This window comes from Salarias fasciatus, chromosome 15 (assembly GCF_902148845.1).
Source record: "Salarias fasciatus chromosome 15, fSalaFa1.1, whole genome shotgun sequence".
In the NCBI taxonomy this organism is placed as follows: Eukaryota; Metazoa; Chordata; class Actinopteri; order Blenniiformes; family Blenniidae; genus Salarias; species Salarias fasciatus.
The window spans coordinates 15,876,057-16,003,351 of NC_043759.1; the positions used below are offsets into that span (position 1 = coordinate 15,876,057).

At 42.4% G+C, this 127,295-nt stretch overlaps 3 protein-coding genes across 4 annotated transcripts; 1 reads left to right on the top strand and 2 right to left on the bottom strand.

Annotated features, from left to right (window-relative positions):
• Positions 1-6,652: 6,652 nt before the first annotated feature.
• Positions 6,653-71,870, top strand: LOC115401394 (glutamate receptor ionotropic, kainate 2-like). Of its 2 annotated transcripts, none has more exons than XM_030109545.1 (16): positions 6,653-7,191; positions 29,676-29,843; positions 31,221-31,484; positions 33,990-34,171; positions 37,619-37,672; positions 39,093-39,266; positions 55,310-55,453; positions 56,261-56,368; positions 56,452-56,565; positions 56,689-56,895; positions 58,386-58,609; positions 62,517-62,635; positions 63,242-63,459; positions 64,437-64,662; positions 68,080-68,330; positions 71,637-71,870. In XM_030109545.1, exons 1-16 carry the CDS (start codon positions 7,068-7,070, stop codon positions 71,799-71,801), a joined length of 2,742 nt encoding a protein of 913 aa, XP_029965405.1. In that variant the 5' UTR covers positions 6,653-7,067; the 3' UTR covers positions 71,802-71,870. The 2 variants fall into 2 exon arrangements, with proteins under 2 accessions (XP_029965405.1, XP_029965406.1); XM_030109546.1 differs by having other exon boundaries at positions 31,221-31,478.
• Positions 71,871-86,606: 14,736 nt separating this feature from the next.
• On the bottom strand, positions 86,607-100,419 carry lin28b (lin-28 homolog B (C. elegans)). Its single transcript, XM_030110829.1, has 4 exons — positions 100,381-100,419; positions 99,872-100,090; positions 89,943-90,130; positions 86,607-86,922 (listed from the first exon to the last, which is right to left on the bottom strand). Exons 1-4 carry the CDS (start codon positions 100,417-100,419, stop codon positions 86,607-86,609), a joined length of 762 nt encoding a protein of 253 aa, XP_029966689.1.
• Positions 100,420-110,750: 10,331 nt separating this feature from the next.
• prep (prolyl endopeptidase) lies at positions 110,751-115,859 on the bottom strand. Its single transcript, XM_030110571.1, has 14 exons — positions 115,673-115,859; positions 115,296-115,370; positions 114,741-114,874; positions 114,311-114,441; positions 114,011-114,220; positions 113,787-113,908; positions 113,561-113,666; positions 113,266-113,457; positions 112,948-113,145; positions 112,706-112,809; positions 112,236-112,467; positions 111,997-112,128; positions 111,772-111,928; positions 110,751-111,686 (listed from the first exon to the last, which is right to left on the bottom strand). Exons 1-14 carry the CDS (start codon positions 115,808-115,810, stop codon positions 111,392-111,394), a joined length of 2,226 nt encoding a protein of 741 aa, XP_029966431.1. The 5' UTR covers positions 115,811-115,859; the 3' UTR covers positions 110,751-111,391.
• Between the last annotated feature and the right edge of the window lie 11,436 nt (positions 115,860-127,295).

The following is a 127,295-nucleotide window of genomic DNA, read 5'->3' on the forward strand; positions in this document are numbered from 1 at the left end:
AGCACCTGCCAAGGTTTCCAGCTGTAAATAGCAACATTCAGTCCATTTGAACATATACCCTTGAATCCATAGTTATTTACTGCCTTTATTTAAGGACAAATTTGCTACACTATTTAAGATCCCTGTTTATTTGTCCAATACAATTTGGTAGAGCTGCAGTAATGGCAAGCTATGAAAACACTTCAGCTGCAGGAGATACAGCCATGCCCCTTGAGTTATTTTTAATAAATCCCTAAGCAGGCAATTTGCTAAATCCCAAATCCATGCGTCAAATACCATTTAATCTACAGACACATGTTTATCACATTTATGGTGATGTAAATTTGATTCATGCTGAATTATGCGTAAATGAATAGCGCTGCTTCTGTCACTGTAATTTTCAGGTAAAACCTAACCTAACATCCCTTTTAGAAAAGCAATATGAGCAGAAAAGCTATCAGAGCATGACTCCAGATGCATGAACAAGACAAAAGCTTTATTCCTGTATCTATATGGAAGGTGCAAACAATAGCAGGCTATTTTCACTCTGTCAAGCTATATTAGTCGTGGCAGTTTCGCCTCTCAGAAATTCCTCCATGATAGCTGTCTGGGACATTTTGTCTCCAGTCACAGACTGATCCCTCGATTGAAAACATTGAATGTTCAAAGGCTGTTATCCCTGTTTGGAGTTTCTGATCCAGGGTGTCTGAGACAATGGCTGGCCATCTCATCCAGGGCGGCAACATTTGATCCCTGAGTCTTTGTGAAAACCAAGTGGGTTGCTTTACTGAGATTTGAACCTCAACACATCAATGGTGTCTGTCGTAACCTTTTGAAACCAATTTCTTAGCAAAAAAAAAAAATAAAACCAAACAATCAGGCGGTGCATTGTCTTGTTTAAGAACAATGAGGAAATGTTAAACAGCAGTCAAGGCAGCCCAAGAAGTAAAACACAGATAAGGTCGAAGGAAGTTACTACTGCTCAAGTTTTGAGTTTAAACTGAGTGAGAGTGCAAGCAGGGATGTGTGTGTGTGTGTGTGTGTGTGTGTGTGTGTGTGTGTGTGTGTGTGTGTGTGTGTGTGTGTGTGTGTGTGTGTGTTCTTGTACATACCCAAAAGTAAGGACCAAAATTTGTTTTTCACCAACAGAGTGAGGACATTTTTGCAAAGTGAGGACATTTTTGCCGGTCCTCACTTATCGACAGGCCTTATTTGACCTTTTTGAGGGTTAAGACTTGGTTTTTGATTTAGTGTTACAATTGGGTTTAGGTTAGGTTTAGGGCACAGGTTAGGGTTAGGCATTTATTTTTGATGGTTAGGGTTGGGGTAAGGGGCTAGGAAATGCATTATGTCAATGAGTGTCCTCACAACAATATAAGTACAAACGTGTGTGTGTGTGTGTGTGTGTGTGTGTGTGTGTGTGTGTGTGTGTGTGTGTGTGTGTGTGTGTGTGTGTGTGCTCTTTAGGGTATCAGGAGCATCTTTTATAATACTGCAGGCCTGTTTATGATACACTTTGCTACCCTCACCACCCACTGCAGGTCTTTGTGGTTCTCGTCTGTACAGCTGGAGGACCACACACAGTACAGCAGTGGGCCGGGCGTCTCTTTTGGGCCGAGAATGAGCGAGGAATATAGCCTCAATCTATGGACCGCAGTCTTTGGTGGACGTCCTTCTAGCTGAAATTTGAATTTCAGGTGAGGAACATTGAGATGTTGACACCAACGAATTGTGAAGTTTCCACCCTTTGCACACAAAGGGGAGAGTGTAAGGAAGTAAGGAAGTAAGTTCGAGCCGGTCTAAGAAATATGGTGCAATGCGGGAGCAACTGCAAAAATTAATGACACATCTGAAATGGTGCCACAGTCTTCCTCGAAAAATATTGATGCAAATGACATTCAGCAGAAGCTTGACTGAGTTATAAGGTAGAGAAAAAAGCTGCATCCAGCAATTTGTGGAGTAAACTTGGCTTTTTACAAATACTTGAAACCCCTCCATAATGCCCAGGGAGGGTATACTATTGCAAAACAATTCGTTGTAATTTATTATGCAGAAAAATATCAATTTAATTGATATTTTTAAATTTAAATGAAGAACTCAGCATTTTGTACAACCATTCATCTTACTTTCATACTGCTTGAATCCATGTGCTGCGCACAATGAGACCAGTGTTAACCACTACACCCGTGTGCAGATCCATTTGATAATGATCTTTGATGGCAACCTAAGCTGCATTAATGTAAGAAAGTGCAAACTGACTTGACCTTTTCCAAGTGGGAAAAAGCCATGTGACGACAGATTCATTGTCCACAGAAAAAAAAATTATTTCCATCTCATTTTTTTCCTCAGTGCAATGGGCGTAATGACTGCCGGGCATGTCAATGACAGGAACCTGAGCAACTGACTTTATATCAAGTGTGTAATTCATCTTTCTGTTCAGTTCATGCATTTTATCACGTTGAAATGAAATGTTTGTGCTGTCATAATTTTGCAATTCATAGTTTGACAGAAAAGTTTACCACAAGAGCATCTAAGTGCATCGTGGACATCATATATACAGTGTGACCTGCATAAAAATGACAGAACTGGGCCGTAATCTTTTACTTCCATTGACACAGCTGCTTACACAATTTAAATAACAATGTCTCAAAAAAATAAATAAATAAAACACCAATTATAATGGTGAAACTGAGCTGGTAAATAAATACTTTAATTTCACACATATTTTTCATCCAGAAGTATTTGTTAATTTTACAAGGTTCATAAATTTGGCAAAACTCTATTTTAGGTCAGCACTGCTTCATGTGATATATTCCAGGTGACTGAAAGTGAATATTTAAATTATCAAAAAACTGATTTGATGCACTTAGAGAAATAAACATCCTATGACTTCATTATTGGGATGAAATGATACAGACTTAAATGATTTCTTATTTTGGTTTTACTGCAATTTTTGTTGTAACTATAAAAATAATCCTCATTGTGTAAAGATGTGATGGACAACCAGCCCCATATGCCATAGTTATTGAAAGCATTACTACTATGTTACATTACAGACTCAAGACCAGGCACCATAAGTAAGTCTGCCTGACTGCAGTTGCCAGAGGGGGGGATTTGTGGGCATCCGTCAGTGCTAACTGGAAGTGACAGTGTGCAGAGAGGTCCTAATTACTGTCTCACTTGACTAATTGTCGTCTCTGAAGAATGTATTCCCACTGAGGTCCTGGGGATCTCACTGACAGCATGGCTCAAGATATGTCGGCCTGTGCTGATTTCACCATGTTACATTCAAAGACTTTCCCACAAGTGAGACATGAGGATAAACCGAACTGAAAACTGTTGTGGTTTCTTGCTGAATGAGGCCTAAATTGTATTTGCAGCAATGAACGCTGTTGTATTGCATCTGAAAACAAAGGAGGAACAAATTTATACATTTTGTTTGTGTTATCGCAAATGGAGAAAAGTGTGTGCATGTTTCTGGATGGAGGCTTTTTGACTCGCCAAAGGGTTTGGAAACTGTCATCTTGACATAACAGGCTGATGAAGTGAGGCCATCTCTGGCTTTCTGGAGCCAGCCGTATTAAAATAACATATAGCATTCAAAATAATGCAGTAAAAAATGAGTCTTTCGAGCAGGGCAACTGGCAACTGAACTGAATGAATGTCTTCTCTTTCAGGGTCTTACCATTCAAAGTGCATAAGCTTCTCGTTTCCATGGTTTCCTTCTCTGTGCCAATGCTATCTTTCCACCAGTCTGCCTGAGCGAGGGAGCGAGGGAGGAAAGAGCGACACAGAGAAAGAATGACAGAAAGCTTTTAGCAGTGGTTATCTCTCCTTTGCATAAAGTCCCCCTTTTGCATTACCCAGTGCATGAATTGTGTTTGAATAAACACACCAGTCAGCTCATATGGAGACCTCCGTGGGTTACAAGTGAGTGGGTGTGTATAAACTCATCTAATTTATGGTCTCCTTCTGAAACGACACAGTTTGATCATGGATGGAAGGGAAAAAAAGGACCTCTCTCAAATGGCATAGGGGGTATTTTCCTATTAGGCACAGAAAACTAAAGGAGCAGGAGTCGTTTTACCATCATAATGAGGCAATTTTCCATTCCTACACTCCCTCCTTTAGATACAGTACTGTCATCCAGAACGGCAAAGATGTTAAATGATTGTTTAACTAATAAGACACATAAAGATCGTTTCTTTCCTCGCTTTTAAAATGTGTCTAATTCTGTTCCTGAACATCAGTATTTGTGCACTGATAATCTGGGCCCCTCTGGATTTATTGCAATGCCTGATCATTGAACCAGAGGGCGCTCTAACTTTAAAAGGGGAACTTTTCCCTGAGCTCAATAAGCATTCCTTTCATGCCGAGTGAAGCTCTGCTGACTTATATGGAAACCCTGAATTCCTCCTTAATTATGCTAATGGTCCAGATGGTAGCATGATGAGAACCATTCTCTTTGATATCCTCGCTCTGCAGAGAGCTGCTGTGCAGACCCACGCAGCCCGACACGCGCTCCGTGTCAACGTTCACACACCACCTACTTGATCCCGTGTAATTACTGCATGTTTCCTTCAGCTCACACGGACACCCTCCTCACTATTACATGCATTTGCTTGCAAATTTCTGGAGGTTTTAACAGACCTCATAAAGCACACTTCAATAGGTGTATACTTTTTTTGTTTAAGCTGCAGTTAATTGACATAATATTACAAATTGACAGCAGATATTGGGGAAAAAACAGCTAGAGAGCACTTCAAGCAAATCTTTTTGACTTTAAAGGAGATCAAAAGTATTTAAAGCGTGCGTTTTCAATACCCCTTTCAGACCAAACGCTGTACTGACTTTATTTTGGACTGTTTATTCTCGACACTCACTCACACAGACCTGCCATTCACACTGCAGTCTCACAGTGTCTGTGTTCATCCAGGCTTGGACTCTGGTGGCGCCGATCAAAGAGCTCCTTTCACATCTCTGCAGGGATTAAATGGCACCCCCAACCTTCAGGGGGGGCGGGGTGGGGGTGGATGTGGATGTGGATGTTGACGGGGGGGGGTTTAAACCGCTGTACCTTTACCTCCAGCTGATGCGCTGGCCCGTGAAGAGCTGCTCATTGGGGGCGGACGCTGATAAGGTGCATGTAGTGTTAAATCAATGGCGTGGGCCAACGCAAAGAGCTGCGAGATATCCATCTCCTCAGACTTAAAGGATGGAGCCCGCATGAGCCCGCTAATCACAGAGAAACGCGATGGGCCGCGCAGATAATGCGCGTCTCTTTCCCCGTGAAACGTAACCGGCGGTGCGTCCTTTGTGTGTGCGTTTGCCACACACGCACCTTTCACATCGCAGGGTGGCTCACACTCCAGAACAGTCTGCCGCTGGAAGGTTTTCAAGTCTAAAGTGGAGTTATTTGCATAGGTTAAATATCCTTGCCTTTCAGCGGCTTCTGTCGATATTACGGATTTGCTGTTCTGCCAATTTTAATTCCTTTCATCCCACTCCTCCCACATTTCTGGAATGATGGTGGAAATTGTTGAAAGGCTGTTGCTTCAAATGCCATAAAATAGATTTCTGGAACAAAGTTGTGAATGAGAAAGCACAAGATTTGCCTCGGATGTGAGGGAGAGGAATCAGTGGTGAGATAACCTGCTGGCACAACATCACAGAGCTGTGTGGCAGAGGCTGGCCAGCTATTGTGCTCACTGTAGTTTAGTTATTTATGTGCCAAACCCGGCAAATGCCTGTAGCTAATAAGATAATGCCTTTTCTATTGTGAACTCAGCTTTGATGATGTTTAAAACTAGAAAAATCGCATGCATTGTTTGTCATATTCACATGGTTCTTAAAAGAGAGCGAACATGCGGATAATGATAACAGTGGTGTGCTCATGGCTGGGAGCTCGAAAAATACCAGCTGGGAAGTCCTATTTCCCAAAAATCATCACAAACATCTTTAGATGAAGGACACAGCATCATCACTTCCCACATAGGATAACTGTGAAATAGCTACAGAACACATCATGAGGGGACTGGGTTTCTAATTTAAACACATAATAATAATAATAATAATAATAATAATAATAATAATAATAATAATCATCATCATCATCATCATCATCATCATCAAAGAAGCCAACAAGTCTTTCCACAGTACAGAAACTTCTTACAATCTTCCCAAACATCACATTTACTCACGATTGTGTCACTAAGTAGAGATTACATCCCTACATAAAACCTGGTGTCACGTGATCAGTGTCATAATTGTCTTGTGGTTCAGATATCTTCTGTGCAAATTTTTATTAAAAAAAAATTATTCGAATTACTGGAAGAGTAAAGGCTGGATAGAATGAAGTTATGTGTTCCTCTCTTCTCGGTTATTGCATCAACCGTCGTCTTCTCTGCTCAGTTCTTTTACATATCTGTGTTTCTGTTTATCTCTCTCCGTCTCCCCTCCCTCCCTCTCTCTCTCCCTTCTCGATCTGTCTGTTTCTCTCTCTCTCTCCTTCCCCCCCTTCTCTCTCTCTTCCCCATCTCCACCCCCCCCCCCCCCCCCGCTCCTCCCCTCTCTCTCTCTCCCTCCCTCCCCCTCCACCCCTCCCCACCTCTCTCTCTCCATGGTGCGCGTTCACAATACTAACCTTGGCTCGACGTCAGCGGCTGTGCAGCAGTGCAGTATAATGGGAGCGCAGGCAACCTAGAGCGCCTCATAGGGGGCTGCATATCGCTGCTGTATCCTCTGCTTGGCGCTCTCTCGCCCCTCTCCGGTACCTCACTTACAGCCCATGCTTTGGGCTCCCCCCTCTCCACTGGACCCGTACCCTTCGACATGGATGTCCCGCCGTCCCTCGACCCCGAGGATTGCTGTTTCTTGGCGCAGTGAAGGAGGAGAAGGAGAAGGGGAAGGAGAAGGAATCATGCCGGGACTGCTAATGGATTTAGGGAGAGCGCGAGTGACCATGCCGTGATCTTGCGCATCCAGGGCCGCCGTCACCCTGCCTTGCCCATCAACCGTAGAAGAATTACGGGGCAATCGAACTCGCGCACCGGGGGGATTAACCACTGTGCATTTTTTTTAAGAACAACATGAAGATTACCTCCCATCATCTGATGATAACCAGTCTCGTTTTCAGGTCCAACCTCAGGCTGATCCCGCTTCTGCTGCTGTTTCTTGGTTACTCTCGCGGGATGCCACACGTTCTAAGATTTGGTAAGAGTCTGCTCATGACCGTCTTTCTCCTCCGATGTCCGCGCGTTTTGCAATCGGCCGAATTGAGGCGACGGCGGCGGGATGCGAGAGCCGCTGCTCGGCGAGGGCTGCTCCTGCTTCTCCGCCTGCTGTGCAGACAGCCGGTCAGTGATTTGACCTGTTCTCCCAAATCCTGCTGGGCTTTGGCTATTTCACGGTGACCATTGTAAGTTTGTGTGACTGTCAGTTTATATAGCTTTCATACATGACAACACCAGGGCGGAGAGTGTTTTTCACCAAACTTATGAGGCACATAAAGAAAGGAACATGCAACAGTTCACGGCTTTTGAGGGTGAAAAAAAAAACCTCCTCGAGACTCGTCGCGTGTATTCCCTCTACAGTAGCGATATCCTTGTGTTTCTCCGTGGCCATTTAAACTACTGAGTCCTCAGAGCGTCTTCTGCGACATGTTTACATGTAAACATTACCCCCGGAGTGCGATCGGTTTGACTGATATGTGAGAAGAGATAATCGATACAACGTGAACTAGTTTTAGTCCTTAATCCCTCTGGATTTCGACTTTTTTGAGTAATTTCCAATTCCCTTTTATCATAATTCCAATTTTCTCTGAATAACATAGTTCAACCTCGTCTGAACCGCTGCAAAAAAAAAAAAAAAAAATTAGAGCTGAAGCTGTGTCATGTCTCCTGTTAGACAGATACTATGAATACTGTTGAATTTAAAAGTGTCTTTTGAACAGTTTCCACAGCAGTGCATTGTCACTGGTTCCTATTTTAAATACGCGGATGCATTTATGTTGCAAAGTCGCGGCTTCTTGCAGCGTCGCCTGTTCCTTAATGAGATCCGTCCGTCCATGGCCGCCTCCGCCGCTCCGGATTGCATTTACAGAAAGCATCTTGGAGTGACAGGGGGAGCCCCCCTTGACAGCGGATGTCATCAAGTGTTGACAACACATCCTTACAATTCCCCAATCCCCCCGAGGGTCCTGTTTAAGAGTCAGGCCGCGTCCGCAGGAGCCGCCGCTATGGCAACGGGATGTGCTTGTCTTCCTGCTGCATCCTCAAACCGATGAGCGATTTCCAGCCTCACACATCGTTTGACAGACGCGAGGCGTCGATTCAGTAATCTTCAGGGGGACTGCAAAGTTCTCAAGTCGGCGAATGACGCAAGGTGACGGATAGAGCCAAAACTGCATGATTAGATTCAGTAATGTGTGAAAATCACGAGGGAGGCTCAAGGTTTACTTTATCTCCCCGTGTCTCAACGCAAAGGTCAGATGCATACCAATTACACGATGTATACAATAGTATACATCCATACTAGTGCAGCATATGTGGCAAACCAATATATTTAAGCATCAGTGAAACAAATGAGCATTTACATCTGTTGAGGTATCCTGGTTTTAGTCCCTCAAACTCATTTTCAATAAGTCAGATACAATTTTGTGAACTTAACTTATATGTTGACCTACCTACTAGCTCCCCTTCATTTTGAAATAAAGATTTGAGCTGGGCAGCCAGGTTAAAAATCAGCTGATAAAGCCATGTTTGGACAGACTACACTGGTCTTATCTGGAAACCAATGATTTGGACGCTTTTACTTGCAGCTAAAAGTGGAACCACTTCGGCCAACATTCAGCATGACTCATTAGTAAAGCTTCGAAACTGTATGAATATGGTGTCAGACAGACCTAACAGTGATTTGTTGTTGGACTCCCTAAAAAATGCTGTTGAGAATTTTTTTTTCGGTTCACTGCCCCCTCAATGACATGTGGTGTTTTTTTTTTTTGTTTTTTTTTTTTTTGCCTTTGTATATAACATCGCAGCAAATTCCGCACGTCAGACGTGAATGCGGCATGATGCATTTGTAATCCGCATTTTTTTTTTAAATATATTGATAAGTACAACATGGAGATGGACTTTTGCCGCCTTCACTTCACTACGGCTAAATGTGTTGCCTGTGTCAGTCTGCTGCGTCTAGCTTACTAGACAAACGTAACCACTCGAGATAAGATGTGATTCGTGTCAGTGAAATGTTTTTTGCTCTGAGGTAAAGCTCATGCTTGACATCTTTCCCCCGACTCCCTCAGCGGAGCTGTTGAAGTACAGTTAAAAACCTGGTCGCTGTCCATGGTCCTCACACGTCTGCTAACAAACGAGCCGCTGTTTCAGCACCATGGACAGCGACCAATGTGCTCCACAGCATGGCTGCCTTTCGCTCAGCCAAACGCGCTTTGCTTGCGGTTTTGTGATGCAATTAGAAAAAAAAAGAGAAAAAAAACTCGCTATTTGTTGTTTTTTTTATGCAACTGTTCTATCAGCCAAGTTGCATGTACCACATGCAACTCGTTGGTAAAATGGTTCCAATTGTTATTGAGTCTGTGTTCACTGGTACTTTGTTTCACCGAGATGAAGAAGGATAAGGCGTGTTATTTTAGCCCCAACAAGCAAAACACATGTCAGTGATTGCAAATGCATTTTCTGCAGGAGAAATTCAAAAAGTCCCCAGAGATAATGGAATTTACTGGTGCCTTTTTTTCCCAGACCCTTTGCTGGCCTGCAGGATGTGCTTATTCAGCAGATAATCCCAGCTGCTCCTACAGGAGGCTGGCTAAATGAGGAGGTCAGCTCCCCTGTGTCTGTCTGTTCCTTTTCCTGCCCCAAGTTCCATTCTGCCCAGACAGGCTGCTCACATTGTTAGAACCACTGTTCTCCTGTCAGGCTGAGACCTTTACACACACTCACACTGTAACACCAGCGTAGTCATCCTTTTGTATTCACAGCATCAGTCTCACCATGCAGAGCGACAAGTGTCGGGGTAGGGGGGCACCAGCTGCAGGCAAATATGCTGAGGTAATTCTCACACTGAATTGAATTATTATGTTTGGTGTTTCTCATTTATTACTGTTACAGGTCATTTATTAAGTTAGTGCTCATGCAGTGCCATGCTTGTAAGAAAAAAAAAACATTCTTGAGAGAATATTTTCATTTCTCAAGCTTGCACTTGCCTTTTGAGAGCAGTGAAAGGCGCTTTGTAGCTCCTGTTGCTCAGGATTTCAGGTACCCAGAGAAAAATTTTTTTTTTTCCCACCTTCACCTGTGCAAAAAAGAATGGATTAAGCAAACATATTCAGAGATCTAACTGCTCCAAAGAAACACAGGTAATAACTAAATCTGCAAATTCAATGTTTTTCTCCATGATGTTTTCCACAATCATATTATAGTTACTGTTTTTGGAAACATAAGTCTCTCCAATAGTAAGGCGTTATGGATACATGATCTTGTTTAGCTTCCTCCAATAATAATAATTATTCTGTAACAAAAGCAATGAGTCATTGCAGTTGCTTTTCCATCAGAGATGGCTGAGGCCTTTTTTTTTCCTTACAAATATATCTGATTCATTAAAAAAACATACACACATATACACACAAGCTAGATTTTAATTCCAGTGTCCATGGATGTCTGTGACTGTGAGCTTATGTGATAACACTATCACTGCCATCGGCGAACAGCATTGGCAGATGCAATATGTCCTCAGGCTGTCAACTGCTGCTGAAAGCATTGCTGAAACAGTGGTGCTAATTTGTTTATTTTGTGTACAGACATGTGTGGGGGTATTTATAACTAACACGCAACATTGTTTTCAGAATGAAAATCAAATAATTTTCTTGGTCTTCGACAAAAAGGCGAAGTCCCCTCTGTGAAAAGGTGATGTTAATCCATCTCTTTCCACAGCACTCTGCCTGGATATATGCCCTGATGGCATTTCAAATATTTAACATCCTTCATCCTTTTAGCTATGTTGTGGTGGCAAAATGACAAGGTTGTTGGGAACGAGCAAGGGTAAAGAGAACAAATTCAAGGGGAGTTTGCAGTTAATTGACTTGATTTGCTTTAGCCCACTGCCAGCCTAAATTATCAGCATGCTGGAGTTCAGTTTGGGATTGAAGGAATTATGGATAACACCCTGTGCCCTGGCCCACTGCCAGCATGTTCACAGCAAACACATTTAAATAGGCACAAAGCTGCTTAAAATATTCATGTGTCACTTGGTCCCGCCATAGCTTATAGAAATACGAAACTATCTCTGCTGGCAAATGATTTCCGTGGTTTAAAAATACCCACTGTGGGTTTCAAGAACAAAGAGGAGATCTGTCTTACATTAGCATGCAGCGGCGCACATGGGCTTGAAGCAGGGAACTATCGAGATGGGATTCTAAAACATGTTTACAGTCCTGAGTCTTTGAAGGTCTCGCTGTCATGCATCAGTTACAAAAGACTCTGTGGTTATTAATTCAGGCTACAGATTTCGTGCTGTTTTAAAATGGCAAATATCCGTGAGGTATGAAATTAGTTTTCCTGTTGGGCTTAGTATTAAGTCATTTTTTTAGATTTACCCGAAATGCATGAAAAAAAAGACTATTTACACCGAGGGAGGCTCTAGCTGATTGACCTTGTTTGATGGGAAGACGGTTCCAACATAATTGCCTTTATCTTTTTTTTATATTGTGTTGTGTTTTTGAAAATCATCATAATGCGCCTAAGACCTGCATTTTTCTATTTTCTTGTTGAAGGCTTGACTTCTGCAATGGATTTTATTATTTACAGCCTCTCACTCTCTGTCATTGTCAGTCAAGGATTTCCCAGGGTATCAAAGGGGTTATAGGTTATATGTGCAATTGTGCAGGAAACAGCCCCTGGAGAACAGGCCTGTCGCATGTCCTGCTGCCTGGTTATCCGGCTCAGAGCTGACTGTAGGTCAAAGAGTTAGCAATACTTGTTCAATCATTTCTTTATTAGGGACCGAGCCCGAGGGCGAGGTGGCCTCAACTGAGGCCACCTTGCCTGAGGGCAAGGCCTCTATTGTTCTTCTTCGTCCGTTTGTTTCTTATTATTTTACTGTCGCACTCGAGCACTAATTTGACCCCCTAAACATGCACGAAAACTCACCAAATTTGGCACGGACATCCGGACCGGTGGCCACTTGATATAATGAAAAAAATTAACCCTATAACCTCATCTGCTCTCTAGCGCCACCTAGAAACAGTAAAATAGCCACAGCAACCATTAGGAATGTCGCAGAGAGACCAAATCGATGTGGATGTGTTCGTCTCCTCGAGATCTAAAAGTCTCTCATTGACAAAAATGTCCTAAACCCAACAGGAAGTCCACTATTTCCCTTTCAGTGTAAAATTTGGCAAAAAATGACTCCTCCTTTAAAAATTATCTGCTCCGAGACTGCTTGTCGTAGAGACGTCAGAGTAGTGCCAAATAAAAGAGGACAAGCTTCTCTTCCGACGATGTTCAAAACTTTTTCAAAAGTCTCAGGGTGTGGATTTTATTAACCCTTAAAGTTTGAAGTCTGAAAACGCACTTGCAACACTACAATGGACAGTGCGACCCGCACGAATGTCGCAGAGAAATAAAATCAACATGGATGAGTTCGTCTCATCGAGCTCTACAATTTACCAAGAGACATACCTATACCTAAAGTGAACAGGAAGTCCGCTATTTCCCTTTCAGTGTAAAATTTGAGAAAAAAAAAACTCCTGCGCTGCGGCCTGTGGGAATGTCTTAGAGATATCAAACCAATTCCTCAAGTGTTTGTATCATCAAGATCTAAAAATCATCCATTGACATGCATTACCTAAATCAAACAGGAAGTCCGCTATTTCCCTTTCAAAGTAAAAAACACTTCTCATGAAAACGTTATACCACTCAAGACCATTTGTTGTACAGATGTCAGAGTAGCGTGGCCTGATAGAGGACAAGTTTCTCTACAAACGATGTGCACAACTTTTTCAAAAGTCACACGGTGTGGATATTATCAGCCCTTCAAAATAAAAGTCATATTTTTGAAAAAATGGCCGCTGTGGCCCGTAGGAATGTCGTAGAAAGATAAAACCAAAGGCTCACATATTCATCTCATTGAGATCTAAAAATCTCTCATTAACAACAACAACCTAATTCCAACAGGAAGTCTGCTATTTCCCTTTCAAAGTAAAAATCATTCTTCATTTAAAAATTATCTTGTCCGAGACCTTTTGTCATAGAGACATCAAAGTAATGCGGCCTGAAAGAGGAGAAGCTTCTCTACAAACGATGTTTCAAACTTTGTCAAAAGTCACACGGTGTGGATTTTATATGCCCTTCAAAATAAAAGTCACATTTTTGGAAAAAATGGCCGCTGCAGCCCGTAGGAATGTCGTAGAGAGATAAAACCAATTGCTCATGTGTTCATCTCATCGAGATCTAAAAATCACCCATTGACACCAATAACCTAAATCCAACAGGAAGTCCACTACTGACCATATATGGGCATGCAGTGCAGTCGACAGCAGCTGTCATTAAAGGGTACATATGATGCTATTTTTCAGTCATGTCATATAGGTCTCTGAAGGCCAAAAACATAGTATTCAACCTTCTTTACAACAAATTCATCCTTCTTTCAGAGTTTCAGCGATGTAAGAAGTCACTCTCGGAGCTTCAGTGCGGGAAGCTCCATTGCCGTGGCCCCCACTGAATCGGTTGGATCTAAATAACTTCTGAAGGACTCCAAGCTGCATGATGTTTGTCTGGGTGAATAAATGAGCAGGCACACACCTATAAATAATGTCCAGGTGTCAAAAAACCAAATAAAAGCAAACAATTCATTCCAAAGAAAAGCCCAATTACAACAAGAAATGAGGTCAAGTCATGAAAATGAATGTTTATGTAGTGACAAGGTTCCCAATGACTGAGACTTCAGTGCTAACAGCTACATGTTAGCGGATGAGACATGCTAACAGCTACATGTCAGCGGATGAGAGATGCTAACACCTTCAGGTTAGTGGAAGACAGATGCTAATATCTACATGTTAATGGATTGGAGATGCTAATAACTCCATGTTAGTGGGTGACAGATGCTAACAGCTACATGTTAGTGGATGGGACATGCTAACAACTACATGTTAGTGGATGTGAGATGCTAACAGCTACATGTTAGTGGATCGGAGATGCTAACAACTCCATGTTCGGTGACAGGGTGCTGGAAGTCTATGGAGGAGCAAGGTTCCCAGTGACCTGGACTTCGGTCATCAATGTACAAGGACGACCTCAGTGGGGCCACCTTGCCAGAGGGCGAGGTCCCGTCCAATGCCGCTTGCGGCTTTAATTCTTTTTATTATTTATCTTTTTTTTTTTTTTTTTCATCTTTTAATATTGTAAAGTTGTCCTTCTCACATTCACACCAGAGGAGATGTGAGGGGGGATAAAAACGACGTCTGCTGAGAGGTGTAAGAAAAACAAAAAGTGTTTGTTAAAGAAGAACAGGGGGAGGGGGCCCGTGTAAAGTGTGAGTGAGAAGAAAAACAGTGAGTGTTGAGGCCAGCAGATACAGAGTAAAGATAGATTAGTTTGCCTCAGAGCAGTCCACTCTCAGCCCACTCTCAGCTGTGGTCTTTTATTACTGTTTTCTGATGGCTTCTGTGAAGAGAGACACAGAAAGGATAGTGGAGTGTGCTGTGGAAATGTAGTGGGAGGCCAGGAGTCATGCACTGCATCTCCGAATAAATGTCAACAGTATCATTATGCAAGCAGAAAATTTACCAGGGACAACAGATATATGCATAGAATAGCTTTGACACAGGAAAAAGGTGTAAATACTTTGGAAAAACACATTTGTCTCCCATAAGAAAAAAAAAACTCGAGTTCACTAGTCTCTCCTACGTTTGGTCCTGTGCACTGTCATTTAATTTACATTAATAAAGAAAACTAATTTGTTTTTGAGAAAAGATAAATGTGTATAAATAAAGAAACCAATGCCAAGTTCCACAGGCTATATTGCTAGAATGTGTGAGAATGCAAACATATAAGGTCAATAATGTGTAGTCTACATGCAGGATGTGTGAGATTCAATTAATTAAATTCACTTTGTTGATCAGTAATACAGCCACAAGCTGTTGCAATTTCAGTAAGAAAGAATATATGAATACATTTAGTCCTGTCTAGCTCCACCTGACAGCACGTGCACGTGAGAGCTGTCGCTCTCTGAAATAGCACAATTCACTCTGGATTATATGTGACAGTCACATGTTAGACCTTTAACTTTCTAAGAGGATAACAGCTGTAATTAATTCCTGAATAGGAAGACCTGAACCTGATGCGTCAGTTGTTTGTTATGGAAACCGACGACAGTGCTAATTGGACCTTGAGCAAATGTTAACTACGTGTTTGTCTTTTGAGTAAAACATGCAGGAGGATCGGTGATTGCCTTTTGTCGCTGGTTCTAATATGCACGTACGATTTCAAAATTGTTTGTATTTAAGAGTAATATCTTATTGCGGCAATTAAAGGCGAATTCCAAGCACGCAGAGTGAGTAAACATATTTGCAGGCACATAAAGCATAAATGAGAGCGCTGACGTCCAAACTACATGGGATTCTCAAGTCAATCGATTTCAGAATGCCCCGAGGCAGCGCTGGCTATGATGCAAGGCGCCGATCAGGTTAGGATGTTGTGATTCACCTTCATCTCAAGCCAGTTGAATAAAGGAGCAAGAGGAGGAGGAGGAGGAGGAGTTGGGGAGCAACGGGCTGAAAGGAGAGAATGCAGAATCCGGGCTCCCATTGACAGCGTAGCCTGTCAGATGTACGAACGCTTCTCTGTGTGAACCAAGGACACAAGGGGAAATGGGCTCTGTGGGAGGACATATTGAGGCAGGCTTACTTAAAATCATGTTCTTTGAATCAGCATGACGCCCTATTGTCCAAGATGCACCAGGGCTATGCAAAATGTCTCCCTCTGTAATGTCGAATTTCTCTTCTTCTTCTTCTTCTTCTTTTTTCCCTTTGCTCAAAGGATTTGCAAGTGTTTGTGTAGCTCTCCAGTGTGTCGGCTTTGAAGGAATTTGTAAATAGAAGGGCGTCTTTAGAAACATGTTGGATAGAAGGTTTAATTCTTTCTGATTTAGACAGATTGTGAACACATTTGAAGAGCCAAAAGATGACAAATGGAAGCTTTATTTGAACCAACTATAATAATAAGAATGGCCTGGAAAATTGTTGTAGATTAATGCTGAACGCTTCCTGTCCAGTGTTTTCTGACATGTATATCCACAATGCCAAGTGTGTGTGCTTAAGGGTCAGATTGTCCTCAAATAGACTTGGATTGATTTCCTTTCTTGCACAATCTTTTTTTTTTTTTAAGAATTTGAAGAGGCAGAATGAAGCCAATTGAGCCAATTTCCCTGATCCAGCTGCCCATGAGCTGCCCAGTGTTTGTTATCCACTAGGGTCTTATTAAATGTGAGAAATGGTGGGATAAACAGTCAAGCAAAGATTAGGAGGATTATTAAAACCAAAGACTTTATTTCCAACCAATTTTATCATCATAATCTTTCTTTTACTTTAATCTTCAATAGATGTTTTCTTATTTATTGGGATGAAGGAAGCCAACATATTTAAGAGCTTTTATTTTTCGCCGTCTTGTTTCTCCCGTGAGCCTGTGGCTATTTCCCCTTGCTGAAGCGAGTACCCAGGTCTCCTTCGTTTCTCCCTCCGTCTGCAAGTGGCGGCGCGTGTTTGCAGAACAAGCAAGAAAAATTGACACAGCATTGCAGCGGAGTGTACCTGTAGCTCTGATTATCAGCCAGCATGTGTACAGCAGTGGCTGATGGGAGGCTGATGAACCCAAACTGGGAGCTGACATTTCGCTACCCCGCGGCGGAGAGCGAGGGAGGAAGGGTGCAGGTGTCCGTTCAGGTCTAATAGACCATCCATTCAGTCGTTTAATTGAGTGTCTTTTATCTGCCTCCTGTGACCTCTTTTATTCTCAATTTTTCTCTCTTCGTTTCCTTCACTCATCTATTTTCACGTGTGTGTGTGTGTGTGTGTGTGTGTGTGTGTGTGTGTGTGTGTGTGTGTGTGTGTGTGTGTGTGTGTGTGTGTGTGTGTGTGTGTCCCTCCCCTCCACCTACCCCATTCCTTATTTTACTCCTTCTGTTTAAACTTTCCTCTCTTTGGTTGTCAAACCACACAATCGTCTACCTTTAACTCATTTATTGTTCTTAAAACTCATCTGACAGGCTGTGAGGAGACAGTGAGCTGCTTTTTCAGCATCAAATTAATGCCCCGAAAATAAAGTGTTCCGTCCATTTTATTCCCTTTTCTTAATGTTTTTTTTTTTTCCCTCCGTCGTCCTTCTCTGTCCTTCCTTTCCATGCTGTCTTTGTCTCCCTTTGGCTCTCAGCTTGTCTCCCCCACTTTGTTCTCCCTCGCTGTGATCTAGCCTTTATTTCTCCCTGTCCCCTGGTCTCTGTGTCCTTGCACACAAAGGCACAAATCATTACTTGACATGCACATTCCAGGCTTCAGTTTCTTATTGTACCTTTCAATTTCAAAAGCAAAAAGAATACCTTGTCACTGGAGCATTTTCAGCGAACATTCTCGATCCTGAAATAGAAGTTGCTCTTTTGACATTATGACTCACTTCGTAATGTCTCCAACATACATGAGACAGCTGATCATTGAGCACGACACTCACCTGAAGGCTTCAGAATAGAACAGTCCCACTGATACAGCCATTTTCATTGCTTTGTTTTTTTTGTTTTTTGTTTTTTTGTACCCACGATAGGGCCCTTATTAAATTCCCTCACGATTATGTAATTGGAAATCTGTAAAACTGCATCATATTACATGATTTATAGTGTTGAAAATGACCAAAGCAGGATATATTTCTCATTCAATGTTTCCAAGTGGTTACAAAATCATGTTGCAATGAAACAGTCTCACAATGTTTTCTTTTGTTTTGTTTGTGAAAGGATGATAAATATGTGTCCACTGTCACACGTCTTATCGAAACGTGGTCATTTTTCCTGCAAATCCCACAAAATTGACTCAAATTTCACCTACAACGTCATGTTTTCGTGTGTTTTACTGATGACTTGTTACTTTTAGGTTGAAAGAAACAGAAATAAGGATGTTTTATGTGTTGCTGCCCAGAAATGCTTAACAGCAGAAAAAGCTTTGATAAGTTAATGAAGTTATATTAAGGGCATCCTTTTGTGTCAGATTATTGCTGGATGTGCCCTTATTTTACATTCCCTTAAATACTCCTGCCAAATCCTCATTGTCTCACTAATTAAACGTAATCGTTTTTTTGGCAGTAATCTCTAAATTCATGAATATTTAAAGAAATATTGTAATCAGATTATGAAAATCCTGTAAACTGTCTGGATTTTTTTCCACCCCTTTCCCTCCTCCTCTGTGTGAGCCCAGCCGCAAGAATTACAGAGCTGTCTCCTGAATTAATTCTTGACCTTTGGCTCCGATGGGAGATAACATCTGCCCTTCTACAAGAAAGAAAGTCTAATTTTACAGCCATTTTGTTCAAAATGACAATGGGAAGAGTGTAATACAGAGCCATTTTGATGAGCAGCAGGACAGAGAGGACTAGAAAGAGGCCGGTGAAAGGAGAAGAGGCGACAATAGAGCTCCGAATAATTTGCTGTGGCCTAATTGCGACACTATCAATTGAACTTCGCTCGAGTTCAACATCAAAGTCAGCTGAATCAGATGAACGTTCAAGGCGAACTTGTGAGATATTCTCATGTGAGGTTATCCAGTTTTTCAAAGTTCTTCTTGGATGAGAATGATGTTAAACCTGAACACGTAAATGCTGAGAGTAGTCTGAAGGGTTTATGTAGCTCTACATTAGAATTCTCAAAAAAGCCAATTTCCATCTTAAATATCTTCCTTCATTGATTTTTTTCTTATGTAGGCTGCTGTGTCAACATGAAAGCATAAAATCACATATTTCATGATTGATGGTCTTAAAGATTCATCAATTTGAAAAGCTCTGTCGCCTACACCTTAAGCTCTTCTGAGTAAAAACTAGTCTACAATATTGCAATATGATGCACTTTTTTAAATGAGCTTAGTCATTGTTAATACGTCATGCACTGGGAATTCATCTGACATGCTCCTCATTGAGTTTCTATAGGTATGGTTCATATGGCCGAGCGTGGCACAGGGGACGTTTTGCCAAAGTCATGAGTGAATGTTTCAATTTCTCCAAGAACAAATCAAGTAGCTGATTAAAATTAGAGTAACTGATAGTTTTCTACTTGAATTACTGTCATTTTTAAAATACCGCCGCTTACGCCGCCCGATCGCTCACCCGATGAAAGCCTGACACAACTGAGTCTGTGATAAGACTCTCAGATGACTGTTAGTCAAGTTCTTATCGGTATTTATTCTTACTGAGTGTTACGACTTGAGGGCTGAAATATCTGGAAATGATTGAAACAGTCGGTCCTCCGCCGCCCCGCACTTCTCATCTGCAGTAAGTGGCAGTTCTATCACATCGCGGGGAAAAATGATTATAAACCAGTGATGCACATGCATAGTCACAACGTTCTCCGGGCTGGACTCTCTCAGCCTGCAGTGGATAATTAGCATCTCTCACACGTGCTTAGGCTTGATTAAAACTCGGTTTACAGTGAGCAGTGCTGCGAGGTCGCCATCTGTCACCTGCCGTGGCCGCCGTGAGACGTGTGTGTGTGTGTGTGTGTGTGTGTGTGTGTGTGTGTGTGTGTGTGTGTGTGTGTGTGTGTGTGTGTGTGTGTGTGTGTGTGTGCGTGTGCACGAGGAAGTAGAAGAAAAAGATGGGGCATCCTGGGAGAAATGGCAGACGGGTGAGGCATGAAGCAGTAGGAGGCTGTCTGTTAAATAAGCGGTGCTGCCCACTTCCTATGGCCTGTGCGATAGAACCAAATCACATTTTTTTTACTGCTGCAAAAAAAAAAAAAAAAGCCTCTGTCTGCAGTTTTGAGATTTGTATTATTTGCTTGGACTGTATAACCTTGTGAGTGGAGTTTGGGAATACTCATATTTATACGTGAGAGATAAGAAGAATGAGAGCTTCAAGGCTCTGAAAGCCTTCAGAATGAGGAAGCCACTGTGTTTTTCACAGTACATGCCGACTTTTACTCACACACAGCTGCAAGTCTTGGCAGGTTTTTTTTTTCTTCTTCTTGCTCTTACTGTCACAGGAAGGATTCATACTGTGTTTAAAAAAAAATTATGGATTTTGTCAATATGTTTTGACAAAAAAAAAAATGACTTGAAATGTACTTTATATTCTTCCTAACTGGAGAATCTTTTATTACAGCATTAAAACAAAAGTAAAAGATGAATCTGAAATATTACTCATTATTTTATCATTCCATTATTCTATTATCCTTTGTTGATCACACAAATCATCAGATATATTGACCTTTTGTCACATGAATATTGTTTTCACAGTCACATCCCGTCTGTCTCGTAATGACTCCTAAAATACTTGTGCAGGTGGGAAGGATTCCTTGCAAATAAACCATTCCAGTTCCACTGCATCTTCCCGTCCCACAAGCAGAGAGAGAAAACTCTCCAGTGTCCTGCAGAGATGCAGCTTCAAGACAACTGAATGCCATTTGTTTGGAAAGAGTGAAAATATTTATTGAGGCTTTGACTGCTCTTCCTGACTGGTGCCTCGCTGAATGCATTGCCTGTTATATTATAGCCACTATCAGGGCTTTCTCTCTCTCGGCTTCTCTTGATTTGTGTGCATGAGAGGCTTCAAAATACATTCTTTCTGCCCATTGTATATTGAGAGTTTTCTCTACATGTTTTGAAATTGATATCAGTAACAAAAGTTTAATGTGCTGCACCAAGTAGACATGCAAACAACAGAAAATAGTAGTTTTGTTGCAGTTTTGAAATTGCTCCCATCTGACAATGTCTTTTATCAAATGAATAAAACAATTAGGTGAACTAAAAGTGTTTTCCTCAGTATTGATCTATAGTTTTCAAGTAGTTCTTTCTTTAAAGGACGGCTCTACATGCACGCCACTTTGATGAAAGGCTTTATTGTGGGTTTGCATGTGCCCAAACAAACAAAAAAAGAAAAGAATCCTGCTTACTTCCTACTGCATCTTTGTCAGTCTATTGTGTCCACATGTGGGTGTATCTGTCGCTGAGCTGCCATCGTGGAACGTAGATGATAATATTATGAAATATTTCACTCCAATAGTGCTTCTTAATAATTATAGTAAAACTGTAGTGGCGACCTCGTGTTTGCTAAGTAGCTTTTCCTCTGTGGAACAAGCTGTTACTGCTTCATACCGTGAGCGTGTGTGTGTGTGTGTGTGTGTGTGTGTGTGTGTGTGTGTTTGATGTTATGACTAAACAACCGTAGCCTTTGACTCCAGCTACAGTCCTATGTTTCTTTAAGGAGCTTGTCTAATCTCAAGAGCAGGCACGTATTTTTTTAACGTGTGTGCATGTGCACGTGCTCGTGCACGTGCATGTGCATGTGTGCGTGAGCACTTGGTGCTTATACATCTTATTTTCACAGTAGCCGGCGTTTCTTTTCAGTTGCATTTGCGATTTGAGAGCAGCGGAGAGGATGGAAAGCGCAGGCGAACAGAAGTCATTTAGGAATGCAGCAATTCAAGGCCCGTGGAAGTGTGCTCACAGTTTGGCACAATTAGTACCAAAAGGGGTCCCCGCTTGACAAATTAGCACACAAAATGTCAGCCGGTAGTTTAGCACATTCACAATAAGCCCTTGCAAATTAGTGCGTATTTTGAGGCGGGAGCTGGCACATTATTATGAATAGAGAGAGTCTCGCAAATTAGCACATCTGTTGCCGGCGCTGTGAATTAATACATGTTACATGATCACTGGTTTCCCACTCGCAGTCGGGTCAGGGACGAGGGCCATGCACACATTCCTAATTGAAGACTGTGTGCGCGCTCATTACAGGAGATTGATGAGATTGATCTTTCTACAGTGGACAAGCTAATTATTACTTGGCGAGCGAGTGGACTTAGGTATCCGTGGATGTCTGCAGGCATGAGCTTTAAATTCTCACATCACTCACTGTTTTTCCCTGGACTCAGTTGTTTCTGAGCACGACAGGTTTATTCAGTCTCAATCTTTCCGAGTGCGTGATCGCGCGCGTTCGCGCTTGTATGTTGAGCCGCGTGAGTCAGCCGGAGGCTTAGCGTCCAGCGGTGGCAGGTGACAGTCCGGCCCAGCGTCAAGAGGCTTTAGGGTGACAGGCGCGATTCTGTTCTGAAGAAAACGTCAAACAACTTGGATAACAGGAGCTAAACTGATGTTCGCACGGGCTACTTTTTAACGTTTTTTTTTTTTTTTTTTTCATTATCCTAACAGCTGTTTTCTTTTAATTCGGAATAGTTTGATTTCAGTTCGTCACGTCAGGATTAGCTCATAAAAATCAGCAGTGCTAAGTAATTATTCCTTTCTTCATGAGTCATTCATGATTAACACTGAGCCAGATAATGAACTACTGAGGACCCACTGATCACTAATGATCGAATAATTAGCTGCTATTTTGTGCGTTTCGAGTTTGTCTAAATGTAAACTCCTGGGGTAAATGAGTGGTTACTTTGTGCCACTTAGCAGCTGGTTCAGACTTAATCAGGAATGACTGATGAAGAAAGTGATTGATGATCTCTTTCACGGTTATTTATGAACTTCTCATTACCTGATGATCTATTGATAGAGTTCTCCTAGTCTGCTCACTTTTAACTAATCATTATCAAGTCCTTGGTTCTGAGTTATTTGGGAGCAGCTCATTATGTGTTCATTAATTACGAGATCTGTTTCTGGAGAGGTTTTTCATCGTAAAGTCTAAGTATCAAGACAAGAGCAAGCATCCTCATCTTCCCAGTTTGAGCCTTTCCCAGTGAAAATAGTGCTGCTTTTTTGCAGATGGTATAAAACGGCCTGTGTCTCTCAAAACCTGAAAACAAATTACGTCAACAACAAACTATGCAGTGGTTTTGAGAGTTTATGGACGTTTGTTCAGTGTGCATGTGGCGTGGTCCTGCACAGTTACAGTATCCCACGCCCGGGTCAGATTCCTGGGGAGCTTCAGGTAGAAAGAGAGCCGGCCCTTGTGCAGCGCGGGAAGGTCAGTCCACCGATCCACCAAGGGGAGCTTCAGATTAATGACCAGGGGCAGCGGCTCTCTGCAGGCCTTCATGCATCATGTCCCATTCACCGCCAAACATGTCAGGGAGCGCTTCCGCTGGGAGTTTCGGGGATATTTATGGAGCATTTCCATCACTTTTGCCTCCTGCCTATTGGCTCCCAGCACACATTCTCACCGGTTGAAAGACAGAGGGAGACAGAAACAGGCCAGGGGGGGTTGGGGTTTGATGGGTGAAGTCCTCCGAGCCGAACTGCACGACCACTTGTGCATACCTGGGCCCGCTCGCCTCGGCGACAGAGTTGCTCGCTGGTTTCCATGGCAGCCACCTTGGAGCCCACCGCCATCCCGCAGCTGCACCGCTGGTCATTAGTCACAGAGACAGGCCGTCCACGCTATCACAACGCCCCTCGTTCACCAATCAGCTGCCGCGATTCCAAAACAGCCGATGCCTTTCAGCCATAACATAGAAGCACGTGTTGCCATGGCAACATATCTTACTCGCATCTCCCATAGTACAAGAGCATCCTTGAGATATAATTGTGTTTTCATTCATATTTTTGTAAGACGTTGTTTTCTTTATATATATAGATGATCAGCCACCTGTGAGCATGAGAATAAACACGGATCAGAAATATGCCTCATTAATAAGAACACTTTTTCGACAACCGAGTTCCGGAAATCTGCCGGGACAGAGAAGTGGAGTTCACATCCTGATGGGTCAGAACCGGTTTGGTAGCACAAAACACAAACCTTAATATCATAATGCAATGGCTCATTGTTGTGTTTCACTTAGCACACATTTCAAGGAGAATCCATCCCTCTTGTCTTCCAAGCATGTCCTTCAGAGATGAATGATTTTTTTGTTTGCAGAAATTAATTTGAAATTAACTTCACTTGTGCTGTAAGTTAAGCCAGTTATCGCATGATGCGCCATCCAAAAGACACTTCATTAACTGCTGGGAAACATTCAAAGGGATACAAACATGCAAGAGGAAGTCATCTCGACTTTCAGTGCTGTTTTTTTTTTTTTTTTTCTTTACTCCTCTTTCACTCCGAGACACTCGGATCAGTGCGCCTGTTTTCTCGTCAGGGTGATTATCCAGCTCATAACTCACTCTGAGCTTTCATTTGCACTATAATTCACACTAGTCCCAATGATGGGGACTCCATAATTCACACGCACACGCACACACACGCACACACACACACACACAGTCTGATTATTTCCGCAGTAACTCACACACTTGCAATCGGACGGACCAGAAAAGCAAGAGAGAGGAGGTTGGATCAAAAAGTGACAAATGAGGTGATATTAGACTTTAAAGTGAGCTGAAACCTAGTTTCAGACCAAGTATTCTCCAGTGTGCATGAACTGCATATTGGGAGGCCTTAAGATTTATCAGGGAGTAAAACCGAGGAACTAAATTCTTTAAAATGTGTATTAGGTATTCAGATAACTTTATGCATCTGAAAAAAGCTTTTTGAGCCTATTTAGTAGCTTCCTGTGTTCCAAACAAGCATTAGGTAATGTAATTACTATAAAATAAACCACTTTAAAAAAGTGAGTTTGCATCCAAGTCAGTGCATCGGTCCATCTGAACAACACTTTTAAATATGAAAAAATGGAAAGCTTACAATATGTGACTCTACATCTGCTCATGCTGTACGGACAGTGAACATCAGACTCGCAAATGCAGCAATATGTCGATTTTTAACTTCGACCAGCAAAATCATTGATCCATTGAAGTAAAGTTTATTGGTCAATTTATTGATGCACATAATATACTAAATGATAGTCAACACAGGTTTCGAAAAAATAGGTCACCGGTACTTGCCCTAATGGAACTTATAAAGGAAATCACCGACAGTATTGACAAGAAACACATTCCTGTTGGAATCTTTATAGACCTGAAGAAAGCGTTCGACACTGTGGATCATGACATACTTCTGAGTAAGATACAAAAATATGGGATTAGAGGTATCGCTTTTAATTGGATAAAATCCTATTTGTCAAATAGAAAACAGTATGTCCAGATGGGACAGCACAGGTCAATGTGTGAAAACATAGTGTGTGGCGTTCCACAGGGATCTGTGCTGGGACCAAAATTGTTTCTATTGTACATTAATGATCTGTATTCTGTTTCTGAAAAACTAAAACTTGTTCTATTTGCTGATGATACAACAATATTGTGCTCAGGGGAGAACCTGAAAACATTGATGGAAGAGATCACAATTGAAATGGGTAAGCTGAAAAACTGGTTTGCCTTAAACAAACTGTCCTTAAATATATTAAAGACAAAAATTATGTTCTTTGGAAATCGTAACATAAATCCACAAATCCAAATTCAAATTGACAATGTTTCCATTGAGAGAGTCTATGAGTACACATTTCTCGGTGTAACCCTTGACCATAAAATCTGTTGGAAACAACACATCTCAAAAATCAAGACTAAAGTGGCAAAAATCGTGGCCCTGATGAATAAATCCAAGTATATCCTTGACAAGAAATCCCTGTTCACCATATATTGTGCTCTCATCCTACCCCACTTAACATATTGTGCTGAAGTTTGGGGAAATACATATAAAAGCAACACAGATGTCTTGTATAAACTGCAAAAAAGAGCAATTAGGATCCTTCATTTAGCTGGTTATCGTGATCATACCAATGCCTTGTTTCTCCAGTCAAAAATCTTGAAATTCAGGGACCTAATAGAGTTTAAGACTAACTTATTCATCTTTAAAGTTAAAGTAAATATACTCCCAGAACATATCCAGAAAATGTTCTGTACAAGAGAAGGGACGTATAACTTGAGAGGACAAATGGACTTAAAAAAACCTTACTTTAGAACAATTCAAAAAAGCATGTGTATAACCAGGTGTGGTGTGGACCGATGGAATAATTTAGAAAATGATATTAAAACCTGCAAGGAACTGGAGCAATTTAAAAAGACATATAAAAATTATTTTATGCGGAAATATGCAGAAGAATGAAATGGCTAACACCTGAGAAAGACTTACTTAATGAGTACACTGCTGTGCAAATTGTTTGCAGTTTTTTTGTTGCTATCCTTAAATTGAATGAGCACGCTATTTGTGCAAATTGTTTTGTTTTCTTCTACTTTGGATTGTTGATTGTGCAGGACGGGGGGGTGGGACTGTTATAAGTTCTTTGAACTTCCACCTGCTCCCTTTGAGTACCACCATTGTATTTTTGTTTGTTGATGTGATTTTGATTTGTTTTTATTTGATCATGTTACTCAAATAAATAAAAAAAATAAAAAAAAAATAAAAAAAAGTCAATAAGAAATTCAACATTTTAGATGCTCAAATAACTGAGATTCAGTCTGTTTCAACAGTTTCAACAGATTTCATTATATGGAAATGGAGTATATTTCTTTAATACTTATGAGGAGTAATTGATATCCCTCATCAGCCACACCCTTAAGTTGACTTCAAATGTGCATGTCTGTCAGTGAGAGGCCCTTTAAAGTTTAAACATTGGAGAATCACCATCAACCTGTAAAGTCCTCATACTCTGTATTTTTTGTTGTCCTTTGCAGATTTTCTGCATGATTAATATGTGCTTTATTAAAGCGGGAGATCCGATCCTGACAGTGTGCCAAAGAAACGTGAGCATTCTGCTCATTTTCAGACCCGTTTGGGCAGCTCAGTCTGCTCCCCCGGGGCAATAGTGCAATAATCATCTATTAGGTGAGGCTGACATGATTTCTATCATCTGTAATGATGAATTTTGAATATGCATTCTTTGCCAGATTAATATGACATTTCAATAAAATGAAATGCCATGAATAGCATCATCTTTGCTGCGTGGAGGAGGGAAAACTCATTATTATAGCTCACTCAGTGGCAAAGTGAAGTTAAAATCTGTCTGCGCTTTAGTGGGATTGCGTGTTTTATTGGTTGGCCCATACACTGCAACATTGCTTCCACTCTGGACTTTGTTGGACTATTATTTTTATAAAAGAGGATATCATAAAATAAACCTTAAACCTCAAATATATGGCTGCGCCCTGGTGACAGTGATAAAGCTCAGTCCCCTGGGTTAATGACATCTTCTTTGCCTCCCCTTGCACTCGTTCTCCATCGCTCGCCGCCACGGCCAGACGCTATTTATAGCAGTTATGTCTGTTATTGTACAGCTCTGTCTCTTTTCTTCCACTATCTCCAAAAAATGCGCTGTTATCTTTCCCTTTTTCTTCTTTGAGTTTCACTTTTTACCCCGGCTCTCTGTAATTGAATCAATAAACAGGCTTTAAACTTCTTCGGCTCGGATTTTGTCAAACCGACTCTCCGTCCTCGGAGAGGACAGGAGCCGTGGATGGACTCCTGAACTCTGCTCTCATCTCCGAGAGTGATTCTCTGAGCTGCTCTCACAGCCCTCTTTCATCTTTTCGCCCTCATACATTCTCTTTTAAGTTTGATTTCAGTCAAGTTTTCTTGGGATTTGGTCCATTTTCAAAGGTGGAGTTGCCATAGGGACGTATTGTGCTTTTCTTTTCCAAAAAATGTTATTTTTTTTAGTTGTTAGATTTTCTTCTATCCCAGTTTTAAAGCTTTAATGCTTCTCATATTCTGACCTTTTACAGACTTTCAATGAAAAATGGTAACAATTTGTATGCTGAAATACTGGCATAAACCTCTGGGAATGATGAAAAATGCTCCAACTGCGGCTTGACATGTGCCAAACAATGATCATTTGAGTATTTTTCTTTTTGAAGTACTTTAAATGTCGGCTGAACGTCTGAGGGCATTTCACTAATTCTGCCTCCAATGAAAACAACAAAACAACAAAACTTTGTAGATTTGCAGACCTGGTGGTGTGAAAAAGTGTTGCACATCTGAAACACTTTAAAACATTTTTATGACAATAAAATACTTCTTGGACATTATTTGACAGGGCTGTTGTGTTCATGCTGTTTTTTATTACCAATCTACACATAGCACACATTGAACTGAGGCTGTGATTTTCTTCCAGCAGACGTGGACAGCTGACAGCCTGCAAGTCAAATTTCATAAATGAATATATATTATTGGTTTCACAGAGCAGGAAATTGATTATTTCTCCACTTTCAAACAATATTTCTCACCATTTAATAACCTCTTTTACTTCTCACTTAGCAGCCAAAATTCCAATGTATAGCATCACAATCCTGTGGTGAGAATTTCATTTTTGTGGCCTTCAGAAAAATCTGTGCTGTCCATTGTTGGCCAAGAGATCAGAAAAGTCTGAAAAGTCTCTAGTTTGAATCTCTGGGGGGGAAACAAAAGCCACTGTGGTTCTCTGTAAACTTTCTGTTCCAAAAACACATAAATTTAACTCTGAATTCCAGAAATAATCTCACCAAAGTGATCGATGCTGCAAGTTAACCTGATGTCACAGAACATGTATGTTTAATAGGCAGAATGATTTTAATGACAATATCTTGGATTAAAAAAAAAATCAGTGAAATGATGCAGTCGGTTGGTTGAAACGTTGCTTGCTAATGCTTTGGGCTTTGAACCACTTCGGCGGACCATCTGGAGCTCTCGCAGTCGTCTTTGTGTGTAACTCAAAATAACTGACAACTCTGAGGGGAGTAGTTTTCAGTTGACAACTTACTTTCGCAGTTGTAATTACGGCGTCTCGCGTTGTTTGTTTTATGTGTGGAGGCTTCTAGCATGTCAGTTAATGAGCATTGTGCGGGGTAAATCTCATATATGTCTGAAAGATAACAAGATTTCTGAGGAATGCGCTGCGTGGTTCTCCCATCAGGACGCTCTCCGATTAAACATCTGCGAGATCAACAATAAAATGCGATGCTGGGTTGATTTGTTTGCAGTAAGCGTGATTAAAATATCCTAATGGCGCCTTAACGCATCATTTCATTGACCCTTTTCTCCATTATTCTCCCTTCTCTTTACTCCTGCTCAGAGTGTGTTTGGGAATTCTGCTGGGGCTCCTGCTCTCCAGGCTAAATCTCCACCTTTTTTCTCTTAATTTCTCTGCTCTCTGTACTCTTGTCGGGCTTTTCTTTTTTTTCCTGCCCGCTTCTAGTTTGAGAATAACTGAAATCAATGGGACAAAAAAGAACAGTGAACTTTCCTGTCAAGCTTGAGAGACGGAGTTAAAGAAGGGCACCCACCCCTGAACTCAACCTCTAATGCAGTTAATTGCCTGTAATTACAGCAGGGACGGCCACAGAATGCAAATCAGCCCCCTTCTAATCTGCACCGTAAATCTGTTTTGTGTCGGTGCGAAACTGAGGTTGGGTGAAGCTGGAAGCACGATGGCTTCGATAATATCAGCACAAACACTGAGGTATTAAAATGATAGCCCTGCTCCAGCTGTAATTGCCTCCATCATTTCAATCATTTACTTGAATGTCACCTGTGCTGAGGAATCGGCAATTACAGGAGGCTGAAACCACTTTTAGGTCTGTTGTGTTTGTTCTCCTTCTGAATGTTTTTTGTTTGTTTGTTTGTTTGTTTGTTTGAACTTATCAGGAGGAATATTCGAGTCCATTGAGAGTGGCCCCTCCGGAGCAGAGGAACTCGCCTTTAAATTTGCCTTGAACACAATCAACAGGAACCGAACCTTGCTCCCCAACACCACCCTGACCTATGACATCCAGAGAATAAACATCTTTGACAGCTTCGAGGCGTCACGGAAAGGTGAGTCCTGTGGCGTGTGAAGGAAAACGTCCCCGATGCAGAGCTGCCGGCTCTCACACACTTGACTCTAGACTCACACTTTCATGTCATGCACGCACTTTTATAATCCTAAGCAGCATATTTATACAGCACCGCTTTAGTTATCATATAACATACACCTAAAATTCTTGCTTCATTAAAAGTATTGATTTTACCCTTTACTTAAAACGTGTTTATCATAATGCCCTCTCAAAAACCATCTGAGTGAAGGATTTCTGGCTAAAAGTGCTTTCAAATCGATTCAGTCTCTCTCCCTGAGGTATTTCACACACACTTTAAATTCATGCTTTTAGTCAGGTTTTTGTTTTTTTAACCTAGGGGGGTGCAGGGGTCATCTCAAAATGAAAAAGTAGCTTTCTTAAAGCACCCAGATGAGTCCCATTCAGGTTGTAATTCATATTACCTTTTTTTTTCTTTATGTGTGTGTGAGAGAGAGATAATCCTCCAAATAAATTCTCATTCCAAACTCAAGCCAAAAATTAGAAACCCTCCTGATATATTCCACTTGTGAACCCTAAAGACGAGACATTCTCTTTTATAGAAGCTAAATTATGCAAAACTGCAGCAAAGGTCTTAGTTTCCTGCTCACGATACGGATAATTAACCACTCTTTATTATTATTATATGGAGTTGCAGAATAATAAACACTGTTGTATCCATGAATAAATTCAGAGAGCTTTCCTGTGATTCACACCCTGTAACCATTAATTAATATTTCCTTTAGTAACATCATTAAAGACTTTATTTATTCAAAGGGGCTACTGACTGACTGAACATTTAGAGACCATGCCAGAGTCTGCATTTGACATCAAAATATCTTCTTCCTTCATTCACTACATTTCACTTGCTTTTTTTATTTTTAATTTTTCTGTATTTCTCTGTATGTGTCTAATTTATTTCCAGCACTTTTCCACCTCTGATATTCGGTTGAATCTTGAAATGAAGTGCAGACATGTGGATTTCACATATATAAGGGGTCTACATGAAGAAACGTGACTCCAAATTCCATTCCAACATTCCATCATGCAAATGCATGTAAAGTAAAGAAAACAAGAGTAAAGATTTGAAAAATTGGCTAAATATCGTTCACCTGATCCAGTTGCAGTCAGGCGTCTCCTACCTGGACAAACGAGAACATGCATTGACAGCTTTCCATTGTGCCATAAATTATGAATAACAGGAAAATTGTAGACATTATTAATGATTTATTAGGGCCGAGTAGGTTTTGTCACACATTTCAGCAATGAATTAATAAAGAAATTCTTGAACACAGTGAGATTCGAAAGGCCAGCCACGAACGTCGTACTGATCTATGCCCTTCTCTTTCTCCCTCCGCAGCATGTGACCAGCTCTCCCTCGGAGTGGCGGCCATTTTTGGCCCCTCGCACAGCTCGTCGGCAAATGCGGTCCAGTCCATCTGCAACGCCCTGGGAGTGCCCCACATCCAGACCAAGTGGAAGCACCAAGTGTCGGACAACAGGGACTCGTACTATGTCAGCCTGTACCCTGACTTCTCCTCCCTCAGTAGAGCTATCCTTGACCTGGTGCACTTCTTCAAGTGGAGAACAGTCACTGTGGTCTATGACGACAGCACAGGTACAGGTACAGTTGGTGTCTGTCTTCATCTTTCCCCGGAGCGATCGCATTGTACGGTGATGGCTGTCGCAATTTCCAAAACTTTTTTTTTTCTTATTTTAAGTGTCCAGAAAAAGGAAAAAAAAAAAAAAAAAAGGTATTTGAACTACAAAAAAAGCAGCGCTGCAGCTCAGAGTTCAGTGAGTGCTTTGTAACCTGTCAAGTTAATTCAGAAATCAATAGCTTACTGTTCTGCCTCGGTCCTCCAGGTGCTGCCCGTGTCAGTCTTCCAGGAGAGTGAGCAGCAGCATGGGGGGGGAAAAAAAAAAAGAGAGAGAGAGAGAGAGAGAACCACATTACCCAGAATGACCCAACGTCTCTTCGGATTAATGCTATGCGGGATTGTAGTACGTGGGGGCTGACAACAGCCATTAATAACATGCAGAGACACTTGATCTCTGAGGGTGGCTATCAAATGTGTCTGCCAGCCATTCTGGCTATCCCGTGACTTTGCGGAGTGGCTCGTAATATGCGTTTTAAAAGGCGCGTTGTGTTTTAGCTGGAGTGCTTTGAGATACTTTTGCTGCAGAGTGGAATCACTCCAGAGAAGTTAACAATACTGAAAATGCTTATTCACAATTCATGAGTTATTTTGCAAGATGTGGTTGACAACTAAACCCAAGTAAATTATGCAGGAACTGAGAGATTTACAATTTGGAGAGGCAGTTTAATGAATTCACTCCCCGTTTGGAACAAATTCATATTATCTTCTAGTTGACAACTGAAATCGTGCCTTCTGAATCAAAAAACTACTGCTTTTACTGTGGTTTGCCTTCTTTCAAGGTCCTTGCTTCCATATCCGTAACTTTCATTTTGGTAAGCAGCCGATCCTCCAGCGGTCTAGCACCCATACGTTAACCTCGGCCGGCATCCCCGTGGCTCATCCCACTTGCCAGATTATTCCGACTCATCTCCTTGACCTGTCTTCGCTCCCTGCCTTTGAGCTTGGTACATTAACACCCCCGTCCTCCTGCAAACTGTCCCTGGGAGATGCCGAAAGGTGACCCTTTGCCTCGCTCTCTCTTTGTCAGATAAAAGCGGCCCGGGCCTCGTCTATGGAGCTTTTCTGGCTCCACCACACCTGACGCCCTGAAAAGTGTGACAGCTGCATAGCCATGTTGCTCCCCCCCCCCCCCCCCCTCCCTCCGCTTCTATCCAGTCTGAGGCTGTAATCACACAGCTTCATGCTCCAGGGCCCCGCGCTGCTGATTGGAGCCTATCTGACGGCTGGCAGGAAAAACTATCGGAGGGGATAAAATATTCACACACAGCCGTTAGAAGATCCAGGGGGAAAGTCTGAAGGCATTAGCCATAGCCCACAAACATCTACACTGACAGTGTTTCCCAAACGTTGAGCTCCCTTGACAGATTTTTTTTTTTTCTGGCTTAACACCTCCCAAAGTGTCAGAATGAACAAAAACAGGGAAATGCAGACATGCCCCGGAGTGGGGATCTATTGGGATTACCTGAGGAAAGCTCTAGGAGGTTCACTATTCCAATGTACAATGGTACTTTTCACAACAAGACCTGCATGTTCCTATTTCACACCAATTTTTCTATAGGCCTCAGGGAGACCCGGCCCCACTCACAGTAAGACCATTAAACTGCTCACACAGCACTTCATTTCAAAATAAAAAATAGGCTGAGCTATCTTAAAGTGGTTCCATGAAGAAAGAAAAAAAAAAATCCTATCTCTCTCCAGTTCCCTCTCAAACTATCCTCGCTGTTCCATCCATTTTTATACCCATGACAAGTAATCATCTCTCCCATCAATCCAGCCTCTTTCATCCCTGGACTCTGAAGTTCTTTACTCAGGGAGAAACTCATTGTAATCTCATCACAGTATCTCCCGGAGAGCTTTCTACCTGAGCGTGTGGTCGAGAAATGAAAGGTGAAGATTGTAGCTCAATATGTGACGGCGGCATCGGGCTCCCCAGGGGCAAGTACAAGCTGGCCAAACAGAGCCGCTCTCATCAGAGCACATCTGAAGTGCGCGTGCAGGAGAGGTAGAAGAGCTGAGACTGACCGCGATTTTCCATCAGGGTGAAATTGAACCTATTCCATGCTGCTGTATGATATCAGGGAAGACAGAAGCAAATCAACATTTAGAAAGAGTCTGTCGAATTGGAAGTTTCTGTGGGAGGGTGCAGATAGAGATTCATTCTGTTTTGTGCTTTTGCTGTAAAATAGTGCAATGCGCTGGCTCTGTCTAGCATTCTTCTGATAGGTCTGTGTCAGTCTGTTTGTTTGCCAAGTACGAGTAGGAGGATCAATAGAGTGTGGATTAGGAAGGCATGCATATGAGCCTCTTTTTTTTTTTTTTTCTGCAGAGAAAATCTGATTCTAGTTTGTTTGCATGGCCTCTTTAGAGTCGGAGCTGCTTCAAAATGGCGGTAGATCAAGCACGGTATTTTGCGGCATCTGTAGAAATTCCCTCTCTTTTACGCTATACGTTTCCCTTTTTGTCTGCAGGTCTCATTCGGCTGCAAGAGCTGATCAAGGCGCCGTCACGATACAACATTCGTTTGAAGATCCGACAGCTGCCCACAGAGACCAAGGATGCCAAGCCACTCCTGAAAGAGATGAAGAAGGCAAAGGAGTTCCACGTCATCTTCGACTGCGGCCATGAGATGGCTGCCTGGATACTCAAACAGGTATGAGCTGCGATAATGATTCAAATACATAAGGAATCCATGTAGATTTCATGAAGTCCTAAAGCTATTCATATAATAAAAAGCATAATATGTTTCATATTTGAGATTTCAAAACTCTTTCCACCGTTCAGGAACTTTAAATAGGATGAATTCCTCTTCTGATTTCTGTAAAAGGGTCATGAAATCTTGTGACCCTATCCTGTAAAACTACCAGCTATAAGTCTCCGGCAATAAAATGTGTTATTTTCACTTCAAAGGCGGCGGTCGGGCGCTCTGACTCGGCAAAAGAGATCATTTAGCAGAGCAAACGGTACAGAAGACAGCCGACTCTGTGAAAAAGTCCAAAGCAGGAGTGGTCATTTTTATAGCAGTCCTACATAAGCAGCATTGATTTTAGTATTTATCAATTATCCAGATGCAATAAAATGATAAGCTCATATGAGTTATCTTCATTAGTCCTCTGGTTAAGCTCTGATGCAAACCATTTAAATACCTACTTTCTGCTCTGTGCATCTTTAATCTCTTTCTTGCATATTAGATCTCTACTAGTGACCTGTCATAATGGATGCCCTCCACTGCACAATAAAGTTTTTTTTAATTAGAAAGTTTGATTCTGCTCACAGGCATGTTAAATTCATTTAACAGAGGAACATTATTTATGAGAACTGTAGGGGTTCTTATTAAATTGAAGTCTTCTCGCAGGCTTCTTGCTCTGCTTGAATTCTTTTTGCAGCTGTGTGTCTATGGGAAACAACCAGAAGAATTATATATTATTGTGAATCATTAGCTTGTTATTTATTGTGGTGCGCTTGATCCCACATAGAGTTATAAGACGCAGAAGGAAAAAGGCTGTGGTGGCGGTGACAAACATGAATAAAGTCTCGCATAAATAATATACGAATTCCGATTTATATTTGATACTAATGGTATTGTCTGATCCCCTGTGATGTGGAAGGTAGCCTTTATTTCCACTTCATTAAAAAAAGTAGTGAAGTAACTTTGCAATTTACTGACAACAAAAGGATGTAGTTACTTCAAAGAGTAACTTGAATTGACACGTTCATCTAGACCTGCCTTTTAGCAGGTAACATTATTGCAATGTAGTATTTGTTGAGAGAGAAAAAAACATATACGTAGGTACACAATTCATAGAGTATGGGACCTCAAATTTACTAATATGCAAACAAATCGCAGTATAAAACTAAAAATTCACAGGTGCTCAAACCTTTTTACTAATAATATACCTTCATTGTTCTTACAGTAAAAAGGTGGCGTAACATTTATCCAGGGAAACAAAAACAGCAGATACTGTGAAGGAAAAAGGTTAATCCAAAGCTTACAGTCTGCATATTTAGCAGGATGGTGAGAGACTAAAGCTCTGCAGGTTTATGCATCTACAGCTAAACTAATAACAATACATATTAATTCCAGTGACATGATATCCCATCATTACTAATGCTCCGAATAACAAAAAAGCGTTGGTATTTGTTTGAACGGTTACAGGCATCAACATAACAGCTGCTACCTGCACCATTAATATAACACTGTGTGTGGAAAGGGTAAAGAGAGAAAAAACCCTCCTAGCTTGTGTGTATGTCCTTCCACGATGGCTGTTTCATTCATCATTTCAACAAGCATTGACCTGCCTAAATGACAATCGTTCCAATGCAGTCGCATCGATCATCATGAAGTGTTTTGAGAGAAGCAGTTGTGTCAAATATCAAGGCTACGCTCCGCAGCTCGCTGGACGGCGTCCAGTTTGCTTACCACACAAACCGGGCTGTCCTGTCCTCCACCTCTCCCTTACCGACATTAAAAAGACATAAGACTGTTTTTTGTGTACTTATATTCAATTTCAGAAACAATTATCCCACACAAGATGACCACTAAACAGGCTGAACGAGGCCTTAATAGGTTCCTCTGTAACTAGATTCTGCACTTCCTCGCCGCTCAGTCCCCAAATCTATTTGAACTGGCACCAGCGACTGTCGCGGCGAGCACTGCAAAGCCGAGCGCCGCTCGCTCCTCTGCTCTCCGCTCTGCTGACACACGGCTGCGCTGCCCAGTCCAGCTCCTTCCACATCATCAAGTTTGCTGATGACACGACTGCGGCTGGCCTTATCAGCAGCAGCGACGCGTCAGCATGCGGAGGGAGAGGTCAAACAGCTGGCAGGCCGGTGCGCTGACAACTATCTGTCACTCAGCGTCCGCAGAATTAAAGAGGTGAAGAGTAAACCGTCTTACACAGAAAAATTCAATCAAGAATTTCCACAAAATTTAGATTTAGGCTCCTCGAGGTAGACTTGTTTGAAGATAATTACCGAAGAGCTGTAAAGAAAGCACAGAAACATACTGGAAATGAAGCCTCCCCCTGCATGCATCCCCACCGCTGTGTCCCGTGCTGACAAAGTCCATTACTGTCTGAAATGGAAACTGTCGCGCTGCTTGAGAGGACTGTTCAGACAGCTGAGAACATCATCGGTGTGCGTTTCCCTTCCTTCAGAGACACCTTCATCACAGGCCGGCTCTGCAATGTGATGCTCCGGCGTTCAGACCGAGCACACCGCCGCAGCTCAAAGGAATTATGGAACTCTTATCTGCCGCAGTCATGATATCAAAATGATCTCTTTGTCTTTGTCTTTGTCTCTCGATACATAAAAGTGCGCCATCACGGTGTGTATGTGTGTGTGTGTGTTATAGTCACATAAATACAGAGAAGGGTGTTAGCTGCCAGACGAGGCGCTCAGCCTCCATTGTGAGAGCTTCGTTCAGAATAAAGACACTTGAAAACATGCACAGGGCAAAATGGGCATCAAACCGTCAACCCTGGGATTTACAGACAATCCACTCTACCAACAGAATCCCAGTCACTGCTGTACTGGTTAGTGTTTAGTTAGTCAGCTTGTGTTAATTCACTGTTGTTCAGTTGCACTTCATGTTGTCTCCCTTTGTGGATTCCATGTCTGAAAACGCCGTGTCCGTACTTTAGATGAACAAAAATAAAGAACTGCCACATTTTTCTGTTAATGGCTTTAATCGTGTCTTCACACATTTGATCTGGATGTTTGTTGCTAATTCAGGCGGTGCGGGTGCTGTGAAATAAACAGCATCATATCAGTGCAAACAACACACTTTGTGTGAGTGGTGTCTACATTAAAGCCTTTATTATTAAAGACAGGTGAGGAAGAAGTGTTTTCTGAGCCTTCCTAACATTTTTATCAGTAATTATTGTACTATAGTGGGATGGATTAGTTAGGGCTTAACAGCCAAAATGTATTAATCAATCAGCAGCCCTCTGTTGTAGATCCTGCTCTATTCTTCTTTGTTGTTCTCAGGTGTCTTTTTACCAAGATTTGATTGGTTCAATATTATCTGAACAGATGATTGTAATGAACAAAAGGATGGATACGTTCATGAAGTATTTGACCTATTCATTTCTCCCTATAGGCTCTGGCCATGGGGATGATGACTGAATACTACCATTATATTTTTACTACCCTGGTGAGTACCCTGGAACTTTTTTGATGTTGACAGCACACAATGATTGACTGTGTTATTTACTGCATTTTCTTCACCGCACTGTCCACTTGATAATGTGTGGCTTGGACAGCCTTCTCTTCCTGGGCTTATTATAGTGCAGACGCTCGTCTGTCCTTGCTTGTTGCAAGGCAAAATTCATCCATCTGTCTGAGTGTCTGATAGCACTTTCTCTTCTCTGAGAATAAAATTAAATGCGACTCCTCTGGGAGACAGTCAAAGAAAAACATCCCATTATTTTCACTTTATGTGAATCATTTTGAGCTATAATCTGGCTTTGTGCTGATAGAAACAGATAGCTCTGAAACGCTGACTCATTGTCAGATAAGTTATCATACGCTTGTGGTTATAATATACTCTCTTGTCAAAGTTTAACTTCAGTATGTTTTTAAAATTCAGTGCTAACCTTTTTCCTTCACCTGCCTGACCGTAAGCCTCACTGTAGAAAACAAAAGCAGTTGGATATTTTATTCTGACTCCGGCAGCGATTGAAGTTCTCCAAAGTTCTTTGATCTGGCCTCTACAAAGATTGCAGGCTACGCTCCAGATGAAAGGCAGCACATCTTCTCTGAACCGGGAGAACAGAAGACTGAGAGCTCAGATAATAGCCTTGAGCAGATGAGACTGTCACCCATTTGCTCCATTATAGCGAAAAAAGAAAAAAAAAAACAAATATTGCTCTGTGCTGTTTGGAGCACAACTGGAACGGCTGAAAGAAAAAAAAAAGAAATGTAACCAAAAAAAGACATTTACCGGTGCTCACAATATGAAGTGTGCTCAGTGTAAGAACCGGGCGAGATTAAAGGGGAATGAATGACAGCCGGTGTCTCATCGGGTGAGGAGAGAGAACAGTGATTGCAGGCCTGTTTTTAAAGGCATGCTGCTCCTTGTCAGGATGGAAACACGCCCGCTTTAACATCAGCCAGTGTTTGGCAGAATCGAGGCTACCATGCAGGCCAGAGCTCGGCACCAAGTTACTCGCAGTGTTTTTCCCGAATAGGACGGCAAACATTGGCCATTCTGCATCCGTCGCCTGCTGCTCCTCTGTCAGCTGCGTTGCTGCGTCCCAGAGACATCTGCCTGGTGAGATGCCAGACGTGCTGTACGCAGGACAGTCGGGTCGTCCTTTCGCTTCCACATGATAGATGGCAGTACACCAAGAGCACGTCTATAACCTTGAGAGTCTTGCTTTAATCAAGCCCAGCGCATCGGTACGAGATGAAATCAGCCCTGAAATATCCTCAACTGCACCTCTCAGATTCCACATCTTTGGCTGAGGCTGCCGCTCAGATGACCGCTCTTAATTACCACGATGAGAGCTGCACCGCAGCCGAATTCTCCTGGCTGATCAAACGCACTGACACTTTCATCTTTACGCTTCTAGGACCTTTTCGCCCTCGACATGGAGCCGTACCGCTACAGTGGCGTCAACATGACCGGCTTTCGCATCCTCAACACGGAAAACTCTCAGGTGTCGTCGATCATCGAGAAGTGGTCAATGGAGCGGCTACAAGCCCCGCCCAAGCCGGACTCGGGCCTGCTGGACGGATTCATGACAGTAGGCTCACGCCTTCCTATACTGCTGTTATCATGCTTGGATATGAGTGCATGCAAAATGTTTGATTGGATTATCTTAATGAAACTGTAACCGATGAGGAAAAATAATATTTTTTTTCGTAGTTCTCATCATAATCATAGGAAAAACTGTGCGGCTGTCAGTTGTCAATCACGTGCTCAACAGCGCAGGGCTCCCGGGGTGGACGCGGGAGCAGCATGACTGCCCTCCGCATGGGGCTTTTGAGTGGGTGCTCCTGGGTCTAAATGCTCAGTAATGAGGCGGTGTGAATGGTAATAGCCGTTTATCTGCCCTCCTGCCTCTCACAACTCTCCTCTGGGAGCGTGGCCAAAATATGACAATCTGTCAGTGCTCATGCAGAGAGAGGGAGCAAATTGGATGGAAATTATGGCCTTGGTTTTTTAGGATGGCATCCAAAAAAGCCTGGGATAAGGTGATTTGAAAGTGAAAAAGCGAATGGAGCTCGTCACGGACATTCAAGGTCCCTTTCTGGATCTGTTGTTGTAAACAGCCGATTTACGCTGCCTACCTCTTAGCACCTTCTTCACAGAAAAACATTCTTTTTCGCTTCCTGTGGCCAGGCTTTCTTTTTTTTTCTTTCTCTGGCAGATTTAAGATCAGGCATCATAAATCAGTGTGGGGAAAGAAGTGTCTTTTCATCAAAGACTTAAAGACAAGCCTTTGAGTTATACACAGTGGAGGGCGACTCCATATTTCAACTGTGGACTTAATTCATGGTTACATCAGACAAGAAAACAGTCATTAGAATCTACCGATTTTGTGAATATTATATATTTGTTCCAGAATGTATGTAATGTTGAAAGAAAGAAAGAAAGAAAGAAAGAAGGAAAGAAAGAAAGAACACACTTCTGCAAAACAGAAACGCCATCTTATTATTCTAATTATTTCCCTCAAGCATCAGAATTTGAATTCTCTTCCTGTGTGGAAATGCAATATAGAAACATGAGCAATGTAGTTATGTATGCAAAACGATTAATGCATTGCACATAGAGGTTAAATCGCCTAATATTTTCCTTTTCAATGAAAATTAATTGATTATAGCAGAGAGTTCAGGATTGATTCATTTGTTTTGCATGAATCATTTTGTCAAACTGTATATAACATATTGACATCTCTCACTGCACTAGAATCCCTGTTAAATGATTAATAATATGTCCAAAGGCAAGCTTCATTAGAGTGGTCTATTTATACATACTAGGCTCTGGTGCATATTATTTTACAGCATGCTTCAGCATGGGACTCTTCCTTATGAGAGAGCGGAGAGGCTGCCATGTGAATATAAGAACATTGTCTTTTTTATGGTGTCATAAAGGTGAAAGAGCTCTGCAGCTGATTTGAAAAAAAAAAAATATATATATATATATACATATATATATATATATATGTATATATTTTTATATATATATATATATATATATATATATATATATATATATATATATATATATATATATATATATATATATATATATATATATTGCATGCCTTTATAATAAATGTATGGGTTGAAGTAATATTTGTTCATCCTGTGACACAGATGTCTCACATTATTCTGTGAATTTACCTGACATTTATGCTCCTGAGCTTTGGGCAGAGGAACCACCTTGAAGTGTATCATTAAATTAAAGCCGCGGAGGTCCGCGGCGGCCAGCGTGTGACCTTCCACCCCCGATCCCCTCCCCGATGCCTTTTATTCCGTACTTCTCATACCTTGTTCTCGTTCTGAGAAGCCGTGCTGGGCTCCCAGCCTGTTTGTGCACAGTGGCCAGGCAACAGTTGTGTGGCGGTGGTTGCCGGGACAACGGCAGTCGTGTCACCTTGTGATTTTATGAAGGATTGATTGACTGAGACGAGAAGAAGGGGGAAGGCGGGGGGGGGGGGGGGGGGGGGGGCTAAGGTGCCTTGGTGCAGGAGGTGGTTTGATGAGGAGATAGATGAGAAGAATGAGAAGAAAGAGTGGATGTGAGGATGTTACAGGGCGAGCGCCAGCGAGGGGTGAATTAATGCAGGGCGGTGCAATCGCAGCGTTCGTCTCAAAGAAGGATAAATAATGAGAAGTTCCTCCTCGGACCAGGCAAAGCCGCAAACGCACCGAGCTCCCGCTTCCTCGCGCTGCCTATCAGGCATGTTTTCAACATGGAGGGACACATAATAAGCACTGGGGATGCTAATTAGTCCAATTCACTGGCTTGTGTACATGTTTCATCTGCTTTCGTTGACTCTGTCCCCTGAGTAACATCAAGCTTAAGTTGCTTTAACTCTCCACAATGAGAATAATTTATAGCAATTAGAGACCTACAACCTGTGCACCAGCTGACTCACTAACAAATTGGACATTTCTGCTCTAATCTGATTATGTTTTTTTTCCCCTCATTGTTTTATAACCATTGCCTGCCATTAATGAGATATTTATTCATAATGTTTTGTAGTAAATTATTTTAAATCCCCATCCAATGATCTAAATGTGCACTTTCATTTAAGCGAGGTGGAAAAAAATATTTCCCAGTTGTACATCTGGGTGAGACCGAGATGTTTTTTTTTTTTTTCTTTCTTTACTTATGCATCATTTCATTAAATTCTACATTTCACTGAACTACAATTACCACCACAGAGAGCTGGCTGCTCTCTAGTATCATCAAGACAAGTGGAAATCTTTCTTTAATGCCTCATTATAATGACTCTCTTATTAATAGAGCGCAGTTGTTTGGATAATAACCGTGACACTGTGGGAATGTGCCTTGACTCCTCTTGGGACACAATGAGAAAACACGTAAATGCAACAAATACACACAGCATGCTCTGCGAAGCTCCAGGAGGAACAGTGATGACTCTTCGTAACACGCAGCATCTCAGTTTGCTAGGATGCACATAAGTATTGTTGCTTTTCATGACATAAACCGTTAGAATGTGTTTGCTAATGTCTGCTGTAAAAGGTTGTGTGGGGATTCATAGGAAGAAAAAAAAACATACTCGGTCCAAAAATCTCAACACGCAAGCTGTGATTTGCACCATGAGATACTTTCCTCCTTGTAATTTTGGGCAAATATCACCGAACAGCGCACGCTCGGTGTCTGCAGCCCATGTCTGTGCGTGTGACAGCGCCGGAGCACTCACAGGGGTAATCGCAATTCCTGAGTGACGTTTGTTTTGTGGGACGCGATGCTGACACCATTTGCAATATGTGCGTCGACAAAATTGCTTTTGTGAAAGTGGCCTGTGGATGTTATTCTGAAAACAAAATCTGGAGCGGGCGGGCGTTTTACATAATGTGAAAAAGGACGCAAGATTTCGTTCTTCGATTTGTATTAAAACAGCATGTTGCAGAGATTTCTCCTTCCCCAGCTGCCCTTCCCTTCCCTTCTCCTCTCCTCTTTTTCAAACGAGCCTTGCCGGTCAAGATGCGCTTGTTTTCCCCAGCAGTCGATACATTTGTCCTGGACTCAGGGAAGTGCATTATTGCAAAGCACATGTTGTTACCACTGGCATCCACCAAGTCAACAGAGACAGAAATTGCATTGACAGGCTTTAGGGGGATTTTTTTTTTTTTTTTTTTTGAACATTTTGTGCCTTTTAGAATAATTTTTGCAGCGTCTACATCATTTGCTCTGAAATTAGGGATAATGGGAGCAGAGGATGGAAGATGTAGCATACGGAGAGAGGAAGAGACGCTGGGCGAGGGGAGGTGGGTTGTGGGGGGAGGCGGAAACGTAGCTGCATTAACAGTCGCTGCTGGGAGTCGAGAGGGAGAAACCCTCTCGGTGAGCGCGGGACGATGGAGCCTGCCTGGCAGCCGCAACGCTCCAGCTACAAGGTGTTTACCATGCGATGTTTACGGACGGGCTGTATGTTTGCGGCGGACTGCGCGGAGCGCTGAGAGGCGCCCGCTTCGGTTCGGTTCGCTTTGTTGGCTCTTCTGACGGTGGAGGACTTGGCTCGCGTCTGGCCCCACCAGTGGGCTCGTTATATTGCTGCCTGGAATCTGACAATGGGAAGAAAAATACTGACGCATGAATCCCTCTCCCGGCGCGCCTCGTTCATACATCTAAACCATACCAGGGTCCTCGGAGTGGCTGCTCGTCCAGATTTCCTCCTCCCTTGTCGGCATGATATTGAGTCGAGAACGCGTCCCGTAGTTCTGCCTGATGTGATTCACTCCTCAATAAACTTTACTGGAAATAAATTCAGCACATAGGGGGTTTCTTTATTTGCTCAAACTAAATCCAGATCCTCCCCTACATTCCAAAACATACCAGCAATTCGCAGGTTTTTCATTATTTCTTGTTATGCAGCAGGTGTTTTGATGTATGTCTTATATATCGGCGTGATGCAGGTAATCTCTTAGATTCCCATTCTATTATTGGCCGTTCTTTGTCAGAGATTTCCTTTCATGAGGGATTAATTTACGCGTTTTCCTTGGTGCGTGTACAAGAATGTAGTAAACAATATAGCAGGATCCAGTAGTACATGTGTAATCTTTAACAGAAATTATACTTTTTACTCAAAAACTGTGAAATGTTTGTGTGATTTTGGACAGTTTAACAGTTTTTGTATTGTGTTAAGTGTTGAAAGTCAAATAAGTCTTAAACTATGCAATACCTCTCTAGGATTGAAAATTCCCTAGTATTTCAAAATGTGTTTTATAGATACTTAAATACAGAAACCTATTCTGTAATATCGGTTCTGTAAACCTATTCATAATATCTCATTCGGTATAATACCTGGTTTCCATTCTACACCCATTATCAGACAAGTGACAGTATTTGGTAAAGCCCACATTTCTCATGGTTCTCTTCACATTGAAAAGTGAAAGATTACAATGGGAAATATTATTTGATCATTTCGATGGATTGTTAGGGCGTTCGAGAATTTGAAAAGCTTCAAAATGTTACCGCTTGTTGAATTTTTGAGTCATAAAATGTCTTAAAATATCCTTAAACAACTCCTTTGGATGAAAATGTGAAATGTCCAAGTACTTAAAATAGTGCCTGATAGTGTGTTAAGTAATCGACACCTGGAGAAACATAGATGTTCTTCTCCAGAGCCAGAAACAGAGGGAGCACATTTATGTGATGCCATCATTTTAAAGAGCCGTGACCAATGAAAGGCTTCATAATCTGCAGAAATGCATGTGGGGGAAGTGAAATCTGCTCACATCAGGCTCTAAATGGAGGAGCACTCAAATGTTGCGAATAATCATAAAAGGGTAGATGCAAATGTTGCCTCTAATCTTAATGTATGAAGAGCTTCAATCTGAAGGAATGCTGGTTTCGTCATTGCAAATGAACAATGGCCTTACACGTTCTATTTATTTTTCAAACAAATATCCTTCCAGAGTCCACTTCTGATCTGTTGTCATTGCAAAGCAGCGCGGCGCTCCAGTCGTGTATCTGATGTGGGCTGGTTGAAGCTCCACAGGTTCACAGGTTGGTTGTGTCCATTACAGCAATGCGGTCCCCCTCCCTCTGATCCCAGTTGGCAACGGCGAGAGCGTTTTAAAGACAGCAACTGTGGAGAGCAGACACTCGATGCCCTGTGCCGGGCACCACCAGCTGGGCCTGGCGCAGCATCAACATTATTAGCACCAGTGCTCCCTTGGTCCATAGAAGCCTTTTGTGTGAGAACAGGCAGAGGGAGGGGAGGAATTTAAATGGGGGATTTATTATCATTATTTTCCTTTGATTTTACGCCATCCAGCACATTTAGCTGCAGAGTTGTTGTTTTTTTTTTTTTATGTTAATAAACTAAACTGCAACAGGGGAAAAAAAAAGAGCATTCGCTACAATACAAATAGGTTAAAATGGCAAGGCGCAGTTCAAAAGCACTCCCTAACGATATACTGTACAGCGCACATGCCCATGCACACGAGACGTTCCTCGACAGTAATACAAGCAGGCGCCAGCTGATGTTATATAGGACAATAAAAGCCGTTGCAATCAGGGACTGCAACTATCATCAGATCGCTATCGCACAATCAGGCCCCGGAGGCCCCGGTGCAGGCGGTGGGAGCTATGTGTCATGGTCACACTCGGGCTCAGGGATATTGGCTGGCCTTGGGATCTCTTGGCACGCTATCATCCTCCGAGAGACTCGCACTCCTACCTACACACACACACACACACACGTACAGACACACACACACAGATATACTGCGCAGCATATGAACATACATGCAGCACATGTAATCTCTCACATGAAAATATGCCTTCGGTGAGAATAAGCAATCATTCGAGCAGCGGTGTACAGTGTATAAAAGATATGAGCATCATCCCTTTACTCTGTAGGACCAGAGACCCATTTCTAAAAATGAATGAATGATTTATTCAACATGTAATGGTGAGGTGATGGGAATTGCAAGCACATCTGGAATAAGTATCACTCAAACTACACGACTGCAAATCACTGCATCAGAGAGTTTATTTCAAGGTGAAAATGCATGTTTATAAAAATGAGAGAGATTGAAAGTCTTCCATTAAGTATATGATGCTAAATATATGAAAAACTAGCTGGCAGAAATCTTATACATCCTTGGAGGTGGTTGGTTATAATTTGGAAAGTGCTATATTATTTTGTTTTTTTTCTCCAAACTCACCTCACAATGAGTGAAAAGGAAAGTATTTATCTGAGAAATGAACCAAACAGTAAATCATTACTCCTTCAGAGGATCTACATTTTGAAAGGCTGCGAATATGAAAGACGATAAATTATTCCATCAAAGTTTAGTTCCTTCCAGTCAGCTGGTGATTTAAAATGTCACCGACTTATAAAAAAATAATCCGGAACTTTTAAAATTCAGCTTTTTTGAGATAATGGTTTGTTTCTTCTTTGTAATTCATAAAAGTGTCACTTGTGTTTTAAATTTTTCTCAAATATATTTTTGGACATATTTAGTAGTTATTAATATTAAAATCTGATTTCTCTCCCAAATTTGAAAAAAAAAATAAAATTCTTGAGCAATACAGCTTCACATAAACGTGCAAAGCCATGCCTCTTCCTCCCACAGCTGGGACACAAAGAGAATTACATGCTGTAATAACGTACCACAGTTGTTGCAGCACATAAATAACACATGGTGCATATTTTCAACCAGTATCAACACACAAGAAAAGAAGAGATGGTCGGGGATTTGTCTTCACTTTTGTTTGTTTTGTGAATGGAGTCCTCCTGCTTTGACTCTTGATCACTTTCCAGCAGTAATTAACTCTGTCTGTGTGGTTTACCCTCTCACTACCTGCATCCTCCTTTCCTTTCTCCCACTAGAGTCCACCAGATGGTGGTGAAATACAAACGGACCGCTTAACCCTTCCACAGACCGTCCCTTCGCCCTCTGTGCTGGTGAAGAACCCCAGCTTTCAATTGGCTTTTAAGCGATATGAACTGTAAAAGCTACTTTACTTTTACTGACTAATGAAGTGAAAGTAGATGAAACTTTCCACCACTGGGCACCTATTTCTGTCTCTTTAGTAAAACCTGGCCGGAGGCTGATTACACATGCGGGCAAGGCGTCATGTTAAACAGCCACTTAATCAGACGTGGGTTAGGCAGCGTGGTGTTAATTAGGGTGGACTCTAAAACCGGGCCCTGCTGCCAGCAGCATGCTGCTGCCTGAAAGGTCTGGTGGGACACCGCGGCTCCGAGCAGGCGCAGCCCCTTTTGTCAGGCCTAATAAAATTGTTAGGCGTAGCATAATTTTGGATGTTTGTCATGTCCAGTCATAATCTGTGGTATTTTTAGCCATGCTAGTGGCTTAGCTTCAGAGATAGCGGCGGCGCTCTGTCACTTGGTTAGTCCGCTACTTTGTGACCTTGTTGTAAAATGTGTATGGATTATGGCGCTGACTTTAATGTTCCCATCGCGGCTGAATAGCATCATTATTGCTGATCTTCTGACTTTATATAAGGTACATTTTCCACATTGTGCTACGCGGTCCACAATTACCAGACGTGGTGCTGAAATGAGTTTGGTAGAGATTCTTTTAAAACTAGTAAAAGTTTTCACTGAAGTTAAAAGAAATCTATAGTTTCTGTAATTACTCACAGTGCGAAAGTCTAACATTCAGCTCTGCTGCAATGGGTGCCTTGATACGCAACTTCAAATTCAATATGCACATTCTCTCTGTGGTCAGATTTTTCTCTTTTCATCGGTTTAGGCTCATCATTCATCCGTCTATGTTGTGCATGAAATGCATTTATGGTTACCCAATATCTTTTTCTGTGTGTCATTGTCACACATAGGATGATGAGATTTGGGAGAAGAACAGCGTTAGAGGATGTTTCTCCTCTCATGGGATGAGTGCACCTTTTTTTTTTTAACTGTTTTACAATATTCTGTTTTCATTCTTGTGGGGATACCGTCTCCCATAGGTTCATTCCAAAATGTTTCAGTGCCTGCAGAGGAATCCAGCTCTAAAACTAGCTAGCTCTATTTCCTGAATCCTGAAATTGCTTCACACACATTTGTTTAATGTATTTTGCGTGGTTGGTCAGGAAGAATCATTATGATGGTGGATGGAATTTTGCCCCCAATAACAGTAAAATAATAATCATAATGCAGTAAGGTGTTCACATACTGTTTTCCAGTGCTGACAAAACTCTCTCTGTCCCAATGGAAAACCATTTTACACAATCTAAATGTTTAAAAGGGAAGAAATATAATAAAATACTGATAATTTCTGTAATTTTTTCATCAAATTGTGAGCAAATATTCATATCACTGGTTTGATATTTAGGTCCATCAGACGTGGTATTTTGTGCTGGATCTCAAGCCAGAAATCAAATGAATCTTTGAGGGGACTTAGTATGTAGGAAAGTGTTTCTGGCAGGACCACCGGCCGTTTGTTTGGAACAAACAGAGGAGGCATTAGGTAGTTAGCATGAGCAGTCTGTGCATATTTGTGCTGCTTCACCCATTTAGCTGCGTAAACAAGCTGTTTTCAAAGTTTGACAAGGGTATTAACTCTGCCTCGCTCCCTCTCTGTGCTGATTTTTTTTTTTTTCCTGAATTCAAACACAGTTTAGTGTTATAAGATTAAAGCAGTAGAAGAAGGCGGTCTTAAAGCAGGAAGATTCATTAGCCATCGATAAAAGCATAATGTAAGGGCAGGTTGGATGTGTTTCTTACATTAAAGCATCTGTTAGTGTCTGATAAGGATGCGTCAATAACATTAAGTCGGTCAATATAGAAACAGCCATCAAACAGGGTTCAGCTCGCACTATCGCCGCTCCCCCAGGACTCTCTGTTGTGGTCCTTCCTCCCCTTTAAAGTGCACTCAAATCTACAATAAAACCATCAATGTACGTTCACATAAATCCAGCCATCACCATTGAGTCTGTCACCCAGGGGTCCTTGTTGGAAGACGCCCGTCTTTACTCCACTGTGACAAAAACCTCATTTCAAATTGAAAAGAGGCCGCTGTGTTGCCTCAGCATGTGGAAACGCAATGTGAGGAAGGGATTAGACATCTAATGCACTCAAGAAAAGGTGGCAAAAAATAACAGTGGTGGCACACACAAAGAACCCACCGCCACACATCCACACACACACACACACACACACACACACACACACACACACACACACAGCTCAGCGACACACCGTGGGGAAAGCAGAGGGACGGCAGAAGAAATGAGAAGGAGGAAGAGACAGAGGTGCAGAGAGCGGGGACTGGGGCAGAACAAAGGCAGTCGTCACAAAAAAAGGAAGAGAGGCAGGGTGGAAAAGTTACGGAAGGAGAGAGAGAGAGAGAGAGAGACGGCGGTATTGTGAGCCGCAGTCACCCAGAGGCTTTTTCCTCCTCACCAAAATGATCTGACACTGCCTTCCATCCCGTCTCTGCTAGGAAAACTGTAACAGCCATAATATGTCCCATAAATCACATGTGTCACATTTCACTGGGCTTTTTTTTTCAGCTCTCGTCATTTCATTCTCCAGCGAGGAGAGAACATTTGCACAATTCTCAATGCAGCAACTTAGTTTCATCACCCGGGGTGTGATGCAAGACGCCGACGACAGGAATACGGCGCTCCGCAAAAGTTCTGTGTTTCTAAATATGGCGCGGATGGAGGACTGCTACGCTTCCCACTTCAAATTATACTCAATGAAGCGGACAAACAAAATCAAAACATCATTTTTTTTGTCACTGCGATTTGCTTTTGAAATATACCTAGCGGAGCTTACAGTGGGCAGTAAGCACAGCTTTTTCAGGTAATGGACTGTTTTCTGTATCTACAGCATCTCGCTTCTGTTCTCTTGTGGAATTCAGATGAGCATTTCTCAAGGTGGTGTTGAGATCAAGGCTCTGTGGGAGCCTCCCGGCTGTTTCGGGGTTTTAAATTGTTTTGTTTTTTTTTCTCGCAGGAGACCGTATCTTTAGAGGTCTTCATCCTGCACAAAAACTGGGACCAATTATCTTTTTTCAGCAGTGGTTCTCCACCTGGGGGGCCCGGAGCGTTGCCTGCTCCGATGTTTTCAAAATCTGCTTTGTAATTGTCAACAAAACATGTAATAAAGAACTTTTTGGAATCGAGAGTCAACCTGGGTAACTGTCCAGGATTTAGAATGTTGGAATAAGTGTGTGTTTGTGCCAAGTTTTGACTTCTCACCGGTGTTTTAACAAATCATATCGTCTCCTCAAAAAACCGCCATGGAGGCTGGTCTTTAAAAGCGGCTCACCTGGTACTTCTGGTTCCAGAGCCGTTCCAGTGCCGCTGCCCATGCTCAGCTGGGATCGGCTCCAGACACCCTATAACCTTGGATTTTATAAAGCAGCACAGCAGATGGGAGCATATTTGCCTAAATAGATACTGTACGCCATATGACTTTGTTATCAACATTTTTCAATTGTTAGCGAGCCGACTTTTGTCTGTGCAATTATGGCCCTTTGATTTTCAGCTCTGGAAATGTACAGACATTTCCCTCCAGTGTTTGTTTGCGACACGAGCCAGAGAAACTCATTTTGGCAGCCAGCAGCACACCCCAACCCCTCTATGATTTAATTGTTAGATAAATCACTGTTTATCTATAGTTTTTCTAAAGTACTTTTTTATTTTTTTTATTTTTTACAACAGAAGCAGTGACTCTAATACTTATACTGACTGTGCAGTGAAGCAGCACAAACGCGTACGAACTAAGGATTGAAATGAATAATTACCTCCTACTTCTATCAAATCATCAAACCCCATGGGTCTGCATGTGAACTGAGGGCAGAGTGACTGCAGCTCCAAGAAAACAAAGAGCCTCCCTCTCTCCTGCTGACACTGTGACTCTGACGCTGATGGCAGTGCTGCCGGGACGTGTGTTTGTTGGAGTGCATATCTTTACGTGTGAGTGTGTGTGAGTGTGTGGGTGTGTGGGCGTGCGTGTTCTTGTTGCACTGTGCCTGGCAGCTGCGGCCCAGTGATGCATGGTGAATAACAGGTCAGTGCTAATCTCATTAGGGCTAATCAGATGTATATGATATGTATAAACAGCGGAGTTCTGCTGTACACAGGCAGCCACAGTACACGTCCATCACCAGCCGGGGAGCATTGTGTGGGTTTTGTGTAGGGAATTCTGGGAAGAGGACAGCTGACAGTGGGGGGGGGGGGGGGGGGGGGGGTGGGGGGGGGGGGGGGGGGGGGGGGGGGGTGAGAAAAGAAAGGAAGATGCCGTTTTTCAGGGTGCTACATTATCAGAAAAATTATGGAATTATGCACAGGTAGTGAGCTGGGCTGCATGCTGATGGGGAGGGGATGAATATATTTGTATAAACACACACACGCAGAGAGATCTGAAGACATCAGCGAGCTGAGCAGGGTTTGCAGTTAAATGAGGAAACTGAATGAGACTACAACAGATGATGCGTGCCTCTGGGATGCTTGCGAGTCGATGTTTTATCGCTCTGTCTCTGTGCGATGATGCCTTTGAGTGTCTGATGTCTGTGCAAACATCTTGCTTATTATTTGATGCGTTGCCTGGAATTTGCATGTTTGTGAAAGAGGGACATGCAGTAAAGACATCAGGTGCGAAGGAGACGCAAGTTGTTGCATGAAGGAATTGTCATGCTTCGATACAGACGTGGAGGTTGGATTTCAGGAGTCTGTGAGGGTGTGAGAAAAGATGGCGAGGAGTTAGAAGGACAAGGGAACAGAGGTTTGGGGCATCTTCTCTGAAACACTTTCCCCTCTCTGTCAGAGTGTCCCGAGGGTTCAGGATTGGTTCCACTTAAAGCACTTAAAACGCCCCACAGGACCTGAGCCTGGCTCTGTAATAAATATCAAGATCGCTCTTGGATTGTTTTTAAATTGAATGCAATCCACCACAGCTGTGAGCCATCATTTCATTGTCTCCCCCCCCCCCCCCCTCTTGATCTACCCTTCCGCTCGATGCCAGCCTGTTTTTGTTTTCAACATAAAGGGATTTTCAGGACTTGCTTTGCTCCAAAACAGCAAAAAGATCTTTGCCTTATAAATGATTTGAGCCTGCAAATAGTAGATGTATCAAAGCCATGAAGTGTTAAGAAAAGCAAAACGATATTTCCAAAAATGGGTGTTGAATCAGAAAAGGAGCTAAAAAGAATAACATGAATCTTTCAAAGAGGGTGATGCAGACATGGGCGGATTATCTCGCCATTAGAGTGCAAACACAGCGGCATCCACTCCTGTGTGTATATTGTATCCCATCCAATAGTCTGTTCTCAAATAAACGAATGCCTCATGTAGGCTTATCGGTCTTTTTCTGACCAACTGCCACCGCTAATGTCTCCCAAATCAAAACTCCTCGCACTGCTGCTGAAGCACGAAACTGTCCCTGTATGAAATCGTACTGAGCTCATTCAGAGTCTTTGCAAACGTATCTGCATAGACATGAAGCATCGTAATTGTGCTTCCTCCATATACATAAATCATTTACCAGTGCCGTCCACAGTTAGTTTCCAATCTCATAATTTATTGCAGTTTTAAGTTGATTGTCCTCAGCCGTGCTCAGCGAAATGTTTATTTTAGCAATTAATTTAACACCACATTCTGATTTAATTGCCTTATCTAATTGATGATGTGAAAACTGGTGCGATAAAGAAGCGAACCTGCAGAGACACATAGAGAATTATGCTCGCAGCTCGGTGTTCAGCTGCCCTGTGTACTCCTGCATTGCTTTGATTCAGTTTTATCACTCCTTTAGTCTCATTTTTGGCCGCAGCAGGTGACTCATCTCTGCAAAAAGCTGCAACTCCGAATGACTGACGGTATCGCTCCAAAACTGCTGGGCGTCTAAAATGCAACCATTTGTAAAAATGCACATCACACCAAATCGAATTCTATATGTTTCTTTGGGATCCAAGCTACATTTTTTATGGATTTTTTTGTTCATGAATCTGTGGAATTCGAACTGGCGTGCTGCCTGGAGAATATCCCAGATTTGAGTCTTTGGGGAGCTTTTGATGCAGATTCTGCATGTTCCAGCTGTGCTGTGTGGGATTTCTCAGGATACTTCATTTGAGATTGATTCGCGACTCCAAACTGCCTGTAGGTGTGAGAGTATGCGACTCTCTGTCTCTTTGCGTTTATCCTGTATTGGACTGGTGACACGGTGTAACTTCGCCCATAGTTAGCTGGACTGGCTCCAACGCCTGCAGCCAGGACCGAATAAAGAAAACTGTAGTTGGTGTTCTTAGTGCATGTTTTTTTTTCCCCCTCTCAACGGAGCACATTTGTGGCAAGAAAATTCACTTGTTTGACCTCGGGCTGATGTATTTTGTTGTAAAATTCGAGTTAAAGCTTGTTGCATGTTGCAAAAAGTGCAAAGCAGTTCAACAAAGACACTTCATTTCTCTGATGTGCAAGTTCATCTGTGCCGTGTTTTTAAAATGAACCATCAGCTGGCATAATGAAGGTCATGCTGAAAAACATCCAGTTGTGTTTCAAGAATTGTTTTTAAAAAATACAGAGTGAAGTGAAAAATAAAACTTCCAAATCTGACTCTTTTTTTTTTTTAAGCAAGTTGTCCAATTATATTCCCAGAGGGACTTTTTTTTTTTTTAACAGAATATATTTATAGCCATAACGATTAAATGGAAAATGCTGCACAGTGTTGTTTGACCCACAGGAATAAAGAGTTTACAGAGAGCAGCCTCGGAATGTCATATTGATTTATTTTTGAAAGAAAAAGTCAAGTTTCTTGGTGAAAAGTTAAAAGGTCGCAACCAAACTGAAATGAAGATATTTCTGCAAAGTGTATCAGGAGCAAGTAGTCAAAGCAGAATGTTATTTGAGTTGGAGAATTTTTTTATTTTTTAATAATTGCAAAACTTTTTTGGTTCAATAAAATAAATCAAAACCGTATCACGTGCTTTGGAAATGGAAAGCAGAGCGTGAATCTTCTTTTTAGAACCATTCTTTGTTCACATTTTGATATTTGTCAAACAATAGACCAGGCAATAAAACAGCAACGCGACGAGCAGTTCCTTCAGTTTTAGAAAATATCGACTGTGCGAGCCTCCTCTCTGTTCATGAAAAAAGATTAGTGGATTGTTAGATTCTCTTTTCTAAATGTGTTTGTCACGGCAGACTCATACGCACACTGCTGGCGTAGCAAGAGCCGGTATCACCCGAGCTGCTCCCGTTCCCGGGGACGCAAAGGGGATGAAAGAGCGCAGAGATGGATCTCCTCTTCTCTGATCTGCTGCTGCTGCTTTCGACATCAACAGTCACAAACACTTTAAGCTGAGGAGAACTGAGGGACAGGCTGAAATTCTGCCCAGCGCAGCAGCCACACATCCCTCTGCTGTCCTCGGCTGACGGCGGGTGAAGGCAGGATCGCAAGTGCATCGCAGGGCTGTGACGTGCACCCACGTTCACACCTGCAGACAACTTAGAAACACCAATTAACCTCTTACAAGTGTTTTTATGATGTTGGGGAAAACCAGAGTTCCAGGTGAAAAAAAAGTCCCCAAAATCTCAAACTGAGGACAGTCTGTCAGGTGAGAGTTCCAACCACGACACCTCGGTGCGCCCCTCCACCCTCTCTTTCTATCTTTAATTTCCTCTTCCCTTCGATGCAAAATGAATGTCTTTAATTGGCCTGTCACAGTTATTAATGCTGGAATAAATTGCAGATTGCACGTGCGTTTGCTCCTTCTGGATTTCTCGTCTCTCCTACACAGATGAAGTGGATGCTTCAGTGCACCTATAGAGAGAACATACAGATATGAACTGATAGGAACTAAACAGCCGCTCAGCGCGTTCCCTCTGGCAGCCAGCGCATCCACAAAAACCCCCACAGCCGCAGATACTATGCGGTCTCAAAGTCCTTTTTCATACTCCCTCGCAGGTTGGTCATCCAGGACTTGTCAAATAAGATCACCACAGTGTACCTCAGCCTGTGTGGGACCATGGAAAAGAGGATCTGAGCTTAGCTGTAATGTGTTGACCTGGGTGAACGTGGATTGTCTCAAACTGTGTGGACAGGCAGCATGAAGAGAATCCATGTGTGCCAACTGGAGCGGTAAAGATAAATCTCAGCGTGGCAGTGTGAGAAATTTCAGCTTCGGTACAAACTCCCTTTGATGACTTACTACCAGAGCCGTATGGATATCCACTATAGGTGTTTTTCTCAGCTTTGCAGCAGACGGCCCAGCGAGCCTCCTGCGCTCTGCACTGGGGCATGTTATTCTGAAGTCAGACTGCCAGTCGGAGTGGTCCCTTCTTCGCTGGTGCCTGTTTTGCATTTCCTCTCTCTGGGGAACAGGCACACCCATCAGGAGCCATTAGTCTTCACACTGACAGGCCGGCCTTCCACTGCGAAACTCTCCCTGGCAGAGCTTTCTGATTGCCTGAGACGGTAGCCGGGTATTTTTACTAACAGGCTGAGACACTGTTGAATTTGTGTGGGGCATTTTCTGCAGGCAAATGTCCCCAAATCATGATTTTGAGATGTTTCCTGTCTTTCTCCTCAGGTGAATGAGATGTGTGAAAGGTCATGCAGACGAACAGGTCTTGTTAAGATGTTTGATGATCCTGCCTTCCTCCTTGCAGACGGATGCAGCGCTGATGTATGATGCCGTGCATGTGGTGGCGGTGGCAGTGCAGCAGTCGCAGCAGATCACCGTCAGCTCTCTGCAGTGTAATCGCCACAAGCCGTGGCGCTTTGGAGGGCGTTTCATAAATCTCATCAAAGAGGTAAACTGCAGTCCAAGACACCGGAGGTCTCCATGTCTTCACCTCTGACCTTTGCACTCTGCAGCTTTGTCATTGGGCTCATTAAATGTAGACTATTGTACTTCTTTAATTTGATTTGACCACATGTGAAGAGTCTGTTTTATAGCGTAAATATCATGGTGCATATTCTAAAAAAAATTATGCATTATGTTTCTTCAACATGTTTTTGCCTCATCTGTCCTCTCTCAGTAATCTTTCTGAAAATGGATTATAAATGACTGCCATATTATTTACAGTAACTACATATGATGTTTCTTGCTGTTTCCTTAATATTTCCTCCATGCATATCTCCGCCCATGTTAGTATCAAAGCCTCTGTGTGCCTCTTTAACTCCAGTCTGGGTCGGCCATTTGCTTTGTTCTACAAAGCTCTTTCATTCTGTGGATGGTATCATTGCAGGTAATTTTCAGAATGAGCCATTGTAGCGCGTGGTGCCTCCTGCCCTTCTCCTGTCTGCTATCGCTCGCCATGCCCGTCTGTTCCTCCAATGGCTTTGAAGTGAAACTTCAAGCACAATGAACCACATGCATAATGAACTCTTACCTGTCAAGCCCGCTTCCATCCCCGACGCTTTATTGTCTCTCGTTATGTTGTTGGGATAGACAGTGAAGACGGAGCCAGAAAGAATTCATAATTGGAAAAGAGAAAGTTTTATGGTTCGAGGTTGGATTGATATTATTAGGAAAGACAATGCCTTAAAGTTATTTGGATGACTTCAGTGAGAGTTGAGGAGTCTGAGTTTCTGATGCACCGTCTTTCTGTCTTCAGGCTCACTGGGACGGTTTGACGGGGCGGGTTCTCTTTAACAAGACCAACGGGCTGAGGACAGACTTTGACCTGGATGTCATCAGCCTGAAGGAGGAGGGGCTGGAAAAGGTGTGTCAACAGTTTAAATGAATGTTAGCGTTTCATTTCCTGCGTGTAAGACGAAAAGATAAAATCCCGAATTGCTTCAACAGATCGGAACGTGGGATCCTCCTAGCGGTCTGAATATGACAGAGACTCACAAAAGCAAGACATCTAACATCACCGACTCTCTGGCTAATAAGTCCCTGCGTGTATCCACCATCCTGGTAGAGACATGCATCATGAAAACACACACAGCTCAAACGCCGTCAACAAATATACATGGAAGTCTTGTAAAACAAAAGACGCCTCGCGGGAAATCTTTATCTGCGCTTGTTTGGCTTGTGCAGGAGGAGCCGTATGTGATGTTCAAGAAGTCAGATAAGCCTCTGTACGGCAACGATCGCTTTGAAGGGTACTGCATCGACCTGCTGCGGGAGCTGTCCTCCATCCTGGGCTTCCGTTACGAGGTGCGTCTGGTGGAGGATGGGAAGTACGGCGCGCTGGATGAAGGCTCGGGTCAATGGAACGGCATGGTGCGGGAGCTCATGGACCACGTGAGTCAACAGTCACAGCACAAGTTACAGCAGAATGAATGAATATCTGAAATATAGAGGCATTCTTCCATGGTTTTTTTTTTGTTTTGTTTTCTTTTGGAAAAAAGTAAAAGAGAGGTCACTCATTCTTGTTGTGTTTGGGCTAATGTAAAATTATAAGTAAAGGCTCAAAATTAAAGAGAACGAAAATGAGAGGCGGTATAATCTTCTTTTTTTTCCTTCAGTCCTCTTCATCTTTCGTGTCTGCCCTTGCATATTTAGCTGAAGAGCCGATCTCTCCCAGAAGTGTCCTGTCATTCATTATCAGGACGAAAAGAGGGGTATTTTTTTTCTGCAGCTCATCTATAAAAGTGCATTTACACTTTGGCATTTTCTGTCTGAGAGTGCAGAGCAGGCAGTCTCGGCATGTTGGTTGGGGACAGCGCAATGGATTATGGGATTTTATTCCTAAATTTAGCAAAGTCATACTTAGCGGTTGTGAATTTCTGTTATTTGATCATCCAGTGTTATCTTTCCTGTCTGCTCCGGCATGTTTGGTGTTAACTTGTGTGACACCGTGAGAGACGGGAGGGCTATGGTAAACCAGACCCGTCTGTTCTCTCTGCAGCTTCAAGTTCACCCCGAGGAAATTGGAATTTCCTGCTATCCTCACTTAATCAGCTCTGTAAAATTAAATCCCTGAGACAGATACAGACTTAAAACTTGATAGGGAATTTTATAAACTTTCTCCAGACTCAGATTTACGACCGAAAAGGAGGATATGTTTGGGTAAAAGAGGACGTATGGTAATGCTGTTATAATATGTATCTATTTGCTTTGCTCATTTTCTAAGTATTCATAGGAGGGTATAGATGTGCCTGCGCTCCACACTGCATTAGCATATATCATCCTTCTGTCGTTGCCACTTTTAGTCTAATGGATGCTTCCCACCACATGGATGCTACAGAGGCTTTGAAATCATTCTCTAAAAGTCTTCAGCATGTAGAAAATGCACATAACCACCATGGGCATTTACATGGGACTGCTAGCCCACAAAGAACGGAGCGCCAGTCAGATAATCTGAGAAACTTTTATCAGAAGCCAACAAACGCGATAGCAGCACCATTACTTAAGTTCTATCTTCCAGGGATTATGCAAAATACTTCAGAGGAAGTTCTGAGCTGTACAGAAAAAGATAATGTTATGTTCACCAGAGACACAAGGTTAATTCGACACAGATTAATTTAATCCCGAGATGGTGGGCCCAGTGCCTCACCTTTGACACCACATAAGAAGGATCAGACGTATGACCTATAATTTCTCAAACTCAAACCCCCGCCTGAAGGTGTGGCTGAAATGACGACCCCAGCTATTTCCTCCCTCGTGTCTCGTGTCTTCCCCCTGCTCCTTACTGAAAACACCAGATGTTGACAGAAATCAGGCATTAATCGTCTGAAAACCAATCACAGCCCCACATTTCGGTTGACGATGCTCCCGTTATTTCATTGCAGAAAGCCGACCTTGCAGTGGCTCCTCTGGCCATCACCTACGTCAGGGAGAAGGTCATCGACTTCTCTAAGCCCTTCATGACTCTGGGGATAAGTATCCTGTACCGCAAGCCCAACGGCACCAACCCCGGGGTCTTCTCCTTCCTCAACCCCCTCTCGCCCGATATTTGGATGTATATTCTGCTGGCTTGCTTGGGTGTCAGTTGTGTGCTCTTTGTCATAGCCAGGTAACATGTCAACCCCAACTTCTTCCCTTTTCCCTCTTCTGTTCCGCTGCTTCTTTTTTTTTTTCTGTCCCCTACCTGCTTGCTTGCTTTCACTAACACACAGCAGTTGCTTTGCTCAGACCTGCAAGATGCAGCGTGTCCTTTTACATAGATGACCTCTGCAGAAAACATGCAAGTTAAAGGACCGTACTAGTAGTTTAACATTTTCAGGGGGAAAAAAAAAAAAAAAACATTGTTTCTGCTCTATTATCACTATTAAGCAGCTTTGCTGGAGACAGTAAAGGGCATTAAAAGGTTTGCTCTGATCTCATTACAGTGAATGACTAAAACACAGAAAGAGACTAATGCGTTGCTTCTAAAATTAGCTCGCAATATCTCCGGCATATTTGCCCAAGCATCAGCAACTGTAAAACCAGCTGCTAGTTCCCCCACCTAATCAGCTGTAAGAGATGTATGCGTACACTGCTGGCAATGCACAAGTACAATTCTTACAGCATCTTAACGATCTTTTTTTTTCCCTAAGACTCCTACTGCATGACCGATTCAACGCGGTGTGCGTCAACCCCAGCCTTCCTCTTCTCACTCGACCAGAGGAGGTTTGGGTTTGACGCACATTCCGTCAAATGTTACTGGCGAAATGATCACACGAGAAGGAAAGCGGCAACTGTCACCTAAGTTAGTTCAGAATATGCAGAGAGTACCCGTAGCGCTTTGTTTCCACGATTGGTCAGGGTAAGTGATCAGCATGCGGTTAAACTGATATCCTTCCGGTTGGCCTTGGTACTTGATTCGATTATGACGGTCTTGTTTTGTGTGCATGCACCGTGCCTGTTCTCCCACACCACGGCGATAAATAGTGCTTGTCGTCACACATTGGGAAAAAAAGACGCCAAAGTTTGAATCTGGAGTTTACTGTTTACTGCGGTTTGCTGAGCTGGTTCCCACATAATTGCAGTATTGATTGCACAGCCGCAGATTGATTGGTCAATCCCCATCGTGAATAGTATATTAATATCTTTAATCCCCTATAAATAGAGTGCTTATAGTAAGCTTATGAAGTCCCAGTTCTGCACAATAAAACACTAAACACCTCAATCTCTCCAGGGTTTCACATCTTTGAACCGCTTCCCACCCACACACATCAATTCTTTTTTTGTCTGACTGAATAAACTATCTCATTTCAAGATCCAGAGAAATACATTTCACTCTGTTTCCATCCCGGCTCTCTTTGTGGTTAAATTGATTTTTCTCTTTATTAGCAGAAATAAATGGCATTCAGTCAGATCAGACAACATTTCCAAGGTTGAGAGCGTCCACCTGTCAATAATAATGGATTTAAATTGCATTATTGCATGTTAATGTGACTCATAGAGTTTACTGGTTGAAATTTATTCCTAGGTTAAGCTCTGAATGAATTTGTTTTTAAGTCTCTGTTGAACAGGTAGGTATCTTTCAAACAGACTGTGGTTTCATGGAGCGTGATTCAGCTGCAGGTAAACAGTGATAGATTTAAATTCAGCAGAATTTGGGAAAATGATGGTGATGAACAACACTTCTGATTTACAACAAGGAGTTTGATTAAATTAATACTTTTCTTATACATAAAACAGTGTAAAATGGTGTTATTTAGTTCTGACTTACAGAAATATGAAAATAAATATGTCCAAAATCATTCCTCAACAACATCTTTGCGATGCAGCTTTCAGTTTCCAAGTCGTTTAGTGAGTGCCCTATGAATTGTTGAGTCTGAGCCTCGTCCTTTTGCCTGAGAGAAGAAAGGCAACAGATCTATAAAGCTCGGCAAAGTAATTGAATCCAACAGGCAGTTAATGGAGGATGCGTGTTTTGTGTTTCTGTGGCGGCGGGCAGACGAAGGGGAGGAGGCACACGGGTTGTTGGGGGGGGGGGGGGGGGGGGGGGGGGGGGGGGGGGTGGCGGGCCGCCCTCTCAGAATTCTGCCCGCAATTCGACATGTCCCCTGCGCCCGATGTGAGGAGGTGACCTTACGTCTGCATGTTCCACATCCCCTTCCTCCTGGTGATCGGTGTGCAGAACACGGCCTGCAGGAATACAGGCCGGCTGCAGGCAAAGGTCACGCTGATGAGCCATTAGACCCGGCGCAGACAGAATACACATGTAGACGCTGCGAGGGGAAAGCACAATCCGATCGAGTGCGCGCTGTATGGATTCACACCCACGGACCTACGTTACCTACTGCATGCGTCTGCTGTCGCCGGCAATTGTCGTCACCCTGCGGCAGCTTATTCTACGTTAAGGTCTGTAAACAACGGCGCAAATAAATCATCGTCGAAGATGTTTGACTTTGAGATGGATTCGATTGAGCCAGTGCACATACGCAGATGCTGCCGCAGACAAATATACACCCACGTGGCCATCAAGGCATATGAGAATACCTTCATGCGCCAGAGGCTCGGTACACACATGCACGGAGACATATATGAAAAGCGTAAAAGCACACACGAACACGCACTGCGTTCGGCACGGCTCCACTGGGCCATTGTGCTGCTTCCGTCGCCTGTGGATCCGAGGAGACAGAGCTCATTGACATTCCAGTAAATCAGGCATCTTGATGGCGTTGACAAGCAGAATTATAGTGTGTCATCACAGCCGTGTCCAGGCGGATGATTCTCAGGGGGAACCGAATAGAAAAGAGCTGTAAAGGAAGCGCAACCTGACAAAAACGTTGCCGCGTTTATGACGCCTGTAAAATAAGACTGTTAATCGGTTAATTAGGCCGTCGCAACGAGGAAGAGAGACCAAACGGCATTGCTGCAAAATGGTTTGCCGTAGTCATGCGGTCCCTGTGTTCAGTGTTGCTGCAGTGAAACAGTTCGTGTAGCTATATTTAGGTTTTCTGGTTGGGGTTTCAATTATGGTCAGGAATGGATAAGCTGCTTGGCGATAAATGTCCCCACAAGGATAGTCCTTCATACATGTGTATGTGTGCCTGCTCAGCTGACAAATGGCATTACATTCCAACACCGTCTAAACCCTTTAAGTCTCTGCCCATAGGCTTATTAGCATGCAGTATGTTGGGAAAACGCTCCTCGCCAAGCCTTACCTGACGGGCCCCCTCAACTCTGCATAAGCAGTGTTTCTTCCATCGCCCTCTCCAGCACAAACTCAATCAGTTCCTGATGCTTAACGCTAACCCAATCACCCTGTGCTAATGCCGTGCCACTTTTGCTTAGGATAATAAATGAGAAATGTCCACAACTGACCCGAAGACACTGACAATCAGCCGAAGGAGACGGCAGGTGGAAGCGGGGTAAAAAGAAGAGGTTCACAGGGGGAGCCGAGGCAATCAGGGGGGAGAACGGGCGGGTGGGTTGTTTGTCGTGGGATTAGTACGGGATGAGCAAACCGTTGAATGCATAAATGGGTTTTGAGGAAAGGGGAGGCGCAGATGAAAAAGGGAAGAGCAGTGAGATTGCTGTTGGGAAAGTTGAAGAAAGAAAACAAAAAGAGCCCAAATCCTATATTTTGGTGGGAGGAGGATCTTGTATCTGCAGGATGTTTGCTGTTACTGAGGAAAACGCATTAAGAGTCACGTAAGTGAATCGAAGCAACCTCCAAAGATCATCACACACCGGGACGCTATCGCCAGTGACACTGTTATTCCAGGCTTATTGATCTGTTCCTGCAATAAACTGATGGCATTTGAATATGCCAATATGTTGATCTGGGCAAAAGCCTGAATGATTTGCTTTTGTCTCTGCAGACGCTCTGATCCTGAAGCCAGAGCAGGACTTCCACCCATTTCCTTTCTCTTTATACTCATGCATAATCTTCTGATATTAATGTTTTATTAAGCATTTCGTCCACGTCTGAGACAACAGTGGTCTGTGCTTTGTGCTCACCTCTCTCTGCTCTCTCTCTCTTATAGGTTTAGCCCCTACGAGTGGTACAACCCGCATCCATGCAACCCAGACTCGGACGTGGTGGAAAACAATTTTACGCTGCTCAATAGTTTCTGGTTTGGAGTCGGTGCGCTCATGCAGCAAGGTAGTTGCCTCAACCTGTGGCTGCAGTCACTCTGTGGAGCTGGAGCTCTCGATATCCCACTGTCCTCCTGGGCTGGGGGTTTCTTAACCCGGCCAGAGGCAACAGAGAGAGACATCTGGGGAAAACTATTACTTTTCTTTTCTTTTCTTTTTTTTATTTATTTTTTTATATCAATACTAAAGCCCAGTGTCCTCTCCTCTTGCCCTGGGCTCATCAGCACCTGGAGATCAGTGGGGTGTGGAGTCAGGATGTGAGGTTACCTTGGGTACATGACTCTCTGGCCCAAACCGCCTTTCCACTCTTCTCTGAATGTGTTTGATTGGATGTAATTCATTCTTGCGACCGCCGTGTTCTCAGTAGACATTTCAGACTTTCTGTCGTACATTATGTAAAGAACTCACTTGTGACTGAGAGAGGATAATTTCACTTGTTTGAACTTCTGAGAGCTGTCAGTCGATTTAGCCTGGATCTTTTGACAGTTTTTCACGACGATATCTTGGTTTTACATAATAATGATAAATTCACTCAGAATATCAGATCCATACTGATAACTTGTGAAGCTGAATGCATTTTTCCAGCGTGACATTCACTCCTTCCTCACACCAGGCTCCGAGCTCATGCCCAAGGCCCTGTCGACGCGAATCGTGGGAGGGATCTGGTGGTTCTTCACCCTCATCATCATTTCTTCGTACACAGCCAACTTGGCTGCTTTCCTCACCGTGGAGAGGATGGAGTCCCCGATAGATTCGGCCGACGACCTGGCCAAGCAAACTAAAATCCTGTACGGGGTGGTGGAGGACGGCGCCACCATGACATTCTTCAAGGTAGCACAGTCAGCCACTGTGTTTATGAGGGGGTTTATAGTTGTTTACTTCAGGGTTACTCACAATGTTCAAGCTGCTGGTTTGTCAATTACACAGCAGAATGGAAACAGATGATCCATTTACAGATAAACAAATCAATGTAGCATTAATATAAAAGTCATCCAATAATTATACAAGAAATTGTTATGCAGAGTAATCTTTTGTTTTTTTCAAAATAATGGCACGACATTTAAATGTGTTCCCTTGCTGGGAAGTTGAAGTAATGAAGCCGGTCACCTGCAGTTCTCAATCTAACAGCTCGCTGCGGCTGCTGCTATTTAGTCTTTGATTAATTGCAATGTTTCTTACTGATCTGCCTCAGGAAATGCTAAAAAGGACTGCCGCGTTCTAATGTGTATGCTTTTGTTTATTAATGCAAATGTAAATATACTGAGAGACAAAAATAATGAGTTCTTGTCACTGTTTCATGTTTTATAAATACATAGAATTTGACTTTTGGCACATCAGTTTGACATAAAACTACAAGTGTGAAAGAAGTAAAAAACTTAATGACATATTTAAGACAATATCACAGATAACAGTAGTGTGATATAGCATCAGAGCAACAAAAGGACGTGCTACAATACATTGAACAAAAAGGATCAATTGCATTTGTGACTATTTTAAAGAATCCATGATTGGTATAACCATTGTCTATAAATACATTAAAACGGTACATTTGAAGCTGCTCTACAAAAAGTTTGCCACTGAAATATTAAAATGAATGCCTGATATGTTCATGCAGCACATCCTTGTGCAAACTGTCATGCATGACTAGTGCCATGCACGAAGCATGATGGGAGGAAAAAAGGTCAAGATTCACGCCGTTGAACGCAAATGGCTTCCTGATAATAAACTGACCTTCTGAGGATTTATATGTATCCCTGATGTTACTCTCAGTCTGAAAACAAGCTCTTTTTTCCTCTGGTTACTAACAGAAAACTAAAATCTCGACCTACGACAAGATGTGGGAGTTCATGAACAGCAGGAGGCAATCTGTGATGGTGAAGAACGTGGACGAGGGCATCCAGCGCGTCTTGACTTCGGACTACGCCTTCCTCATGGAGTCCACCACCATCGAGTTTGTCACCCAGCGCAACTGCAACCTCACACAGATCGGCGGCCTCATAGACTCCAAAGCCTACGGCGTGGGAACACCGATGGGTACGTTACCGCTCCGCCCCTCATGTGTTATAAATTATTTCTGTAAACTGCCCATCAGACACTATAAAAGATGAAGGATGATAGACGAGATTTAAGAATAGTCAGCTTTCCCTTTATCGAAGGGGTTTGAGCCGTAATGGTTAGACGGGGGAGGCGTAAAAGATTCAACTTAATGAAAAGTAAATGGCTGCGTTTATAAGACTGAAATGCAGTTACAGTTTGCTGTAGTGTGTGTTTTGGGGTATTTTTTTTTCAGTCTGTGAATTTCCCAATAGATATTCTGCAGGCAACAAATTAGTCCTGGGTCAAACTCTGTTTTTGAAATACTTTTAACGGTGTGTTTTATTCTCGTTTGGAGTCACATAAAACAAGAATGTTAGCGTGAGACAGTAAAACACCGAAAAGCAACCTGCAAATGATTTCAGTGCAATTCCCTTCGACTTACCTGACACCATCCCAATTGTTTTCCAGCACTAAACCACAAAGTAAAAGCATTATAGGGGGTATAAAACCAGCACTTTGAGTCGTTTGCAGCTGCGTGTTTGATCCAGCTCCCGTCAGAAAATTAGTATTCTGACATTTTAAAACACCATTACTGGTCGGTGAGGCAGAGGAGCAAAACATTACGCATTATTGTAACAGTATTTTTGCATATAAAACAGTCTGCATCAGCGTTCCCGTGGTCCCTGGATGAAAGCTGTCGACGGCTCCGGTTCCGTTGCCACCGAGGTTAGAGCCGTCGTGGCGAGGCCACGGAGAACACTGCGACCGGCTGTAACGGCCACATCTGTCACCGGCGATACGAAGGCCATCAAAATATGGAGGATTAATTCCGGCCTGGCCGATGGCGCTGATGAGTGTGGGGCAGTTAAGAATCTGCAGGGATGCCCTGATTGCGGGGGCCGTAACAAAGCTGAGGCGATGCCGTGAAATATGGCCCCACTGTGGCCCCGTAAGCGCACGAGTGCTTACACCGGCGCCCTTGGAATGGACACACGGAACGCAGGACGTGAATCAGCTCCTTTAACTTTCACGCGAGGAGGCAGTGTATCAAATATGTGACAAAATATATATCAAATCCGTTTAATTCAGTGATAAAGTCGTCGAGTACTTAAACGCATAACAATTAATGTCGACTTCCAAAGTTATTACTGCCCATTAGTTCATTTCTGTGAGCAATTTTGATATTCATTGCAGTTTTTCGGAAATAAAGAGCTGATTATACACTATTTAGAATATTTTGTTCTTGACTGAGGAGATCTTGAGATAGTTAATTACTTTAATAGTTCTGAGAAAGCTCTGTTTTTGTGCCAGGCGGTCATTGTTGTAAAAATGGTGGAAAATGATGATTTTCTTATTGTCTTCATCCCAAACCCTCAGCCTTCGCACCAACCTACAGTCTATAACTTTTGCCCTGCTGAACACTGCTGAGCAGTTCTTTCCCCCGTAGGGCTGTTCCGGCAGTAAACCAGAGCAATAAGTCTTAACCTTTCAGAGCTTGTCAGTTTTCACACGTCCTTTTCCCAAAACGCAAATGCGTCATCTGCCGCTATTGACTTAAACTGTGATCGCGTTAATACTTGAGGCCAGACAGCGTGGGAATGATGGATCTCCTCCGGTGCTGAACATCTGTCAGGTAGTTGTGTATGCACAGTGTGTCAAGCGCAGCGCTTTTCCGTTCGCCCAGGCCCTGTTCTCCATATCCTCCTCTCTAAGGACCCATCCTATTAGCATTTATCCAAGGCCTGCTTTGTTAGGCCATCATTAATCATTTGAAATATGAGGAGAGTCAGAATCGGGGGACTCGGATACTTGATGGATCTCTCATCTTCAAATGAGGCCGGCATATGCTTTCCACGTGCACTTTCACATGCACTTGCAGAAGCGGCGTCGGCATCTCACTGCACATGCACAGCATGGACGGAATATACAGGCACAGGAGTGTGTTCGAGAAAGCAGTCATGCAAATCTGAGGACCAACTTTTCAGAGTTTGAAACTTCCAAATATAAGATCAGCAGCAGGGAGAAAAATCAATGGCTCTGCATGTAATTTTCTATATTTTAGTAAGGTTCTTTGTTACTGTAAATACATAGAGACTAGTAGATGAAAGGATGATGGATGGCAGCAGATAAATGATAGATAAGGCTGAGGGAGAATCAAGTAAAGGGGCTGACAGGCGAAACGGTGTGAGAGCAGCAGACAAATTCTGTTAACTGCTACCTGGAGCCTGAGTCCGTTTCTGCCGCGGGCACAAAATGTTCTCATGTTTGTAAAATAATATTCACTGTTGCATGATTAAAATTAAAAAAAAAAAAAAAAAAAAAAAAAAAATCTTATTTGTGCCATCTCTTTTAAGTCGCTTTGAATAATCACAAGTGTAAAATGAAAATGTACGGCCAGGCTTCATTATGCATGAGCTCAGTAATCACATAAATTCTCTAACTGGCTTCTGAAGTGGTGAAAACATGAACGCTCGCAGCTCGTGTTAATCTATTTTGGCCCTGCTGAAGCGCAGTGAGCGCGCGGCGCCCCGATCGGCCGTGTGCCGTGACACGCCCGCCGCAACCCCGCACGGCTCCTCCGCCGCCGCTACCCCTGCTTTGATCACACCGGCAGCCCGCTGCGCCTTAATGTCTCGTCACTAATTCTGGAGCCTTCCCACTTTATGTGGATTTGTGTTCTTTTTTAGTCAACGAGACATCAACATGTATTTAAAAAAATGAAAAAAAAAAATAAATGAAAACTCAGCGGTGCGCAAACCCTATCTCCAATCCACACATATAATCCCAAATATGTATGCGGCCATGTAATTCACTCCCCACTGGGCCGCCCTGTTTATAGGCGCAGTGTATGTCATGTGAAGCGGTGGGGAAATAGGCACTAATTCGTCAGAATCGACAGCAGCTCGACTATATAAAACCAAGCCATTGTTGCCGACACTGTGCATTTCAATTCATTCACTGCAGAGAGGAGTGAGAATTTTGGATTCACTATGAATATAGGGATTAGTGGGATTTGAAGGAGGACTTACAAAAAAAAAACTCTCTAAGCAGCTAACAATAACATGACTGGATATATGATCACATTCAATACACCCACCGGCAACACTATCTTTGTTTCTTCAGAGCTGGTTATAATTAACCTCCTCGGGCCCAGGCTTTGATTTGGTTTGCCTTTCAGATTTCTCTCAGTTTTTGATATTAGTGAGACCTGCGTTGACCCGACAGAGACACGACAATGTCTCCAAATGCAAAAAGCACAAATGCAAAAGGCCCAAAGCGATGAGATAAATCCTTAACCAAATGCAAAACGCCACAGTGTAAATGCAAAAACAATGAGAAGAGAGCAAAAGTCCACACCGCCAATGAAAAGCAAGAGTTGAAAAGATGGCAGACAATTTTTTTCTGTCTCCACAGGCTCTCCGTACAGAGACAAGATCACAATAGCTATTCTGCAGCTGCAGGAGGAAGGGAAGCTGCACATGATGAAGGAGAAGTGGTGGCGAGGGAACGGCTGTCCCGAGGAGGAGAGTAAAGAGGCCAGCGCTCTGGGAGTGCAGAACATCGGCGGGATCTTCATCGTGCTGGCGGCCGGACTGGTGCTGTCTGTGTTTGTGGCGGTGGGGGAGGTCCTGTACAAGTCCAAACAAAACGCTCAGCTTGAAAAGGTACGGAGCTTTTATTTGTTGTGCAAAGCAGAAAGACATTGTTTGTGCTGTTTGGCACCGCATCTCTACGTAAACAGGGACTCAGCGCTTTCTGCTCTAACATGACATCGAGAATATCCGAGGTTCAAGTCTGTAATCTGGTTCTCTCCGCAGCCTTGTTTCAGTTCTCATCTTCAAACATCTTCAAAACATCAAGCAAGTCAAGTTTCCTTTTAAGATCTGAATGAAGGACTTTGCCCTCTTCTTTTGTTTTTGTCCCACTTTTATCTCATGTGTGCTCACAGTGGGTCGATTCCACCTGACGATGGGTGCAGAACCCCGAACAGGTGTCAAGAGATCCTCCCTGGAGAGTCCGCCAGTTCATTACAGGGCAAACACAGAGAGCCGGACCATCAGGCACGCGCTCATTCGCACCCCTGATCAATTTAGATAACCAAACACGTGTTTTTGGACCACAAAACAGGAGAACATCCAAATTATACTACTGAAATCAAACCAGAGATGTTCTCACTGTGAGGCAACGGGGCTAACCGCTACACCACCGTGTGGCATTACTATTTTAATTTGATGGATTCACTCTTTTTTTTTTCAAAGCTTCTCTCACATTTCTCAAACGCATGCATAAAAACACACACTGGAGGAGTCATCCGTCTGTAATTACTCTCAGTGCTTGATCCTGAGAGGTTTGACATTCCTGAGAGATTAGGTAAAGAAAGTTGGAGTTTTATTTAAACACACACACACACACACACACACACACACACACACACACACACACACACACAGAATTTTGTGAGAAAAAAAGCTAACTCTGAATCAGATGTGAGCTTTTCCCAATTAAATAGGCAGAATCGTTGATGCCTTTTTGTAAATATATACCAAAATGCTCTGTTAGTGGCATTACAAGTTTCATTATTCTTATTATTCTAATGATATCTCTGAAAAAGAAAACTACCCGTAGACAACTGTGTGTTTACAGCGCTTCTCCCTTTCCCCTGGTTATTTTTTCCTTTCTAGAAAGAGCCTGAATATATTTCAGACTGCTCTAACTGTGCTCTATTTCAGTCCTGAGTACCCATGATTCATCTCCCAATGTTGAGTATGTATTTTAGTGCACTTTAACTTGTGCAATGATGTTCTCAGATAATTGTGAAAGTCCTTTTGATAGCGTCTTTTAATTATTTACATCTACAGAATTAGCACAGTGCAGTGCCGTGCTGCTTTATTGCAAAAGTAATTACTTGCTGGCTTTTTTTTTTTTTTTTTTTTTTTTTTTCCCGCAGACTGCATATGTTTCAGAGCACACCCGAGCTATCATTAATCAAGAGCTGCAGGACTGGGTCACAATATTCAGATAATTTGCAAATGCCACAATCTCGAGGCTGCCAAGGTGCCGGTAATTTGCATGGCGACAACAAGCCTCTCTTTTTACTCCCTGCCAGCCTCCTCCACCCTTAGCCTCCTCCACATAGAATTTTTTTTTCTTTTTTGCCTCTCTTTACTACCTCAGTCACTCGATTTTTCAGAATTTACAAAACATCTCTATAAACTAAAACACTTGTTGCATGAGCCGCCCACCGACAGCCATCTCACACACCCACGCGCATACACAGCCAAAATAAATGATAGCCTCATGCTTTAATGCTTTCCCTCCTCTTTTTATATCTCCTCCCCTACTACATCCATTGAATTTGAATTGCGTTTTGCATAATCATAGCGGGAATGTAGGAGAATTTGACTTGGCAAAGTTGGTGCACAAGCATATTGACATTTCATAGGATTTTACACCGCATGCATAATGCAGGCACAACAGAAGCCCGTATCACACAAGTTACATAACGCTGTTGTTTTTGAAGGGTCTTAAATATTTTTGGGTTTAATCTGTTTGGAGTGGATATTCAGTCTTTTATGCAGTATCTTTACATTTCCTGCCATCCTGCCCAAAAAAAAAAAAAAAAAAAATTTACAAGTGTTTAGCGCTCCTCTCGGGATTTACTTCCTGGCAGAGTGCAAAAGGCTGTGAAACAGCATTCAGACCTGTGCAGCAGCAGCGAAGATGAAAATACAAAATCTGGGGCACTTCAGACCTTTAAATAAAATACTTTTTTTTAACAACCCATTATTTAAGACTTACATTGCAAAGTCTGACTGTGCTGTCCAATTTTAAATACTTTTCCATGTTGTTTTCAAACGTATGAGGCATCTACATTTAACTAAATTGGTACTTTTTTTAACCTTATGAAATTGTTGATGTGCCTCAACGGAACGATCTGACAAGTCATGGTTTATTACAGTAAAAGCCATGAAGTAAGTGTCACACGTCAGGCGTTTCTTATCACTGCCAGATACTTTATGCGCTGTTCACGACCTTTGTTTTTGTGTTGTGAAGTCAAAGGTTTGCTCAAGCTCAGGTGTTGTCCTGTAGGCTAAAAGCTAGCCTGCCAAAAGGCCCGATCCAGCCCACACCAGAAAAACGACTGCAATTCTTCAACAAGTCCACTGGGTATTGAGCCATTATTGTAAAAGAATGATGAATGAACCAAGTGTTCCGCCATGCCGTCATGAACACTAACATAAAGTAGCAGTAGCAATTAGTACTGAAATATGGATAATTTGAAAATACACTCGGTTTCCTTTCACATTTTGTAGCTACAGGTCGTGCAAAACTGCAGGCTTATAAATGTAGAGATGCTTACAGTCACCCACACGTTCGTATCGGAGGGTTGTATTGATACCATTTTAACCTCTCGGTGTTTTATATTTAAGAATAGCAGTAATGTATGTGCATCATGAGCATGGTCTCCATATAAACTGATGCAAAAGTTGATCATATAGAAGGTAGAAATAACGTGCTATGAGGGAAGCTGTGGCAAAATAGTGCATAATGTGAAGAGAAATACATCTTGACATCAAAATCCTCAGTTGTTTCTTACAACAATGGGAGCGTAATCACGTTACATAAGCATGTTATGTTATGAAACCGATACAAAAATACAACCAAGAAGATGAAGGAGGAGGAAGAAAGCCTGGTGCTCAATGCGCTATCTTCCATTCAGACTGGAGCAAAAACAGTAACCCTGATTTCATGAAGAACTCTGAAACATTCCAAAGTGAATTTCTGGAGAGACCTGCATATAGCCGAGGAGAACTTTCACCTCATGTCCTGCCAATGTTCTGCAAATGGTGCCAGTGCCGGCTGTACTCGGCGCGGTGAATTTGCATGGCTTTGAGTGGAGCTGCAGACAGAATGACACCAGCTGTAACTTTCTGCTCGCTTTTTGTGTTCCCCCCCCCCCCCCGCTCCAGCGATCCTTCTGCAGCGCCATGATGGACGAGCTGCGCGTGTCTCTGAAGTGCCAGCGCCGGCTCAAGCAGAAGCCCCAGCCGCCCGTCATCGTGAAGACCGAGGAGGTCATTAACATGCACACGTTTAACGACAGGAGACTCCCGGGGAAGGAGACCATGGCGTGAAACGCCGCGCGCACCCCGAGGGGAGACGGGGGCCAGTAAATGCTGACTTAACTACGACAGAGGTTAGCAGTAAAAAAAAAATAAATAAATAAATAAATAAACAGGATTCCTTTTGAACCCACGTGCTTATGTAGACGGATGTTTCCTGTGGAAATATAGATGCCTGAGCAGCGTCACCTCACTGTGACAGTCACTTTCTGGACGGGGCTGGAGAAGCTACGAGACTTTTGGGTTCAGGTCGCTGACGTGTGTAAATTGAAAGACCATCGGAGCAGGTTGATGACTGAAAATTTGTCCGGCCCACACTAGAAGTGGGCTTGATGAACATACACATGTATACTCACACACACACACACACACACACACACACACATACCAACACACACACACACACACCTGACACCTGTGCGGAGGGGGAAACTCTATTGTGACAGTAACACCAGATGTAGTTTTTCTGTTGATGTCAATGCCCTTTTGTCTTACCTCCATGTGTGTGTGATCCGATCGGCCCCTCCCCTCAGTGGCTTGAGTTTCTCTCAGATGATTTGAACCGACGCTTATCTCCACCAACCAAGGGAACAGTAGTCAGTGAGTAATGGTTTATTATGAACTGATGTATAAAAATTGACATTTAGTTTGAAACCATCGATGCTGATCTCGTCAAATTGCTCATCATTTTCTTCTGTGATGCCTTTCATGTGCCAAAGTTCTGCCGCTGTAAAGAACTTTTCTACCATGTCTCTTATGTTTCAAAGCCTCTACAAGCAATGTACTCTGTCGAAGCCCTCATCCTTGGCTGTCCTTCCACATCGTCTGCAGTTTTCTCTCTGTATCGGTCGTTGTTTAAAATGCAGGATTTCTACAAAAATGTTTGTTTTTGTACAAGAACAAGAAGTTTTGTAGTACTTTGTATCACGGTAGCCCCTCCTGTGGACAAAATATGTAGCAGATACCAGTTCAGCCCTCAAACTCTGACAACTAGCGGCTGCGGGGCGTCAAACTCTGCTGTGTAGGGTTCATCTTTCTCTCATTATTCTGAAATTCAGCCTCTTTTCTTGTTTCTTTTTTTTCTTTTTTTTTTTTTCCTGGCAGTCTCACAGGGGCCAGCCATACATACTGTCTGGGGACAATGAAGTGGATTTTGTTGGATGCAAACAATGAAACCGGAAAAGATGAGGAGCTTAAAATAGGCAGCGTGATGATTCACTTGAAAAAAATGCATCTGTTCTCTTGTCAGCAAAATCTGACTGATGGTAGTCGTGAATGAATCATCGTGACAGACATAGTAAAACGTGCAAAAGCTGTTGGTTTGGAAGATCAACAAGACACAATGTAGCACTACTATACTACGAAAACGTCTTGTTTATTATGACATGTTTTCACAAGTATCAAGTTAAATATATTTTATTTATAGTGCACTTTATACTCGAAGTGCCACAACAATAAGCAAAGCAATCTTTTTTAATGACAAAAAAAAATCTATCTAGATCATAACAACTATGAAACAGGAATGTTTAGTTTGTTTGTTTTTTTTAAGGACTCTGCAGCGCTTTCAGATCGTTTGAGGGTGAATTTGCAGATCGGTCTGTCATGAGTTTGATCCTGGGCTGTGGAGGGGTAGATCTTACTCTGCTGTGTTGTAGCAGAGAGAACGAGAGTTAATGGAGAGAAACGCAGGATTATACCTGCTAACTGCATCAAGAGCATCACTGTGATGAGTCATGCTATTTCACAATGTGTTACGAGTCTGAATTATTTAAGCAAATTCAACTGGAAGAAAATTGTTCAAACAAATAATTTACCTCAGACTTCACTGATTTCCCACACATGCTAAAAAAATAATATATGGGGTCTCAGTAACAAAGAGAAATGACCTCAATCACAGAGAAACGCCGGAATAAGGCAGGAAGTGTGACGCTCGACCGACTCGAGGCTTTCAGGTGTCGACTGTTCTTTACAGCAGTAAACGTCTCTCTTCAGCCTGAAAGCAGCCAACTGCTGCTTCTTGCCTGCAGTAAACCGGATCAGCTCCAGGCGCCCGGCGTCGGGATATCTCGCGCTCCGACTGAATCGTTTATCCGCTAATTGTCTCCAGATGTGTATGCTCCTCACCAAGCAACACAATCACATTTGGCCCCACGACTCCCTCTTGTTTGTTAACTCCATCCCATGTTGTGAAATGACAAGTATCCTCAGTAGGTCACTGCTTCCCTGACCCTCTGTCTTCGATCACTACCCACCTAATCTGTTATTCCAGAGATTTCAAAGACAGCGAGCGGGCTTCGCGAGCGGCGGCGTCTCCCTCGTACGCCGACGATTCTGCTTAATGACTTATTCAAAACAACCACCTCTCCCACTTCATGAAGACTGACAGGGAAGAAATAATCCTTTAACCTGTGGGTGTTCTGCCAGCGTTGCTTGTCATTTTGCACACAGCTAAATCCTGTGGTGCGAGCTTGAGTGAGTAATACCTGGAACCACCAGTCCAAAGACCTGGCTGTCGAAAAACAAAACACGAGCTCATGGAATTTGACATTGATGCAAGGTTTTACAAATACTGTCATTAAAAAAAGAAAATGTCATAATTGTAGGTGTGTCTCACAGTTTTTATGCAATGTTTTGAAGAACGAGTGAACTCATCACAGGGCGTGTTTACAGAGTAAAACATGAGTTTAGATGTTCATACAGTATTGGTAGGGTCGCATAACAACAGCTGTATTTCAGATTTCTACCTGCCTGTTAGGGCATCGATCAAGTGACTTTGTAGCAACATCTCTAAACCCACACTTTCTAAAATACAACTTTAGAAATCCATAGAGGATAAAGTAGAGTTTACAATGATACACAGGGGACTGCACAACCTGGCCGAACGGCCCGGGGAAGGTCCACACCACACTCTGATCTTTCATTGTTTATTGTTATTTCCTCCCCACAGGGCAGCGGCGGACACTCAGACAGCTCCGGGTTTCAGACAAGGTTTTTCTGGACATAATGATGGAAACCGCTTCTGCAGCCAGAGCGCTGCCGCCACAACATAAATGGCCACCCTGTCTGCCCTCCAGAATGACAGGGAAGGTCAGAGTATGCGTCAGTGCGTTCAGCGGGGACCGTTTAGTCTGTCACACTTATTTCCATCATATTAAGTCCTCTTCCTCCTGTTCCTAAGTGGTCATTGGGAAGGTATCCTTGGATAACATCTTGTTCATTAGCCAATTAATGGCTCAGATTGGGTTGTGGACAGAAAATTGCTTTCTGAATGTGACTTTGGTTTGTCATACAGATATTATAAGCTAATGGAGCCTGCCAGGGAAGGTTTTGTAAAGCAGGAAATGTATTCCTCTGCTCATTTCCCAGGGATTTTAATAATTCAGGATACCAGATTAGGAATCATGTAAGTCCACTTTGATTTTTTTTTTTTTCTCTTTTGAGCAAGTGGCTCAGAAGATCTGCTTGTAAAGTCATTACAGTGGGGGGTTGGCGATATCACAAGCAGTTGTAAATGTCTTCTGTCAGACATCTGCGACATAGTTTACTATGAAGTGTATTCCCTTCATATTTCATAGCATATTAGGCCAGTGTGTGCAGCGGAACAAATCAAGGAGATGTGTTACTTGAAAGGACAATAGATTTTTTTTTTCTGCTTGTGTGATAAAGAATTCATTTTAGTTTGGATTTAAGCAGACACTCAGTTATGGCCTCAGTTAATCTACATGTTTCATAAGCCACAGTGACCCGTGATGCTCGGGGTTCAGCAGTATTAAGTTAGTTTAGATAGAATAAAGTTTTTACTGGTTCCTCTGCTTCCCACGAGATGGATCTTATTGACTTAATGCAACTTTTCTCTTGAAATATGAAATTCACATTTGTGATTTTGGACAGAATATGTATTGGGGATTGAAATTCAGCACACACTTCCACATCCCTCTCAGGATGAGCTGAGCTGACTCCAGAGTTGCGTCACCATTTGCTAACAGCACTACTGTTAATAATGTATTTATTTTCTTAGAAAGGGATGGTGAAAATAACTACTAATTATCATGTGTAGACATGCTAATGTTGAAATTACTGCAGTTGGTATCTCTATTATTATTTTTCCATAAAAGATGTAATGTTATATTTAACTCATAGTTTACAATTGACACCATGTAATCTACTTTACTACTCTCAAACACTCATCATTGAGTATGTATAGTAGTTGAATTTAGAATCAAGCCTTTTGATCTTCGATGTTGTAGCAAAGATTTTCAACAAGCCAAATTCCCTTTATTGTTATTCTACACTTCACTTTTAATCAGAGAAAGGTGCTTCGAAGGTAATTTCTTTTAAAGCCGAACTTAATGCCTGCTGTTAACGATGCAATTAAAAGGCAGTGAAAAAGTAAAATCTCCTCAGAAATGTACTTTGCAATCTCACTTGGAAATGAGTATAATTTAAGCATCATAAAGTGTGTACCTGTACATAAATCACTAATCATCTTCAGTAATTTTTTTTTTTTTTTTTTTTTTTTTTTGGAGAATCACAAATTGCTTTCCAGGTTTCCTTGCTGATGTTCAGCGTTTCATCTGAAGCTCTGACGCTTCACAGAGCTACAGGAGAACATCTATATGCTTTATTTGATTTTTTTCCCAGATAAAACCAGTAATACTTTTCACGCTTACCTTCAATCAATCTACTGGCTATTGCAGCTGGCTGAGAAAGACTGAATCGCTGCTTCTAATCCACAGAAAATCCCCGAGAATGTCGCTCATTCAACATGTTTACACACACAGGTTGCATTTTTAAAGCTGCCAAAAATATATTATTGAAGTTATAAAATCACGTTGATGAAGATGAAAAGAGCATTAAAAATGGTTAACAGATAGGATTCCTACTAAATTGCCTGAATTGTGCTCGATTATATCTAAAAACACCATTTTTGAATTATACTCCAGTGCACTAGGGGGCGCTTTGTGAAATGTAAGACATTGAGTGGCAGTGGGTTTTCTCAGTTGCTCGTGTGTAAATGGCATACACCTGTATATCCCTGACAAACACAACCTTCAGCCAGTGTTGTGTTACCTTTTGCTCCAGTTACATTCACAAATTACTGCTTCTTAAATAGAAGCCCTGTGGGTGTGCCAAATAAAAGAATCCAAAGGGACAAACATTCGAATTCAAAGCACGCTCTGATTCTTCAGATGGTTGGTGTGAATAATTCAATGATTTGGTACCATGCGGCTCATATCAGCAAAGCTGGTAGCATTTTTTTTTTTTTTTTTTTTGGGGTGCAAGATCCAGCCTGTGGTAAAATGTTTCCCTCAGTGGAGATTTTAATGGTAGAAATAAGCTTCTACCTTTGGAGTTCAGCAAGTATAAACTGAAATAAATAAAATGGGAAATTGCTGTAGCCGGCTGAGCTGGGAAGGTGTTGTTGGTTGAAAAGTGATGATTTGGTCCACATTAAGATCCCCCCCCCCCCAGCGGTGGCATGTGTCTGCCCAGAGATAGCACAGGAGGTGTGTTGGAGGAAGCGACGCCTCCAAACACAAAGAAGTGTGATGGTCGTCTTCAAATTAAGTGCATTTTCGGTGTGAAAACGTCCAAATCCCCCAACATTTTGCCACCTGTACGCAGTTTTTCCTCTGTCACACGTACACCCGGGGGACAAACTGTATCCTGACTGAAAATGAATTTCAATTTGAAGAAGTGATCTTTTGTGTCATGCAGCAATTCGTCTGGATGTGGATTTCTATCTGCGTGGTTTTTGTTTTTTTGCATCCTCCCAGTGGCAGATGTGTTGTGGTGGGTGGCAGCTGCAGAATGGAGGAGCACAGCTTGCTAAGTGATTCACCCTGCTCCTGGCGTCTCCGTTACCCCATGAGTCTTTTCACTGACAATGTTTTCATTTCTATTTGCTTTATGTGTAACAAGGATGGTGGGCTCGATGCTTTGACAGCTCTGTCAGAAAAATGACAGCACCGGTTGTCTCCTCGAGCCGGGGCGAGAAAACCTAATGGGACGTTTGGAGGTTATTTCCTTCTCATGACCTGTTCTGCAGGGGGTGGGGGTGAATATGACACCAAATCACATCTCGTGATTGACACGCTGATGATGCTCAGTCAGATCCAATCCCCACACCGGTGCTGCAAATGAGCTCACTTTGTGGTGACATGTGCTGCGTTTTTTTGTTTTTTTCTTTTAATGCGCACACCGGAAATAACAGTGTTTGGTGAGGAACCAGTCACATCCCCTGACGGGGGAATCATGTTTTGTTCACTGCTGTCAAATACTGCTCTCATTCCTCCCCAAAATCCCCCATTAGGTTCTCGCAAGCAAACGTTCTCTTTCTCCCCTCTCGCCGCCCCTCCCTCTACTCCCTTCCTTTGAGTCATTCATACTGTTGATTCCACCTCTGGAGGAATACATCAGGCATAACGCCTTTTTCTTTCATCAAGGCTGCAGCTTTAAAGTAATTTTCCTCCTCTCATAGGGAGCCAAATGGAGACGAGAAGATGTCGATTCTCTCATCTCTTTGTCTGTCCCCTTTGATCTCTTTCAACATGAATTCCCAATGCACAGAAAGTAAATGGGATTTTTTTTTTCCTCTATCTTTCTCTGGAGCATGGTTGATCATACGAAATTGACCAGAAATGACTCTTAATGACCCTTGTGTTTTACTCCGAAAAGAAGAATACCCAAAAACACACTCCGAGCTATCATTACTCATAGCGCATTTTAATGAAGGATGAATAATTCAGGGTGCGCTTGTAGATATAATAGTCCAGAGCACTGACGCCATGAACACCTTTATGGAGGCATCTTCGTGTGTGTGTTTTAAAAATGAGAGCAGGATGTTGTGAGGAAGGACAAAGGTTTCAGCGATGCCTGCCTGCCAGTGTGTATTGTTGCCTGTCGCATTAACCGACAGCGGTTGTGATTTATCTTGTATTCCCGGTGCAGGGGCCCCCTCTGTCTCACTGGAAAGGTTAAAGCATACAGCCTGGAGGCAGCGCCGCAAAGGTCAACGTGCAGTTTAGGAATGAGGAATGGTCGCAGGAAGATACGTACTCCTCTCCTGGCTCCGGCCTGCGAAAAAAACCGCCGGCCGCGGCGTTTGCAGTATTTCTCCTGCACTTCTCTCCATCCTCCTCCCTCTCCCAGCTTCATCTCATCGCTACCTACCCGGGATACACCTCCGGTATCACTCGCCGTAAAAATAGCTGACCTTGACGAAGCCGTCTCCGGAGAGGGACGCTGCATAGGAAAACGGCAACAAAGAGAAACCGTAAACAAAGAGTGTTCATTAAACAGAACCCCTGAAGCCTGGGTGAGCGTATAGCGGGGAGACGGAGTGAGAGACAGCTGCTTAGAAAAAAGGCGAAGGAGAAGAGGAGAGGAGCGACAAGGGCCCGTGAAGAAACACCAGTGTCTTTGGTGAGTCAGATGTGTTGAGGTGATTAATCTGCCTTGGCTGTCCTTCACAGGCCTGAGGGGGAACGCTGATCAGAAGGCAGCACGAGGCTGCCCCCTTGTGGAAAATAATAGAAGTGATCAAATCCCAAAAACCCCTTCTTCATCACTTTGAACGTCAGTTGCTGGCATTTTTAGTGATTTGCAGTTCCTGTGATGAATAGATCTAATGGTTTTACTTGTCAGGGCAGCTAAAGATGAATAAAGACAAAAGCTATAGGAAAGAAGGCAAGAAAGTGCTAATGTTCTGATATGTGGACAATAAATGTCTTTTAAAGACCTGTATCTAAAAAAATAGTCTCATCTCTAAAACTATTCTCAATATTACCAATGAGAAAACATATTTTGTTTGTGGCTCTCCAGACCTTGTTGCAATATCAAATGCAAACTTCACATTTCTATTTTATAACCTCTACTTTGTTACTGCAATTCACACAGGCCAACTTTAAAGGGGCTGTATCATGCTTTTTTAGCTAGTCCAAACCCTAGAAATGGCTTTAACATGGTAATAGTTTATTTTTGGCGTAGAGGAAAAGTCATTTTGTGTGAAATAAAAGACTTTCTGGGGCTAATTCTGAAACCCGGAAGAGAAAACGCTCTGTTTCACTGAAAATCCCGTCTCTCCCCCTGTGGACTTTGACTGACAGCGTATTTCAACCAATCAGCGCTTCGTTAGCGTCTCTAAGGGTTAGCTTTAGCTCTTTAGCTCTAGCTTCTCTACACGGAAATACACCCGAAAACATCTTTTCCTGTTAGAAACTCACCAAGCGCAGACCCTTCAGACTCTTGCTCTTGCTTGACTGTTGCTTTCAGACGATGGTTAAAGTTTATCTCCATAATCAGAGTTAGAAAAAAGCGGCAACGCTGATTGCGAGGGCCTGCGGGAGGGGGGCTCAGGGGAGCCATCTTCACAGTGTGACGTGAATGTGGGAAAACAGAGCGTTTTCACGGTGCGGGAGGGGCTGCCTCTCTGAGCAGCACAACAAGGAGGAAAGCTCAAACACGCAGGCACGAAGGAAAAAAAACGCTTTGGGGGTGTTTTTGGTGAGTACATAGCCATATAACAAGGTTAAAACATACAAAAAGTGAATTTTGCATGATATAGCCCCTTTAAGACACAAAGCCTTGTTTTACATTTTCACTATGTTTCCTCGTTTGTGTTTTTATTACTATCAATATTACAGTCACTTTTGTTACTGTTTCTTCCTCACTCTATGCAAGCAGTTAACAGATGTACTGAAAATAGCAAAACAAGTAGTCAAAGTAAATCTGCCCCAAAATGCAAAGCTGTGTGATTCAGATTCAGCTTCATCTTGTGCACCAGTGTGACTTCTTCTACGGTCTTAATGTCAACTCATCTCTTCTGGCCTTTGTAATGTCATGTGGAGCATGTTTTACTGATATAATATGAAATTTATAGGAGCATCACAAAAAATAACATTTAAATACAACTGTTGTTAAGGAATTTGTTTAAACTGAGTCTTTTCTCCATAATTTTGCTATACTTGAGGCAGATAACTGTTTTTAATGTAAATACTTGCCTTTTTCACTAATCTAACAAAGAGAAAAGTGACTGGAATATACCTTTGGGATACAGTCTATGTATGTATGCGTGTGCATGTGTGTGTGTGTGTGTGAAGGTGTGTAGTTACATTCTGAATCAAAAACCCAACATATATCCACACATTCAGCCATTACAGTCTCTAGTAATCATACATACTTTAATGCCAATATAATAGGTTTATTTTCCAATCAAGTGAAACATTTAAGACATGTTTAAAAATCCAATCCAAGATTCACAGAAACAAAAAGGCAGTTCTCTTATAATCGGTGCTAACATAATGAGTGATATGCACGTAGAGGAACATTTCTCTCCGTTCAAAAGCAATCAGTGCTTGGCTCTAGACATACTCCAAAGAAGGAGAGCACAGAAAACAGAAACAAAAATGTGTAGTTATTCATCCGTACTATAAGATCTCTGCGCTTTCGACTGCCTTGGTTGGATCTATAGGTCCTTTTGAGGTCCACGGCTCCAGACTTCATGTACATAAAACAACACGGAGCTGACGTGTTACAGATAAAAAAATATAAATGATCACCCCCTACAGCACATTGTTTCTCCAGTCAAGGCAAAGGACAGAGCAGCTGCAACAGGCAGCATGAGGTATAAGAGCTTCACTTTGTCTGCAGTCGATTCCAAAAACAAGCAAATCATTCAGAAAAGAAAGACGAGGCTGACGTCGGAGAGGTTTTTTTCAGCCCGGCACCATGGCATAGTACATTCCAGCTGTTTCTATTTTCAGGACATTCAATGTTTAAATCTTCATCACGTGAACGTAGTACATCAGTCTTGCTTCTTTTGATCAGTCTTTGGGCCAAATGAGTATATTTATTTCAGCCTATTTTAAGAAGAGAGGCGTGTTTCGTATTTTAACATTGTTTTTAATAGGACTGAATGAAGGAACTGGTAAACGCTTTTCATTATTTAGTTTGATTTTCTCAGAAATACTATTCTTCCAAATTAAAAGCCAAATTTCAGCATTTTGGGAAATGTGTTAATGTGCTCTGATTAGTGTATTATGTGATTAATCTCAGGATAGTCCACAAAATGTGTAAAAAATCTGTATATTTCTAATTAATGATTATTAATACAATAGGAGTATTCCAGGTGTAATATGTTCAACGGTAAATCAACTAATATTCATCATCAGCATCAAATTATATAACTGCCATTTTCATAATTACATTATATCAATAACAGGAACTATTACAATGATGTAAACTTCTTATTCAACTCTCTTTAAAATAACAAAACTTCATTAAAATCCTGAAGACACATTTCTGTTATGCTGATAGTGTATTTATTTACCTCAAACATTAAGAGAGGGACAGAGAACGCATTAAAAAAAAAAAGAAATTAAATGTGCACACAGGATCTTAAAACATCAGTAATTTGGTAATCAAGACATGAAAACAATAATTTGGGCTTCTTAAATTTGTGTGTGTGTGTGTGTGTGTGTGTGTGTGTGTGTGTGTGTGTGTGTGTGTGTGTGTATTTCCCAAAATGCTGTTTGTTAGTCAAGTGGCCAAAATCAATTGGGTTAACTGAATGTTTCCATGTAGTATTTAAGTAAAAGGCATTCCATGAGTAAAGAAGTGAAAAAGGGATGCATAAAGTGTGTGTCCTGTTAATGCAGCCAGTCACGTCACTGTAGTGCAGCGACCTCTGTATTGCCCCCTTAAGAATGATTTTCTTCATTTCCACCAGTAAGGGGTGACCTGGAGCACAAACTGATGTACAATTCAACCGAGATTTAAAATGGAATGCAAACATTTTGTGTGTGTTTATGTGTGTGTGTATGTGTGTGTGTGTGTGTGTGTGTTGATATTTAAGCCATCTTGGGGAGTAAATTACTTCAGCTGATACAATGTTCCCTTTGCAAAAACTCTCTTTGATAAGAAGAAAAGCATTTCGGACAGCAAATGTTGGACGAAACCCTCTGCAACATCACGATTGTGTTATTTCTTATTGATAATCACGTCCTTTTTGTTCATCTGTTCAAATAAATGCAGCCTCGAAAAACCTCTTCGATGGTGATTTTGATTACTGCCATCTTAGATCCGCCTCTTTTGTAATAAAGGGATTTCTCGGCTGTGTCAAATACTGAAAAATAAAGAAGCGATCAATCAGTAGTTACATTGATTTTTTAGAAAATATAAAGCTAAAGACAATAATAATATAATTTTCCGTGGGGTTTTTCTTTTTTTCCTTTGTTCATAACAGTTTGACGTGAGGGCCCTCTGTAACACCGTGAAATACTACAGTCATATGCAAAAATCAACCTTTAATCTCATGAGTTAGTTATTTAACAAAAAGGAAAAGTACTGATAACAATATTCATCTTCATAAACACTTTGTTTAGAATGTCATCTATGCAATGTCACCATTAGTACAAAATCTACCGATTTCATATTCACCGTTAAAAATGCCGCATTTGAACCAAAGATTGCAGTTTGCAACAGGAAGGGGCGTCCTCTGCAAACCACCTTTTTCTGATTATCTGAGGCTGTTTTGTAAAAAAAAAAAAAAAAAAAAAAAAAAAGGCAGTTAAAGGCCATTAGAAAGGAGCCCAAAATGAAGATAATATCTATTTGGTGACCGGTGGGATAAATCGTGGAGATAGGCGTGCCTTCTCCACCTACAGCCAATCATATCAAGTGGTTACAAAAACAGTTATGATATAAGAATTACAAACTAAAAACAACAGTCCGTGTATTTTCAAAATGTGTTCACACTGACCATGAAATATCCAACGTGTCTACAGCCAAACCGAATAAACTGAGGTAAACTCGCTGGCTGTCTGCAGCTAAAGAGGAAAAAAAACAAAACAATTCTTCACCCTGGATGTGTTAAGTCTTCATAATAAAGGGCTTTGATTGTTAATATATTTGGAGTCACAGGTGACGAGCCACTTCATGGCTGATCGGCTGAAAAACGCTGCGTGACTCTAGTGCGACGAGTGGCAAAAATTTAATCAACAAACGACTGCATGAAGGAGGTAGAGGGTGTGGGAGGAGGTAAAGAGTTTGTGGAGGAACAGCGCATATGAGGTAGGCTTTTGCTGTAAACAAAAAAAAAAGAAAGAAATCAAATGGAAAGGAAAAAAAAACTGAGTTTTGCAGTAAACGGGATAAAAAAAAGAAGTAACTCAATACATCTGGGAAGGAAGACCAGGAAGTCTGTGGCAACACTGGGGAACTTCTCACACAACACCTCAGTATCACAGAGACCTAGAGTTAATCATACAAGCTCATCAAAAAAAAAAAATATACAAACAAAATGAAATGCACAACTATGTATAACTCAAGAGGTAGTTGCTAATATCAGTACATGAATCGGTTACACACGTCTCTTCGCCGTTGCTTAAGCAGAGTTTGTTGAGTCAGTCAGTGGATGATTCCCAAAAGAATAAAATACACTTTTTTGGTTAATTCCCTGAGAACAGTTCATCATCCTGAGAGGAATTTGTGTGTAAAAATGTAAAAATACATCATACAAAAAGATGTTTCCATAGAGTTTCAAGCATAGGCTGTGCTCCTTCTGTGGTTTGGTCAATCTTTTTTTTTTTTTTTTTTAATTCTATCATGCTGCATTGTTGAGATTTGATTTTTTTTTTATGTGCGCACACACACACACGCATACACACACACACACATTCAAAAAGCTGTACATATATAAAAAAAAACTAAACAAAAAAACCCCTAAACAACCGCTTTATTACGCTTTCAGCATTTAAGCAATAAGTGCCTGTTTTTCTGAAAGGGCGAGGAGAGCGAGCACTTCAGTAAGCCTCAGCTTTTACATGTCTTCAAAATAAAGTCAGACTCTTTGGTATAGAAATATATACCAAGGAAAGTTGGTTGTCTTCTAAGAGCTTTCTTTAATTAAAAAAAAAAAAAAAAAAAAGACACACAAGCTAGTTTGATATAATCATAAAAAGTTATTTGATTTGTCAGAACATTAAGATACGACTCCAAAGCGACCCGAACTCTTGTGGGTGTGTGTGTGTGTGTGGGGGGGGGGGGGGGGGGGGGGGGGGGTCGACTTCAGACGAGCTCTTTTCACATTCAGTATGGTCAGAGAAGAGTTGTTAGGTCACAAATAAGTGCCACTAAAGCCATGCTTGGGATTCAAGTTATTCCAAAAGCAGCACTCTTATATTCCATCCTTCTCTTTCTTTCTATTCTCTCTCTCTCTCTCTCTCTCTCTCTCTCTCTCTCTCTCTTCACTGAGTCCAACGGAGCGGCGGCTGCTGCTGTCTTAACAAATAAAAGTAGGCACAGATGGAGGAGGAACAGGTGGTTGGATCTTACAGCCAGAAGAGCGATCAAGCTTGACATTCGTTTCCTAAAAGGAAGAATTATTGAGGTATCAAGTTAAGTAAAGCAGCTATGACGATACTTGTAACGATCCCTGCCTGCACCCGTTATTGAAAGGCCGGTCTCTTGTGCTCTCTGTTTCAGGCGATTGCTCAGTTTTTTTTTTCTACTGATGAAGGAAGGCATGGAGTAAAACAAAAGCGCGCTCGTCAGCCTGACCTGTGGCGAACTAAACATGGAGAGAGAGAGTTTCACACCAACACGGTTCCCCGTGCTTTAAAACAGGGCAGAGCTGATTTCTTATATATCAATCACTTAAAGTTAATAGAATCTCAATTATATCTTGTGACTTTACATATATATTAATGACTTATTCTATGATTTATAGACTGTAATGTTATTTTCAACTAATTCTGTAACAACCAAAGTGGATTTCTAATGATCAAGTCATTACTTTGAATCTAAACTAGGCTCTAGATGGGTTACATAAAGCCCTCTATAAGACGGGTCTACCTAGAATTGAAGGAAGCAGAGGGGTTAATGGTGTTGGCTCACACATGGAGAGGAGGTACTCCTGTCTGACACTTTTGCTTTCTTTCAACACATGCACACACATTTTCTCTCAATCTTGCACATGCTCACACTTTGACAATCAGTTGGTCCAGTCTAGGTCGTGTAAGAGGTATGTATTGAGTGTTTCTAAATCATAGTGTGTGTTCCAGCAGCTCATTGTGAGTTTTTCTTATAAAAAAATAAAAAAGAACAAGAAAAGGAAAGAAAAATCCCTCTGGAATCCATAAAGTTTTCCCTAAAGATGTTTAGAAGCAAAGCTCAGAGTCCTACGGGTCTGGATTATCGCTCGGAGGGTCGTGAGCTTTTAAAAGACTTCCTCTAATCCTTCTTAAAAATGAGCTACTGTGTGCTTTAAAGGATGCATCAGGTTGTTTTTCATCTTTCAAAGGAATGATCAGGCCTGCAGGATATAAACTTGCAGTCTTTAAAACAGCAACATGTGAGAGGAGAAAAGCATTCAAAATGGCCGACACTTAGGTCCAAGAGGAACAGAGAGGAAGAAAACAGTCAAAGAAACCTCGACTCATGCCGCGTCGCGCGGATCGGAACCAGAGAAACAGTCTCTCCCTGCAGTCAGCTCCCAGCAGTGTTTGCCATAGCTGCACCGAATGACTGCGAGTCAGTCACACACATTCACGCACGTCCGTACCCCGTTGATCGTTGCCATAGCTGCGCTGGTTAGAAAAAAAAAAAAAATCAAAACAAAACGAACAAAAATAAAAGTAAAAAAGAAATTAAGACCTCCCAATTTTTCACAGGTGTGAGGTAGATGAGGGGGGAGTTCAGGTAACCTTGATTGAAGTGGGGGGGGGCGGAGGAGGGAGGAGGGGGGAGGGAGGGGGGGGGGGGGACACGGGGGTGTCAAGGTTAGCAGGTGAAGGGTTCACCTCTGCGGACCGGGTTTCAGGATTTCCTCCACCTCTGGGTCCGGGAGCCGCGGTGTGTGTGGGGCTCCTCGGGGGAGGAGGAGGAGCCCTCCAGGGGAGACGAGCCGGAGCGCTGCTCCTCCTCCTCCGGGAGGCAGAGGTAGGGCCCCGTCCCCGGGCTGGAGGCCGAGGTAGACGCATGTTGGTCCTGAGAGCCTGAGGCGGGCGCCAGCGCCTTGTGGGGACACTGAGCCACCATGTGCGTGATGCTCTGGCAGTAGTGGCATTTCTTTGGCTGGGGGGGCAGGCCACACTCCTTGGCATGGTGATCCAGACCTCCACAGTTATAACAGCTGCAGAAGACACACACAAGCACAGCCTGTTTGAAACCACGGCCCGTCTGAGTGCGGCCTCGCCACTAGGTGGCAGCATGAGACCTGGTATTGCTCCGAGCCCCGCATGAGTGGCATTCTGTCACACAGCTCACCACACTTTATTACATTTGACAAGAGACAAGAGGCCTGGGAGAAGCCACAATGGGGAACGTGAAGGGCACGCTGACACACATTTCAACCTTTCACAGTGATTATCAGTGTTTTAGCACAACAATGGAAAGCTTTCGCTTGTAGGATTTAACTCTTCTTCGAGTCGTTGTTCTGGTTTCAGTGTTCACATTGTTTCCCCGATGTGAAAAGTTGAACATGTACTGAGAAGACAAAGCCTTCAGCAGGCCTTGTTCGGCTTGTTTTAACGTTTTGTTTTCATTTATATTTATCACTTGTATTCATTTTAAGGTCTGTCATGTTGAATGTCCAAAAGGAATCAACAGGCTGAAAATTGCTAGTAAAATAAATATCAAAACAGTTTTTAAAGCGCTTTTCAGTCCTTCATGCTTCTGTTCACTATCTATTTAATATCTATTTAGCACCATTCCTCCATTTCTAATTTAAAAAGTTAGCTCATTTGAAAAAAAGAAAGATGAAGAAATCCATTTTAAAGGTCTAATTAATTTCATGGCAAGATTCAGAAGAATCCTTTATAAGCAAATAAAAACTGTCAAACAGTTTTAAACAAATCATTAACTATATTACACATTAAACTAAGCGAGAGAACATCTGTTATTAAGATATATAAGCTATTTTTACATGCTTCAAGCACAACTCCAGCCAAATACCAAAAAAAGTAACAGTGTCATTTCATCAATCCAAACAACCTTCCAAACAAACTGCACAAATTTTCCCTTTATTTCAAAACTGAAAGTTTTCATTTTAACTCTATGATTGCAGAGATAAACTTATTTCATATCCACCTAAATTAAGAAGGGCCTCAAAAAATAAGCTTGGTTTCAAGAGGTTCATTACAAATGATTTCAAGAGATATTATCGTTTTCTTTACACACAGTACTGATCCACAGCTCACGTGTGGTCTAGAAATTGATTTAAATCAAGAACTCTATTTAGCCATTTTAAACCATACAGTTAAATTAACTTACACTGACTGATTGCAGAAGTTAGATTTTTTTTTTTTTTTTTTTTATCTAAAACATTCACTAAAGATTGAATCTCAGTCTGAGGAAAAGGCCTGAAGCAATATTACCTTCAACAAATTCCAAAGTCAGAAAATGTCAAAAATGCACTGAAAAATCAATTTAACAGCAGATTTCATGTGTTGTTAAACTGAAATAATTTCCATTACAAGCAGCGATTCTTGCCACAACTTTCTCCACAAGGTAACAGAATATTTTGTTCTGTGGAAACTATCTGGATCCGTTTATTTTAATCAGAAGCTCTTAATTGGGATTCATGAACTGATGAATCCATAAATTACTGAAAAGCTGAATTTAAAACGGGGTGTACTGGGGAGAAAGCAAAACACTCCGATGAGACCTATCTTTTAAAAACATTTGGGATTACAAAGTCTGATCATTTTAAATTCAACATTTTGACTAACACTTATAGAACCAAGCTTATTTTTGGTTTCTGGTAGAAAATGATGGACTTTTATCTTCTCAAAATGTGTGTAATTTGTGTGTGTGACATGCAGGAGGCTACATGGTTGGTTTTTTGTTCATTCCTTTGGGCAGCATTGTGTTGGAATCATGAGCCGCTTAATATCACTACACTGGTTTGTTCAAAGGCTTTTATTCAACCTGTTTTTAAGACCTCACTCTTCCCAATAGCTTATAGGTTCTTCATTGCAGAAACATCCAAAGCTGACTCCTTTTTCTATGTTTCTCTATTTCTAAAGATGAAATAATAAACCAGCTTCATGCTTTGGAGAATCTGGACACTGGCTGAAGAAAACGGCTTCAAGGGAGCTGTTTCTATTTCTCCTCAGACAGACGGCGGCTCCTCTGAGCATCAGGCTAGTTTCCTGGACAGCAGAGCCTCCAGCAGGGGTCAGAGCAGCGTAGCAGCCAAAGGAGCTGCAGCAGAGCGCCCACAAAGACAAAAAAAGACATCCCAGACGTCTACCTGCCATCTCTGGATCCAATAGCACCTTTTCTACCACCTCTCTGAAAGGTGGAGATACTTGACCTAACACTGGATCGATTATCCCAAATAAGCTGAATAATTCAAGCTGTGTAAAACAATCAGGGAGCCTCCTCTCTCAGATACGGTTTCCTTCTTTCTGGCCAAAGCTTTTCTTTTCATACTTGAGCACACAGGATAGCACAGCATTGTTCCACTGAAGCAACATCCAGCACAAAGAGCAGCCGTCCTGGGCTGCAGAATGTAAACGTGGCCTTGAAGTGATGCCTTCCTGTACAGCCATACGGCATCGACTCCGCTCCACCTGGCAGGGCTCGGCGCCATCAAACGAAGAACGGGGAAGGTGTATCCTCTCCCGCCTGAACCACCAGCCATTTTCAAGGGGCTCCTACAACAACGCCTCCCTCGGACAGATTTCAGCAGAGCGCCGTTTAGGATTTTAGCGAGGGACAAAACAATTGATTGGGCTGCTGCCGCATTGAGATGCATACAAATCCAATCTGCTCCCGTGCTAATACCGCCTCTAATGTAAAAGCTGGCAAATTGATTTAAAATATCGGCAAAGGCAGGCAAAGTGCCCTATTCAGTTCCTTATTATGGTGCAAAATAACCATAGCAACAGGCATGTACTCAGGCAGATTGAATAGATTTAATCTATAATTTCAGCCCACTCAGAAATAGCTCACTGCGGTGAGACGTATATATAAGACATGTTTTCTTTTACTACACTGCAGCCCTGTTTGCAGGAAGTACACGCTGACAGAAATACAGCTTTTGTTCAGGGGTGGCTGGGATGTGCATTCATACAGCATTCACTTGATCTAAACATATAAAACAACGAAAGAATGACTCTTAATGTGTCGAAGCGTCAGAATACTCACCGGTCTCCCTTTGGTTTGCGTTTCTGGAGTGGGACCTTCCCTTTGGGTCTTCTCTCACTGCCTGCACATGGTCCCCCGCCGGGTCCGGTCACCCGCAGGGACTCCAGGCCCTTAGAGGACTTTTTATAGGTGAACTCCACCTGCTCACCCTCCTTTAAGCTGCGGAAACCCTCCATCACCAGTTTACTCTGTTGGGAGGGGAAAGAAAAGGAAAAAAAAAAAAAAGCAATTATCCCTTTAAAAGTGGCAGATGCTTCGAATCCACTGGGGTCTGTATTTAAGTCAGGCAATATCCAGGATGTAGCTGTGAAGCATGTTTGAGCTGATGCCACATGAAATCGCTCTGAAGGTGCACCTGTTTCTTTAAAGCCCGGACGGATGCAGTTCTGTAAGGACTCATGTGCACAAGGTGTAAAGTTTTGTAAGCACACAATTCAACGTAACACAGCAGAGGGAAAATGTAAACGAGTCATTTGAATTATCTCTGACATCCATATGACCTTGAATAATGTTGAATAATTTAGCAGTCCATTAACGACAACTCAAACGCTTCCTGTATGGATATTTTAGGGTTCTATATTCTGTGCTACATGGGTTAATTTTACTTCAGCTTGATTTTTCTGACCTTGAATCATACAATAACCAGACAATTGCACTTTAATAGTCCTAAGTGGTTAAGTGCCAAACAAAGGATGCAATCATCTTCAGCAGAAAATGTCATTTCTCAAGGAGGAGACTCAATTCGATGCCTTATTTCAACTTTCTCTCTGCAGGGCGACCGCTTCATCCGTAATCTAGTGTAAGTCCACAGCTATCCGGGTGAATTTAAAACCTTCGCGAGGAGATTTGTGACTGCTAGAGAGAGCATAATGCTTATTAACAGCGGTAAAATTTACAGTCGGCGTGCGCGCCGCAGCATGCGGCAAACACACACAACAGCCAGCAGCACACAATGAGTGCAGAAAGACAAAGACCTCATTTCAGACATGGTGGATTGACTCGATGTGGTTTGCACCAACTGCCATGACAGTTTGCGCACAGAGAGACTTTATCTGGCACGGAGTGTCCTTGGTACACTCTCTTTATCTACTTTTTGCAGAGACACCACTTCCTATTCCCCTCTGCGGGGCGAGAAGACAAGAGAGCTACACCCGTGCAATCATTTCCCCTCAACACATCCACCATCCATCTTATCTACATGATAGGAATTATTGATTTAGTTACTACATAACCACTGGACAATGATTTATGTCGTGTTGATCGCACGGAACGGACCACTGATAGGCACTGTATCCGTGACCTTCACGAATCGCAGTGAACCCTGCAGATCTCGGCATAGGTAAACACACCCACACGGCCATGCGAGCGCACACAGCAAAGCTTACTACCTACTATACATCAAGACCTATAAATAACACCGGCGATCTGCAAGAGCGGCGCTTGCAAGTGGAGAGACACACATGTGTAGGAGACGAGAGGAAAGAGAAAGAAACAAATGAGCAGAGGGAATCAGATGTGAAACCATAGAGGAAGGAGGCAAAATGTGCTCGGCGGTATTTTTTCATAAACGACGGCAGCTGCAGGAAACTCAAGGTGCTCTATAGGTGGCGGGGAGATATAGATGAATATGTAAGAGTGTAAAGTGAGAATGTACACAATGGTGAGAAGAGACGCAGTGACAGAAGACGTGGGAATTAATTACAAACTAAGAATAGTGTTGCATTGACTGCACTCTGGTTATTATCTTTTGACTGTCACTCTCCAATCACAAGCGGATGATGATTTATTTTTCTTAAAGAATTAAAGAATTTCAATCAATGCGGAAAGCTTACATTAAAGTGTTTGAATGTGAGCTCCTGAGAAAACAAATCTGTTGAGGATTAACAAATCGGTCCTGTTTCATTAGGAAGTCATTTGTCTTCTGAAGCTGAATTACTTAAAAAGATTATTGCATATAAAGATTAACAAGTAAATTAAATAACTTTGTTTCGATTTGTAATTCTTTTGAAATGCAGGAAATGGAAAGTCAGATTTAAAAAAAAAAAAACACAATTTTAGGGGTTGCTTATGAGAAGGCACATGGTAGCGAGATAAATAAATAAAGAGTGACATTTTACTGAGCTTCATCACAACTTTTATCACATTAGTGCAGGAATTTGACAAAAAGATTTCCAAGTTTTAAACTAAACTGACAAACTTCTTTTAATAAGCCAGTAATGGGTTCATTTAAAGAAAAACTTTTTTTTTTTTTAAACAATTCCCTTTCTCTTTTGGTATAATCAGTAAACAAATGAATTATTTTCTATATTTACATAATTGTATTTGTACAATTTTTTAGCTGTAACTACAGTTGCAGGGGGAAAAAAACCTAGAAAATCTGATGAAAAATGCTTTTTCCAAACTTGAGGAAAAGGCAAAAAAAGGCCCCAAAATATAGAACTTTCATGAACAAAGTCAAATAAAATAATAAACCAAAAGTTTTAAAATGAAATGGAAGCACCTGCACTTTAAGGCAGTTCTTTTCATTTATTGTGAGCAAAAAGTAGGTATTAAGATTTTTACCAATGTTTGGTTTTTTTTAACAACTTCACTTCCGAAACTACAAAATCTGAAAAAAAGATATATTTTAAAACCCATAATAGATTTCACATAATTTTTTTTTTAAATCTGATAAAGCAAGCTGCAGTTTAGAATGTGTTCAGTTCAAACATAATTAAAGATTTTGTAAAACACACATACAAAATCAACTGTTTCCTACTTTCTGATTTATTGTTTCCCCTTCTTTTTTTCTTTTGTTTTTATATTTTCAAAGTTTGAATGTTTTTGTTGTTTTTTTTTAAATATTGTTTGTAATTTCCATGAAATTAGTTTTGTATATTTTCTCATTTTGCCTTTTTGCTGTCGCGATGAAGCCCACTTTACTGAGTCGATCGCTGATGGAGGCTCGTCCATTCTGCGTGTTCAGGTATTGGCTTTAGCTTTGAGAAGAGCAATAAAGATCAGAGTGAGAGGAATCGCTCTGTGCACCACATTCAGAAGAGAAAGCAAAACAAAACAGGACTGAAGCTTAATGCAACTGTTACAAGAACGACAAAAACGAGAGTTTTAGCAATCATTACCTTGTATTAAACTAAAACTCATTAGAAAAAAAAAAAAGGTATAATGAAGAAATAGCCAAAAAAAAAAACCTGAGGTGCTCTGATTAAAACATGATCCCTATCATGAGACCATCCGAACGACTGAACTGCTTTTTTTCTGTTTCCTGCACAAATCAATGGAAAGCAAGAAAAAGTTGAGCCCATCCCCCACGAAACACAATGAATCCAGAATGATGCTGAATAGTCGTGGGCCGAGCTCCGCCGCGGCACACGAGCTCTTCCTCTTCCTCTCCTGTCTTCAGCCCACAAGCAGTGTGTCTCTCCAGGTCAAAGTTGAGTGGTTTGTCTCAGCACTCTACCCCCTCTCCAACCCCCTCAATTCCCACAATGCATCTGTGAGGAAACCACACAACCTCTTTTGTTCTGCAGAAATGCAGGAAAACACACACGCTCTCTCTCTCTCTCTTTCTCTTTCTCTCTCTATCTCCAGCTCTCTCTCTCTCTCACACACACACACACACACACACACACACACACACACACACACACACACACACATCTCCATATAGGATATGGTATCATTCTCATGTTCAGGTCTCACATGAGCTTTGAAGCGTGCTGCTGCAACAGTTGAGGCTCAACAATTACATAACAAAATGCAGACCGTGGATGTGTGTGTGTGTGTGTGTGTGTGTGTGTGTGTGTGTGTGTGTGTGTAAAACTATCTCAAATCAGAAGCCTATAACCTGAGTCGCCCCCTCTCGAGTGACCTGGCGGGTGTCCTGACCCGTTTCAGTTTACGCAAAGAGGTCAGGAAAGGGCACGGCTGGAGAGAGGGAACGACAGTATGCCAAGGAGAACGTGAGAGTGAGAGGGAGAGAAGAGAGAATGGGGGCGTGGCCTGGCAGGGAGGTGGATAAGGGAGGGAATCTGGAGGAAGAGGAGGAGGGGGATTCATGGAACTGCCTCCAGCGCATTCTGTTCAGCTCCAATGGAGGAGCAACTCCTGATCAGTGCCTGGACTTGGGGGGAGGCCAGGAACAAAACCCCCATTTGATCAGGAACCCCACAGGTCAGGAGCAGAAATCCTGGGGTCAGGGGTATAACCACCCCAGCACCACCCCCTGCCCGAGTGGAAGACCACACCAGCATTCAGCCCCGAGCCGCCACCAGCAGTCACACTGCCATCACGACTGCTGAAGATACTGATACTACAAAATGGCTACCAACACACTGAGAAGGCACGATGACAACAACAAGCCTTGCTTATATGTAATAAATATCTCTCAATAGTTCTGCACGTGTGTGTGTGTGTGTGTGTGTGTGTGTGTAGGAAGGAGCCAGCGATCAATGCAGGCGCTGACATCCTGGATAGAAATAGCCCTCCTTTTCATCAGCCGGTCCTCGTCATCACCAGGCCCAGCAATCAATACAGGAAGCTATAATGTGAGGGGACGGGAAAGCAGGGAGAGAGAGAGAGAGAGAGAGAGAGGGGAGACCCGCCGTCCTCCGCCGAGGCCGACCACCGGCCACGGAACGGCTAATTACGGGACGCTTTAAATCAGAGGTGGCCAGCACCAAGCTGTGCACCGGATCAGGCTCGCGTCGGGGAAGGGAGCGGGAGCGTGCGGAGGTGACCGGGAGGGAGACGCCGGTCACCATGTGGCGCTCTGCCATTAAGGAGCTTTTTATACGCAGGAAATGCTAAGTGGACAAAGCTGGGCCAGATCAGCTCAGATGGATGGAACCCAACAGCACCGGGATATAAACTACAGAAAGGAGGGAAAAGGAGCAGAACAGGGTGAAGAGGAGAAACACATACACACACACACACACACACACATGCACACACAAGCATGCCAGTGAAAACCACCAACAGAGCTCTTATGACGCTGACACCCCGGCCCTCCTCAACACGTTGTCATTAGTGGCCCTGACCCTTCAACCCTGCCCAACCCCCATCAAACACTTAAAAGCCTTCATGTTTCCCCTGCCTCAAATTAACAACATCCAACACCCCCGATTATGACTGGGGCAAATATTTGATCTGCGGGAGGAAGCACTAGATCATCTTGCTACATTTATCAGCATGAGAGGGGAAATGAACCTCAGCGAGGTGACTGGCGATAAAACACACAGCCGGCTAATAACTGCGCCGATTCAGGACGCAAACACAAGCTCCCTCTCCGTTTTTTATCTGTAATAGCTGCTCTATTGTTGGGAATAATGATCACATATAAAAACTTATTCTGAACGTTTCTTTTTTGAAAAATTCTGCTACAAAAACTGTCTGAAGGTCAGGAACATTTCTAATCTTGCACAAAGCACTTTTACAGAAACTGTACTGGATAAACATCAGCAATAGGTGAATATTAGATGAACGAAACGTCAGACTGTGTTTAATTTTATGCTAAAGTGAGTTTTAATTTCAGATTTCACTGTTGAATCTGAGTAATATTATCAATGCTCCGAATCATAAATACAATTTACATAAATGTTTTCAGTTCATCTTGTGCTTCCGATGCATACATCTTTTTTCAGTGCTTTTCTTCTTTGACCAGAAATGAAATAATTAATTGGTAATTTTAAATATTATTTTTAAGTCAGTTTTCCTAAATTTTGTCCCTCTTGTTTTTATGATTTTTTTGTTGCCATGCCTGACAGTAAATATAGATATAGGAGGTTGTAAATACACTTTTTTTAAAAACAAAAACAAAAGATGTACTTATTTATTTGTTTATGAAATCAATTTCTATTATTTTGAGCTGAAATCAGTGTCCTGGAAATCTGAAAATGTTGCAAATGTGAGAATAAATAGTTTAATGCTGAATATGTCAGATATGAAATTGGCACGTTTCTGATTAGATTAAAAAAATTGTTGAAAGTGCAAAATATTTCCACGTTAACCTAACCAGCTGATTCCCTCTTTGTATTTTAACTGAGCTGTGACTCTGCCTTCTACCTCGCCACCTTTCTAATTACCGATCATCTCCTCTGTATGTGTCCAGCTCCTCAATAGGAAGTCACATGACCAGCCTTTCTTCTTCTTTTGCTTTTCTTTCTTTTTTTTTTTTTTTTTTTTTTTGATGTACAGGGAAGACGGGCGGGTTGTTGGAGGTGGTAGTGCGGCTGCAGGAGACACAAAGCCTGATACTGGCTATCTGGAGGCAGGGATGGGTGGGGCCTGCATGCCAAACGGTGACACGGACCAGAGGTTAATCTCACTAGGGGCCCACTTTAACCTCACTACACAAAACACACACACACACTCGAGCATGCACGCATGCACACTCACAACCTGAAACATCTTACAGCGGTGCATGTAGACATCAACAACCTGGTGGCTGAGAGCACAAATTAAGCACAACCACCACCCACCAACACACACACACACACACTCACACACGGTCTCCATAAATTGAACACACACACACTCACACACACACACACACACACACACTGGGGGTTTCAGGAGAAAGCAGCAGCAAACTGTTCAACATTTCAAACTGATTACCGACAAAGGGCAAGCAGCCCCCACCTCGCCGCCACACACCCTTCACGCCACCCAACCCTCCTGCCTTTTTGTCTTTAAAGAAATTCCTCTTTTTAAAGAATGCCCGAGGAGAGAACACCCCCCAAGTCCCAGCAGGATCTCTCTACACACACACACACACACACACATATGCACAGACGCAGTGAGGAACCTTGGGTCCAGGTACAGACGCCGTACACAAACAGAGATAATGGATCGGCGCGTGTGTGGAATCGCCGAGCTGAGAGCTATCAGGAAGTGAAGATGCTTAATTACTCTTCCACACTGGCAGCTTCCAGGAGGAAGTGATCAGATAGGAGCTCTGATGAAGAGGCCTCCCAGGAAGAGAACTCGTGGTCGGGCGGGGACCCTCTCACTGACTCACACACTCGCCCTCCCCTCTCTTACCTCCTGCTCCTCCACTCACTTGTCTTTTTCCAACCTCTCACTCATGTTTTCCTCCTCGACGACCACGAGTGCCCCCCCCCCCGGCCCAGCACCACCTCCACCGCCTCCACCCCTCACCCACACTTATTTTTCCCACATCCCTCCTCTTTTCCCTCTCCTTGGGAAACTCCTCCTCTCCACCCCCACCCCCACCCCACCACCCTTCCTCCTGTCCTCATGCTCCCTCTTCCCCTTTAAATCGTTCTCAGCTCGCTCCTGTGCTTATAGGGCCACTGCTGTGCAGGGAAAATATTTTTTTAATCTTCATGAAAGATGACTTTGCACCCCCACTCTGCCCCCCCCCCCCCCCACCCACCCCCCCGAAAAAAAATGAAATGCTGAAATTATTACAGCACTTTGTGTTGAGCCAAAGTCTTTTTCACCAGCTTGTATAAAAGTCTGCTCTCAGGTTAGCATGCTTCATATCCCAAGAGACGTTTTCCAACATCCTGGCACTTTACAAAATATAGATTTCTCTTTTCTTTCTCTCTTTTCTTTCTTTTTTTTTTTTTTCTTTAGATACAGCTGCAAAATATAAGATAACCTGCCAGACTTTAATTCAATAAACCCAAATCTGGACACTTCCTTTACACCTGGAAATAGCATCAGTTTATCCATATGGCTCCAGGCTGCGAGCAGGCACCGAGAGCGAGTGAACAAGTGAACCAAAATGATTGACTGACGTAATGAGAGTGCATGAATGAATGCAAATCCCTGCGAAGAAAAGGGGTGTTTTGCATACAATATCATAATGTGCTTGTGTATGCGCACGGTCTTCCCTTTTCAAGTTAAATGACAGCTGAAATATTGTAAACACAATGCTGAAACTGGCAGGGAAATGCAAAAATGTAAACATGTGATTTCTTGTATTCTCGCTGATTTACAGGCCGTTTTTCCTTTTTTTTCCCCCCCCTGGGGCAATTTGCTTTTTATGGATGTAAATTTGCAACTGCCTGCACAAACATAATTGTCACACAGCAGATTTGACAGTTGCTGCAAGCAGCCATTTTTTACTTCAACACCTCTGCTATCAGAATACCTGCCGGGCTGGTAATGCATCGTGGATAGATACAAAAAAAATAAATAAATAAAAAAATCTCTTTGCTATAAAGAATGAGAGTAGGGCAACGGCCTGTGCATTACAAACTGCTGAGACAGACCGTGTTTATTTAACTTGTGTTCAGCTCTTAAGGCTCTTTCCCAGACCCAGACTTTTCCTTCAGTCTGTCTCGACTGATTCATTTCTTAAACATCTCTGGCCAGGAAACAAAGCCTGCTTGGAGTGTGCAGATGGATATGGCATGAGTCAATGGAGTCGCAATGTGAAAGTATCAATCATAACCTGGGAAAAAAAATGGTTTTCACATGTATATAAAGGCTGACAAATGTTTTCTTTTAATGTATACACGATGATGCATGTCCACGCTCTATTGCTGGAAACATTTAGGGCAAAGGTCAACATAATGTTTATAGCAATTCACTCAAGATATCCAGCAAGATTACTGCAGTCTTTAGATGAAATATGTCATTTGCCACAGCAGTGGAGCTAAACTTAGCAATCAAATTAATTACTGGATAACAGACTGATATATTGCAGTGTTAACACACTTCAGGAGTAACATGTGGAGGGTGACAAGTACATACATTGAGAAAGCAGGTGAAGTGAAAGCAGAACACACGGAGATGTGTTAAACACAGCAGCAGCAGCAGTAAAAACCTAATTTCATCTCTGTGATCTGTCCCAGCCGTGTGTAACGCCGGCACTGAACAGGTTGAAAAACCTCCTTCCTCTGCGATCCATGCCAAACGGCGCTCTCACCCTCTAATTTTAGATTTGCTTCCAAGAGTTTAGAGGCTTGATCGGGCAAAACAAACAAACGTCACTGCCAGTTCACATTTTATACTTTTGTGATTCTCCTAATTAGTCTGCTCATAATTAGTTGACCCATCTTTTTATTCACCACTACCTCCCTGCTGACATGTGACCTTTACTGTAGCTGCTCCCCCCTTCCCACCAGCTCGGCTCCACATCCCCTGAGCAGAGCAGCACAATGAAGACACTTCCAGGAGAGTGTCAAATGAAATGGTGAAAATGCCTCTCTTCCTCCCTCTGTCGTGTACGTTAAAGCCACTTTACAGCACTGTAAAAAGGCTGATTTAAAGCTGCGAGGAGGGCTGGACTCTCCACCGCTCTTTGTTTGCGGTGGAATAAATGGAAAACAAGGCCTCTGAAATGAACTCCGTGCACATAAAATAAGCAACACACACGCGGTGTGGAGACAAACCGAGCCAGACTTGAGTGCAGTAAATGCTGCCATAAAGGATGTTGTGTCTTAAAGCGTCACGCTTTATTTCTAATACACCCAACAAAACAGAAGCGTGGAGTCGAACGCAGATCACAATCAAACCGTGAGGGTGAAAACTTTCAAGGAAAAAAAAAAAAGAGAGGGAAAAAAAACATGCTCTCCGACATGTTGGCTGCATGAGAAGTAAAGTGTGCTGTCCCTGAGAGCAGAGTGTGAAAGTAACCGTGTCACAGCCACACGACTCCTTCCTTTCACTTCGCAGTGCAAGAGGCGAGGCTGTGCACGTGCGGCCCAAAAGAGGGAACTTGTTTTCTTCGAGCCAGTGGACACGTTGGGCAACACAAAACATCCGGGTGGTACAATGTAACTACCGGGAGGTGGAAAGAAGGATGTGACCAAGATGTGATCTGAAGGAGCACACAGGAAATAAAAACCGATCGACTTTCCAGGAGTCGGTCCGGCTGAGGCCGATGCGCGAGAACACCAAAACCACCACAAAGCAGATGTTGATCCATCTTCACTTTTCTTTTTTTAAAAGGAACTTACTTGGTGGACGAAAACATCCAGTGGCGGGTCGACGGGGCTCCCCTCGCTGGAGGTCATTGAGATAAATCCAAAGCCCATCCGGACGTTGAACCACTTGCAGAAGCCCGATCCGGACAGGACCTGGGGTCGAGTCCGGTCCTCCTGCTCGGTGGACTTGGCGGGGTCTTCTCCGCCACCTTTACCCGGCCCTCCTGGAACGAGAGGCGAGTTAGAGGCTTCCTCCGACACGAACACACACACGCGCCACGGGATGACCACTTCGCTGCTTTATATAAGTTTGATGGTTCTTCTGTTGCGTAAAAAAAAAAAAAAAAAAAAAGACAAAGTTCTCCAAGAACGCATGGGGGGGAATCCCCTCCAGTTCCTCCTCTACTACTATCACCCACATCGCACAAGCAGCCGGGGGCGCGTGCTGCTGTGACCCTGTGATTCAAAGCAGATACCCCCCCCACCCCCTCCTTAAAAAATAGAAAAAAAAAAAGAAAAGAAAAAGAAAAGTTGTTTGTTACTCCCTGACAGATGATCGCCCGTGTTTCGTGCACAGGCATGTTGACTAACTTGTGGACGCCCCCCCCCCCCCTCCTCATGCATCTGCAGTCCGCTCCTGCTGTGGAGTTGCAGTCTTAACCCGGGGGAGGGAAAAGGCAGGTGTACACATGGTTCCCGGAGCTTTACTAGTGGACACAACAGCATAAAACGCTCTAACAATGCGTGTATCTTAATGCAGCGAGACATGGTTAGACACGGTGCTCGGCAGGGGCGGCTCAGGTCGGGTTTTGCTTTTTCTTTTTCTTTTTTTCTTTTTTTTTTTTTAGGAAGAGGTTTGGAACAATAATCACGTTGCACCTTGCCTCCCCCCACCCCCCCTTCCCACCCACCCCGCCTCCTTCTCCCTGCCTTTCAAGCGGACGGAGAAGGAGGGAGGAAAAAAAAACTATACAAGAGCAGAAAAATAGAAAATAACTGCAGAATAACCTTCGGCCATGTTTCCCCGCGGACCCTCTGCGCCCAAGTTGCAATAGAGAAGCTTCCTCTGCGAGAACGGGTTGCGGTAGTCACCATTAATCCGACATCCTCGATCCCAGCGGTCACCAATTGAGCTCGCATGGTACGGCGTGCTTTCTACCTTTTGATATTTTTGTCATGTCTTTCTCTCTTCCCTTCAATCCCTTCCTCACTCACACCACCTCTGTACTGCTCTCTCTCCCTCCCTCTCTCTCTCTTACTCTCTCTCTCTCTCTCTCTCTCCTTCGCTCTCATTCGCTCGCGAGCTGGCTGTGCCCGTTCCCGTAGTGAGAGCACGTGACTTCGTCAATTACATGCTTTCTTGCGACTAATTTCTGCCCCGCGATTTTGCAGGCAAAGAAAGAAAAAAGAGAAAGAAAAAAAAAGAAAGAGGATTTGGACTCGCAACCTTCAGCAACGTTGACTCGTCCTCGCGTTATTTGCGCGACGCGAAGCACGATGATGGAACAATGGAGCGAAAGAGAAGCTGTGTGGCACGGAGCGCGGTGCACGCGCTCTCCTCATGCGTTCAGCCGAGATTGTGAATCATCGGAGGGGCTGATGTGGCTACATGAAGCTATTATGCGCCCAGATTAGATTAGATGATTAGATGAGATTAAATTATATTTTAATGAACCCTGTGGGATAATTGGCCGGCCATGGCAACGGGGAAAACACGCGCAGAAACAAAGGGATAAGGCATCGATCGATTTAGAAATTAAAAGCAAAGGATGAAGTGGAGTCATCTAAAACCGCAGTCGGATGCAACCACTCCAGAAAGTTTTTCTGCTATCAGCAGCACAGATGACAGTGTTTAATGTCTTGACTGATGCAACTTTCTGTGTTTGTAAGATTTAAGCTCACATGGTTTTTATGAAACACGTGGAAACACAGCTTTATGAGAAACAGCTTTATTCTGCAATCAAAACTGCATATTAAGTTTCTCATTCTTAAAAAAACATAATTTTAAGAATTAAATCATGTAAAATACACATGTGAATAGAAGAGTTAAGAGTAAAGTATTTTAGAACATTTCTTAAACTGATACAGAAACATAAAAACAATCTCTCAAAATTCATATTAACAAACTTTGATTTAAATCTCAAGTTCAGTTCAGCCATATGTTTGTGACATGCCAGGCTACAACCTAAAGAATCCAACTTCCTTAACCTCAGATTAAATTTAGGACCCACAAAACTCCTAAAGCAAAAATGATAAGTAACATTTTGTTTTCCATGCTGTTGCATGTGTCTCTGAGCTCATGTTGCTACCGCAGAGCCTCCCAGTATGGTAGTGGGCACCAGAGGAGAGCTGAACTCACAGCTTAGGAATGTGGCTAAACCCCAGAAAAACAAATCTGAAAACTGTCAGTCATAATCCTCACTTGTCACTAGAATATCAGTCTCCCAGCCCAAATCACTGTCCGGTGGAGGAATTCGGGAAATACTTGCAAAAAGAAGAAAAGGCTGTTTAAAAGTTGGATGAAGTTATTTTTTTCTTCTGCAAAATGAATAAAGATACTGAAAATAGGAGCTTGAAACAAAAATTGTGAAAGATACTCTGTCTCCATTATAGTTTGAGTAAATCTTTTGTTGCAAAAGCATACTAGATTCACATCATCCAACCCTGAAGATGCATTTTTTTCTTCTGAATGTATCTCAAATTCATCATTCTATTGCTGCTGTCTATTAAAGCTTCGCCTTTAAAAAGAAAAAAAGAGTGAAAAAGATCAAGTTTAAAGTGCACTCCAAGTGTCCCTCCTCACTCAGAGCACACACAGGCTGGAGCCAAAGCAACAAAGAGGAGAGTGGCTGCAGCCACCTGGCAGCCTGACAACAACAAGCCAGGAAAATACTACGTCCATTGAGAAACTCCCCACCTTATCTCACGTCCACCCTGGTGGGACGTTTCTCAAGGGGTTATTCGCGGGTATGAGTAAAGAGGAAAAACACGTTGGGAGGAATGAAACAACAACAAGTCTATCTCCACCCACCGACCACTACAGAGCCCACCCTCCGGAATTTACAAGCTTCGGCCCCTACCCCCAATCCATCCACCCCATCCACCCACCCGCCCCCTCCCAAAGGCCTGTTTTTGAAGATGCTTGTAGCGGAGGCCTCTGCAGCGGCCATAGAATTACTGTTTGGGTCACAGGATTGGATACCAGTGTCAGATGTTATCCACTCACTCATATCCTGACAGGAGCTTTCTGATTAGGGCGAGTCAGTGGGAATCACTGCAGCCAGCTCACTGGCGTGTGTGAGCAGACCACAAGGAAGAGGCTGGATTTAGGTGTGCCTGTTTTTCCAGGAGGCACCCTAAAAACAGTGAAGCGGAGGGGAGATTAGCAGAGATTCCCAGACACAAAACAGTCAAAGTGAGGTTATTTTTAAGTCTGTGAAAACCTCCCGTTTGTCAGATGTGAGACGTCAACATGTCAGGGTTTAGCATGAGAACAAAGAACACCTCCGAACACAATTCACTTCATGGTATTCCTTTGTAATAAACACTAACTTGTTTATCAAATCAGTTAAACTTTTATTTGAGTTCAAGATACTGGAAAAAGGTGTATTTCAACATTTTTTGGTCAATTTCTCTACAAAAAGTGCGGTCCATTTTTACATCACAATATCTAAGTGTTAAGATACAATCTAACTTTGTTTCTTTGCAGTGACAGTTTGTTTTATAAAACCTGGAGTTAAATTTCATTAAAATGATGATTGATTGATTTAAATGAACAAACAGAAAGAGATTGTACTTTTTTTTTGTTTTATTCACTTGCAATCACTTTTGTGAGAGAAATCTTAAAAACTAATTTTCTTATAAACTTTTGTAAAAAGATTACTAATGTAACTGCATTGAAAGAAACTGAATCAAAGTTTTTTTTTCTTTTAAATTGGTTGTTAGTTTTGAAACAGCTCCAGGTTTACCAATTATACTGTAGAAGAGTTGGTTTTTGCTTCTAATTAGATTTTGTATTTGTTATTACAGTGAGACACACATATAAAAACTAACATTTTGAATCTTTTTAATCTTTTTTTATCTTTCCAGAAACCTGATGATTGGAGATTAGTAACATGAATAGATGCAGTAACTTTTCACACTGTGAAGGAAACAGTTCAGACTGTGAAACAACAACTTCTACATGAAGTTTTTGCCAAATGTAAAAAAAAAAACTAATTTCATGTCAACTTTTGCTCAGACTAATGAAAAAACTTACTATTTTATATCAGTAAAGTTGATCAAAGATAAAAATTGAGTCACTTTTCATCTGTTAATAAGCATGAATGTAAAGAATTTCCAAAGAACTTTCATTTTACTATATACACTATATTTTCACTTCTCTTTTGTGTTCATTTAGCTTTTTAAAAATATTTCAGAAATAGTCAAAACAAAGGAGTAGTTCTTTTTAGTTCTTATGAATGAAAATTTTGAAGACATGTTTTCATCAGTTAATGTTAACAGTTGTGTGAATGAGAAAACTTCTCAGTTTTACTCTCAGAACTTGCTTTTGAATTTGCAAGATTAGAAAGTCCACATAAAGAAAAATAACTTTTCCAAGAACAATCAGACAATGCTTGTTTTCAGTTAATGATAGTTACTAAGAGTGTTTCATCGTGCAAGATGACAATAATCTGTGATAAACCAGAGCTAAAATCAGATATGACTGGTTAATAAAAGGGATTTCATGTTCTTTTTTCTAAAAAAAATCCAATATATATTTGATTTTGAAGATAGGATTGGTCTTAGTTACTTCTTGTATTTGATAGTTCCATAGTGTGTGCAGGCTCATTGGACTCAAAGCTATGAATGCCACATTTCAAATTAGATTTCCTAAATATAAAACCTTTCAAAAAGAAGTATTTGTCCGTTTCTGCCATACCACAAACCTGAACCCAAACTCTGTAACCATCAGATCTAACAAATAGACTGTTTTTATGCTATATAATATGTCCTAAATTCCCTTTTTTTTATCCCACAGACAAACACTGATTAATCCAAACTATAAATGAGAAAAGGTTTACAGAGATACAAATAAAAGCAGTAGATGTGAGCAGCTCTGGGAGCCTGCAGATTCCTGAGCTGTTTGAATACCAACTTTCTGAGCAGACTTTGCACTCTCTCACCCCAGCTAACCTCACCCAACCCCCACTACCCACCCTGTAGGCTCTCAGAGGAAATTTGCCTTTACCCTGTGTTTCTGTCAATGCAGTTCAAAGGGTTCATTGAGTCCGTCTCCCTTTTCTCTTTTCTTTTTTTTTTCTGTGTGAGGGGATTGTTTTTGTCGTTTACTTCATGCATTCCAGCTACCAATCTATCACTTTTTTTATAGATCCCTCAGACAGAAGTGTAAAAAAGTGCTGGAGAAGCATCCCCTCCTCTCCCCACAGTTATTTCTGGATGTTATGTGGATGGTAAATGTTTTAAAGCAGGACGAAATGATTTTTTTTTTTTTTTATCAAGTAAATAATTTGATATTGTAAACCTTTTTTTCTACTCCTTTGACTTTGAATTGAGAACCACTCAGACTTCCTCTGCAAGATAAGATAAATCAACTGTTCTTAGATTTTAATAACCAATTCCTCTAAAAATTTTTATATATTTCGTTTAGAAATATTTAGAGTCAACGAAAAATAAAACAATTTTTAGAAAAACTGGTATGTGTTCAGGGTTGCATACTTCACTGTTGGGGTTGTTAAAACCTTGGAGAACTTCTCACTCATTTTCTCGCTGTATTTAGGAAACAAACACAATAAACGCGTTTCTCTAAATTCGGATTTGATGTTTATGGAGGCGTGAGGCGCAGTTTGGGAAAAAAGGTCACTTATTTTGACTTTTTTTTTTCCTTCAAACAGTCAGTTTACTTTGTAAACCGCTTGAACCGTTCAGAAGCACACATTTCCTTCCTGGTGAGCAGCAGAAAGTTCACTGCTGAATGACGGGAGAGTCGGTCTGTCGCGGGTTTTCGGTGTTTTCTGGTAAAAACAGCTTCGCTCCGGTTTTTTTTTTTTTTTTTTTTTTTTTTTTGGGTAAACAGGCTGAAAATATGTGAATGAATCTGGTGACGTCACAGCGGGGGGAGGGGGAGGGGCGGCAGGAAGAGCGCCTCTGAAGCCGCTGCGCCAAAAACTGCGCACAAAGCCAACAAACACCATCAATACTATTAACTGCTCCGGTAATTTCGTTTTCGGTTTCTGCACAGAGTCGACCGGTCAGGACGCGTTCTAGAGTTTTTTTGTGTTTTTATATCTTTTTTTAATTTTTTAAAAATTCCTCATGCAAGTGTTGCCTCTTCAGAGATTGATGGAGTTTCCTTGGATATAAAGATATGAAGGTAATATCAGAAAATCTACAGAATAAGTTAAAGATTGTAAATAATGTGTGGGGGGTGGTGGTGACACATGTGGCGTTTATCAGTCTTTTTTTTTTGTTTTGCTTCTGATAAGGAACTACTTTTAAAGGAAGTTTTGTTTTATCCCAAATCCACTAAATGATAACTTTTCAATTTGCATTCACATGCATTATTCAGCCTCTAATCCATATTTGGTGTGTTTTTTTTTTCCGCTGAAAGAGGCGATCCATCATTTTGTCATGCTGTTGAACGTCGGTCATTTCAGGTCAATGAAAAGCAGGTTCTGCAGCTTGACTCCGGCTACCGAGCTGCAACCAAATACCGCGTTTAAGAAAACAACGACGAACATTTCATCGGACTCACCTGTGAGAGGCGAGGTGGACATCCTCCCTTCTCTCCCCCCCTCAATAAATGAAATGGCACCTGATATCAATCCCTTGGTTTTTCCCTTGAAAGCAGCCGGGAGTGGAGAGGAGCCTGCAGGACTTCAGCGCAGTTTAAATGACATATTTCAAGGCGCGCTGTAGATGGAAGCAAGTGACCGACTGGAATCAAAGAGATTTTCCATGGATGAATATTTTATAGTGACTCTGTAACACAAGCCGCGGCGACGTGACAGTCGGGCAGATTTGTCTTAAACGTGCTACAGTGAGCCGACAGATTGGTGTGGAGCCATGGCGCAGATCCTCTTCAGAAGGCTCCATGCTTCCTTCCACTTCCCAGCTCAGATGCGTTGATAGTCATCCTGTTTAATCTACAAGTCCAACAACCCACAAAACAGAAAAAAAATGAGAAATGTGAGCAATTTAGATCCAAAGCAAGTGGATTTTTTCCCCCTTCAGTGAGCTTGTAGAAAATGTGGAAACACGCCATTTAGAGAGATTCTGCATTGCTCCTCAAACCATGCGGCATCTGTGGCCTCCCCCACCTTTCTCTTGTTGATCAGGATCCATACCTCACATCCCCCACCCAGCCTGCTCTCCCTGCTCTCACTCAGCCACTCCTAACTCACCATTAAAACTATAGGATTTCTTTAGAGCCTGATCATGGACATTTCACTGCTTTCAACCGATACCTTTAAAAAGAAACCTTCATTTAGTCCCACAGTAGACTAAACCCAAACTTTGACAACAGACCTTATCTGATCTTCGCTCTCTCTGCCTTGTAGCCCCACAGAGGGACCCCAGTCAGCTGGTTCCAGATCAGTGATTGGGACCTGATTGCACCAGAGGACTGAAGAGGGAGGAGACATAAATAGCGCCATCCATCGGTTCAGAGGAAATCCAACAACTTCACAAGAGTGTCCAGAGTGGAAAGTAGAAACTATTGCATGTGGCCTCCAATTTATTTACTTGATAGATAGATAGATAGATAGATAGATAGATAGATAGATAGATAGATATAATATTAATTTGTTTATACATTCAAAATAAGTTATTCATTTATAGGCTATACAGATTTTATAGATTATTTTATATTAAAACATAAATAACCTGGGATACCTCTTTCTATTGCTCTCTCATGGTTTAAATTTGATTACCTTGTTATAGGTGGGAAATAAAAAGATTTAAGACACTTAATCCTAAGTTCAAAAAGTTGGTAAACATAATAAATCAGTTTAATGTCCATAGTTAGGGTTAGATTGTGAGAATCAAGTCGTTCTGATTCTTCCGCTGAATCAGATAGTTCCTCAGAGGAGGCAGGGCGGCGCAGGAACATTTCAGGAAGGTCACAGGTGTGCCGCCATTGGACGCTTTATACCGTCTTCAAACGCGTCGACCAATCAGAGACGAGGGCCCGCTCCACCCGCTTCACGAGACCCTCCAGAGACCCATGCAGACTATTTACACGCTTTTTAAACGTTCTAGATCAACCAAATGAGTTCATGTTCAGATCTATCTAATAAATTTACATTCTGATGCCTTTAAAAAAAAATTAGCTCTGAGGAAATGAGAATAATTATGACTTAGTAAAGTTTAAGGGCGGGTTTTGCTGGGCAGCTCAGCACCACCTGCAGGGGCAACGTCCCCCTCGGTGCGTGTGCGCGTACGTGCACACGCGCACAGCTCAAGCTGCTAATATAAATTAGCTGCAAGGTGATTGATTGCACTGAAAAGTCCATACTGGACAGTCTTGACACCCTCACTGTTTTCTAAGTAGGTGGTGCAGAGGAATCAAATACCTCACTGCATTCTATGTCATATGACAACTTTATAAAGTGATATGAAAACTAAATCCAAAAATTTGTCTCCTTACCAATAATTAGATTTGGAATAAAGGAGATGCAAAGATTTGTTTGGTTGTTTTTGCTTTTCAAATGCTCTACATGTGGATTTTTGTGCACATCAGGGTTTCTGTTGTCATGGTTGACTTGTTTGAAGCATGCATGATAAATTGGAGTTGAGATATTATTTGGTAAAATGTCTATGTGAGCTGAAAATCTGAAAATAGATAGACTAAGCTACCAATTGATGAGGTATGAAGTAACTTTATGAATACATTGTACTGAATTTGTTGAACTTTTCATCTATTCCTGCTCTAGTTTTCCCATGAGATGAGAAAACAGACATTGATGTGATCATAAAAGTGCATCTCTTTGGAAAGTTTTATATTTTGATTAATTTGTTGTTGTTAATCTTAACTTTTTATAAGATATTCACTGTGAAGATATTCACATTGAAATAAATCTGGTTACTAAGGACACTGGTATAACATTTTTTGTCTTTTGTTACCTTCTGATAACAGTACAGATGAGCACGTCTATTTTCACATATAATCAAAGACTTTTCTAAAGTATAAAACTGACAAACTTCACTGATTTTGTGGGATACCGTTTCCTTTGAAACGCTCTTCAGTCTTAGTAGCACATTCTACAAACTGTTCCACTGATGTGAATAAAAGGGTGAAGCTGGTTTTATGTGCAAGAAGCAACTGATCAAATCTGTTAGACTGTTTAACCGTTTCCCCATGTTGTGATGATCACAAGTCTATTTTCTCAATTTGGAAGAAATGTGAAAGAAAGTGCAGAAGTTTCTCTGTTGACCTGTCTCAGCAGTTGTCACTCTCATCAAACATCGTCTTTCATAGTCCCTGTTTAAACTTTGATTTTAATCAAAAAACCAAAAAGGGGGATGGAGAAATGTATGTGTATCTGACATCATGTGAACATCTCTAATACACCATCAAGGTAAAATTTCTGATAAACGTTTATTTTGCTCATTGTTGAGGCCTTCCTGTCTTTTCCCAGTTACCTTTATTCATTAAAGCTCAACTGTATATAAAACATAATCTAAATATGAGAAAATAAATACAGAAAATATGTCACTGTTGAACGAAAACTTGTTCTGTAAGTTATCTTGTGTCTTTACAAATGTAGTTGGGAAGTCATTTTAATTCATGACATGACATGCAATTCAATAGAACTTAAAGGTCAGATTTTTTTTTAAATTAATTTAAATGAAAATTATCCTCTGAATACCCACGTTTTCTTTTTACTCTTTGAGAATTAATTGTGCTCTGTAGAGAAGTTAGGATATGAAAAAAATCTGATCAAAAAGATGCTGAATTTAAGAAAAAACCTTTTCAGCATTCACTCTACTGTGCTGCATATCTTCCTGCCAGAAAAACACACACACTCATACACACACACACACACACACACACACACACACACACACACACACACACACACACACACACACAAAGAGGGGCATCAGAGAAGTTCTTGAACATGAAACCTGTATGTTAAGTAATCCACATGGGGCCCTGTGTCAGACCACCCTCATTTCTGCTCCTGCTCTGCACGTGTTGGGCCACTTTCAGCGCGACTGCCCCCTGGCGGACGACCGCGGAACAGCAGGGACTCTGTGTAAATACACAGTCATTGAGGTAAATCACATACAACGTTCATTAAAGCAAAAACAGGGAAATCTGATCTTGTGTTGTATTTTTTTTCCACTTGTAAACTCTCGGTCACTCGACAACTATATAAGTTCCAAGTCCTCTGGGTTGTTTTTTTCCCCCCAGTTCCTTCCCATTCTACGAAATTGTAGAGTGAAATTTATCATTATCTGGATTTTCACACACCTTTCAGCATTTCACTTCAGCACACCACAGCATACGTGAAATGAAATAAAGAAGATATGAATCCAAATCAAGGGAACACAGGAATTATTTGTGTTCTCCTTGACTGAGGGAGTTTACATGTATAATTGTTTGTCCCCCGTATTCATCAACCAAAAAGAACTATTTTCCTCTTTCACCTTCTCCCATTTGTCAAATTGTGACTTCTTTAACCTGTTGAATATCGAATTACGTTGAGTATAAATGTGTAAATAAAAGTGTGCGAAGGCGGATAGACCTTCCTGAGGCCAAGAGTACATATACATTGACAATCACAGGCGGAAGGGGTTGGGAGCATTGATGGGAAACATTTTATGACATTATCATCCTATCAGGGCACTTCCACTACTTCACACTTTGTCAAACTATTTCACAAAAAAAAACTGAGAAACAATCCACTGTTTAAAAAGTTGTTTATTGTCGTTGTGGCATTGTGTTTCGTTCCCTTTCGTAAGGTAAACAATCAGCACAAGTCAAGAGGTAGAAATCATCAGTCTGAAAATAACGGTGGGACTGACTTTTTTTTTTACACACATTCACACTCTCACACGTACACAAAACACTTTTTTTTTTTGCAAGTTTCTCCAGCGACCCGGTCCAGCTGTAGTGGATAATACTGTAATACCAGAATTGTAGGCGACCGCTGCGCTGTGTGCACAAACGAGAATAAATAAGATGAACGGAACTGGAAATCCTGGGACACGAGTTGTTGTTTTGTTTTCTCTAAATAAAACCATTTTCACCTCAAGACTTCGACGGCTGATTTGTTGTTTACTCCCACGATTCATTGCAGTCCGTGGCTTTACAGAGAACTACAAACATGGCCGAACTCCGACCACAGGCTCGCCACGCCGAGGGGTCAAAACAGCTCAGTATATTTAAAAGAAAAAACAAAAATGTTAAAAGTGGCTGTGAAATGATCAGTCAAACCACCCTGTAGTGTTGCTGCTGTGCAGAAAATATCACCAGCTGGAAGGAACTGTGTGAAGAGAGGAGAGGAGGATCAACGACCGTTCACACACGCGGCGGCGGCCGGCACATTATTTGACCCAGGAGATGTTGAGACAGCGGGCGATGAAGGCGTAGGTGTCGGCCACTTCCTGGATGACCTTGCTGGTGGGCTTCCCGGCGCCGTGCCCCGACTTGGTGTCCACCAGGATGAAGAGCGGGTTGGTCTGCTTGGCGCTGCGGCCCACGATGTGCTGCAGGGTGGCGATGTACTTGAGGGAGTGGAGGGGCACCACGCGGTCGTCGTGGTCCCCCGTCAGCAGGAGCACCGCCGGGTACTGGACCCCGTTGCCTTCTGGGATGCGGATGTTGTGGAGGGGGGAGTATCTGTCGGAGAGGAGAAATCAGTCTTCAGTAGCTTGAGGAGACGGAGACGTGAAGCGAGAGCCACTTCTTCACGAGGAGCACCTACTTGATGAGCCACTCGAACTGCTCCTTGTCCTCCGAGCAGCCGAAGTCCGTGGTCCAGGCGTGTCCGATGGTGAACTTGTGGAACTTCAGCATGTCCATGACGCCCACCTGAGCCACGGCGCAGCCAAACAGCTCGGGCCGCTGGTTCACGCAGGCCGCTGGGAGACGAGCGCACGGTCAGTATGCTGAAACCGAAAACCTGCTGTTGTTGTTGTTGTTTACGTACCGACGAGCAGGCCGCCGTTGGAGCCTCCGTTGATGGTGAGTTTGGAGGGAGACGTGTATCCCTCTTTGATGAGATACTCAGCGGCACACTGGAAGTCTGTGAAGCAGTTCTGCTTGTTGGCGAGCATGCCAGCTGGAGAGAGGAGCAGAGAGAGCTCAGACCACGAGCTGATGACGCATAGAAAACACTTGACACACCCTCGTTACTTTCAGTCCGAAAGAGTGTTTGAAGCCTCTCACCTTTGTGCCAAGTCTCCCCGTACTCCCCCCCTCCTCTGATGTTGGCCACGGCCAGGACTCCCCCCAGGTGCCGGACAAAGATGAGCCGGGAGACGCTGTAGCTCGGCGTGATGGAGATGTTGAAGCCGCCGTAGCCGTACAGAAACCCGGGATGGGAGCCGTCCAGCTTGATGCCCTTCTTGTGAACAATGAACATGGGAATCTGGGCGCCGTCTTTGGAGGGATAGAAGATCTGAGGGAAAAAAAAACAAACAGTGGGGTTGATGTAAAACCTCTGATTAGTTTTGAAAATCTAAAAATGACAGTCTGAAGGTACTGATCAACATGAAGCCAGACGGTTTGGAGAGGTGTTTGACTCTTTAGAACTTTTAACTTAACTTAAATTTTTAACTTTTATCTGAAGTTTATTAACAATATCAAAGGAAAATGATCCAGAGGGGAGAACTGACTGCACCCTCAGGTGTAATCACCTGTGTGGTTTGATAGTCGGAGGGGTTGAAGCCTTTCACTGTGACCTCTCTGAAGATGTGGGGCTGCAGCGGCTCCTTCGTCAGGTCACAATGGTAGATGATGGCTGGGTGGAGGAGAGAAAGACGACGTTTTACTGAATGCTTGTTTGAGTTCAAAGATAAAATATTGCTCAACAGGTAATGAAAGGTAGTGGAAAAAAGTTTACAGTGTAATTAGAGTGACAGGCTGCAAGTTTTGTTACCTGGGGATAGAAAAGAGGTGAAATAGTAGAAGATCTCAGAGTCCCGCTTTCGCCCTGTGAAGCCCACAATGGAGCCAACGTCGAGACTGAAGGTCCTGAGCTCCTCTCCTGAGCTCAGGCGGTACATCTTCAGCACGTTCTTCACGTCATGAAGGAAACACACAAACAGGTAGCTGGAGAAGGTGCAGGTGGCGAACACTGCGGGAACAACGCCACAAAGGAAAACACCAGGGTGAGGGAGTGGAAATTTGGATTTGGTGCAAGAATAACGACCTGAATATGTCAAAAGCAGAGATCCCAGGTGTTTCGACTGCTCACCAATAACATCCTTGTCATGCTGAGGGATGAGCTCCTTCCAGTTGCTCTGATCGGGGGAAGCAAAGTCGATGTTGATGAGTCTGTAACGCGGGGCGTCGAGATTCGTCTTGAAAGTGAAGAGGGTGCCCTCGTTGGTCACATACTCATACTCAGCGTCAAAGTTGTCGATTAACTTCACCCATGGTAAGAGTCCTAGAAATACATCAATGAGTACAAAATGCAAAAAAACAAAAGAAAAGAAAACCTCTTTTAAGCTGAAGAGGAATATTACTGTCCATGAGGACAGGTATCGTACCTGTAATGCCTCCAGGAGTGACCTTGAGGTCACAGTACCAGAGCCTGTTGACAGGATCGCAGCCTTCTCTGATGGACAGCAGCACGTAACGTCCATCATCTGATACCTGCAATGCACACACAATCAGACATCCTGAGCAAAATAACAGACGACACATGCACTCTGGTAAAGTTATCCAAATTCAGAACAAAAGAATAAGAAAGAAAACAAAATGCTTCAGGCATACCTCAGCCCCACTCATCCACTTGGGGTGGTCGGGAAACTCGGCACACAGGACGTCCTCAGACTGTGGAGTCCCCAAAACATGAAAATACAACTTCTGATAGAGGTTGGTGGAGGTCTCAGTGCCTGAAAGAAGCAACAGATTTTAACTGTCAACCTAATGGACGATAAAGTGGGAGAGCTGAGAGCTCTTTTTCCTTTTCTAAGGCTGCAGGTTTTCAGCCTTACCATCACTTTTGCCTTCCTGGTCGGGATAAGAGTTATAGAAAAGGCCCTTTCCATCGTGAGTCCAGGACATGCAGCTAAACTTGACTCGCTCCAGGCGGTCCTCCAAAGGTACGGCACCTTCCACACGCAGGAAGCGGATCTCCACCCAGTCGGAGCCACTGGCGCTGGTGCCATATGCCAGATACTCCCCGTCCTCAGAGAATGCATAGCCTTAAAGTGACACAGTCATATTTATCAATTAACGGGAAGGGTGTACGGCTAAAATTTTAACTGAAACAAGCAATGGTTGGTATTATGTACCTCGCAGTGCTACTGTCCCATCGTCAGAAAATGTGTTTGGATCTAAGAAGACTGTAGGCTCAGCATCCAGGCTCTCCTGCACATACATCACACTCTGGTTCTGCAGGCCTGTGTTGTAGAAGTGAAAGTACCTGCAAATAACAGGATGGAGGGGAAACACAAGGGTACAAAGGTTATTCAAACAAATGTGGTAAAATGATCAACCACGTCACTTTAAGCCAGCTGGAATGATCTATGCTGTTGCAATGTCACATTTCATGTCTGATGCAACTTTTGAAGTTCCCAATTTGCTCCTGAGCATTATAACATTTGTAATATGTTGGTAATTCCCCAAAAGCCTCATCATTTTGGTGGCTACAATTAAAACGGTATGCGAGACATAAAATTATGATCAGATTGTCTTTAAAGATTTATTTGCATCTCATCTCACCTGCTTCCCCTCTTGAAAGGACAGCTGTACTTGGGATAGTCATACAGTTCAGTCATGCGCTCCTTGAAGAGATCCCGCACTTCACAGCGCTCTAAAAATGGTAGCGTTAGCTGGTTCTGAGCAGTAACAAAGGCCTGGCAGGAAACAAACAAATACCAACACAGTTATTTGACACATTGACTTACATCATTTATGCCAGAAGATCCACTTTTTTTTAGAATTTTATGCTTTTTTAACAATAAAGCCATCCCAGAAAGTTCACATGGAGGTTCCAGATTTTACTCATCATCATCTAGAGCAGTGAGTAACCTGGATTTGCTGGAAGATCCCTTATAATATCAATAAAATGAGCCTCCTACAACCGGAGTGATCTGAGAGTACAAATGATGACATTGTCACAGTTTATGCAGAATGGAAAACAAAACAAGTGAAGTATGAGGCTCCGATTAAAAATGTTGATGTAAACTTCAGGAAAACACCTAAACATGGACATCTATCTAATCTAGCCCAAAACAACCAAGCAACAGATTCAGGACACATGTTGCCAGTGTTTACCTGTGTCTTCTCGCTGTCCGGATCCTCCAGCCAGCTGTAGGGATCCGGCACTTTGTTACCGTGATAGTCATCGAGCTGCAAACAGTCATGACAGTTATTATCAAGATGTGAAGCATCTGAAATGTGTGGCAGCAGCAAAAACACACTTCACTTCATTTAGCTGTTAAATCCAATCTGAGCAGCACAGTCCACTCAAACAGCACCGGAAACGACAGCTGAGATTATTAACCAGATCGCTTCACTCATTTGTCAACACGGCATGGACTGTTTGATGCGGCTAAGCTAACTAGCGAGCTAACAAAGCAAACGCTCGTTTTAATGAATGGTGAAGCGTCCCGGCTCATTAGCAGGCTAGGCTAGGTAGCACGCTCACTTACAACCGCCTCGTCGCGGTAAGCCTGCGGGTACTGAAAGGACATTCTGGCGGTCAGGGTTCGTGAACTGCGCAGCGAGAGGATTTGAGTGAAGGAGCGAAGCAGCGGGCTTGAAAAGAGTCTGTGAATCCTGTAAATCATCAACTTGAAGCAGTGAAGGGGGATGAAGCAGCGGCAGAGGAAGGAACTGCTCACAAAGAGAGTCACAGACCGCTGTCCAGGTGCCGGCGGAATCTCACACTGCCCCCTGCTGGACAAACACGAGAAGACAAGTGTGGAGGCTGTACAGCATGATCGAGCACGGAGGTTATTTCATCGCGCACCTTTCTTTCCTTTAAAAGATTCAAATGTTTTGATTAAATTCAAAATGTGTGATTCTCTTCTTTGCATACAGCACATGCAAGTAATGTTATTCTACACGACATTTTGCACTCTGAGGATTTTATTTTAAAGAAAAATTATATTGGGCATAAATACTAAGAAAAAAAAACAGTGGAGCACACCTCCTCAGATCCTCAGACCATATTTTAGACTATAAGAGATGTGAGTAAGTCATTTTCCAAAAGGCCACAGGAAAAATTTGCACTTCACTTCAGTTGTTGCTCAATAACATTTTTGATGCTCTGCTGCATCACTTTTTCTCACTCTTTCCCATTGTTTGTTTTGAAATCAGAATTATTTTTTTCTTGTTCATAAGTAAATAAAACAATTTTTTCCTACACTAACATTTTCTCCAATATGAATCACCAAATTTGTGAGATAACAATCAGTTGCTCTAAATGGGATAGTTACAAGACATGTTAAATTCAAGGATGTATTAACTGGTCAACTAAGATGTGTCTAATTAGTTGCATCTGTGAGGGTTTCTAACTCTTTCTACAATCGAAACATCTTGTTAAGGTCTGTTTGTGTCCGTTCCATGACAGATTCTCACCATATCCAGAATGCACCACACTCTGGCTCTGGTCCAAAGACAGTCGGGGGGGAAAAAAAAAAAAAAGCCCTCATTCAAGACTGAACCTGATACACCACCAGGGGGAATTACAGCTCCAAAATGTCAACTGGGTTTTATTCTTGTTCTTCCTGCTGTTTTCATTTTCAAGCTCATTTCAAAAAGTAGAGCACATTCTTGTTTATTTTTTAATTTAAATAAAAAATCGAAACTTCCATTTATTTTAGATTAATTGCACTTGCAACTGAACATGTCGAGTTATTACTTTTCTAGAAACTTTTATTGTAGCTTAGAGGTCATAAAAATGAAAACACAATATCTAAAAAAAACAAAACAAAACAGCATTTCTTATGACAAGATGGTGTTTTTGTACTTTTTATTCACTTGTGGCTATAGTTATTTATTATATTTCAACCTCACTGATGTTGAGACATCCAACCATTTGAATTTCTATAGTATTTAGACTTATTCCAGTGTGAATATGACCAGCATTAATGACGAGCAGAGCACACGGGGTCTTTTTGTCTCAGAGGAAACACTCTGCAGAGTAAAGAGCGATGCTGCATCTCTAGTTAAAGCTTGCCTGACTCCATTGGGAATCTCAATCACTGGCCTTATCTGTCTGACAGCACAGAAGAGAGGTCAACTTCTTCTTTTTTTTTTTTTCTTTTTGCTCATTCTCCTCTTCCTCTCTCTCTCTCCCATAATCAGTCAGAGCTGATTTGACCATTATTATCTCTGGCACCTTCTTTTCCACGGTGACTGATGGTTCAGGCTGTTAGAGGTGGGACACAATGGATCAAGATGAGACATGATTGGAAGTTGTTTTTTTTTTTCATTTTAAACTTGAACTCTTTGCTGTAGTGATCAGCACACATCTGAACATAACTGCACATGTTTCCTGCAGTCGTGTATATTTTAGGCTGATTGTGTATTTACGGGATCTTGCGGCTTGCTGTAAAGGTTGTTGTATTCCTCTGTGACGCCACAGTTGGGCTGCATGTCATTCCACAGGTATGCAGATAAGAGCCCCGAGACAGGTTTAATTACACAGCAGCGTTTCCGTCCAAGAGGAAACACATTGTTTGGATACCGCTGCTGATCAGACAGTCAGATGTCTTCGGCGAGATGCGCAAGTGTTGATACTTTCAGATTTTAGCCTGAAGTGTGTCAGAGCTGTCACGCTGCAGGGCCGGGCCCAGACGCGACGTGTCAACAGGTTGAAAGGGAGAGAGATGGAAAGGTAATGCATTTGCTTGGATGAATGCGCAATGAAAGTGTAAAAAAAATTAGAGAAACGGCGTGCAGGTGGAGGAAAAACAAGAAGCATTCCACCTGTGGTGTGTTCTTCAGACAGGTTGTGTCTGCTGATATGTGGTTTGCCTCTGTGTCAGAGGGTGGTCTCTGCCTCCCCTCCCCCAGCCAGAAATACCCTCCTGTCTCTGCAAAGAGGGTCGCTTCCTGTTTGCCTGCAACGCGGTCAGATATGGATCAAAAGGCTATTGTATTCTGACGCCTCCGACAATTTGAATGAGCGTATTTGCTCTCCAAAATGGACCTTTTTCCACTCACGGCCTGGTTGGATTCGTGCGCTTGTGTATTTGACAAAAAAAACAACGGGCCGAAGCTGGAGGCGTCCTTTCATGAATCCCACCTCCTTTTCCTCTGGTGGATTTCCATTGTCCCGAGTCAAACGTGATCTGTCTCCATCATAGTCGGAAGCACCTGTCTGTGGAGCAGCAGGCAAAGAAGGATGACCGCCGGTTGTTTCAGTGCACCGGGGTTAATACAAGGTTAAACCACTCTAGAAAAGTTTCTAAAAAGAGTATTTAAAAGCTCCAAATCTACTTTAATCATCGGCTGTATTATGAATATTTTATGATTTCAGTAAAATATCTCATTTTACTCATATTTAAATACAAAATACTCTGCAATCTATTCTTTTAAAATTCTCTCGTGGTACAGCACAGTCGTGTAGTGGTTAGCTGCCTCTTGCCTCACAGAAACATCCCAGGTTCAACTCCAGGCTGTGTGGAGGTGAACTGGTGACTAAAACCGAGCTTAGAATTCCTGCAGGATCTCCTTTTTGCTCTGAATTCTGACAGGTGTACCGTGATGTAAATTTTCTGTACTTGTATTTGCTGCTGTGTCTTTTGTTGTCACTAAAAAAATTCTAATGATAATAACTTGTTGCACTGAGGTGTCATTTGAGGACATGTGCAACTAAGACACAGGGAAATCCCTCACAGAGAAAAAAAAACAAAACGCTAGAGTTAGTGGCCTCTATAAAGTGGTAACATTTTTTTCTTGAAAGATGTTAACAGCAGATTAAAGCATAAAGGAGAAACCTGCTGATCGAGGCCATCAGCGGAGATGAACAGACAAACTGTAGAATTATGTGACTGGATTGACCAGTTCGACATGCCAAGATAAAACGATACGAGCTGCTGATCAATCAGTGATCACTTTTACAAAAAGAAACATCCAAACTTTTCCTTGTAAGCCGATTAATATCAACACAGCAGGAAGGATCGTAGTTTTCAGAGACACGCTGACGATGCGCCAGTAGATTCATTTCGATGTTAATCGGGCTTTTGTGCCATCAAAGCATCTTTACAATGATAATTGCCCGCTTCCTTGCTGCAAGATCAAATTTTAAATCATGACATGCCATCTTCATGTTTTTGTTCCCTGTGTAGAGACAGCGCTCACTGAAAGTTGCTCCACTATATCAGGCCGGGGTGTGATGTGTCTGTACTTACACATGGTGCAGAATTTATAGCATTGGTGACGGTTGTGAAGGTAGACAACAGTTTGCAGTGAAAGTTTCTGCTCCAAATTGTTTGAGATCACATGTAGGGAAAAAAGGATTCAGGTCAAAGGATTTCCTTTTTTTTTTTATTATTATTATCTCTGGCGTTGGTGGTTTTTCTTTATAATATCTGCTCTTACTTTAGCTAAAATCCCCTGTGACAGCCTGGTCAGAGTCATTCAGCTTAATAATAGTAGTCCAAGGGATCCCAACACGACAAAACAATACACAAGCAATAATAAGGATGCTTTCAAACAGAGATCACAGGGGCCAGCTTCCTGCCCGGGTGTCATTAGCTGGGGTCTGGATAACAGTGTGTGATGAGGGAGGTCAGTCCAAACTGTCCTCTCAGATGTCCTCAGACAACAGGATGTTATTGAGGATCCAGTCGGAGGAAATTACAGTGCGCGAGAACGATAGATGCGATTGGTGCACAAAATTATAGGAAATGCTAAACGTGTCCCGATGCATGTACAGTAAGCATGCTCTCAAAGCTGCGGACGTGTCAGACGCTCAGTGGCGCCCTGTTTAATTAAGGCAAAACACAGTGACGAGTACCGCGCTGATCGCCGACAAAAGAACTGTTTTACGTTTGTTTTTGAGCCGTGAAAACAAGTCCGGCGTTGTCCTCGAGTTATGTCACCTTGCGCAAGTTTCACGATGACAGCCGAGAGCGGCTAATAAGTTCCTGTCAGTATCTATTCAGACACAGAGGCCTGATTTCATTCATCAGAACAGAACATAAAACAGAAGTCTGCTATTGTCTGCACTGATCTGGTTGAAGAGAGAAAGAGAATACTGGGGTTACCCAAAGCCGGCCTGGTGAAAGAGCCGCGGATAAAAGGGCAGTTTTAAGAGGCTGAACTGTCAGGTGGAAATGCGCTGTTTTATTTACACTGGCACGGGGATGAGGAAAGCTGACGTCACTGTCTGAAAATAAATCTGTGTCTCTCAGTCAAAGCCTTTCTGACGCTGTGTTTTCCTCCTTGCCGAACTCGCCAGCACACTTTTCTCCACTTCATTTAAACGTCAGGCCCTGCAGATACGTTCGGTTTCCATTTCCAGATAGAGAGACTGTGATCACAGACTCTCCCGTCCTGATCAGTCAGGTAAAAAGAACCCGAGTGGGAAGAACAAAGGTGGGATCTAATCGTGCTCTGACTTAAGTTGGAGAAGTGGTTTGTAATCAGTGAGGTGAAGTCCACAGTCAAGCAGAGGAACAGGGCTGACACAGGTTTCCCCTTGTCATTACACAAACACACACACACACACACACACACACACACCTCCACTGTGTGTCCGTCATCTCCAGACATCTCTGGCCTTTTCTTTGTTTTGTCTTTGAACCTCACCTCCTTTGTTTACTGGGTTTGTCACTAAAAGACGAGGAGGAGGAGGAGGAGGAGGAGGGAGCGCGGAGGAAAATGAACGTATTGCTTGCGTGCAGACAGATATTACCCTTTTAAAATGCAAAACAAATATGTGTGCGTGGGCGCCCTGTAATTTAGTAGTTGACATGTGCACTTACAGTGGGGCTCCGGGACCCTTTTAATGACGGGGACAGGTAACACTGGAGACAGGTGGAGCACGGTGCTGTCTGACTGGTCCTAAGAGAGAGAGAGAGAGAGAGGGAGAGAGAGAGTTTGTTTGTACATGAGTTTTGAAGATTGTCTGACACAGACTGAGATGTGTCGACAGACACGGTGGCACCTGGTGAGCTCATTGATAATGTCACTGAGCGGCGGTAAATTTAACCTTTTACAATGGACGCCATTCCTCTGCTCTTGCTCAAGCAGGAATTCAATAGCTCAGTGGCACTCTTATCAGTGTACAGTCATGAGGGCAGAGAAAAAAGCTCGTCATTTTGAAAGACTCATTTATTTCAGTGTCCTGTTGACAGTAAAACAAAGTCGGTGCCACTCCTGTCGCTGCCCACGGAACCTGAATCGAAGCATCTTAGAGAGGAATTTGTGAGGTTACGAAGTGTTGGACAGAGACAGGAACGCCGCGTCAAAACGTCATTTCTTTAGTTTTTGTGATCAAACAAATCTAAAAATGGCAAAAGCAGGAAGCAACAAGTATTTATGTTTCTAAGAACTTTTAATCCCTATTCCCTACAGCTCAATACAAATAATTACAATTTCTATTTGCTACACTGTAAATTTAAGGTAATATTTTATTAGTTTTCGTGCCTCTTGATAAAGGATCTGTAAACATTTACGATGAAATAATTGTTTTCTATAACTTCCAGCCAAATATAACATTCCCTTCAGATGCAAAATATTTAAAGGTGCTGTAGGCAGGATTCCGCATCTCCGCCGATTTGACCCATCTAAGATGGCGATTTGAAACCCAGCACAGCCAATCCTGTCCTGTTTTCTCTGACATCTCGCCTTTACACAAGTTAAGCCCCTCCCACAAGAACGTGCGACGAACGCCCCTCGACCAATCACGGTTAGAGCCTCATGGGCTCTTCTGATTGGTCAAAGATACCTGGAGCTGTCGAGATTCCTTTTCAGCTCAGAACAGAGACAGATGGAAACGCTGCGCCCTCGCAGTAGTGCAATTATGCTACACTCCTAAAGGATTATCAATGGATACTCTAACATTTAATCCAAAGAAAGCACAGAAAAATTAGCATTGACTAGCAAAATCCTGCCTACAGCACCTTTAAGTTTCAAAATGAAGACAACACAGTATAATCAACTTTTCTGTATTGTTTTGTTTCTGTATTGTAATTTAGGCTCATTTTTTATTCTCTCTAAAATATTTATCAAGAATTGATTATCCATTCACTGACGTCAGATAGGTCCATACAGTCTGATTATATAATTTACCGATAATAATATGGATTCAAAATTGCGCAACACCATAAAGTGACGGCAGAGCGAACATGTTTTACTTCATTCTTCGATAAAAATGCAGAGACACAAAATGCACACATATTTTTGGCATTTCGGGTTGTTAATTATTGAACAACTGTCAAGGTGAGATCCATGTATCAGTTACTGCAGCGTAAGGGATTGATGACACTCACGCTAGACACGCACTCACATATGCATCCATGCATGCAAGCACACACACACACACACACACACACATATGGAGTACGGAATGTTCAAGCTTGAACACACATATACACAAGCATGTTGCATCAGCTTCAAGGGTCTGGAGACAGTCCATCAGCTGATGATTCCTTTTTGGGGATAAGTGTGTGTATGTGTGAGTGTGTGTGTGTGTGGGAGAGAGAGAGAGTGAGGAGAAACTCTACCGGGTGTCAGAGTGTGACAGCATGGATCAGGTTCACCTCTGTTTGTTCAGTGACCATCCAGAAATATGGCAGGAATCTGAGAAGTGTGAAGATGACTGAGCTGAACTTGCGAGCAGTCACCATGATCCGGGACCAATGTGAAACAGAAAGGACAAGAACCGACAGAATTACAGTCACGCACTGCACACTGATTAAGAAATGCAGTGAAATCCCCCATGTACATGGAGTAAATGCTGAAAAGTACGCTTCAGGTTATTTTCTTTCAGTGGAATGTTCTGCTTCAGAGGAATATTGGAGAGAGTGTATAAATAAGTGAGTAAGAGTTCATTTTCTGTTCATCCTTCCTGGATGACGTGTCCCTGTGTTGGTCATCATCACCGGCTGGCTAAGTAATCGGGAGGAAGTCAAAACAATGTTAGGAGCCTTATGACAGAACCAGGTGGGCCTCCTGACGGCCTCACACTTCCCCCGCTGCACAGCTGCTATAGAACACGTAAGAAGGTCAGATTAAGGGTTTTGAATGAAAACCTTCATTTTTATGCAACACATCAATTTCGGCGCCAAATGATGGAACACTATATTAAATTTAACAAAACTGCATTCGTTCATAGAGCCGTTTCCTCAGCGAGAAGTCACTGGTGTTTGTTTTTTCAAGTTGAGCCGAAATGATTTGTCATGACACAACTTTACACGCGAATTCCTGATCTGCTGACTGAGATAGAAATGAAAACAAGTGTTGGAAAAAACAAACACTTCGCTAGAAAGAAAACACCCAGGAAGAATTTTTTTTCATTCTTTGGAAGCTCTTTGAAATGAAGGGTAAACCACACTGAGCTGACTGACTTCTCAGGCAAGAGCAGAGGCATTTCCAGCTAAAAACCATGACACCAGCGCTGATGTTTGAGTAGTGCTGCAGATATACACGTGCTACTGTATGCAAAAATATCCTAAATACTGCTTAAATCTGAATGACGTGTTTTCTGCAGAGGGTCTGTGAAACATGTAACCACTTTACAGCTGCGTGTTTTGAGAAGGAAAAGTAGACTGTGCAAAGAAATGAAACCCCATGTGAGTAAAATCCTGCCCTGACCACAAACAAACATCAGCTGCCTGTGGACCGGAGGAAAAGTCACACCGGGGAGATTAACGTTTGGTTTTCAAACTGCTGTTCACCACTTGCTTTTGTTATAGACTGGGATGAGTCTCATATTCATGACTGTCTTTCCAACCTGTCACCAAGGCGGCCCAAGAGTTGGTTATTAAGTTTCACATCCTGTGCAGCCATCAGAGCACATTCAAGGCTGTTGTATGCATAATCAGAAGGGGATGACTTTGATTAATAAAACATGAAACCTAATGCAACGCAGTAGAAATGAAGTTTAGAAAAGAAGTGAAATCATGGCCAACTGGACAGCTCCAAAAATAATACTATAATGTGTATAACCCTGCAACTATCATCTGTCCAGCTGACCTCTCCAGGCTGTTTAAAGACTATCTGCCTTCCTCGCTGACATGCGTGCGTTCTCCAGGTCTTTGTCTGCAGAGCATCATCCTCGAACACAAACTGTGAGACTTTGGGTCAGCCGAGTACAGTGATACCCTTCTCTCCTCATCTCTGTGGGTGGTTTTGTCAGGATTTGAAAAGACATCTGTCATGAAGCGCGGCAGCATTCCTCTCGGCCCAAGAAAACCATGATAATAACCCCTCCACCTGTCAAGAGGAGATCATCTGGCAAATTGACGCAAGTTGGTTGGTGGACTTGGTGGGTGGCTGTGGTGCAACGCTGATGCTCACTCGCATTCCCACCTGCGAAGAAAGAAAAAAATGATGGCGAAAGACGAGATACATCTTTTTTTTTCTTCCGTGAAGTTGACATTGGTTCTTTCACGTCAATAAAGTATATCTGACCTCCAGTGAAAAGCGTGTGAGTGATTTCTCAGCCCCGCGCTGAATGGAGCGCTGGGTAAATGAAAGCGGAGGAAATCACTTAAAGTAACGTTAAATGGAAGGGAAGGCTGACGAGACTGACAGTCTGATAACAGCCCCCAGCATGGCATGGGACGAAATGAGGGAGACACAGGCGAGAGTAGGGGGGGCTCTGACACCAAGACACTCGTAATAGAATTCGAAATATCTCTCCTTGAGTCGGCCATCAAAGTCCGAGAAAGGCAGAGGTGGAGGCTGTGTCAAGCGCTTCAGCTGTAATGGGTTATAAAATGGGTTCGGTCTCAACCATCTCTGCCAGAGATCATTGTCTCCATCCTTGGGGGAGGTGACAAGGAAGGAGGGGTCGCCTTTAGTCCTGCTGCGAGAAATGACCTGAGGCAGGTACAGACTCAAGCATGGAAATTACAGAGCCGGAGCTACCGACGCCATTTACAGAGGCCCCCAAGGGTGTTCTTAGCTTACAAGCAAGCAGGTTCAGTCCACTTTTCAGCATTAACTGGTGGACAACTGCATTGTCTACGTGTGTAAAAAAGCAAAGCTCCCTTTCTACAAGAAGTGAGTGTGACAAGAAAAGAAATCACTCACGTTTGACACTTCACTGCAGAGGGGTTTTGCTTATTGCCACACATTCGTTCATTTGCTTTCTTTAATGTTCCGGGTATTTGTTGAGCACCTCGCCACTTCTAAAAGAGTAGATGCAAATGGACTTTGTGCATGATGTTCACAGATTGAAAAGCATCATTTTTTAAAACTTTTGACACTTCGTGGAGGTGATGCAGCTGGTGCCACTACAAATTCAAATTAAAACTCCACTCTTGCCACAATGTTGTACACTGATATGTTTTGAGGAAAAGATTCTCCTGATAAGTCCAAGATTTTAATCTTGTTCTTAATAAGATCAGTTGTAAAAATCTTTGAGTATAAAAAAAGAAAAATTGTGATTAAGTTCCAGGTTGATTGAGAGGCTGAGGTGTGCACAAATACACTGATATAAACAGGCACACAGTTTTTACAGGGTGACTCATCTCTGGCTACAGCTGTACATCTGTTTGTTTTTTTTCCTTTTACATTTGGAACAAAGCCCAACGGATGTGACCGGATTAGTAATAGCATTTTTTGGGATTTACTACTTTGTTTTACATTGTTAAAGAGTTATCCTGCTTCAGCTGACATGGACACGCCGTGCTCATCACCTTTGTTGCGAACACCTCTCGCTTTGGATCAAAACGTCCAGGCGACAAACTCAGTGACAAATCTTGTTTTTCCTGTTCATGCAAATTACATTTCCGAGAATAATTCTCAGATGGTCTTTCTCCTTTCCTTCGTAGACGTCGCTCTGTTATTCCAACAACACCGTGGAACAACAGCACCTCGCAGTCATCTTTCATCTTACCTTGCTGGCTCATACTGAAAAACACTCATCCACATGTGACTATAAGTTCTCAGTGCAAGCCCTGCTCAGGGACCCCACACTGAAAGTCCTTGTTGTCATCATGTGAATTACTCACATAGTACCAATGAATAATAGATGCAGTGAAGGGAAGATCGAGATAGAGGCATTAGAGAGGAGGAAGAGGAGGTGGAGGAGAGCTGAATAGAAGGTGATGAATGAAATGACTCAAGGCAAAGAGGAGAAGCCAAACAGTGAGAGAGAGAAGTGGATTTTAAATTACACGGTGGCTCATGTCAGCAGCCGTAATTAGTAGCCTGGTCAGGTGTGGTGAATGGGACAGGAAGCACGAACAAGGCGACGAAGCACCACAACAGCAGAAAGGAGAGTCCGCGGGGTGAAGGAGCCTCCCGGCGCAGGACAGCACAACGTGAACGTCCCCGAACTGGAGAAAGTGAACGAGAGCGGCGCTGACTGTTCCGCTGAATGGAAATAAGCTGAGAGACAGGCACGTTGTTCAGAATGTGGCGTGTGTGCAGCACGTGGATGACAACTCTGAAAAGTCAAAAGATTCCTGAAGCTGGCTGGCAGCCTGCCAAGTCAAATGTTGCTTTTGGAGAAGTGAGCAAGAGGAGAGGAGACGGGGCGGAAGCTGCAGATATCGACCCGAGAACCACCAAGAGTGGCCCTCACTCCCACTGAGCTGCATAAAGCAGCGATTAACAAGTCCACAGGCACAGGAAAACACACTTAAACACATCTCAAACTCCCACTTATCTTCCTCTTAGTAATAAAGATTTATTCATATAGGCAAATCTTCTTTTTGATATGTTCTAGATTTTTTGCATAAGAATTTAAGTTCATTATTTAATGTTGCCAGGAAAAACAAAACCCAACACAAAATAACTTTCACTTACCCGAACAAAGGAATTTTTTTTTTAACGAGATTCTAAATCGAGCCAATTCTTACATCAGATTATATATATGAGCTTTGCAAGGGTTGAAAAATACAGAAATTCTTTTTTGTTTCTTGTTGACAGCAACTTAATATGCAATCTGTGTTTAGCCATTCAATATAAGTTTTCAAGAAATTTTTTGCTGATTCACAAAAGACAAATAATTCTTTGTTTTATGATGAAATAAATGACTTTGACAAAAAGAAATGTGAAGAATCTGAGCTGTGTTCATATGTCTCATTTCTTAACTTTCCACGTCTCAGATTCACTAAGTGGCCACGTAACAGTCTCATAACC

Bases quoted from the DNA above. Each gene is read 5' to 3' on its own strand.
- LOC115401394 (XM_030109545.1), top strand. From the start codon at position 7,068: ATGAAGATTACCTCCCATCATCTGATGATAACCAGTCTCGTTTTCAGG. The intron at 55,454-56,260 runs GTAAACTGCAGT...TTCTGTCTTCAG, and splicing joins TCATAAATCTCATCAAAGAG to GCTCACTGGGACGGTTTGAC. The intron at 56,566-56,688 runs GTAGAGACATGC...TGGCTTGTGCAG, and splicing joins TGCGTGTATCCACCATCCTG to GAGGAGCCGTATGTGATGTT.
- lin28b (XM_030110829.1), bottom strand. From the start codon at position 100,419: ATGCCTGTGCACGAAACACGGGCGATCATCTGTCAGGGA. The intron at 90,131-99,871 runs GTAAGTTCCTTT...CCCTCCCAACAG, and splicing joins TGGATGTTTTCGTCCACCAA to AGTAAACTGGTGATGGAGGG. The intron at 86,923-89,942 runs GTGAGTATTCTG...TGTCTTCTGCAG, and splicing joins CGCAAACCAAAGGGAGACCG to CTGTTATAACTGTGGAGGTC.
- prep (XM_030110571.1), bottom strand. From the start codon at position 115,810: ATGATTTACAGGATTCACAGACTCTTTTCAAGCCCGCTGCTTCGCTCC. The intron at 114,221-114,310 runs GTACATAATACC...TGTCACTTTAAG, and splicing joins TGGGACAGTAGCACTGCGAG to GCTATGCATTCTCTGAGGAC. The intron at 113,909-114,010 runs GTAAGGCTGAAA...TGCTTCTTTCAG, and splicing joins CCAGGAAGGCAAAAGTGATG to GCACTGAGACCTCCACCAAC.